The sequence below is a fragment of the Salmo salar genome, chromosome ssa12 (assembly GCF_905237065.1).
Source record: "Salmo salar chromosome ssa12, Ssal_v3.1, whole genome shotgun sequence".
NCBI lineage: Eukaryota > Metazoa > Chordata > Actinopteri > Salmoniformes > Salmonidae > Salmo > Salmo salar.
The window spans coordinates 24,340,018-24,463,462 of NC_059453.1; the positions used below are offsets into that span (position 1 = coordinate 24,340,018).

The 123,445-nt window shown below is 43.2% G+C and overlaps 5 protein-coding genes, 3 long non-coding RNA genes and 2 pseudogenes across 11 annotated transcripts in view; 5 read left to right on the plus strand and 5 right to left on the minus strand.

Moving 5' to 3' along the window:
* Positions 1 to 2,674: 2,674 nt before the first annotated feature.
* Positions 2,675 to 6,073, plus strand: LOC123725459 (uncharacterized). The gene is made up of 3 exons (XR_006757936.1): positions 2,675 to 3,008; positions 3,285 to 5,100; positions 5,729 to 6,073. It is a non-coding gene; the product is annotated as an uncharacterized lncRNA (long non-coding RNA).
* Positions 6,074 to 6,591: 518 nt separating this feature from the next.
* On the plus strand, positions 6,592 to 11,628 carry LOC123725460 (mpv17-like protein). 2 transcript variants are annotated; one of them, XM_045691140.1, is made up of 4 exons: positions 6,592 to 6,886; positions 7,270 to 7,340; positions 9,575 to 9,604; positions 9,842 to 11,628. In XM_045691140.1, the coding sequence occupies exons 1-4, from the start codon at positions 6,703 to 6,705 to the stop codon at positions 10,139 to 10,141; spliced, it is 585 nt and encodes a 194-aa protein (XP_045547096.1). In that variant the 5' UTR covers positions 6,592 to 6,702; the 3' UTR covers positions 10,142 to 11,628. The 2 variants fall into 2 exon arrangements, with proteins under 2 accessions (XP_045547096.1, XP_045547097.1); XM_045691141.1 differs by lacking the exon at positions 9,575 to 9,604.
* Positions 11,629 to 12,079: 451 nt separating this feature from the next.
* LOC123725461 (bMERB domain-containing protein 1) lies at positions 12,080 to 33,089 on the plus strand. Its single transcript, XM_045691142.1, has 7 exons — positions 12,080 to 12,448; positions 17,902 to 18,022; positions 23,408 to 23,481; positions 24,358 to 24,359; positions 28,132 to 28,244; positions 30,304 to 30,389; positions 32,616 to 33,089. The coding sequence occupies exons 1-7, from the start codon at positions 12,361 to 12,363 to the stop codon at positions 32,729 to 32,731; spliced, it is 600 nt and encodes a 199-aa protein (XP_045547098.1). The 5' UTR covers positions 12,080 to 12,360; the 3' UTR covers positions 32,732 to 33,089.
* A 4,966-nt stretch (positions 33,090 to 38,055) lies between these two features.
* LOC123725618 (meiosis regulator and mRNA stability factor 1-like) lies at positions 38,056 to 51,851 on the minus strand (annotated as a pseudogene).
* A 979-nt stretch (positions 51,852 to 52,830) lies between these two features.
* On the minus strand, positions 52,831 to 57,399 carry LOC123725463 (uncharacterized). Of its 2 annotated transcripts, XR_006757938.1 has the most exons (4): positions 56,979 to 57,399; positions 55,178 to 55,386; positions 54,774 to 54,898; positions 52,848 to 52,921 (listed from the first exon to the last, which is right to left on the minus strand). It is a non-coding gene; the product is annotated as an uncharacterized lncRNA (long non-coding RNA). The 2 variants fall into 2 exon arrangements; XR_006757939.1 differs by lacking the exon at positions 54,774 to 54,898 and having other exon boundaries at positions 52,831 to 52,921; positions 56,979 to 57,392.
* Positions 57,400 to 57,976: 577 nt separating this feature from the next.
* LOC123725619 (nuclear distribution protein nudE homolog 1-like) lies at positions 57,977 to 64,300 on the plus strand. Its single transcript, XM_045692077.1, is given in 10 exon segments — positions 57,977 to 57,987; positions 58,175 to 58,279; positions 58,752 to 58,875; positions 58,877 to 58,906; positions 59,366 to 59,514; positions 59,868 to 60,004; positions 60,769 to 60,938; positions 61,498 to 61,583; positions 61,819 to 61,970; positions 63,502 to 64,300. Coding segments are annotated over 8 exon segments (738 nt in total). The 3' UTR covers positions 61,510 to 61,583; positions 61,819 to 61,970; positions 63,502 to 64,300.
* A 1,159-nt stretch (positions 64,301 to 65,459) lies between these two features.
* Positions 65,460 to 105,762, minus strand: LOC123725462 (myosin-11-like; annotated as a pseudogene). The gene is made up of 41 exons (XR_006757937.1): positions 105,468 to 105,762; positions 99,990 to 100,421; positions 99,320 to 99,476; positions 91,400 to 91,427; positions 86,408 to 86,507; positions 83,444 to 83,536; positions 83,151 to 83,214; positions 82,396 to 82,494; positions 81,815 to 81,958; positions 81,132 to 81,227; positions 80,800 to 80,918; positions 80,437 to 80,589; positions 80,045 to 80,218; positions 79,641 to 79,814; positions 79,407 to 79,521; positions 78,969 to 79,162; positions 78,202 to 78,323; positions 77,915 to 77,984; positions 77,540 to 77,700; positions 77,114 to 77,222; positions 76,851 to 76,982; positions 76,354 to 76,559; positions 76,050 to 76,187; positions 75,615 to 75,738; positions 75,135 to 75,306; positions 74,601 to 74,813; positions 74,189 to 74,333; positions 73,665 to 73,870; positions 73,295 to 73,399; positions 72,927 to 73,079; positions 72,347 to 72,595; positions 71,815 to 72,027; positions 71,350 to 71,563; positions 70,995 to 71,156; positions 70,661 to 70,789; positions 70,429 to 70,517; positions 69,974 to 70,097; positions 68,893 to 69,018; positions 68,562 to 68,753; positions 68,270 to 68,441; positions 65,460 to 66,713 (listed from the first exon to the last, which is right to left on the minus strand). The product of XR_006757937.1 is annotated as a myosin-11-like (transcript).
* A 7,437-nt stretch (positions 105,763 to 113,199) lies between these two features.
* LOC106564614 (centrosomal protein 20) lies at positions 113,200 to 114,592 on the minus strand. Its single transcript, XM_014130779.2, has 4 exons — positions 114,476 to 114,592; positions 114,024 to 114,221; positions 113,805 to 113,889; positions 113,200 to 113,669 (listed from the first exon to the last, which is right to left on the minus strand). Exons 1-4 carry the CDS (start codon positions 114,501 to 114,503, stop codon positions 113,537 to 113,539), a joined length of 444 nt encoding a protein of 147 aa, XP_013986254.1. The 5' UTR covers positions 114,504 to 114,592; the 3' UTR covers positions 113,200 to 113,536.
* Positions 114,593 to 115,168: 576 nt separating this feature from the next.
* The window catches only part of LOC106564615 (multidrug resistance-associated protein 1), a 36,416-nt gene continuing 28,139 nt past the window's right edge, over positions 115,169 to 123,445 (minus strand). Inside the window, exons 17-31 of the mRNA XM_045691143.1 lie at positions 123,225 to 123,401; positions 122,950 to 123,117; positions 122,535 to 122,730; positions 122,335 to 122,416; positions 122,054 to 122,171; positions 121,651 to 121,858; positions 120,622 to 120,932; positions 120,152 to 120,351; positions 119,419 to 119,545; positions 119,049 to 119,150; positions 118,539 to 118,685; positions 118,182 to 118,340; positions 117,916 to 118,082; positions 117,127 to 117,321; positions 115,169 to 116,948 (exon numbers count right to left, since the gene is read on the minus strand). Of these exons, the coding sequence (XP_045547099.1) occupies positions 116,840 to 116,948; positions 117,127 to 117,321; positions 117,916 to 118,082; positions 118,182 to 118,340; positions 118,539 to 118,685; positions 119,049 to 119,150; positions 119,419 to 119,545; positions 120,152 to 120,351; positions 120,622 to 120,932; positions 121,651 to 121,858; positions 122,054 to 122,171; positions 122,335 to 122,416; positions 122,535 to 122,730; positions 122,950 to 123,117; positions 123,225 to 123,401 (2,466 nt within the window). The 3' untranslated portion in view covers positions 115,169 to 116,839. The remainder of the gene's footprint in view (positions 116,949 to 117,126; positions 117,322 to 117,915; positions 118,083 to 118,181; positions 118,341 to 118,538; positions 118,686 to 119,048; positions 119,151 to 119,418; positions 119,546 to 120,151; positions 120,352 to 120,621; positions 120,933 to 121,650; positions 121,859 to 122,053; positions 122,172 to 122,334; positions 122,417 to 122,534; positions 122,731 to 122,949; positions 123,118 to 123,224; positions 123,402 to 123,445) is intronic.
* Positions 116,208 to 123,445, plus strand: part of LOC123725464 (uncharacterized) — a 16,526-nt gene continuing 9,288 nt past the window's right edge. The window contains exons 1-3 of the long non-coding RNA XR_006757940.1: positions 116,208 to 116,314; positions 118,563 to 118,688; positions 120,032 to 120,122. This is a non-coding gene — a long non-coding RNA (uncharacterized lncRNA). The remainder of the gene's footprint in view (positions 116,315 to 118,562; positions 118,689 to 120,031; positions 120,123 to 123,445) is intronic.

A 123,445-nucleotide genomic window follows, 5' to 3' on the forward strand; every position in this document is an offset into this window, starting at 1 on the left:
AAGAAAATTAATTTACTGAGCAACAATGTAAACATACATTCTTCCAAACAAACTATTGTCCAATGGATTGATGATCATATTATGAGCAACAAGGTCTGCTCTTTTAGTCTGCAAACGGTGTCAGTGGAGGAGGTGTTAAACCAATTGAAGTAATTACCTAATGGTAAATCTACAGGTTATGATCTTATGGACAATGTTTTGCTTCGCTGTGCTGCTCCCCAGATTGCAGTTCCACTGAGATACATATTTAATTGGTCACTGGAAAAGGGGATGTTTGCAAATGTATGGAAGCATGCGAAACTGTGTCCTATTCCGAAAGACTGCAACGAACCCATTTCTCCTGCCAATAGTCGACCAATTAGTCTACTCCCTACACTCAGTAAGATATTGGAGGGTATTGTGAGTAGACAAACATGGGAGTACATGGAAAAGAATGATCTGATTACAGCCAATCAGCATGCTTATCGCAAAAACCATTCCACTACTACTGCATTGGTTGACATGACTGACCAGTGGCTCAATGCTATGGATAATGGCAAGTTTGTGAGTGTACTATTTTTAGATTTCAGTGCAGCATTTGATTTAGTTGATCATGAAATAATTTTGACAAAATTAATGCATTATGGTTTTAAGGAGGCAGCATTGAATTGGGTACAGTCATATCTAACTGACAGGAAACAGTCCACCTATATCAATGGTTAATTTTCTTCCCCTCATGTGTTAAACTGTGGAATACCGCAGGGCAGCTGCCTTGGGCCAGTTCTTTATTTAATATATACCAACGACCTTCCCTATGCCTTAGCTGAAACTCAGGCTACTATATTTGCAGATGATACTACAATTTATGCAGCAAGACAATCGGTTCAACAGGTACAGCAAGCTTTACAAGGAGATTTGGAGAATATCAGGGAGTGGGTTTGCCAAAACAAACTTGTTTTAAACACCAAGAACACCAAAGTTATGTTGGTCTGTTCCACTAGGAAAAGGCCAAAACAGCATGGGATACAATTAAGTATGGGAAGTGTACTAATTGAAGAACTGGCAGAAACCAAACTATTGGGAGTGCAGCTAGACAACTGCTTATCATGGTCGTCTCAAATAACTAATCTATGTAAAAACAATATTAAAACAGCATGCATGATCAGAAGGATAGCTAAATATTTACCAGGAAAAATTCTTCAGCAAATAACACAAGCATTAATTGAGCGTCAGGTGAACTACTGTTCTGAGGTCTGGGGAAATGCATCATCAAGTGAAGTTAGGAGGCTGCAGATTGCACAGAACAAAGCAGCAAGGATTGTTTTACGGTGGAGATGTGGTTCTTCTGTTGCAGTCATGCACAATGTTCTTGGTTGGTCATCAATCGACAAGATAATTGAAAAAAACATGCTTATATTATTTCATAATATACATCATTTAAAACGGCCAAGTTCTATTCACAATGGTATTCAGTTGGTAAGAGACAGACATTCCGTAAATACTAGGAATAGATTGTCCACCATCTATGCGTTATCCAGACAGGAAAGAGAAATAGGCAAAATAACATTTCAATTTAGAGCAATAAAGAAATGGAATAAATTAACTGAGCAAACCAGAAACCTTTCAATATATAAATGTAAACATTATTTTATAACGATTTCAATATAATACATAGAAATGTTGTGGGACTATAGTAGATGAAGAATTAATATTTTTTAGAATGAGTATTTATTGGGTCATTATGTTAGTATATTATGTATGTTTGTAATAGTGTGTTATATGTGAAAATGTGTTCGTATTATAAATTGTGTTTTAATGTTTAAGGACTCTTGGAAGATTAGTCCAAATGGGGACTAAAAGAGATCCAAATCAAATAGTCATATTCTATAAATTGTGTATTATTGTGAATGGTATGGGACACTTTAAGTGTATAAACCATAGTAACCTGCACCATAACTTAACCTGCGTTAATATGTTTCAATGCAAGACAGCTAAAGAACAGCATGTGAGAGGAAACCTCTGAGTGACAACATTAAAACAAAGTTACTCACCTGTGCAATGGCGAGTGAACGCTCCCCAAATGTTTATGGTAAGTCAATTCCAGTTCAGCTTTCCTGAATGTTTAGCCTACATTTGGACGTCATTACTTTTTGATAATTCCTTGCTTTACACAGCATGTGTTTGAAACACATTGTGTTAGTTAGACTGTGTGCTAAGCTTGTGTCTGATTATTACCCTCTGATGCAAGGGGTCCTCCTCCCCAGTCAGATCTTAAGACTCCTGCTGCTTGGGAGAGTAGGAGCTGGGAAGAGTACAGTAGCCAAAACCATCCTGGGCAGAGATAACTTCCGGAGTGAAGGAGGCATGTGTGTGAAGAAGCAGGGTGAGCTGGCTGGAAGGGACCATCACCGTGGTGGACACCCCGGGCTGGGACACTGTGATGTACACGTCCACACACATCAAACAAGATATTAAGAATAGTGTGACCCTATGTCCTCCAGGACCCCATGCTCTTCTTCTGGTGGTGCCCATGGGTGACCCGCTCTCCTCCGCAGAAAGAAAGGCAATTCAGTATCTCATGGAGCTATTGTCAGTAAGGGCATGGAAGTTTACCATGGTCTTGATTGTCAGTGAGGCTGAGGAGAAATGCACATCCATTGAACAGAATCAGATGATCGACAGAGCAAAAAAGTATTCTAGCGAAATGTGGAGACAGACACCATCTCCTTGAGTGTGGGAATTCTCCTTCCCAGATTTCTGAGCTCCTGAAAAAGATAGACGCCATGGTAGCAGAAAACTGTGAAGAATTCTTAATCCCCCAAGTATACTATGAACTGATGGAGACTACAATGCCAAGAGAAGTGACCGAGCTGAGAAGGATGTATGAAGACAGAGGACAGACTGAAACAGAAATACAAAACAGAGTTGAAGGAAAAGGAAGAAGAGCTGAAGAAGTATAGAGAAGAAGAGAAGCCTAAAGAAAGGTTGATGAAGAGGACAAGTAGCAGTCAACTACTTTCCCCCCAGTAGTAAGTATGATAAGTTTAAAATTGCTTCTAAAGTTAGTAATTTCCACTTTGACATTTCAGACTAGATTTGCCCTAACAAAAAATGTATCAACCACAACAGAACTGTCCTTTAAAAATAATCCACACAATAATTCACATTTCCTATTGCTGCAGGTTTATTTTCCTGCTGTAGCATACTGGCTCAAATTAAGATCCTACATCGGTAACTGTGATCTGATTCATGAACTGTCTGTGTGTGTGTGTGTGTGTGTGTGTGTGTGTGTTTGTTCTTTGAAGTAAGCACAGAGAAGCAGGACAGGTCGGTAATGGCTGACCATCAGAAGGTGGACCTACAGGCCGTCAAGCAAGGATACAGGGAAGAGGCCTTGTCTGTGGTGGGCCACTACGTCAAACCACTAATAGTGATTATGACTGCTGTAGTGGGGGCACTCAACAAAATTTAAGCGCAACGTTCTGGGACTTTTTTTGTGTTATGATAACATTTGCCGCAACCGAACAAATGTCCTGGGAATTTTCAGAGAAACAATTTTGGTTTGTTAGATGCCCTCTCTCTCTTGCCCTCTCTCTCTTGCCCTCTCTCTCTCTCGCCCTCTCTCTCTTGCCCTCTCTCTCTCTCTCTCTCTCTCTCTCTCTCTCTCTCTCTGTAACTGATGGTTGTTGTTGAGAGGTTTTTATTATTGTGTGGGGGTGAATGTCTGCACCCTTTGCGACCTGATGGATTGTGTTGATCTGAGTCCTACTATACTATTACTATACTATTTTCTGGTGTAGTCATGTTATCCAGTAGCTGTAGATATATATCAGTAGTAGAATCATTCTGTACAAACAGCAAGGGAATTTACTCAAACGAAAGGGCAGTTTGCTCTGGATTTACTCTGACAGCCGCAGAAGAGAAGGATAGTAGCAGACTTGAGAACTTCGGAAGACATTAATCATTTTCTTCTCAGCTTTTTAAATGATCACTTTTCAAGGATTTCACAGAGACACATTTAACATACAGCACAGTAGGCTTGAGCATGAATGCATATATTTCAGTGAATTAAATAAACAAATGTGAGATGCCATATACTCTTTTGCAATATAAAAAAGGTGATACATTGTAAGGATGAATTCAAAACGGTTCTCTTTTCATATTGTACTTTATTTCAAATATGTATCACCACAGAATTTCCTCTGTTGACCCACAGTTTTCTCATACTGTATTTGTTCACTCAAAAGTCTGCCCTGAGGCACTCACTAAACCCACCTTATTACAGTGCACCTCACACTGGTACCCAGCTAACCAGCAGATTTTTGCACTGAACATTCTATTCTATATTTAATTCATCTTTAACATGATTTATTGAGCTATAAATGTTTTTATTTTTGTTATTTCTGATATGAAAAACCAAAAACACAAATCCTAGTATAGACGCCTATGTGTCTTTGTTTGAATGTTTTCTCTAAATTAAATGTTTTCATATTATGATTGTTTAAATTAACACATTTGCTCACAATATGTTACAGACGTGTTTAATGTGTTATATGTACACCTTTTATTCGAATACTTATGAAATGCACATTGTTATATTTGGTAACACTTATTTTCCATCGACTCCAACACCATTCAATGCAATGTGGGTGGAGCTATGTCTACATAAGGGTGCTAATAAAAAAAACTCACAAAAGCTCTGAGGAAGGCCGTGAGGTCGTTACGTAAAGCTTATTAAAGAGTAGTGATACTAGCAAGAGCATTGTGCGGGTTTCTCCTTTTTTCTCATCTGACAATATGTTTAAAAACATTATATACATAATCAGATTTTTTTTTTAAGAAAATATACTCTAACCAAAAATGTAGCAGAACACATGTGCAGCTTGCTCCTCATATTGCACGGCAACATCATTCTTGATCTTGAACTTCTGTTGGTCATACTATTATTCCAATTCATGCTCAAACCTGTATGATAATCCAAAATAAATCTTTTCACCTTTCGATCCGTGCAGGTGCCAATCTCGAGCACAGGATCGTAGCGCACTGGTGTAATGAGGACAAAACAAAGAAACATGGCACACAAGGAAGAGGCCGACAGCAGGCCATAAACAGCAACCACTGGTAAGAAGATATATAGGGGGTGAAATTAGATTGAAACGGCTAAGTCTGGGGGTCATAGTGGGGGGTCAAAACATAGCTGAGTCTAGGGGGTCATAGTGGGGGGGTCGAAACATAGCTGAGTCTGGGGGTCATAGTGGGGGGGTCAAAACATGGCTGAGTCTGGGGGGTCATAGTGGGGGGTCAACATGGAAACCTGGATTGAAGAGGCGGGAAGCTACGGGTTGCTCCCCCTAAATGTGCATATGAATGAATGACACTAGCTAAATACAGAGGTAACTTTACAATAAATCCCAACTAATGTGGCTTGGGGCAACTCCCTGAGCTCTGCATACAAATGTTGTTCTGTTGAAACAGCCCAATAATGATGGATGAGTATTGCAATCAATCAATCAAATTATATTTTATTACTTTTTATAAAGTCATTTTTACATCAGCAGTAGTCACACGGTGCTTTACAGATGCCCAGTCTAAAACCCCAAAGAGCATGCAATGCAGAAGCACAGTGGGCAGAAAACCAGGCTGAGGGTTGCCAGTCCTATTCTGGCTGTACCATTATTAACTTAATTTATATTAATAGAGTAGTTTCTGTATTCATGTATGTTGTCTGTGTTTTTTACCCCATTTTAAGTGACTGAAGATGCAGAAGACACGAGGAACAGGTTCTAAACAGAACCAGGAACTACATGAGCTGAAAGCAGACCTAAACAGAACCAGGAACTACATCAGCTGAAAGCAGAGGTGGACATGCAGAAGCAATATGAGCTGAAAGCAGAGGTGGACAGTGGTGTGCAGAAGGAGACGAAAGTAAATATTAGCAAAAAGTCACATTTATGCAGAATATTTCCGTTTTTTGTAAATATTTAATCCTGAAGTTCCTGTTGTCTATATTTTTATTCTGCACATTTTACAGTGGAGACTGGTGTTGTATAGCATTGGAAAAACTCAGTTGGCTTTGCACAGTGCACATTATGGGCTTTGTGCATTTTTAACATTTAAGATAAAAAATCCTATTCTATTATAAAGGTTCATTGAATAATAAAGATATAATCTTTCAATTATCGTCTGCTTGAGATCTGTGTACTGGACTGTAATACAGTGGCCAATAAGCTCCACCTCAACATGGCGTCTTCTGCTCTGATTTAGGGGGCGTTCCCATTTTATGCAGAATTCAGTACGGCGCTATGTGACTTGACGTTTCGGATTTTACGCACTAAACCCCTCTGCTGGTTTCACCAGTATTATGCTCTTGCTTTACATTAATTTAGCCTTATTTAGTGAAATTCGTTGATATTTTGTCAAAATATAATTGAATTGAAATGTATGTTACATTCGAAATGCGATAGGCCTATGTGTAAGTGAGAGATTATACCAAATGGGATTTTCAGACAGAAGACGGCGAAGACCCCATCCGTCAACTGCTTGATATCGACCTCGTTCCATTTGTCATATTCTATTCAAGGTTCTGTATTCTGATGTCGACAACATGAGAAAGGCATTCATAAAACACGTCAAAGGTTTCCGTGGCTTACCAACGTAACCCTCTACGGTTGCCTGTTTGCCGGTGGGGATTTCGTCCACCAGTTGTTCTCGCGCAATGACAAAATGGACTGGAGGCACACACGCAATGTGGCAGTGGTCGCTTTCAGTTTCCATGGCAACTTTAACTTCTTCTGGATGCGGTTTTTGGAGCGTAGATTTCCCGGGAATTCGGTCAGGATGGTTGTGCGTAAACTTTTCTTGGACCAGACCACAGCCGCTCCTCTGGCCACTAGTGTATTCTACACAGGTTAGTCAGAACGATCGTGAACACTCATTGACAAACAATTCCGCATAGCTTAGCCTATGTGATATATTCTTGACAGTTAATTGTTCACTTCCAGCACGTGTTCTAGGCCCTTTCTGTGAATATGTAACAATTGGACCTTAAACGGTTCATTCTGTAATTGGTCATCTATTCGCAAAGTTCACTCTATCTGTCTGTGTGTAGGCCTAACTGAGGTCACGTGAAAGACTTGAACAGATGTGAGCTCCATATATGACCTATCTGATATTTAAAACCTACTAATGTTGGTTTCAACCAAATAAAGTAGCCATTCAAGTCAATTGTTGTCTCTAAATGTAGGCTAATAGATATTTGACCAAACACACTGAGCTGTGTTCTCCCCTTAGGGGTGAGTTTCTTGGAGGGCAAAGAGGACATTTTCCAGGACTGGAGGGAGAAGTTCCTGAATACATATAAGGTGAGTCTATAGTCTGAAGGGAAATTCCAATCATGCCTGCCGTTATAGGGTCCTGTTTTACTGGTCAGGTCAGTCAGTTGGTTAGGAAATACCCTGGCGCTACTCAGTAGTGATGCGCAGGTTGACTCATAACCCGCAGTGCCGGCTATGTTATGCGTGATGATTGTGAGGAGCTATACAAATTCGATAGTCACAAGACGGGGACTTTAAATAGGGAAGTTCAAGGGAACTATAGCCTGCTGTTCAGCTGGGTTAAATGGAAGCTGAACTCGGGGCGGCAGGTAGCCTAGTGGTTAGAGCATTGGACTAGTAACTGAAAGGTTGGAAACTCGAATCCCCGAGCTGACAAGGTAAACATCTGTCGTTCTGCCCCTGAACGAGGCAGTTAACCCACTATTCCTAGGCCGTCATTGAAAATATGAATTTGTTCTCAACTGACTTGCCTGGTTAAATAAAGGTTAAAAAAAAAAAATAATCTGGAGGTCTATAACCTCCAATGGTTGAAAAAGTACCCAGTTGTCATACTTGAGTAAAAATCTACTTGAGTAAAAGTATTTGGTTTAGAATATACTTAAGTATCAAAGTAAATGTAATTACTTAAGTATCAAAATAAAGTATAAATCCTTTCAAATTCATTTTAATAAGCAAACCAGATAGCACCATTTTCTTCTTTTTTTTATGTACAGATAACCAGAGGCACATTCCAACATAATTTACAAACAAAGCATATGTGTTTAGTGAGTCCGCCAGATCAGAGGCAGTAGGGATGACCAGGGATGTTCTGTTGACAAGTGCGTGAATTTGACAATTTTCCTGTCCTGCTAAGCATTCAAAATGTAACTATTACTTTTGAGTGTCAAGGAAAATTTATGGTGAAAAAATACATTATTTTCTGTAGGAATGTAGTGAAGTAAAAGTGAAAGTAGTCAAAAATATGTAAAGTACAGATGCCCCAAAAAACTACATAAGTACTACTTTCAAGTATTTTTACACCACTGATAACCTTTCACATAGCCTTAATATTAACTACTGCAGAGTAATATTTTCTTGCAGTAAAATAATACACCAAATGTAGGCAAAATGTTCACTTGGGAACAGGAGTCGAGAAATATGATTTATTTTTTTCAGCATCTTGAGAGATTGAGAATGCTCAGTTAGATATCATCTGTAGAGGTGGTAAAATCTTAGTATTTCAACCACATAAAATATGCAAGCCTAACTGAAATCTTATCAGAAACATGTTGGGTCGTTCTCACAGCTTTCTATTTCCTTACAACCAGTCAACTGGTGCCATTTGGACTTTTCGCACAGAAAATCTTTCCCATTTAGTTTTTTGCGTTTTCTCCCAGGTCCCTAAACATCTTTGCTCTGTGAAAGAAGATGACAGAGAAAACTTTACCGATGTCAACTAGATTGAAGCATTCATTCTATCGATTTATGACATTCTGGTGAGCAAGGATTTATTTAGTCTTCTAGGGCAACATATAATGACAGAAGAGAAGCTGAATGTATCTAATTATAGACAAGTTGACTAACAAATAGCCTACCAAAATGTCGAAAATTATAAGCAGAAACATATCTAAACCATGCAACAAAAAAATCCTGCACAAACTGTCCAAAAATAGTTTCCGCCATATTTGACTGTAGCCTAAAATGCATTTTCTATATTTGCGTGTTAGATTTTCACTTTATCACATATAGTCAGCCCTCCTTCTTTTTTTTTCATAATTTTTTGGGGGGGAGTGGAGGTACTTTTCACCCCTTTTTCTCCCAAATTTCGTGATATCCAATTGATAGCTACAGTCTTGTCCCATCGCGGCAACTCCCATATGGACTCGGGAGAGGCGACGGTCGAGAGCCATGCGTCCTCTGAAACAAGACCCCGCCAACCCGACCTGCTTCTTGACACACTGCTCACTTAACCCGGAAGCCAGCTGCACCAATGTGTCGGAGGAAACACCGTACAGCTGGCGACCAAAGTCAGTGTGCATGCGCCCAGCCCACCAGAAGGAGTCGCTAGAGCGCGATGGGACAAGGACTTTCCAGCCGCCAACCCTCCCCTAACCCGGACGACGCTGGGCCAATTGTGCACTGCCTCATAGGTCTCCTGGTCACAGCCAGCTGGATCTGTAGTGACGCGATGCAGTGCCTTTGGGCTGTCTAAAAACAGGCCAAAGTCTAAAAACATGGACAAAGTCTGATCTTGTAATGGTTGCTATGCTTTTCTCTTGCAGACTGGACTCATGTTCTGGCCATTCATGCAAGTAAATTACTGTCTTTGTATAATCATATCTTAGTCTATATGTAAGCCTTGAACAATGCACATCCTGTCCACCCAGTACCACTAACTTGAACAATGTCAATCATTATGGTTTCATGATATATTTACTCTATCCCATGAACATTTACAAATGTACAATGAACAAAACTTTGCTCTCTCACCTACCTCCCACTCTTCCTCCTCTCCTCTCCTCTCATCTCTTGCTTCCCCTCTCTCCAAGTTCCTGAACTTTTCCATGGTGCCTCTGTACATGCGGACCACCTTCACAGGGTGCTGTGCCTTCGTCTGGGCCACCTTCCTGTGTTTCTCACGTCAGAGTGGGGACGGCACGGCTAACGCCGCCCTCGCATGGATGTTTACTCCAAAACAGGATACGACGACAGAGCCTGAAGCGGAGAAACTAGGGCCCAAAGTGGACCAGACAGGGCCAAAAGTGGACCAGACAGGGCCCAAACCTGACACAGAAGGACCCAAACCAGAGAACCCAAGCCCCAAAGAGGAGACAAACACCCACCGTTAAGCAGGACGACCAAGCACGAACAGAGGTGGAGGCTAGTTTGAACAAGGGAGCACAAACTGACACAACACCTAGCCAGGAGACGGGACCACAGACAAGCACTGACTCAAAATGAATCGCTGGCAGATTCTAGTTCTATAGAACCTTCAGATAAGAATACTGTCTATTTATGAATCTTATATCTCAAAATGTTCTCATCTTGAAATGTTCAATTCCAATGTGCTATGCTACTGCACAAGATATCGGCAGGGTGTAACGTATTACTATACAAAGGGGCTTTGTATTTATTGAAATTGTTATTGATAACAATTGGATCCAGCATTCTTGAACAAACCATACTTGAACATAGAAGTGCTTGTACTACTGTACCTATTTTGATCTCCCCCTTTCTCCATCTCTCTCTCTATCTCTCTCTCTCCCCTCTTGACAGACAACTTGTAAAATCAGTGTGTTGTACAATGTTGGCTATTTTAAATGTTCTGCTCTTATCTCTGAAGTCTGAAGGAATGAGTATGCATTTCCAATTAGCATTGACTTACAGTGATACACGAATCTTGTTATTTATTTGTTTGCAATATTTCCTATCTCCTGTCAAACATCACATATTTCTGACAACATTAATAATTTATCCAATCTATAGAAGTAGATACATATGTTAACACTATTTACAATAGTTGATAATCAATGCTCGATATAGATTTTTGCTTGATATTATTATCCGTTAAAAAATGTTTGAAAAGATTTTCCATTGCACGTCCTGAATGAACATAACTCTGAAGTGGCTCCTACGCAGATGATATTCACATCACAGATCTGCTTCCCCTCAGAATCTGCTTCCCCAAGCAGACATCTGTGCCCACCCTCCTCCTCCTCCTCCTCCTCCTTCTCCTCCTCCTCCTTCTGTCAAGGCTCTCATTATTGATAAACAGATGTTCAGGGTATTGATTAGGCATTTGTTTTAATGCAATTAGTGGGATTACACTGGGTTAATTAGAATCTGTGTCTGGCTTGGCTCTGACAGTGATGACAGTGGAGCTACGTTGATAGGGGAGCCTGGTATTTCTTTTAATAGTGATTGTGGGAACTGGGGAGGATCAAATTGTACTGAATGTCTTAATAACTGGGATTACAGTAGATATTGTGTGGAGAACGCTGAAACTACTGCTGTTGTTATGATATATATTATATTTCCTATCATGTCTGTACATGATCCAACTAGTACATAATGTTTAGCAGGGCAGTATGTACCTGTCGGTACTATAGGGCTATATTCAATTGTTTTTATCTGTGGGATCAATCTAAAAACATATCTGTATTTCTACTAGTACACAATTGTTATACATTGTAATACGATTAATATGATATTTCACTAAATATTTCGAATGTAGGCCTATTGAGGCACATCAATCCAAGTCTATTGAGAGACTAACCTTGCCTCAGATTAAATATATTTATTATTGTCTATTAAAATAAAAACATCATCAATGCTGGTCTATTCTATTTTTTAATTAATCTCTTAACACATATATTTTACACATCAAAAACGTCCAAGTGAAACTGATTATTGGCCCAGTCGTGCATCAACATAGCAACAGCCTATAGGTTCAACAGCGTGAAATGAGTCATCACGTCAGAGTCATATTGAACAGACCCCTAACAAGGTCCCACCTGCTCTGGCCACTCAGCTTCAGTGCATAGCCCTAGAGTATGTTCAATTCTTTGACATTCACTCGTTTGAAGGACTTGCTATTTCGAGAGTGATACTGTATTAGTGAAACATTTTCCTATTGTAAGCCTTCTGCTACACATATTCAGCACCTACGCTTAGTGTCATCGTGACATCTTCATTGGAAAAAAATGCTATTGCTAGAAATTCTTCTAATAAATAATTTTATGGAACACTAGTAGAAATGTATAGAAAATGCCGATTTCCAGCTTTGTATTTGAAAAATATGACACTGTTTCAACGCAAGCTTGGTGCCGTTTTTCTCCCTTTCTCTGGTTCGCAATGCGCGTGCGCTCTGCATCCATCTGTGTACCACACTTCGAGGAATTTGTAAGCTTAAATAAAGATGCTCGACGTCTCGGCTCCGCGGTGCCTTCGAATCGGCGAAACTGATTTATCCTGAAAGGAAAACAGAAGAGCAGAACTCAATATAGGATTTTAACACACCTTTCCACAACCCATTAAAGTCATAGTGTATCATAAATCAATTCCAGCTATGGAATTGAAGAAATCAATTTCTGATACCGAGCGCTCATTGAAGAGCTACGGCTCTGTATCGGAAACGGAATGGACAAAAGACAAAGGTGAGCGTCATTCATTGCAAAGTAACGTTTTGGCCTGTTATAATGGTTATTGCTCTGTGCAGAATAAAGCATGTGGTTTCAGATAAGGGATGTTGCGTTGCAAAACAACACCCGTTAATTGCAATGGGTCTGTGCATCTTTATTGTTTCCCAAATGTCATTCCCAGTGCCTTGAAAATAGAACAAATCTCCATGCATGTGCTTTGCTTTCAATGCATTTTGGAGGTGCATTTGACCAGTTATTCAGTGATAATAACCATATCATTCATATTTGAGAAGATCTTTCTCAGAATCATATAAAAAAAAAAAAAGTTTCCATTTATAATAGCTTACCCACTGTATTAACGGTATATATTACTACAGCACAAAGGAGAGGAGCCCCGAAATGTATACAGGTATGTAATACCCCATATCTACTAGCCTATTTCCATAACACTAAAGAAGGACTGCAATATGCCCAGCTCTTCGCTTTCAGCTGACTGTACATTCCAAAGTTGTCTGACTGGGTCTTTGGCCTAATATATTGAACTGCACCCCTTCCAGTCGATGGATGCAGCAGGGTAGAACAAGCTAGAAGCCTACCTGCTGGGCTGTGAGTGTCTGAGTCAATACCAGCATCACCAGCACTGATACCAGCAAGAAAGATGATATAAACAAACTGTAGAGACTGGCCAGAGATTTTCATCCTCCTCGTTTTCATCCCTTTTTTTATCAGTAAGATATCAATGCATTATGAAAGGTCTTTCGAAGGAAGATACATTTTAAAATAAATGTTTCAATAATGTTGTTTATATGACGTCCCACGGTCATTGTTCTTAATTTTACTGGTATCTATTTGTGATGTTATGGGTAGGCTAGGCTACCAAGCTGTCATCAGAACAGTATGATATATGTCTAATAATACAGACATAAAGAGAGTCATGGGGGGTAAACAGAGGTCAGAGGTGAGAGGTCAGATGTCAGAGGTCAGGAATGACAGAGTCATAACAAGAGGTCATATTGTGTGCTTTATGTAACCAGAGATCCACAGCAGAGAGTCCTGTCATGAGTCAGCCTCACACACCTACAGGGGTTAAGTTCAATATTCACTTGACTTATACCGGTAGTTATGTTTCATGGTCTATTTTGTGTAGGACTGTCTGTGTGACATCTGTATAGGCCTAACTGCAATTATGACTGTTTATCTGCATTCAGATGCTCACAATGTCTTCCTGTGCTATTTGACCATAACAGCCTGAATCAAACTTTCAGCAGAAATCAGCCCATTGGATCTTGGAATAATATATTCTTTGAGTGTCCTCTTCATTAATTCCATTGTTAGAATAGGAATGAAAAAGAGAGACGAGAGGGGTGTGCAGAAAGTCTGAGATTAATTCTTCAGCTCATGAATATGAATAGAAGAAGACTGCATCTATTTTTAGAGATAGACTCTCTTTCCCCATTCTCCTTCCCCATCCAGTACATAACCCCCCCCCCCCACACAACACACACACACACACACAGACACACAGACAGACACACACACACACACACACACACCTATTCATCATTCCCTTCCCCTGGTTCCTCCTTGTGTGTTCCAACTTTCAACTTCCATCTGTGTTGGGAGACGCATAGCTGAATACTAAAACACAGTGGGGAACATTACAATTAACACAGTACGTCTGGGCCCTGTTCATTAGGAGGAAAGCAGACTGAAACAGGGAGGGGCTACCAGACTTTGTCCAATAAGAAAATCCCATGTTCGTTTTCCATTACAAAACCTTTTTTTATCCATTGCATGCCCTAATGAACATAACCCTGAAGTGGCTGCTACGCAGATGATATTCACATGACAGATCTGCTTCTCCTCATCAAGCAGACATCTGTCCACCCTCCTCCTTCTGTCAAGGCTCTCATTATGCTGATCAGTTGATTGATAAAGAGATGTTCAGGGTATTGATTAGGCAATTTGTTTTAATGCAATTAGTGCGATTACATTGGGTTAATAACTAGCTTGGTTCTGCCAGTGATGACAGTGAAGCTACGTTGATAGGGAAGCCTGGTATTTCTAATAATAGTGACTGTGGGGACTGGGGAGGACTAAATTATGCTGTTACTGTATAGATTTAGTGCTAGATTCAATCCGTATTGCGGAAGATCTGCATTAAAATGTCAAGGTATTTTCCGGATTGAGTCGACATATACAGCGTTTTCCGCGAACGCGGGAACCTTGCCTTTAAATTTCAGCTATAAGGCCGTGATACTTCAGCGATTATTATTTAGGCTTTTGCTTTTCGATACAGTTCTGTGTGTAGGCCATACTGGGTCTGTTTTCCTGTAGTAGGTTTAGCATGATTCTTACTTTGTCTTTCAATGCTGCCTTCCATGGTGCCCACACAAGCATACCACGAAGAATGCATGCCCAATACATTGCTTCATACTAATCTTCCATACTTAACATTTGCCATGTAGCCAGGAGTGTATCTGAAGACCCCCATGAGTAATATCTTCCTCCTCTCTAATCCTGTTGATGGCTGAATGTGGACTACTGAGTACGGGAGTGTGTGCTGACTGAGTATGTACTGCGTTAAGATAACTTCCTCAACTCAGAGCAGTCGGCAGTTTAGATCCTTTGGGTGTTGTTCATTATAGACCTGGCTCTCTGCCATCATAATGGGCCAGTCAGGATTTTGTGTGGCTCGGTCCTATTGACAGTCAGCAGCAACTTGTGTGTGTGTGTGTCTTTGTATGAGGTAGAAAGAGAGTAGCGAGGGAGAGAAAGAGGAGAGAGGGAGAGAAAGATAGAGAGAGCAGTGAGGGGTCGAGAAAGGGAGAGAGAGAAACCACTTGGTATAAATCCTCCACAGTTTACCACACTGTGTTATTGACTGCAGAGACAACTATGTTGGTATCAGCAATGTTTTCATGCTGCGGTTACCACAGCAGGGAAAACACAGCCGCTACTTTTTATTCAAGGACTCGACGTCGAGCTAAGCATTGAATCTCATCAGCTATGAACAGTCACAGGATGCAATTTCGATTCTTGTTACATTTGTCTTAGACAAAAACAGTCACTCAAATGAATGTCAAAATCTCTTCCAGCCAAAAAGAAAAACAATAGAGGGACAAAATTGAGGTGACATCATTTTTTGTTAGTTACTTCCAAGATTTGGAACGCCACTACTTTCCCTTTTGTCGATTGTCTTTAAGAGTCCTGCCTCCACATTAGCACCCTGTAAAGGTCTCTGGATGGATAGCATTACCAGTAGTTGGTTGAGGAGTCACAGAACAGTCAGTTCACCATTCTGGCCTCGTAGCCTGTCTCTCTCCACAGAGAAAATCTGTCTGGAAGGCCTGTCTCCCAGCAGTACTGTACAGTACGTCCTTCTAACCCTGACTGAAATATTTACGTCCTGCCTAGTGGGGGATGGGAGGCTATAGTTTACAATGGATGTCCAAGGTGTGACATTAGAGGATAGGTGGTTGCCCCCTAGGCTTATGCCACAGGAGGTTGGTGGAACCTTCATTGGGGAGGACGGGCTCGTGGTAATGACTGGAGCGGAATTAGTGGAATGGTAACAAATACATCAAACACATGGATTCCAGATGTTTAATACCATTCCATTTCCGTCATTCTGGCTGTCATTATGAGCCGTTCTCCCTTCAGCAGCCTCCTGTGACCTATGCACTCTTTCTGACAATGGTAGCGTGATGATTGTTCTGTGGCTTAGTGCTATTGACTGCAATATGCGTTTATTAATCGCCCCCAGTTTGCTTTCTTGCTGACATAGGTTACACATTGGAGAAGCCTAGGATTATTGTTAGTAGTGTGTTCAGTTGGTTGACATTGGGATTGCGATGATCATTCAGTTGCTTATGCTGGCTTCACGTGCTCGTGGAAAATGGGAAGTCGTAAGTCTGACATGATTGTGTTGAAGTGATTTTGAAGTCGGAACAATTCTTTAAACAATAAGATTTTAGCTAGCTAACATTGCCAATAATAAAGTTAGTTAGCTTGTTTAACATTGACAATATGGTGAAACTAACTACATTCTCCATATTGATAAGGTTGTAATTGTCAAAAACAGATTTGTTGCCACCTTTTTGGTTCAAAAGGTGAAAGGTTGTGGTGAAACTTCACAACTCAGCAACTCGGCTAACAACCTTTTCTCCAAGTTTCCCGCTTGGAGGGTTATTAAAGTGAAATTTCCCACTAGGAACTAGGAGCTCACGATAACTCCAATAGCACTTGAACGCTGCATTAGTGACTAGCAATATAGGTTTATTATTCCATCAGTTTGCATTTCTATTGGCTTCACTGTGTTGCTATGTCCGGTCTTTGATTGCTATTGGTTGAATAGGTGGCTTTGTGAGGTCATTGGCCCCGGTTCAGGGTGAATTAGTCCAATCGGTGAAGAGTTACTCCAGGTCATTGATCTATGTCAGAACCAGTATCAGATTTCTCTCATCTCTTTGGCTTGAGGCCCTTCCCAATGTCTGCATCCCAAATGGCTTTCTATTCCCTATATAATGCACTATATAGGGAATAGGGTGCCATTTGGGAAACAACCACCGCCTTCAAGACCTCAACCCGTCAGCCCTTCCAAAGCCTCACTAACACTCAGAGTCAGTGACTCCTTCCATTATGTATTTTTATGCTCTTGATTCAGCGAGCGTCACACCAGAGTGCCTGAATATCTGGAATCGAATTTATGGTAGTCAGCTACTTCTTTCTTAGTCATCAGCCATTTTACTAGAACCTTCTATTCCTTTTAGGTGGGCACTGTGAGACACAATGACACATACCGTAGCTATCATCTGGACTTGTCTAAGTTTGCCAAGAAGCACTTTGACAGTGTGTGAGTGAGTCAGGTTTTTTGCTTTGAAGACCAGCTTTTGCTTTGAAGACAAGACTTGAAAAAGACAGCTCAAAAGCAACACCGTGCTTTTCATTTAGTCAAGAGAGAAATTCCATTTACATTTCAGATAATTTACTATGCGTATCTTGTCCCTTGACTTACTCGAGCGCCACATTCATAATTTGGACGTTGGATGGAGCAGGGAGTAGTGTTGTATTACTGTAAAATAATTCTGCCAAACAAGCCTTGGGCATTGTACTGGATAAAGGGAGGGGAATAATATGCAAGGCTAGACAGTAATGCAGTAATGCTTGGCAGGACCAAGTCCATTGTGATTCCATGTACTGTTCTTTAAGTCAGAGGAAGGAGGGAATAGGGAATAGGTCTCCTCTTCAGACTATTTGATGGTGCCAACAATAGAATAGGCCCTTTGGTACTGAAGTCCAGAAGTTGGTATTGTATTGGTATTTTATGAATGATCTATTGAAATATTTAAGACCAAAATATTTAGAAATCCCTCCCTCCCCTCCCTCCCTCCTGCCCTTCTCCCGATGTGTTAGAATGATGTAACTCACAATAGTGTTAAAACACAAAGTTTCCTCTCTCCCTCCAGGTCAGTCAGATGTGTCCATGGCAGAGAGCATCATGTCTCCAGATGAGATTGAAGTGGAGATGGCTCGCATCCAGCGCCTCAGGGAGGTGCTGGTAAGGAGGGAGTCCGAACTGCGCTTTATGTGAGTACTGTACAGAGACCATCAACACCACAATAAAATAATTACAGACTGCGGCTTTAATCAATCAATCAATCAAATGTATTTATAAAGCCCTTCTTACATCAGTTGATGTCACAAAGTGCTGTACAGAAACCCAGCCTAAAACCCCAAACAGCAAGCAATGCAGGTGTTGAAGCACGGTGGCTAGAAAAACTCCCCTAGAACGGCTAGAACCTAGGAAGAAATCTAGAAAGGAACCAGGCTATGAGGGGTGGCCAGTCCTCTTTTGGCTGTGCCGGGTGGAGATTATAACAGAACATGGCCAAGATGTTCAAATGTTCATAGATGACCAGCAGGGTCAAATAATAATAATCACAGTGGTTGTAGAGGGTGCAACAGGTCAGCACCTCAGGAGTAAATGTCAGTTGGCCGATCATTCAGAGTATCTCTACCTCTCCTGCTGTCTCTAGAGAGTTGAAAACAGCAGGTCTGGGACAGGTATCACGTCCGATGAACAGGTCAGGGTTCCATAGCCTCAGGCGACACAGTTGAAACTGGAGCAGCAGCACGACCAGGTGGACTGGGGACAGCAAGGAGCTATCAGGCCAGGTAGTCCTGAAGGATGGTCCTAGGCCTCAGGTCCTAAGAAAGAAAGAAAGAAAGAAAGAAAGAAAGAAAGAAAGAAAGAAAGAAAGAAAGAAAGAAAGAAAGAAAGAAAGAAAGAAAGAAAGAAAGAAAGAAAGAAAGAAAGAAAGAAAAAAGAGAGGGAGAATTAGAGAGGGCATACTTAAATTCACACAGGATACCGGATAAGACAGGAGAAATATTCCAGATATATCAAACTGACCCTAGCCCTCCGACACATAAAATATTGCAGCATAAATACTGGAGGCTGAGACAGCAGGGGTCAGGAGACACGAAGACGTGTTGGATTTGAATAATATTGAAGCTCATTGGAATAGATACATTGAATTTCCATTTTCTTCCAAGAGTGGGTGAATGTATTATGTACATTAAAGAGAGTACGTAGACTCTTTGGGACCCTTGAAAATAATGACACCCATACACATAAGCCTAACAGGTTTATACTGTGTATCCTGATGATAATGATATTATCCTGATGTAGATGTAGTAAAGCCATATTTCTGACACTGTGAATAATCAGTTAACGTGATTGCCAGCCTGCTCCATGCCAGTACAGAAAGGAGTTGGCTAAAGCAGAGACAGAACAGTATCCATTCTATTACAGTGCCTTCAGAAAGTATTCACACCTTTTCCACATTTTGTTGTGTTACAGCCTGAATTTAATATATATTACATTTGTCACTGGCCCACTCACAATACCCACATAATGATAAATTAAGAAAAAATGAAAAGCTGAAATATGTTCAACCCCTTTGTCATGCCAAGCCGGCCTACAAGTTCAGCCGTTAAACAAGTCACATAATAAGTTGCATGGACTAACTCTGTGTGTAATAATAGTGTGTAACATGATTTTTGAAAAACTACCTCATCACTGTACCCCACACATACAGATAATTGTATGGTACCTCAGTCGAGCACTTGAATTTCAAACACAGATTCAACCATAAAGACCAGGGAGGTTTTCCAATGCCTCGCAAAGAATGGCACCTATTGGTAGATGGGTAAAAATGAAAAAGCAGACATTGAATATCCCTTTGAGCATGGTGAAACTTAATTACATGTTGGATGGTCTATCAATACACCCAGTCACTAAAAGATGCAGGCGTCCTTCTTAATTCAGTTGCCAGAAGGAAGGAAACCTCTCAGGGATTTCACCAATGGTGACTTTAAAACAGTTACAGAGTTGAATGATGTGATAGGAGAAAACTGAGGATGGATCAACAACATTGTAGTTACTCCACAATACTAACCTAATTGAAAGAGTAAAAAGAAGGAAGCCTGTACAGAATAAAAATGTTCCAAAATAAGCATCCGGTTTGCAACAAGGTACTGCAAAAAATGTGGCAAAACAATTCACTTTTCTCCTGAATACAAAGTGTTATGTTTGGGGAAAATCCAATACAACACATGACAGCGTACCACTCTCCATATTTTCAAGCATAGTGGTGGCTGCATCATGCTATGGGTATGCTCGTAATCGTTAAGGACTGGGGAGTTTTTCAGGACAAAAAAATCAACTAAATGGAGCTAAGGACAGGCAACATCCTAGTGGATAACTGGGTTAACTCTGCTTTCCACCTTGACACTGTGAGATGAATTGACCCTTCAGCAGGACAATAACCTAAAACACAAGGCCACTTTCACATTACAGAGTATTTTGTGTAGATTGATTTAAATCCCAAATTAATCCCACTTTGTAACAACAAAATGTGGAAAAAGTCAAGGGGTGTGAATACTTTCTGAAGGCACTGTACTGTACATTCCCATTCATATCGTATATATGACAATTCATTATACTTACATATAATAATGATAAAAATAATAACGTATTGCATTTTTAAAGCGCTTTTCATTATACCGGATATTCTTAAAGTGCATAAAAAATATATAAAATACAAATAGAAGGAAAGAAATGGACCGACTGTCACGCCCTGACCTTATAGTTCCTTTTTATGTCTCTATTTTGGTTTGGTCAGGGGCGTGAGTTGGGGTGGGCATTCTATGTTCCCTATCTATGTTTTGTATTTCTTTGGTTTTTGGCCTGGTATGGTTCTCAATCAGGGACAGCTGTCTATCGTTGTCTCTGATTGGGAGCCATACTTAGGTAGCCCTTTTTCCACCTGTCTTTTGTGGGAAGTTGTTTTTGCATTGCTGTGAGAAGCCTGCGAAACTGTTCGTTCGTTGTGTTGCTTCTTGTTTTGGTTTTTGCTGGTTCACCGTTTATATTAAAGTATGATGAACCCAACCCACGCTGCGCCTTGGTCTCATTCCAACAACGGACGTTACATGACTAGAGAGGGCAACTGACACAAAGAACCCAGCTGACGCTACAAGAGACAAGGAGCTAGGACCTGAGGGTGCGGGTAGGGTTATGGAGGGAGAGCAGTTCTTTGCCATGAATACACTGGAAAGTCAGCAGAAGGGTTTTGAATTCAACCCGGAATGAGACAGCCAGTGCATAGATGCCAGGATGGGGGTGATGTGATGGTGTTTCCTCACTCACATCAGGAACCGGGCAGTCCTGTTCTGGACGTATTGGAGCTTCTGAGGACTCCTGTCACGGATCCCAGTGAAGAGAGTAATCCAGCCTTGAGGAGATAAAGGCATGGATGAGCTTCCCTGCGTCAGACTGAGTGAGGGTGGGACGGAGTTTGGCAATGTTCTTGAGGTGATAGAATAACACTTTACACAGTCGTCTGATGTGGCTGTCAAAGGTCAGTGAGGAATCAAGTTGTACAGGCAGATTGGAAACTGAGGGGGAGAGAGGAGTGATCTGTCCTGCAATGATGAGGTGTGTTAACGGTGAGTGCTGGACCTGGTGGGGGGTGCCAAGAAGTAGGGCCTCAGTTTTGCTGCTGTTCAGTTGAAGGAAGTTTTGCTTCATTCGTGCCCTTATCTGCTCACGGCAGGTGTTCAGACGGGCACTTGCATCAGAGGGACAGGGGGGCCATTTTTAGATACAGCTGGGTGTCATCAGCATAGCAGTGCAATGTGATTCCATGCCGGCTGATGACACGACCGAGGGGGACCATGTACAGGACAAACAGGATGGGTCCAATAACAGATCCTTGTGGGACACCACAATACTCATACTCAGTCCTGTCTGAGAGGTAGGAGTGGAACCAGCTCAGAGCTGATCCAGACAGTCCGATGGTGTTCCAGGAGGATGGGGTGGTTGACAGTGTCAAACACTGCTCTCAAGTCCAGGACGATCAGGAGACAGGGGGAGCCTGCAGCCGCCATCAGCAGGTCGTTGGGGATCTTATTGGTCTTGTCACGGGGTCAGGTGACCAGATGATCAGAAGTTCATGCTTGATTTTCAGGGGATCTTCTACCACCATATTGTGTCGCTATTGAGTTATAAACATTGAGAAAATATACAGTGAAATGTTTTGGTGTGATGGCAAATACAATCAATAGAAACTGGAAAGAGATCGATGGGAAGTGTGGCTTCATTAGCTTGGATGGCTTCATCAGTGAACAGTGATGCCAATACCTCCAGCTATGTGTGACTCAGACACACACACACACATTCTGTAGCAGATGGAGTGGCAGAGTGCAAAGCCTTCTGGATGCACCGTTGGGTTCTAGTGAGTGAGTAAACAACACATGGACGATAGGGGATATTGAGGAGGAGAGAAAAAGATGTTGAGGTTGAGAGACAGGAACAAGTGAGTGGGTGAGAAATTACAGGGGCTCGAAAGAGCAGAGGGAGAAGAGGCTGAAGAATGGGAACAGGGGAGAAAGAGGGAACTACAGGAGGTGGAGAGAGATGAAGGGAGGTAGGGAGGATAGCAGGGAGAGGGATGGAGGAAGAGGAGAGGGAGATGAAGAAGAGGGACAGGTAGAGAGTGGAGGAGGCAAAGGGGGAGAGGGGGAGGTGAGAGATGGAGGGATGGAGGGAGGGAGGGAGGGAGAGGAGACTGAGTAGGAACAGGGAGAGAGAGATGGAGGGAGGAGGAGGAAGGAGAGGTGTTTGGAGCTGGTGGATGAGTCATCAGTCTGTGATTTACAACAAAGAGACTTAAATCCCTGGTAGCTGTCACAGCGCTGCAGAGAGAAAGGTAGGGATGGATGGAGGGAGGGAAAGGAGGGGAGGAGAGGAAGAGAGAGGTGAATGTGAGGGGGTGGAGAGGGGGAGAGGGAGAGAGGAAGGGGGCAGAGAAGAGAGGGGAAAGAGAGAAAATGTGAAAGATGGAGTGATGGAGGGGAGGAGAGGGAAGGATGGAGGGATGGATGGGAAGGAGTGGAAAGAGAGGGAAGGAGAGATGGAGGGAGGGGAGGTGAAGAACAAGGGATGGAGGGAGGAAGGGGAGGAGAAGAGAGGGGGATGACATGACAGAGAGGTACCAGTAGGGTCCTCAGGGTGGGTCTTCAGGACCAGAGGATCTGGTAGAGGAGTGATTCATTCAACACTTTTCATCTGCCCACACTATTCCCTATATTACTGTAAAACACTATTTTTATAAGATATCTGTCAGTATGACTGCACAGTGTGTTTATTATGTACTGGGCCGCATTGATATATAGTAGGGCATTTTTATGTTAGGAAATGGATAGAATGGATAGCAGGCCCCATACCTTTTCAAATCCTATCCCGTTCCCCCTAGCTCACAGATCTGAAATAACTAGATGAATGCAAATTATGTCAATAGGCCTCCAATAGCCAGGTCACTTAGAGGAACCAAAATGGAACAGGGCCATAGAGTCACACTGTGCTTTACCCTTCCTAACTGGAATAAATGTTGTTGTCTTTTCCAGGGCGGATGACATCCAGCTCTGCAAAGACATCATGAGTCTGAAACAGGAGCTGAGGAAGGTGGTAACTGTACCAGGTAACTAACAGCAACAAATAGAGACAATCACAGTCACAACAGTTCCACTGCCCACAGCTATCCTACCCAATAACAGGCAGAAAAATCGACCATATATCAACCATATACCTGAGGTATATATTTAAGCAACAAAGCACAAGGGGGTGTGGTATAAGCCCAATATACCACGGCTAAGGGCTGTTCTTAGGTGCGACTCAACACGGATTGCCTGGATACAGCCTTTAGCAGTTGTATATTGGCCATATACCACAAACACCCGAGGTGCCTTATTGCTATTATAATAAGGATTGGACCCTTTTTTTAAAACATTTTCGCCTAAAATGACATACCCAAATCTAACTGCCTGTAGCTTGAGGACCTGAAGCAAGGATATGCATATTATTGATACCATTTGAAGTAAATACTTTGAAGTTTGTGTAAATGTGAAATTAATGTAGGAAAATATAACACATTAGATCTTGCATCTTTGAAATGCAAGAGAAAGGCCAACATGTAATATTCCAGGTTAGGCACACTTTTTAATTTAGCCACTAGACGGCAGTAGTGTTTGTACAAAGTTTTAGACTGATTCAATGAACCATTGCATTTCTGTTCAAAATGTTGTATCAAGACTGCCCAAATGTGCCTAATTGGTTTATTAATACATTTTCAAGTTCATAGCTGTGCACTCTCCTAAAACAATAGCATGGTATTCTTTCACTGTAATAGCTACAGTAAATTGGACAGTGCAGTTAGATTAACAAGAATCTAAGCTTTCTGACAATATCAGATATGTCTATGTCCTGGGAAATGTTCTTGTTACTTACAACCTCATGCTAATCACATTAGCCTATGTTAGCTCAACCGTCCCTGCAGGGGGGGACACTGATCCCGTAGAGGTTAAAAAAGATTTTAAGCTTTCTGCCCATATCAGATATGCCCTGGGAAATGTTCTCGTTACTTACAACCTCATGCTAATCACATTAGCGCACGTTAGCTCAACCTCCCGTGGGGGCGACACCAATCCCGTGGAGGTTAAACTGGTTACCAACGTCATTAGAGCAGTAAAAATAAATGTTTTGTCATAACTGTGATATACGGTCTGATATACCACGACTGTCAGTCAATCAGCATTCAGGGCTCAAAACCACTCAGTTTATCAATAACCATATATCCAGGTAACTAACGGCAACACAGACATCACAACACCTCCACTGGCTGCCCCCTCTCCTGTCCTCTTGCCTTTCCTATACTACCTGGCAACAGAGAGAAAAATGTACCATATAGTATTAACCATATAACTACAGCCAAGAAATCCACTACACACGCCCTGCCCTGTCCTATTCTACCCGGCAACATAACAGGGAGAAAAATGAGCCATACTGTCTGTCCCTCTAGGAAATAGAACAAGCATATCAGGATGTATCCTCAATGTACCCTTAGCTTAGCCAAATTGCTTCTGCATGCTGTAGAGCACATGTCAAACTCATTCCACGGAGGGTCGAGTGTCTGCGGGTTTTCGCTCCTCCCTTGTACTTAATTGATGAATTAAGGTCACTGATTAGTAAGGAACTCTCCTCACCTGGTTGTCTAGGTCTTAATTGAAAGGGAAAACACCCCTGCTGTAGTGAGTATAGACCCAAAAAATAGGGTAGAGGAGAAAAACTGCTACTGTATGCAGCTACCTACTGCTACATGGTGAGGTGATTTGTGGGTAGGTTCACTGCGGTAAAGTAGCCGCACAATTGATTGTAACTCTCAGGGACATGGGAGAGTTATGAGGCGGGGAGGTTCTTCCCCTCAGGTAGTTTAGAGCAGGCACAGTCATAATGGCCACACAGGCGCACAAACACACGCACGCATAGCTAACCGTAATGGCTATATGAGCCAATGGTCCATTTCCTGAGACTGTGGCCAAAGATTATTTCAACGAATACTACTTTATTTATACTTTCCTCCACAAATGATGTTAGGTCTATTTGTGGCCACGGCTGACAGCAGATGGAGTCAAATAGCCACTACAACTTCACAACTCTACAACGTCACAGTCTAGAGTTAGCTGTCTAGCCTGGTCCCAGACAGCACAAACAGATCTGGTACCAGGCTAGTTTCTCCTTTTGCTTATGAACTTGTGATGACATAGTGACTGGATCTGTATTAGTGATAATCTGGAATCGCAACAAACAAGAACAATGGAATGAATTGTTCATTAGAGCACACATAAAGCCTACATACTGTACAGATGCCATACTGCTTACATAGAAGCTAAATCCAGGACATTATGCATGACATTCATTGACATTTAGCACACATTCCAAATCAAATCTAATTCCTTACACCATTATGAGTCATAATATACCATACTCTATGTATCAATATGTATGTGACCCAACAAGCTTTGTTATTACCTCAGTACAGAGAGAAGGCAATAGCCCCACTGCTTTTCCTTTTCCATTTGACATTCCGATTTCTGCATCCGTCTATGCATTCCGGGGACACTATGACTCCAGGGAATGGCTGTACGGATCCAGTTCTATCCCGGTGGGAGAGAAAGAGCTGAGACTGCACTCCTCTCCTGCTTGGTGCCTCAGCTTTCCCACCTACTATTACTACTGTCAACAACACTGCACACTGTTCTCCATCTATTGCTGTGTGTGTGTGTGTGTGTGTGTGTGTGTGTGTGTGTGTGTGTGTGTGTGTGTGTGTGTGTGTGTGTGTGTGTGTGTGTGTGTGTGTGTGTGTGTGTGTGTGTGTGTGTGGCTCAGTCTATCACTGGGTCCCACAAGCGTGCATGCTCAGCCCTCTCCTGTACTTCCTGTTCACCCATGACTGCACGGCCATGCACGCCTCCAAATCAATCATCCAGTTTGCAGACAACACAACCGTAGTGGGCTTGATTACCAACGATGACGAGACAACCTAAAGAAAGGAGGTGAGAGCAGTCGGAGTGTGGTGTCAGGAAAACAACCTCTCACTCAACATCAACAAAACAAAGGAGATGATCATGGACTTCAGGAAACAGCGGAGGGAGCACCCCCTATCCACATCAACGGGACAGTAGTGGAGAAGGTGGAAAGTTTTAAGTTCCTCGGCTTACACATCACAAACAAACTGAAATGGTCCACCCTCACAGACAGTGTGGTGAAGAAGGCGCAACAGCGCCTCTTCAACCTCAGGAGGCTGAAGAAATGTGGTTTGTCACCTAAAACCCTCACAAACTTTTACAGGTGCACAATTGAGAGCATCCTGTCGGGCTGTATCACCGCCTGGTACGGCAACTGCACCACCCCTCAATCGCAAGGGTCTGCAGAGGGTGGTGCGGTCTGCACAACGCATCACCGGGGGTAAACTACCTGCCCTCCAGGACACCTACAGCACCTGATGTCACAGGAAGGCCAAAAAGATCATCAAGGACAACAACCACCTGAGTCACTGCCTGTTCACCCCGCTACCATCCAGAAGGCGAGGTCAGTACAGGTGCATCAAAGCTGGGACCGAGAGACTGAAAAACAGCTTCTATCTCAAGGTCATCAGACTGTTAAACAGCCATCACTAACACAGAGAGGCTGCTGCCTACATACAGACTCAAATCATTAGCCACTTTAATAAATGGATCACCAGTCACTTAAAAATAATTTTTAATAATGTTTACATATTATTAAACTTTAATAATATTTACACTTTAATAATGTTTACATATCTTGCATTACTCATCTCACATGTATATACTGTATTTTATACCATCTATTGCATCTTGCCTATGCCGCTCGGCCATTGCTCATCCATATATTTATATGTACATATTCTTATTCCATCCCTTTACATTTGTGTGTATTAGGTAGTTGTTGTGAAAATTGTTAGATTACTCGTTAGGTATTACTGCACTGCCGGAACTAGAAGCACAAGCATCTCGCTACACTCGCATTAACATCTGCTAACCATGTGTATGTGACCAATAAATTTGATTTGATTTCAGTGTGAAGGTCAGGGAATAAAGTCAAAATCCTTTCCAGAGAATTGGATACGGAGTTTATGAATATATGGCTGCTTATGCAAATGAACCCATTGGGCTCTGGTCAAAAGTAATGTCCTGTGTAGGGCATAGGATAACATTTGAGATTAATTCCATTAATATACGACTGCTTATGCAAATTCCCCCATTCAGACAGGACATTGCATCATTGAACAGCATTTGCATATTTTGTCTCCCGATTAGTTCTCATGAATTAAACACAAGGAGGACTATTTAAGAATCTAAATTTCTAGGACTCTATTCAATCCGCATCGCAAGTTCAGCTTTACAGCATGATTGAAATTTAAAGGCACCTGTCCCGCTTTAGTAGAGACTGCATTCACGGTATCACTGCATATGTCGGCTCAACTGGAAATTACTTTACATTTCAATCACTTGAGCTTTACAGATTGAATAGGGACCCTACTGTTTCTGATGTGAATCACTATTTGGTAGCATGCGCTGCCTTCCCAGGAAGTTTCCTCTTCCCCTGTAGCTCAGTATCTCACAAATGTTGTATCAGTTGAGAAATGTATTTAATATAAGATAAAAATATACTTTTTAGTTTGATATAAAACATCAATCATCTTTCAAATCTAACCCCCTCTTTACCTCCCTCCCTCTATCCCCTTCCCTCTCTCCCTCTCTTCTTCCTCCAGAGAGAGAAGACCAAGAAACAGAGACAGTGGGAGGAGGAGTTGATCCTGAAAATCCATAAACTGGTGCAGAAGAGGGATTTCCTAGTGGACGATGCAGAGGTGGAGAGATTAAGGTAGAACTGTGGTCCGAGGGAGGTGGAGGGAGGGAGGTGGGAGAGAGTGAGGGAGGTGGAGGGAGGGAGCTGGAGAGAGGGAGGTGGAGGGAGGGAGCTGGAGAGAGGGAGGGAGAGAGATGGAGAGAGGGAGGTGGAGGGATGGAGGGAGGTGGAGAGATTAAGGTAGAACTGTGGTCCGAGGGAGGGAGCTGGAGAGAGGGAAAGAGATGGAGAGAGGGAGGTGGAGGGAGGGAGCTGGAGAGATTAAGGTAGAACTGTGGTCCGAGGGAGGTGGAGGGAGGGAGCTGAAGAGAGGGAGGTGGAGGGAGGTGGAGGGGAGGGAGCTGGAGAGAGGGAAAGAGATGAAGAGAGGGAGGTGGAGGGAGGGAGCTGGAGAGATTAAGGTAGAACTGTGGTCCGAGGGAGGTGGAGGGAGGGAGCTGAAGAGAGGGAGGTGGAGGGAGGGAGCTGGAGAGAGGGAAAGAGATGAAGAGAGGGAGGTGGAGGGAGGGAGCTGGAGAGATTAAGGTATAACTGCCCAACGGTCTGAGGGAGGGGAAGAGAATATGGTCTAACTGCCAGACAGTCTGAGGGAGGTTGTGAGAATAAGGTCTAACTGCCAGACAGTCTAAGGGAGGTGGAGAGATTACGGTCTAACTGCCAGACAGTCTGAGGGAGGTGGAGAGATTACGGTCTAACTGCCAGACAGTCTGAGGGAGGTGGAGAGATTACGGTCTAACTGCCAGACAGTCTGAGGGAGGTGGAGAGATTACGGTCTAACTGCCAGACAGTCCGAGGGAGGTGGAGAGATTACGGTCAAACTGCCAGACAGTCCGAGGGAGGTGGAGAGATTACGGTCTAACTTGCCAGACAGTCTGAGGGAGGTGGAGAGATTATGGTCTAACTGCCAGACAGTCTGAGGGAGGTGGAGAGATTACGGTCTAACTGCCAGACAGTCTGAGGGAGGTGGAGAGATTACGGTCTAACTGCCAGACAGTCCGAGGGAGGTGGAGAGATTACGGTCAAACTGCCAGACAGTCCGAGGGAGGTGGAGAGATTACGGTCTAACTGCCAGACAGTCCGAGGGAGGTGGAGAGATTACGGTCCAACTGCCAGACAGTCTGAGGGAGGTGGAGAGATTACGGTCTAACTGCCAGACAGTCTGAGGGAGGTGGAGAGATTACGGTCTAACTGCCAGACAGTCCGAGGGAGGTGGAGAGATTACGGTCTAACTGCCAGACAGTCTGAGGGAGGTGGAGAGATTACTGTCTAACTGCCAGACAGTCTGAGGGAGGTGGAGAGATTACAGTCTAACTGCCAGACAGTCTGAGGGAGGTGGAGAGATTACGGTCTAACTGCCAGACAGTCTGAGGGAGGTGACACATGACCACATTTCAACTCCTTATCATCTCCACTTCCTCTTCTACGTTGGTCCCCCTTGGTCTCTCACTTACTCCCCATCCTCTGCCTGCTATCTTGGTCCCCCTTGGTCTCTCACTTACTCCCCATCCTCTGCCTGCTATCTTGGTCCCCCTTGGTCTCTCACTTACTCCCCATCCTCTGCCTGCTATCTTGGTCCCCCCTTGGTCTCTCACTTACTCCCCATCCTCTGCCTGCTATCTTGGTCCCCCCTTGGTCTCTCACTTACTCCCCATTCTCTGCCTGCTATCTTGGTCCCCCTTGGTCTCTCACTTATTCCCCATTCTCTGCGTACTATCTTGGTCCTCCTTTTCTTTGACATTTACTTACAGACAGCAAAGCTGATATGAGATCACAGTGTGTCTGTCATTCAGTGAATGTATGGAGTATTGAGGATATTGAGAAGTAAACTGCAACGGACAGATTGCGAGACATTCTTGGAAACAAAGCAATGTGCATGGAGATTTTATGTGCCGTAAATAGTCACTAACTTTATGGAATAGGAGTATGGCCGCAGGGTATGTTACAGTCTGGAATGTGACAACTGTTTAGGGGCAAATGCCTTGGTACGTACATATGGGGCTATTCTACAGACTATGTGACGTTTTGCCATTGAGTAAGGGGTAACCACTAACTGTAACCCATATCCTCTCTACAGGGAGCAGGAGGAGGACAAGGAGATGGCTGAGTTCCTGAGACAGAAGTTGATGCCTCTGGAGAAGCTGGCCAGAGAAGCTGCCCAAAGTGAGTAGTATCCTTCATACAAAACACACACTAGTACATAATCAATAGCTTAAATTCAATACACGTGTAGGACGCAGTGCAATGAAATGCTTACAGGTTCACCCTCTTGACAATGCAACAACAACATAGTCATGGTCACAGTGGCCTTGATGAAAACGCTCAAGTACATATTAAAAGCACATATACAGTAAAGATGTAGATATATACTGCTCAAAAAAATAAAGGGAACACTAAAATAACACATCCTAGATCTGAATTAATGAAATAATCTTATTAAATACTTTTTTCTTTACATAGTTGAATGTGCTGACAACAAAATCACACAAAAATAATCAATGGAAATCCAATTTATCAACCCATGGAGGTCTGGATTTGGAGTCACGCTCAAAATTAAAGTGGAAAACCACACTACAGGCTGATCCAACTTTGATGTAATGTCCTTAAAACAAGTTAAAATGAGGCTCAGTAGTGTGTGTGCCTCCACGTGCCTGTATGACCTCCCTACAACGCCTGGGCATGCTCCTGATGAGGTGGCGGATGGTCTCCTGAGGGATCTCCTCCCAGACCTGGACTAAAGCATCCGCCAACTCCTGGACAGTCTGTGGTGCAACGTGGCGTTGGTGGATGGAGCGAGATATGATGTCCCAGATGTGCTCAATTGGATTCAGGTCTGGGGAACGGGCGGGCCAGTCCATAGCATCAATGCCTTCCTCTTGCAGGAACTGCTAACATACTCCAGCCACATGAGGTCTAGCATTGTCTTGCATTAGGAGGAACCCAGGGCCAACCGCACCAGCATATGGTCTCACAAGGGGTCTGAGGATCTCATCTCGGTACCTAATGGCAGTCAGGCTACCTCTGGCGAGCACATGGAGGGCTGTGCGGCCCCCCAAAGAAATACCACCCCACACCATGACTGACCCACCGCCAAACCGGTCATGCTGGAGGATGTTGCAGGCAGCAGAACGTTCTCCACGGCGTCTCCAGACTCTGTCACGTCTGTCACATGTGCTCAGCGTAAACCTGCTTTCATCTGTGAAGAGCACAGGGCGCCAGTGCCGAATTTGCCAATCTTGGTGTTCTCTGGCAAATGGGCTGTAAGCACAACCCCCACCTGTGGACGTCGGGCACTCATACCACCCTCATGGAGTCTGTTTCTGACCGTTTGAGCAGACACATGCACATTTGTGGCCTGCTGGAGGTCATTTTGCAGGGCTCTGGCAGTGCTCCTCCTGCTCCTCCTTGCACAAAGGCGGAGGTAGTGGTCCTGCTGCTGGGTTGTTGCCCTCCTACGGCCTCCTCCACGTCTCCTGATGTACTGGCCTGTCTCCTGGTAGCGCCTCCATGCTCTGGACACTACGCTGACTTGACAGACACAGCAAACCTTCTTGCCACAGCTCGCATTGATGTGCCATCCTGGATGAGCTGCACTACCTGAGCCACTTGTGTGGGTTGTAGACTCCGTCTCATGCTACCACTAGAGTGAAAGCACCGCCAGCATTCAAAAGTGACCAAAACATCAGCCAGGAAGCATAAGAACTGAGAAGTGGTCTGTGGTCACCACCTGCCGAACCACTCCTTTATTGGGGGTGTCTTGCTAATTGCCTATAATTTCTACCTGTTGTTTATTCCATTTGCACAACAGCATGTTACATTTATTGTCAATCAGTGTTGCTTCCTAAGTGGACAGTTTGATTTCACAGAAGTGTGATTGACTTGGAGTTACATTGTGTTGTTTAAGTGTTCCCTTTATTTTTTTGAGCAGTGTATAATACCAAGCAGATTAGTTTTGTCATATCCAGAGTCACAGACCATGAGTGGCCCTGACTGTCATACAGTTTCATACCAGGCACACTGGCTCTGTCACATTAGGTCAAGACCGAGATAAATCAAGTGGCAACAAGGGACAACTGACAAGCCACGTAATGGAATTAGTGTGATAGCAGCTGACTCAAATCATATCAGAATATCGATTCGAGAACAGAGTCTTAGTTGTTATGGCGTTGATTTAATCTAATCATGGCTTGGACTTCATTCAGACAGATTCAAAGATGGGAATCCTAGAGAAATGGCTGTGCCTTTTTCCATTTCCATCTAAAACCACAGAGAACGTGTCCAAATGTGCACCCCTATACGAGCCCCTGGTAGGAGTGCAAAAATGTGTGCACTATGTTGGGAGTAGGGTGCCTATGACATCTCAGATTTGCCCATACTCTCTTACCCTAGATCCCCAGAAGCCCAAGAGACAAGTCCCTGATCCTCCGCCCACCAAGCCGACCATCACCAAGTCCATCACCATCATCAAGGACTGCTGCGGAGCCACCCAGTGTTGTATCATGTAACCGTGGTTACAGAGGAGTTGAGGACAGTACACCCTCCCATTCACAGCACCACCCTAGTAACAACAACACAGTCACACTGTACATCTGTCACCTGACCTGGTCTCTTGGTGTCATATCACCTATAGTTACATCATTTCCTGTGATCCAGAGAACCCTGGTGCAAAATGGACACCCATATAGAGGTGATAGATGGACAGGCATGGCCACATGTAAATACAGTAAATGATGGAAATGAAATACGTGGCACTATATAATGTTAAAAGGCAATTGGAAATTGAATATATGGGACCTGTACAGTATTGTAAGCAAGCAACATAAGCTACAATTACATTTCAATTGATCATTTAGGGACTCATTACATCCCCTCTTGAAACATTCTTCAGAGATCAATAATGACATATATTCCTCAGATTAAAAGCACAACATCCTGTACCCGAACCACAAACGCATCATACCAAGGTTCTCTGTCCACCAGGAAATGACATCATGACTTAATTGTTATTCACTTTGTCATTTTGATAACGGGTATTTACTGTATGCTTCCATTCCAACCCTTTAACGGAACAACTAGAACTCCTCTCAGACTTAGGACTGTATGCTTAACAGGGTGGGGTCAATACCATTTAAATTCAGTCGATTACTTACCGAATTACCAGATTTTAAAATGAATTGATCCAACCCTGATGCTCTGGAACTGTAGATAATGAAACACTTCACTCACTGCAGTACATTTTTTTACCCCTTTATTGTAAAGGTATACTTCCTATATAAACAGTATTACTGAACACAGTTGCTATGATACCATTTACATTGGCAAGCTGAACAATCGCATGATTGAGTTATTTTGTTATTCTATGATGTATATTAACGTGTCAATAACCAGTATACATGCATTTATGTTGCTAAGACAAAGTCAGCCTTACAACTGGTCATTCTTATCTTCACCAAAACATAGTGGTAGTTATTACCATGGTATCACTACAATATTATTCATGATTACCCTACAATGAATAAGTATCGGAAGGAAAACAATTAGCGTCATACTACAAGTCTTGCAATTTATTGTACATGCCTTTAAGATTCTGGAAAAGAGTTTGTTGGAATCTAATGTTTGTAGAAGATTAGGGAGTCCTGTTCAACAAAGTGACCCTCTACTTCAGATTATTTTCCTCTAACCCCACGCCTCCCTTTGGGTAGATCTCAGAAGTATTTTCCTTGACTCATCAAGTCCTTCTCCTTGCTTCCATCAGAGGTTTTGAGAAGCAAAGAATTGAGGAAAACACTGAGACCCATCCCTGGACTTTGTTCTGTAGTATATTAGTGATGCTTTAATGTCCGAATTGAACAATATGCATAAATGAGCCGAAATTACCTGTACATATACAGTACCAGTCAAAAGTTTGGACACACTTACTCATTACAGGGTTCTTTATTTTTCTATTTTCTACATTGTAGAATAATAGTGAAGACATCAAACCTATGAAATAACACATATGGAATCATGTAGTAACCAAAACAAGTGTTAAATCAAAATATATTTTATATTTGAGATTCTTCAAAGTAGCCACTCTTTGTCTTGATGACAGCTTTGCACACTCTAGGCATTCTCTCAACCAGCTTCATGAGGTAGTCACCTGGAATGTATTTCAATTAACAGGTGTGCCTTGTTAAAAGTGAATTTGTGGAAACCTATTTCCTTCTTAATGCGTTTGAGCCAATCAGTTGTGTTGTGACAAGGTAGGGGCGGTATACAGAAGATAGCCCTATTTGGTAAAATACCAAGTCCATATTATGGCAAGAACAGCTCAAATAAAAGAGAAACGACAGTCCATCATTACTATAAGAGATTAAGCTCAGTCAATGCGGAAAATTAAGAACTTTGAAAGTTTAAGTGCTGTCGCAAAAACCATCAAGCGCTATGATGAAACTGGCTCTCATGAGGACCGCCACGGGAAAGGAAGAACCAGAGTTCATTCGAGTTACCAGCCTCAGAAATTGCAGCCCAAATAAATGTTTCACAGAGTTAAAGTAACAGACACATCTCAACATCAACTGTTCAGAAGAGACTGCGTAAATCAGGCCTTCATGGTCGAATTGCTGCAAAGAAATCACTACTAAAAGGACACCAATAATAAGAAGAGACTTGCTTGGGCCAAGAAACACGAGCATGCAGTAAAGGAAATCTGTCCTTTGGTCCGTTGAGTCCAAATTTAAGATATTTGATTCCAACCCGCCATGTCTTTGTGTGACGAGTAGGTGAACGGATGATCTCTGCATGTGTGGTTCCCACCATGAAGCATGGAGGAGTTGGTGTGATGGTGTTTTGCTGGTGACACTGGCAGTGATTTATTTAGAATTCAAGGCACACAACCAGCATGGCTACCAGAGCATTCTGCAGCGCTACACCATCCCATCTGGTTTGCACTTAGCGGGACTATCATTTGTTTTTCAACAACCAAAAATAACACCTCCAGGCTGTGTAAGGGCTTTTTGACCAAGGAGAGTTGGAGTGCTGCATCAGATGACCTGGCCTCCACAATCACCTGACCTCAACCCAATTGAATTTGACCATAAAGGAAAAGCAGCCAACAAGTGCTCAGCATATGTAGGAACTCTTTCAAGACTGTTGGAAAAGCATTCCTAATGAAGCTGGTTGAGAGAATGCCAAGAGTGTGCAAAGCTGTCATCAAGGCAAAGGGTGGCTACTTTGAAGAATCTAAAATATATTTTGATTTGTTTAAAACTTTTTTGGTTACTACATGATTCCATGTGTGTTATTTCATAGTTGATGTATTCACTGTTATTCTAACAATGTAGAAAATAGTAAAAATAAAGAAAAACCCTTGAATGTGTAGGTGTGTTCAAACTTTTGAATGGTACTGTATTTCAATAAAAGGCATCTTTCAGGAATTCACTGTTTTTCTAAGTCATTTAAAGGGATCGTTCAGTTTGAAGTTTTAGTAACATTGCTAAATTACCAGCTAGCAAACCATAAAACCCTTTGCACTTACTGTCACTTTCAGCAAGTAAAAAATATAACACCTTTATCTAGCCCTTTAAGAGAAACTCAAGTCAAAAATAAAGAGGAAGGAGTAATGCTTGAGTGATTTATTCAACAGAAATCATTTGGTCCCCTCAACATCAATGAAAACGGTTACAACAACGTCTTGTATGTGTATGGTGAGGTGAGGTGAAGGGGAACAGGGAGAAGGAACGATAGAACACTTCAGTGAAACAAATACAGAACAGAAAAATTATCACAAAGGATAACCTTGATGACAAAAACTGCAGGGGGTGAGTTCCATGGGAGTACAACAGAGACTGTAAGAGAAGTGCAAACAAACATTGACAGACATGGTATTATCCAAAATATCACCCTATTCCCTATATAGTGCACTACTTTTGACCAGAGTTCATATACAGTAGTGCACTATATAGGGAATATGCTGCCGTTTCAGATGCAGACCATGATATACTCACTTCGAGATACAATTAATTCGCACTATAGTGGAGTCCGATACAAATTATCCAACGACAAAACCTTGCAAAACATTTTTTTTTTTCACCTCAGAAATGAACAAACCCACAATAAACCTCCTTTTACAAGAACCAAAGCTATGCAAAGGTGCATACGGAGTACTTTACCAGTACATGCTGCTTTTTATTGATGTAAGCAAACTTATGACAATTGTACCTCTTATTTTTAACTCTGCCTTCTGAGATAGTGGACACTGTAGCACCTGGGAGTTAGTTCCTAACGTAAAACGCAGTTGTATCTTTCGAGCAAACTAAAGTATAATTTAAGTTTTAGAGCACAATTTTAAGGCAACTTTTAGTGCCGATTGTCCCTTTGTTAAAGAGAGAAATAAGATTCTGCCCATTGTTAAAACTGGGTCTAACACTTTTGGAAGATTCTGAGCCTTTAGCCGTTATACCTCAATATACCGTATCGAAATCAGCTCAAGATTCTGGGAAATCCACCTCCTTTACTGAGTGAGTAATGTAATTAGAAACAGGAAGGGGCTTCCAAAACACAAAAGTCTAGTAACTAACGAGGAGAATCAAATTAGATGCTAATTTGAAACACAGTCAACAGGAAAAACACTAACAGGACAGGAATCTGAGCAGCCATATTGGCTCTTGGCAAGAAGATCACTATCATGGGCTCTGGCCCAATTTCTCTGGTCTTCAACTGAATCTCCAACACATACAGTAACACTGACAGAAGGAAGACATTTTTGGATCAAAGGAGATGGACATCAGGGCCCTGGCCCAATTCTCTGGTCTTTTCTGCATCTTCAACAGTAGCACAAGAGAGAAAACGGCATCTTTCAACATCCGTTCATGGGATGCTGTTTTTCCCTTACATCATGTCATGCCTTCTACTTTCCAAACCATGCTTGTCGGTAGGAACTCAATGTCATAACTTTGGGGTTGGTTGGTACAATCAGCACTCTCATCAACACGTAGGATAGGCAACAACAAAAAATAAATCTATAGACAATCACAAATAAAAATGTTATGTAAAGACGAATGAGGTTTGGTATGTCTCCAGTCCATTCAGACGCCATCCCTTACTAAGCGCCATGGCAGATACAAGCCATTGTAAGAGCCAGGCGTTGTCCAGGCACGGGCCTTTGTCCCTTTCGGGGGGGCCTCAGGGGCCCCTCTTGCTGTTTCATGTGCAGCTGGAGCACACAAGTGCCCATCTCTTCTCTCCACTTTTACTAAAAACACCAAGTCTATCTCAATGTTTTAAAAATCAAAAATCCCAGCTCCTCTACTCAACCAGTAGAGACAACACTGAAAATGTAGACAAAAGCAACAAGGTTGAACAAAAACAACCTTGGGCGTTTCCACCCAGGAGTGGGGAGGGTGTGTGTGTGTGATGTACGGTAACCAGGAGTGGGGGGGGGGTGATGTAAACAATACCTCTAATATATGGTTTCTGCGGAAACAAGACAACTTCAACTAATTTCTTTAAAAATGCAGTTCACTAACAGTCTGATTTCTGACCTATTAGGTTTACACCATACATAAAATGTTTATTTTATCACAACCTGCATATTACACACCACCTATAAGTTATTCAAGTGTAAAACCGCACTCAATCTCTAAAAATACAAAAACAGAAATTATTTCGAGCTTAGCTTCCGGCTGGCAAACAGTGTCACCATATCTTTGTTCACGCTGCCATCTAAGCTTTTTAACACTTGGTCCAAGTATTCAGGGGTCTCGGCTTCTGCCTTGCCTAAATAACGGCCCAAGGCAGACTGGCCCCTCAACCTCGTCAAGAGCTCGTTCAAAACTCAGTCACCGAGGAATCAGAATTCCTTCTCTTTCACACTGTCGTACACATTGGAGACAGGCGCTGATTCGACACCCCATTGAGAACACACAGATACAAGCTTAGATCGATTTGACTGAGACCAGACTGCCATCAAAGTTACTTGCCGAAGCCATTTTGATCACTCCTGCCATTGACTCGATACTTAACGGAGAAACTGAAAACACCAGTCATATGGCTACTACTTTAAGAAACAACATAGTCAAGGTGGAACTTATGTCTGAGGACTCTAACACTGGAGTGTGAACTAAACACAATGGTAAACATTACCTCAAGAGAAAGAGTTAAAAGAATGAGATGGGCATGGGTACTCAATAACGATAATTATCAACTACTCACCTCCAAAGCTGCCTCAATGGCAAAGCTCTAATTATTATTTTTACTTCTAGCTTAGTGAAGAAGTGCATTTGTCCGATGACAAAATGCAAAGGGGACAACACAGCGGAGAGGGCAGTAGACACTTTACGGTTCCTTTCTTGAAACATAGCAAGGCGGTATCAAAATAATGACGTTTCTCTACATATTTATATAGCTTTCCCCTCAGAGCTTACTTTGACACATGATATAAAATCCCTGTATAAGTTCCCATTTTTAAACAAGTTACTGTCATTAAATCTCTGAGGGGTTTTGAGTTCAGGTAAGGGTATTCAGTGGTAAAATAGGCATCTTTGCGATTTGCAGTGTAAACTCGTGGCTACAGTGCCAACTACCTCAGTATTTGTTGTTTGCTGTATTGTCCAATGTGGGAAAGTTCTCTTTCCCCCTTTCAGAGAATCATGTTTCCAAACAGTTTATCCATAGTATATAATTAATATCTACCACAAAACCTTTCTGGACATGCATTAATCTGACTAAAATTACACGACTTTGAAAAATGAATGGCTGTGGCAGAAATAACTCAACAAGAAACGCATGGCTTTGTGAAGAAACACCTACATCAACATGATGATTGAGTTTGAAAAGATTAGGGGAAAAGGCAATGAAAGGAAATAATGTCACAGTTTGTTGCGGGGGCATGACTAAAAACAAATCATTATTTTTGGGGCTTTTTTATTTAGGCCGATCAACTCTTCATTTTTGAGTTGTGTGTGATGAATGTGTGTGTGTGTGTGCGCTTGTTCCAGCATGTGATTGTCGTGCGTGTCTGTAAAAGAAGTTAGCTGCCAGCTTCCACTTTATTGCGGGGACCCTCTTGCTGGCTGTTTATCAACAGACGCCATTTTGCGGGTCACATTCTGTGGAGGCTTGGTTGTTGTAGAAACCAAAACAACAACATTCTGGTTGTTGTCAGTTAGTGGTTCTATAGGCTCAGATGTGTCACAGACAGTAGGAGCTGCTACTTCTTCTCTACAGCTTCCTCAGGTTTATCACGCCGAAAAACACACAATGGCAACACATATCCAGGTCGTCCAAGGGAAGATGTCGGCTGTGTGTATAGCGGAGCATGAGTAAGCTTGAAGCTAATGCCTAGGAGGGCTAACAGTCTCATGGCACACAGAAGACCTGGGTTTGAACCGCGGTTGATCACGTGAGTCAGCTCACCTGCTGGTGATGCGTCTGCCCAGTAGATGAGGTCAGCCTGTTGGAGAACGGGGTCAGGGTGCAGCTGGGGAGAGGGCAGGCAGGGGGTACTGGGCCACACAGCAGGTCTATTGGAGAAGTCAGACACAGCAGCTCTGTCTCCACCCCACCAACACCTGAGGAGAAAAATAGACTTAATTTCTGCTTCAATGTATAAACAACTATTAAAAAGCCTAAAACCACCTACAAAGGCAAAAAGAAGAACATCAAAACATTGGTAATACTGCCTATGACTCCAGTGGTGTGGCTAGTTACCTGGGCTGTGAGTTCCAGACTCTGTGTTGCTACAGGGGCTGTCTCTCTGGCTGTGCCATCCTCAGGCTCCTCTGAGGCTGCAGGGCTGGCTCCAGTGGCGTCGTGCTTCTGAAGAGAACCAGCCAACCCACAGACAATTATTACACTCTTTCCATTACAGAGTAAACACTGGACCTTCAAAACACCATTTCTGTTCACTCATACAAGTAAAACACCACATATTCTGTTCCCATCACATGTAATGTTCAACTTGTCTCATATTGAAGGATCATACAACATGATGCCCATGAGATGAACTGATAACAATCCCTTCCTGTATGTTAATACTGAATCGCAGGTAAGGCTAAAGCCATTTGTTTCCACAGTTCCTGCTGCCAGACGGTCAGGCTGATTTGTCTTTACCTTTCATATCGTTCTTCAAAACGATAATCCTCTTGTGGCCATGTCCTTTGATCCACACTACCTGCACACAGGCAGAAGCAACATCCCATTTAATTACCACAAACCCCATCCATCCGTCACCACAGAGTCTGCTGTGGGCCTAAAGCCGTACACAGTGCTGGGACAGAGAAGGCAACTAACCACATTGACTACATCTGCTGCTTCGACAGTGATATCCCAGTGCAGGTCCATATGCTGAACTCTTTAGATACAAGCGTTATCAATTTCCCATCTTATCACTAACACATCTGTGTATTTCCAACATGTTGTTTAACTAGGCGTTTCTTGTCTATCAGCTTTGAATTTGAAAAAGCACTTAAAAAAAGTTTGGCCTAATTCTGTACCTGTGGTATGGCGTTGAGCAGGTCGTCCAGGCTGCCGTAGCCGTAGGAGCGGGTTGGAGGCCGCGTCCGGTGAACTTGGCGTAGGCCCCGAACTCCGTTAGGAAGATCTGGTGGTAGTGGTAGGTGTGGAGCAGGGCACGCACCCCTACGGGCAAACTGGTACAGGCGGGTTGGTCTAACTCTCTCCTCGCCACGCTCGCCTTCCTCCTCACCCTCACCGTAGAACAGCTGGGGGTGGGGAGAGAAAGTGAAGTTATGAGAAACACCAGGGGAGGGCAAACTTTGTGGCTCGGGGGCCACATTGGGATTTTTTGAAATGAAACAGAGGGCCACACATTTTTTGGGGGGTGGGCCAGAACGGGCAGTTCTTTGAAAATGTATAGGTCCATTGTCTTTTCAACATATTTTGTCTAGTTTGAGGTTTAAAAGTTTTTTTTCCTGGGTCATAGTTTGCTTACCCCTGGTCTAGACTAGACCTACACACAAAGACCTAGTGGTCATCATTCCAAATATTCTAACATATAACCACAGTATTTCATTCAAAAGGATTGTGCAATACGTCTCAGACAATTACAAAACCCGACTAACACAATGCTACCCAACTTTAAGACCCTGTGAAAAAGCCCTAAAAAATGCTTTCCACAGGAATCCATGATCCTTCATTCTTCAAATCAGACAAATAGGCAGAGCAAAAAGGTTCTTCTATAGACTAAACTAAACATTAGTATAGTATGATATCTCTATGGTCCAGTCCACCGACCTCCACCAGGTAAGGCAGGCTCTTCAGCAGCCTCGCTGAGTGAGAGGAAGCCATATTCACAGGGGTTGAGCTGTACCCCATGTACAGAATGATACAGCAGACTCAAGCCCTCCACGCTGACGGAGCCGTCTCCCTCGTGCTGCCCCAGCCCATCAGCGGGACAGCAGCTGGGCACGTTAACGAGCGCAGAGACTTCCTGTTGATCAGCTGGACCTCCCGGCCGTTAGCGCCGTAATCCCACCACCTGAGGAGAAGATCAAAAATCAGATGCATTTATAAAACTCCCTTTATACTGCAGCAGGTATCAAAATGCCTTCACAGTTGGAGGTGAGAGATGAACCTTGTATTCAGAAAACATGGCTGAATCTGGAATTGATAGCTCATTTCCAATATAAAGATGACATTTCAACGCACCAATAAGGGGCCTGCATGCTCAAACCTCATCAAAGCCACTTCAGTGACATCAATTCATATCGAAATACTTGTGACTCATCCTTAGGGACCAAAATAATGTTATCTTGTTTACCGAGGTCTTGTATAGCTCAGGATGCTCTTGTTCAGTGTTGGAGTCGACAACCATCAAAACATGCCGTATCACAACCATTTAAATCAGTCTAAATCTATTAATTACAACAGCCTACTACAGATGTATTTGACTGAACTGATACCTTGACGACGTGGCAGAGGTTGACGAGCAGGGCGGGCAGGAGGACGTCGTAGTCCTGGAGCCTCGCCGTAGCCGAAGGTCTTGCTGTACTCAGACAGTAGCTGGGCAGCAGGCAGGCTGAGTCTCTCTGGGAACGGAGCATCTTGACCCAGCTGGGCAGCCAGGGCCTTCACACGCTCCACCTCTGTTAGGGTCCAGCACCTTCTCCTCTCCACACTCCAACACCTGGGGAGAGAGAGAGAGGTTCCATAACAAAATGTCCACTCTACTCTAGGAATAATGTTATTTGTACTGATAAGAAATTACCCATTAGGACAGAAATGAGATGCACACCAATATTTATTACAATATTTATGGCAGGTGGAAAAAATTGCTGCTGGTATGACTGTTATTACTGTCAGACGTTGCAATTAATTTCCAAGTCATTCTAATCGAAGGTAGTCATGGATAAATTGAGGATAATCTGATATGATCAATGGCTTCTCCTGCAGCACTCTGAAGTCAACAAATAAAAAACACACATTCCTCCTGGGACAGAATGACTCTGGCCTCCACCCACCACGAGTACGTCGGGGATGGCCTCGAAGAGCTCCATGAGCTTGGTGAAGCTCCGTAGTAGGCTGAGTTTGCACTCGCGTCCAAGTGGTGGTGGTAGGTAAGGAATGAACTTGGAGAAGGCCATGCGACAGTGGGGCTGGTGACGCAGTAGGTCCACTACCTCTTACCAAACTGCTTGGTCCGCTCCATCTCATCTGATGTACGATCTGAGGGGGACGAGACAAAGGAGGGCAGAGAGTTAAAACTCAGTTTTATATATATATATATATATAAGCCAGTTAGACATTTTCTCTGCTGGATGGCATCTCCCTGTTGTAATAAACCACGTATTTATAAATGTACTTCACCTTCTCTCGTTTTTGCTCACCTGGTAATTCCTATTACAGGTCATTTATTTTTAAAGCTTTTTTTAAATTGCCATTTTAAAGATAGTACAGAAAAACAACCTGATCTCAACCACACTCAACCCCATACCCATTAAATAAAGGTGAATTTAAAAAATGGGGAAAACCCAACAAAAAACAAGTATAACAGGTATTTTCTGAAACTTTATTGAACAGACAGAGGATGACAGTGTGGAAAGATAGGAGGTTGTGTCAAGGCAGTAGGCTGGGTTTTTAAACCTACTGTATGCCGACACCGTAGACGTGTACCGAAGGCTGCGGCATTACTGCTACACCAGCCAGGTCACAGTCAGGAGATAGTCAGGCATGTGTGTGTGTGTGTGAAATGCATTACTTTATTCCATGCCTCCCATGGCAAGGATATTTTTATCCATCTCCAAGGGAATTTCTGGGTTGAATAAGAGTGAAAAAAAAAATTTAAAAAAAATAATAAAAAAGTGACTAATATTTCACAATTTTCCCCCAGGGATCAAATCGTACAACTACAGACACAAACAAAACAACAACCCAACCGTCTGGTCCCAAGTACAACATATTTTCTAAACAAACGTTGCCAATATTGTTCCTTCCAAAAGCTGGGTATGTTCCCAAGGGATAAAATGTACTAGAAAGACAGAACAACCCTCTGGTAGTTTATCCATTACCCTGATATCAGACCCATTAGGGTTGCAAAATTCTTGTTACTTGCCCTAAATTCCCAGATCCCAGGTTAGTACACCGGAACAATAACCATGAAAAATACAGAATCCTTCAACCCGAGAATATTGGGGAAGATTACCGGAATGTTCCAACCCTAAGACCCATACAGTGGGACCTCATCTCCACCTCTCTTGGGTACAGAGATGACCAGTGTCCAAGTCCTGGTGTGTGATGGTGATGGTGGTGTCAGGGATCTCAGCTAGCAGGTCCATCAGATCCACATCCCATAGTCCAGCACCCGCCAGTCTCTGGAGAAGCACCTTTAGCAATAGGGAAACACATTGTTGAACATACAGGGTGCCATTTGACATAGAAAATACACTTCCAAATGAATTCATATAAAACACCATCACAAGTAAATACACCTCCAAATAAGCCAATAGAAACAGAATCCCAAACGAAGTCTTAAAACAAATACTTTACTGTTAATTAACAATAGCTGCACAGGGAATGTGCTTAGCTCTTCGGATAGACAACATGATTGGCTGAGAGCGTGGGAATGGGTCCCTATAGAATTGACCAGTGGTTGGGCTGCATGAATTTTAGACTCTCTGGCTAGACAGTATGATTTGCTGAGAGAGTGTCGGAGTGGGCAGTTCCTGTGGTAGTACTGACCAATGGTAGGCCTGCATGAATCCGTGATGGCCACCTGTTTGCTGGCCTGGAACTTGAGCAGTTTGAGAGGGTCCTGGGTGAATCTCTTCACCTGGGCACGGTGGGTCAGGGTCAGCAGACGGCGGTCCCCATGCCAAGGATCTGGTTGAGAGAGGAAAACAGATTCATTCATGCTTTGTTTACATCAGGGTTGCCACCACTGAGAGTGTATGCTAGCACTTCCTGCTGCAATAATCTATTAGACGTTGTACCTAATTGTTTCTGTCAGGGATCTAACCTCAAGGCTGTTGAAGTGTGTAATGAGAAACAAAGTGGGCAAGGCTTTGTCAGAAGGGATAGCGATGGTCTCTATCCAGTCTTTTCATTGTGTGTTTGAGCTAAAGTCACTAAACTAGCAAGATTAAAGTGATCCATCATGTGTCAATAAATTGAGCTTGAGTAACTGCCATCTTCGGATTATCTGTGTAATGGAGCGATTTATTAAACTGCCGTTGTGTGTATATCATACCTGCAGTACGTGAGGCACAGCCTCCATAGCTTCCAGCAGCTTAGAGATATCCGTAGTCAGAGACCCTACCACTGCTTGGCATAGTGGTGGTGGTAGTGCCGGGTATGAACTTGCTGATGGGCATCAGGTTGCAGGGGCTGACCCTTCATCAGGTCAATGAGCTCTCTCACTGAACTGGATCAACTGTTCCCACCGGGGATTTACACCGCCTCCACTGGTCTATGACACACACACAGCAAGAAGTTTTAATGACTTCTATTATAATAGTAGTGCGGGTGCAGCTCTGTCTTGGAGTGCTGGTATCTGCGTCACAGCTACAGTATCCACCTACTAAAAATGTCAGGAAAACGTTTTTAGCTCAACATAACCCTGACACAATTCTTATTGCCTCCGAGTATCTTCAAAGTGTCTTTGAGAAAGTTCTTACGCCGATAGGGGTTTCCATTTTTAATGAATATAGGTTTTAAATTCTGTAGGTTTGTATTGCTTTTATGAACCCCAAGGGATTCCTCTGCGAGTCTAAATAAAGGTTTTCAATGTAATTCTCCCCGAGGGTTAGGCCTGAGAGTCAGGTCAATACCTGTGTTGGATGCGGGCGGCTTGTTGTGGATCCACTTGATGACCTTGAAGCCGTTCTGAGCAGTGACGATGTTAATGCCTGGTATACAGTGATGAGGTGCTCCAAGGCACACTCCCCTCCTCCTCCCCCTCCTCAGACACCGCCAGGGGCCCAACTCTGATGCATAGCACTCAGAGAAACTGAGTCACAGGAAAACAAAATGAATATTCATGAAACACAAAATCTAGTAACATTTACAGTGTTATACAAAATTCCAAATGGCCATTGTACTCCATTTGTATGAAATGGGTTCTAGAAATATTGATTTGATTAATTAAAAAGGTTTTCCCATAAAAGTTCACTTTTGATTTCAAGGCAGATCTCTGACTCCATTTATTGAATTCAACGTTATTAAGCATCTACTGTCCGTTAATCTACCCAGGCAGAGACAGCGTTGGTTACCTGAGCAGGGGCAGGGTTCCCTCATGGGACTGTAGCAGACAGTGGACCTGGGAGGCCAGGGTCTAGAGACACCACCACAAATGGAATCTTATACTGAGTCTGGGTCAAAGTCTGCCTCACTACAGGGAGGGACAGAGAGATCGAGCTTTTATGAAATACTTTTTCAAAAAGAGTCCTGTAAGATGACATAAATGTGTGTGTGCATATGGGTTTTTGCAGTCTATCCCTACCTGAAGTTCTGCTGTGTTAGTGGTAACTGCAGACAAGGCTCGTGGTAGCCTCCTCAACTGTTCAAACACCACAGGACTACCATTAGCGAGGACCCCTCCTGGGACTGAGACGACCCCAGAGGGCTCTGCCTGGCCTGGCTACTGGGAGGAGACACACCAGCCTGCCTCCACCCTGCTCCCTCACCGCCACCACCTCTTGTAGTCTGTAAAGGTCGCTCACCACCAGCTTACGACCAAATCTGGGGAGAGGGGGGTGGAAAGGAATTAATAAAGTACATTGACATGTCTTTACTTAGCCTCCGTTTACACAGGCAGCCCAATTCTCATCTTCTTCCCACTGATTGGTCTTTTAACCAATCAAATCAGATCTTCTCACATCAGATCTTATTAGTCAAAAGACCAATTAGTGAAAAAAGATCAGGGTCCGTTTTTCCCAAAAGCATCTTAAGGATAAGTTCATTAGAACCATAGGATCCTAGTTCTTAATGTGAGCTTAGCATTAAGATGCTTTTGGTAAAAAGTGGAGTGTAAACACAGCCACAGTACTTAACATTGCATAGGACTAACTCCTACAGAGGTGGAGGGAGGTTGAGGGAGGAGAGAAGCAACATGACTCACTTTTCTCATAGATTTCAGTGAACTTGAAAAGGGGAAGACAGCTGGCTGGCGCGTCCTGGAGAATCTGGAAGATTTCAGAGCTGTAGAAAGAGGAAACCAGTTTCATACCATCCGAATCCATCTCAAACCAGGGAACAAATCATGTTTTGGCAACATTTAAAAGGATGGTGACGAGTTCCCCGATCGAAGACATAAAACTGCCAAATGATGTGACACGTATGGGAGAGAGTACTACCTCAATGTTAGCTGTACTGTACATACCGGAGCATGGCTAGAGACTTGTTGCCGGCCCCGGTGATGAGGGAGACGTGGATGCGTTTGCTTCCTAACTTGTAGCGGTGCAGGCTGCTCACAGCACTGATGGCCTGCTGTAGGGAGACCATCTGGACGGTGGCCTTCAGCTGGTAGTCTGTGTGGGGACTCAGCTCCACGCCTTTAACCTGGAGGGAGACACTCACGTTAGCTTCTCATGTCGTCTACGGTGTCCACGAATGACGCACAAGCAATTTGACCTCATTGTGACAGTGAAATCCAATCGCCTTCCTCAATGACATTGCAATAGGGCAGGGGTTCTTAAACATTTTCAGCTCACGACCAAAATACTTTTTTTTTTTTATGTAATAAATGCAAAGAGCAGGGTTTCCCAAACTCGGTCCTCTGGACCCCAAGTTTTGGTTTTTGCCCCAACACTACACAGCTGATTCAAATAGTCAACTAATCATCAAGCTTTGATCATTTGAATCAGCTGTGTAGGTTGCAAACATTCAAAACATTCACCTCTTGGGTTCCCAAGGACGAGTTTGGGAAACGCTGGCATAGAGTGCAGTCTACCACGTAAATACGACACAGCACTTTTGGCACAAGCACACACAGCCGTGTCAGAAAATGACAGAATAGGTTGAATCAATAATGACACTAAACTACTAAATCCTGACCTCACCATCTTGCTTTTTAGCCTCAAACGGAGACAGATTAAAGCTCTATACATCTATAATGAATAGCATCAGAATACTGTCTGTACAGGACTCACCCGTCCGTGTCTGGAGAAGGCATCATGCAGGCTCTGCTGCAGCTCCTTACGGGACATCCTGTAGTCCAGGTTGGCCACCTGTAAATCTGCCCCGTCCAAGAATGGCTCCGAGGCCTGGGGGCCCACAGGCAGACAGGGGCTGCTGGTGCCCCGGGAGGAGGGCCCATTAGGGGGGAGGAGCGGCTCGACATGCATGGGGATCCACTCCCTGGTGCAGAGAGAAGAGAGGAGTTGAGTGGGTTGGCAGCACCATAGGATGGTATAGATTGTAATGTCGCGACAAAATCATCAAAGTGTCAGATATTTGTATAGCTCAATGAGGTTACTTTAAGACGATTCGTGCAGGACATTTTTTAACTAATTTGGGGGATATTCCCTTGCATTGTTTTTTGGGATAAAAAAGGCTCAAGTTAAAATCAAGGCATGGACTGACGTCTCTCCTCGCCTAAAGACTGCTTACAGGGTAAGGAAACAAACTGGTAATTCTTAGTGTCTGATGGTCTCACCGTGAGGACCAGGAGCCTTGAGAGAGGCCCCTGTGGCTGGGGGGAGGACTGAGGCGCTAAAGGTCTTGTGCAGGGTCAGCTTGCTGAAGGCAGACGGGGTGCTGACCTGGAACTCTCCAGAGCTCCGGTCCACTGACGCTCAGAGTCAGATGCACTGCGGGGGCTGGAGAGGTCCCTCCTGATGGGGGAAGAGGAGAGAGGACATTAACTAGAAGTTTAAAGATTATGGCATACTCAGCTCTATGAAAAAAACAACTGCATGCGAGTTTTTAGGCATCACCTCAGCTCCAGTAGTTTGAGCACAAACCACCTCATTTAGAAACAGCTGCTTATTAATTCCTACATCTGCCTATGTGTTCTACACTTCCTTGGGTCGATGGACCCCTCTATAGCAGGGATACTTTTTTGCAGGCCATTTACAATATTGAAGGTAAAAACACATACAAGCCTGTGGGAACCAACTGTGATGGAACCATCTAACAATTAGTACATTTGTTCTTTCTTCATTTTAGTCTGAAAGGGCCTCTGGGCGTCCATAGCGTACCTCCTGCAGCTGAACATAGACTCTCCTACGAGGCCGGCCTTGATAGGGTGCTGCTGGGACGGCCCCTCTCCGTTACTGTGGGGGGAGGAGTTTCGGCTGGCCTTTCTCCTTTGGGAAGCCCCCCAATCTTGGGCTTGGTCTCCAGTCCACCTAGCTCCTGCACCAGGGGACAACCAAAGTGTTACTGGATATGTAGTGGTGAATGTATTAGAATAGCCATCAGCTTGGCAGAATGGATGTGAAGTGGAAGAGGCTAATAGATAAACGATAGAGCTGAGAGGAAGGGGTCCTTGAGAATGCTGGTGATTTTTACCAAAGCTATTTATTAAAATCAGAGCTATACGTTTCCCCCACTGTCGTATTATTTAACCTCTTGTATTGTCATAACTGTGACATTATCATCACCGTTCTCCAGTCTTCCCCTCAGCTCTATTGTAGGGTGGAGACAAAGCATCTGAGCAGCAGAATAAAAGACCAGAGATCAAAAGCGTAGAAGAAAGAGACCATAAAAACAGACTGTTACGGCCGGCAGGACAGGAAGCGATTACAAACAGAAGCAGGATTCTGACGAGACGAGGCATGGGATAGAGCAAAGATATGGGAGAGATATGCAATCATTAGATGAAACATTGATCGAGGCATTAATTGTCGCGATGAATAAAAATAAAAATAATAATCAGCCAGACATTATATGAAGCATGGGACAAAGTGTTAAAATGCCACACACTGGCTAAAACATTACATGAAATGTTGAACAAAGTACAGAAACAGACCCAGGCATTAAACTACACGAAGCATGGGATGAAGCACAGCTATAGTTTAAAAGCCACAAGTTAGCGCAGGCAGAGTGGAGGACATGGACAGGGTTAGGGAGGACAGGCGGCACGCGGGATGGCAGGATGCTGCTGACCTGAGGAAGGGTTCTGGTTTGGGGGGAATGGGGTAAGGTCCCCCGCTCCCCCTCCTGGGGCTGTAGGGCCTCTCAGGCACCGGAACGGAGAGGGGGAGCGAGGATTCCCTCTCTCTCGACACTCACGCCTCGCACGCCTGTTCCTCCTAGGGGAGCGCGGCTTCTCCAGGGAAGGAAGGAAAAGAGGAGGGAAGAGGTTGAACTGGAAGCGGAGGTGGAGTCTCAGATGAGGAGGGTGGTGGGGTCGGGTCGTTCCCTCCTCAGTGGGCGGAGCTGAGAAGGAGAGGGTGATGCGCCGGCCGAACCGTCCTCGTTCTCCATGCGCTTGCGGGCGCGCTCCGCCGCTTCCTCGAGCTGAAGCGGAGGGTGGCGGTGCCGGTGGCCATGGAGACGCCCAGCACCTTGCCCCCGCAGTTGTCCGAGAGGCGGCGCAGGCGGTTGCCCGCGCTCTTGCTCGTCGCAGCCCGGCGGCAGGTTGTACACATAGAGCAGGTTGAAACCGAGCTGGTGGGGGAGGAGAGGAGGGAAAGAGAGAAGAGGGGACCACTCTGGGTTTACGTTTTTGAACATTCTTTGGAAATGTGTTTTGAAATGACGAGAGGTTTGCAGGGTCGGAGTCTTGTGATTGTGTTTCGTAGCATTACACTACTAAAGATCATACTGTAGAACGAGAGGGGAAGACACAGGACCCGTGTGGCTCAGTTGGTAGAGCATGGCACTTGCAAGGCAAGGGTTGTGGGTTCGATTCCCACGGGGGACCAGTATGGACAAATATGAAAATGTATGCACGCACTACTGTAAGTCGCTCTGGATAAGAGCGTCTGCTAAATGACTCAAAAGTAACATGTAAAGAGGTCTGGAACCATTGGAAGAGTAAAGGGAAGATTTCAGATCGTCCAGAAGTAATGCCTAAAGGGCAGATATCTTCTCTGAGCAACCAGTCAGAGTACTGTACATTTATTAAAAAGTAAACTTCTGCCATTCTGCAATATGGATTACATATATCAATTAAGCATCTCTGAAGCCTACCTGTGATTTGACAGCCTGTCTGGGCGGCAGGTCGGCTACCATCTCTTCAAAGGCCACGTGGCGGTGGGGGCGTGCTGCAGCAGGGGCGTCCGACGTCCGACCGCTCTTATGGACCAGGATCACCCTGGAAACCATGCGCGATGCCGAGGTCGCTCAGCTCACTGGCAAAGTTCACGTCAGCTGCGAAATGGATTCGGAACCGGGTTAACTACATAGGTATGGAGTGGACGAAGCGAAATGAAAGAAAAACAGTTTTAACATCCAGAATGTAAAATGAGCACACGCACAGGAGACTAGCACCACAGTAGCAGGGGCAGTGTGTGTTTCTGCAAAGCGCCGCAGGCTCTGACGAAGCTTGTCGTCCGCAGCGTTCTTGGCGGTAGCGTTAATGTGCGCTACCGTCACCTGGAAAAAAATGTTGCCAGAAGACTATCAGACATTGCTCATTTAGGTAGAGTCAGAGCCTGAAGAATAAAGCGCAACACTTTTCCAGCTGAGGGAATCAGATCACACAGGTTACCTGGCAGTTGTTGAGCTCCTGGATGACGGCCTTGTTCTCCTTGCTGATGTCACAGACGCAGATGAACTCTGCCTCTCTGTGGCCCTGGAAGAAGTGGCTGCGGAGGCGCTGGACTACGGCTGCAGCAGAGCGACCACTGGGAACGCAGCAATTCTCTATGTCCCAGAAAACACCCACCGGAGGGATGTTCTCAGGACCTTCTGGAGAACCTGGGGGGGAAGAAAAACACCAAATGTGTTCAGAAATTGAGCGAAACTGGGAGGTACTACTGTCCTGCGTCTCTAGTGAGAATTGTTTTTGAGAAAAATGTTGGTACAGTGTGTCCTTCTGAACACGACTCACATCATTACAGTATACATACCATACTTCGTTGCAGATTTGCCCAGGCTGGAACCCAGCAGTAGCAGGCCGTCGGAGGAGGTCCCACAGCCGTTAACACAGGGATTGGCACTGAGGCCGACTGGGCCAGGGCAGAGGAATGTTAGGCCACAACTTGTCTGCAGGCTGAACACGTGGAAAGAGCAAGTTATCATTCTGTAGTCAGACAAAACAACTCATGTCTTCAAATGTTGTAATATTGTACAGTCAGGGATGGGCAAAGAGTCATTTCTAAATGATGGGCTAATGACACAAATTGTAACCTGTATGCATGTAACTGAACGAAGTACTGCCCGTTCTTGTATACAAGTGACACCCAATACAATAGAGTGCCACCACCACAGTGAACAAAGATAATTCCACCAACCTTCGTCAAACAATCCCGGCAGTAGTGCACCCCGTGCGACAAACTGTGCGTTCAAGATTGAAGTGCATAGCATTAGAAGAACAGATATGTCCGAGGTGGGTATGTGGGGGTCACTGTGTGCTGCCAATGATCTCTGGACCCCCAGAGTGGCAGGGGTTGTAATCACCACCACAGGGGTAATACCCAGCGGAGTACCCAGGTTACAAGTCCTATGGTGGGGGGTAGAGTAGGGGGGCGGAGGTGGTAATGAATTTAGACTCGTTGCAGGGTAAAGGGATGGAGGGGTAGAGTGGAGAGGTCTGAGGGCCTCCTGTACAGCAGGAGCATGGTAGGTGGGAGTGAGACTGAAAGGGTAGGGGCTGGGACGTGGTGTCTACAGAGGGGATGTGGAGCTTGTGGCTCCCAGAGGGAGTAGCGTGGCTCTAGCATCTCCTCCACTACCACCAAGGCTGGGGAAGTGCGGGTGCGAGTTGAGGGCGGTTGGCGTTATTTGATTGGCTCCTAGCCTGCTGAAAGAGGCTTCCTGAGAACTTGGAGGGAGGTAGAGTGGGACACCGCTGCTGACCTCGACACCACTACTAATACTAGCGCTACCTCCACCACTAACAACCCCATATCCCCCCGACCTAATGGGTCTGTGCTGCAGTGCTCACAGTGAGTGCAGCACGCTTACTTTCGGGACTACCCCCCTGTTCTGGTAGTTGTTGGAGGGAGTCTTGCGGAAGAGGAGGCTGACAGGGGGGGGGGGCAGAGGGAGGGGGGCGAGGGGGAAGGGCTGGGAGGCGCAGCGGTATGATGCGGTGGAGGAGGCAGATCTTTCAGCTCCAATACTGGCTTTCTGTTGTCCATGTAATCGTTCTGGGAAAAGAAGTTAAACAGAAATGTTATTTCAAAACTAAACAAACAAAAAGGTAATTTCTCAGCATTATCATTTTATGCTTACTACTTATTTTTGTACTTTTTGGTTGGCATTCGATTCCTGATTGATATTGTACTGCATTGTTGAGGAGAGCTAGTAAGCATTTCACTGAACAGTGCTCACGTGACCAATAAACTTTGATTTGATGTGGAAATGTATTCTAGTTTACCCTGACCTATCTTTGTACAACTTACACTTCAGCTCTACTACTGAAGGCTTTGCCTTCAGCGCCGTGTCAATGTGACGTTCTACCTGCTACACAGAACATTGTTTTGAGAGCGGAGAGTCTTATTTTCCCCTACTGTACCATATTCATTGAATATGCACAAGTACAATAGCTTTGGCCCAGTTTTTTTGCAACTCATTAAATTATTGCTTGTGGTTATACCAAATTATCCTCCAATTACACAAGCTGATTTTGTTTACATTGTGAGCTAGCTAGCATCTGCTAGCTAGTAGCTTCTTGACTTCATAAATCTTAGTACAATAACCAGTGGTGTATAAGTCGAGGACATACGCAACAAAAAAATCTACCTTTTTCACTCATTCTTTAAATTCAAAAGTGTGGGGCGTCAGCCATACGAGAATTGAACCTCAGCGATTCTTGAGCTTGGAGGCTGTCGTTGGACGGGCTACGCAAAGGCGACGAAAAACAACAGTATAGCAACTTTCATTGATGTCAAAGGAAGCATTTCCTTAATGGCTGATGGCAATGCTGGATGCCCGATGTCTATAGCGTAGCATGGCCGTAAGATGGTAGAGAAAACGAGGTTGATGAAAGTAGGCCAGTTCAGTTCACTGATAAGGTAAAGAGAGCGTGTGCTCCTGTGTGTCTAACATGTCAAATAGTGGCCTAGGGAGGATTCACGATATGAAATAAGAGGAACTGTCATTCTAGAACAACAAAGTTCAGGATCAAACAGTCTCTGGCTTTTGAAGCCTCCCGCTGTCTAACTGATGTAATCTACTCTGTTGTCTATCTAAAATGACTGGACACAGCAATGTATATAGTTATGACTAAAATGCTACATTTCACTATTATGTTAGTAACCTTTTTTTAACCTTCATTTAAAGGCAAGTAGGTTAAAGAACAAATTATTTTTTACAATGACGGCCTACGGCCAAACCCTCCTCTAACGGCGCTAGGCCAATTGTGCACCACCTTATGGGACTCCTGATCACGCGGTTGTGATACAGCCCGGGATCGAACCCAGGTCTGTAATGATGCCTCTAGCACTGCTTCGCCTTAGCCACTCCAGGATCCCCAAATCCTCTTTTTACACAGACTTCACTCTCCACAATTCACACACTGCTTCCTCTCAAAGCTTCAAATTAATTTGTCCCTCCATGTTGAAATCATTATCTTCTATGTCTACGCCTAATAATACGATTGATTAGAGCTGGGAAGAGAAACCGCAAATTGACAACGACCACTTATCGTGGACTGATATCTGATATCGTTCATTACCTGATAGGGACTTATTAAATAAGCTTGCTCATGTGGGCGATTGTTGATGGGACAATTGATAGCTACACCATTTAAAGTAGTAGTAGCTTTAAGGCCATAAAAAAAGAAATATGGTACACATAAATGTAATAAACCCTACATTCAATTCAGTCAATTTATTGACTGATGGGGTTTTGTATTTCATACCCATCATATAAAGACCATGGTGATTGCCTACGGAGCTGTGAAGGGAACGGCACCTCCATACCTTCAGGCTCTGATCAGGCCCTACACCCAAACAAGGGCACTGCGTTCATCCACCTCTGGCCTGCTGGCCCCCCTACCTCTGAGGAAGCACAGTTCCCGCTCAGCCCAGTCAAAACTGTTCGCTGCTCTGGCACCCCAATGGTGGAACAAGCTCCCTCACGACGCCAGGACAGCGGAGTCAATCACCACCTTCCGGAGACACCTGAAACCCCACCTCTTTAAGGGAATACCTAGGATAGGATAAAGTAATCCTTCTAACCCCTAAAAGATTTAGATGCACTATTGTAAAGTGGTTTGTTCCACTGGATATCATAGGTGAATGCACCAATTTGTAAGTCGCTCTGGATAAGAGCATCTGCTAAATGACTTAAATGTAAATGTAATGTAATATAATGTAAACTATCATCGGTCTCCGGCTACAATATGTCAATACTTAACTGAAGCAGAATGTAATGTTCTCTTGGGCTGAGATGTTACATACTTGTTTGTCTGTGTTGTAACTTGGGGTGTTTTGCTGCTCGGAGGTGGAGAAGCAGTCTGTGAGTTTCCAGAGCCGGGACGAGGCCTCTTTCTCGGGATGACTGAGCCATGGGAAGGGCCTAGAACTGCATATGGATCTCTCCTTTCCCAGTCCTTCCATCATACAACCTAGCAAAGAATTTCACCATCTCGCTTCCTTCTCATGCTTCCCTAAGATAGAGAAAAGAGGAAGCCCTTTGTTTTAAATGTTTCCAAGTTTGTCTTCATAAGTTTCCACTGGCTGCAATAGGGTAGCTAACGTTATCTAGCTAGCTACCACCACAGAATGTTTAAACCTACAGGGCTCTACAGAGCTACCATTTTGGGGGCATATGCTCCTAAATATGTAGCTGTGCTGCCTGGAATTATAACTTGGGAGCACAGTGCCCCTAAAAAACAGAATCCAGGTAATAATTGTTGAAACGATTTCTTCGCTGTCCCGCAGCCTCAGTAGTATGCAAACATGTGGTGGCACAGAAAGGAAAAGGTAGCTTCTTCAGGAGATGAGCTTCAAAAGTAGCTAGGATTCATATATTTATTATTTTAGTCATTTAGCAGACACTTATCTAGAGCGGCTTATAGGAGCAATTAGCATTAAGTGCTCAGATTTTTCACCTAGTCGGCTCGGGGATTCTAACCAGCAACCTTTCGGTTACTGTCCCAACACTCTTAACCACTAGGCTACCTGCCACCTTTATATATGCCTACTGTAGGCCATCTTAAAAATCTTCTAGATTTATTCAATTACAATAAACCCTGTATTTTTGCTGGCAATTCTTATCATTGAAAGGGCAATCTGCAATTACTACTAAGTTTTTGGACTTATAAATAAATGATAAACCCATTGATTCCTGAAGAGTAGAACTTAAACTGCCCCATGAGCTTAGTTTAACTGTCATAACCCATCAGAAGCCAAAATATAAACTTGTTTTCCCCATGTTTGTAAACAAAGTAAATGTAAATAAACACTATAGCCTCAAACATGGTTAAAACTGTACTTTTCTATCATGATGGTCGGTCTATGAATTTAAGTGTGGTTACATTTCCCACAGCCCATTCCCTCAACCTTTTACCGAAACAGTGGCGGGAAACCTGCTTACTTATCGTTTCAACTGCGGATGGCCGCTTGAATACCTCAAATATGTTTGTTTGTGTGCATGGGAGCACGTGTGGAAAATGTCAGCATAGAGCACCAAGCAAATTGTTAACTGCAGAGTTTAGCCGATTAAACTCAACGTTTTTAAATCGTGGAGTTGAGTTGCCTATGCAGTTGTGACATGCTAGTGTGGATTTACTATTTAGCTTTACACGTGCCATTAAACTAAATGCGTGTTCGTTTGCTATGTTCATGACCAACTTCCCTCATAATTCACTGGTTAATGTTAGTGGTGAAACGAGGAGTGTACCTAGCTAACAGGACTTTGCGTAAACCAATCTCAGTGTTTGGTTAGCAGCTAACCAAAGTAAGTTAGCTACATGGATTCGCTTGAAAGTAGTTACAAAAACTAAACAATTTTGCGGCACAACCCATACGACAGAGCTTCTTCTCTAAAACTATTGTGGCAATTCCTCATAACATTACCTTGACAAATGACAAGTTAGCTAGCCTAGGTTGGTTAGGTAGCCAACTAACGCTAACTGACGATTGTTTGTTGAGACAGCACCCGCTACATACTGCTTAGTAGTAGGTACAAGGGCTAACATCATGCTATGTCAACGTATTTGGAATGGGGTATTTATCTAGATAACTGGTTATTTCTTACCTGACTGGCGAGCTAGCTAGCTACTTTACTTCCTTTCTTCTCATCATATCCCTTCGTAGTACTGTTTTGCGTTCTGTCTACCTAGCAACCAGACGTTTTTTTTAACATAGATTTGCCAAAAACGATTCAACCACTGTCGCAATTGCACACAAAGCACCCAACTAGTTTCAAGCGTCCTTGCCACTGAGCTTATCGTTATATCCTTGCTAGCTGGTTATCAAATTCCTCAAAACGAAACTTACCATAACTACAACAGTATGCTGATCAAATTTGTAGCCATTTTAATGTAAAATAACTACTAAATAACCTGTAATGGAATAAATAATTTGCTAAGGAAGGCAATGCACCCGTTCTCTCTATTCTGGAACGTCCGTCAATTTCAAATCGTGTAATGTTCCCACTTTTCTAGTGGGAAATTGGTTTAGCAAATCGATACCTTTGTTTGTGTCCACACGGTTTATTTATTACATAACTAGTTTTTAATTTCTTAGAACTTGTAACGGTGCACCGAATGACTAATAAAGTGAACCCCGTTGTCTACACTCAGTCTTCCAGGAAATATAACTTGATTGGTTGAAATGCCTGTGCTTTGCGTCATCCTCTCAATCCACCAATGGCGGGCTGTAAACGCGGGGGATGTAATCGTTTGGATTTGGGTAGAAGGGCAGTTTATTTCCTGATAGCGTTTTGCTATCTATGTTATTGATCTACTGTTAACTAGGTAGGTAATATTACATGTTCTTAGCTATCAGCGTTCAGGTAAGCATTCTGCCGTATATTTTACTCTCTGAAAGTCGGAAATCTTCACTATCGTGTATCGCACAACAGTTTATATGTTTTTCGCGTAACGGTTGTGATGTCGCTAAACTAGCTAGTTAGCTAGCCAACATCTTAATGTATTTATTGAATAGGCTAGCTAAAGTAACTGAATAGTTATCTGATCAAACTGGACATTCCAACGGCTGTAAAAAAAAAAAAAAAACATACAGTTTGCTATCATGTGTCTAACGTTACCTAGCTAACCCTACTGGGCTAACTGTTAAGTGTCAACATGCATGCAAGCATCATGCATTCCATTGCATGGTTAATTGATCTCCATAGCTAACTAGCTAGACAAACAAGAGCCTGCCTCAACATGACCAGTGCCATGTTCCTTCTTTACTTTAGATGTTTTACTAGGTTTTGTGAAACCATAGAGTCAGCTGTAACGTTAGACATGGGGAGCCCAAGACGACCAAATTTGGGTCCATAGAAGAAGAGCTGAGTTTCTGGAAGGATCAGTCAGACAAACACCAGCAAAGGTAAGGAATTTTACCAATGGTTGGTAGCTTGCAGCCAAACTGGTTGGCCTAGATGTGTGGATAATGGATAGAAGTGAAACAATCCGAATCTGTATCTCTGAAGTTGTTCGTAATTGTATATCTAGGAAGTTGACCATTTATCAATCAAAACCGGTCATGGCTAGAAGGGATCCAGCTTTTGTAAAATGAACGTCAAAAGTTAATTTTTTGTGTGTGTGTTTAGCTAACCCTTTTCCTAACTTTAAGCAATTTATCCTAACCTGCTGTGTAAGTTCTCCTAACCTGCTACGAAAAGTCAAATCTGATGTTAATTTGACAAAAGCTGGATTCCTTCTAGCCATGACCATCCTAACTTCACCCTGTAACAGCAAAAAAATTGAATCTAATCCTAGATCAGAATTCAGTGGCGATTTCCTTCTACATAGTTTAGCTATGAAGGTTAGATGCGTTGTTGACGTGTGTTTGTGTCCAGGGCTGAGGAGGCACAGGAGGAGTTGCAGGAGTTCCAGCAAATGAGTAGGGACTATGAGGCGGAGCTGGAGACTGAGCTGAAGCAGTGTGAAGCGCGGAACAGAGAACTACTGTCCAACAACAACCCGGCTACGCATGGAACTGGAGAACATCCAGGTTAGAACCTAGAACACCTGTATTGTCAAGGCCAACACTATTCATATTCTGTAGTCTTGCATCACCACGTCATATTACCTTGTATACTCTGCATCCCATCACGTAAAGGTTGGGCTCCGTATTCGGTATGTTTTAGTAGACTTAAAAGCGCCTTCTGTGTCTTGAGTTGTCTAGTAGTACACACACAGTCACTCTAGCATCACTAAATCATAGCCACCATCACCAGAGGCCCTGAGTGTTCATTACCACGGAGCAGCTGACTTCTGAGCAACTATTTATACTGCTGAGTCCAGAGGGAAGGTTAAAGTCATTGAATACTTGATTGTACTAAAAGCCTACATTTCTGGGGCCTGGGGACAGTCAAGGACAAGCCTGTGAAGAAGTGAAGGGAGAACATCATCTAAGACCACAAATGAGCAGCAGACATGCATCAAAAAGAAGTGTTCTGTGTTTTTGCAGGAGAAGTACGAGGCGCAGCACTCTGAAGCGTTTAGGCAGATCTCAATGTTGGAGGGAGACCTGGAAGAGACCACAGCGGTCAAGGACCAACTCCAGAAGTACATCAGAGAGCTGGAGCAGTCCAACGATGACCTGGAGAGGGCCAAGAGGTCAGTATGGACACTTTGCCCTCGTCTTGGTTGTTATTATTGTGGCGTAATGACACTGAGTGTTGTTATGTTGATGAGGGACTTTTAATAACTATGTAAAAAAGCCTGTCTCTGCTGTGTTGTCATTGTATTGTAACTCTGAAGTGTCTGTCTGACACTTCTTTATCCAATCACCCTAATGAGATTGGTGTGTGTCTTGACAATGTGTCCAGCCAATGTGTACCCATTTTGTCACAAACTTCATAGGCCTACATACAGATTCAACCATGTCTGTCCTTCCACTCACTCTGGAGGATAGGATGTAATTTAAGACATAACTATAGTAACTGACTGACCAATGTCCTGTCTCACAGGGCGACCATCATGTCCCTGGAGGACTTTGAGCAGAGGATGAACCACGTGATCGAGAGGAACGCCTTCCTGGAGAGTGAGCTGGATGAAAAGGAGAACCTTCTGGAGTCTGTCCAGAGACTAAAGGATGAGGCCAGAGGTTTGTGTGTGTAAGGGGGTGAATGGGGGTCCATGTGTTTCTCTCTCTGTGTGTGTGGTGGGGGAGAGAGAGAGAAGCCAGAGGTGAGTCAGTGGAACAAGAAAGGTTTTCATTTCATGTTCTAATCAAGAACTGCTGATTTTGCCAGATTTAGTTACCAGTTTCGAAAATGTTGTGCAATTTGATAGTTGAGTAACTGACATTGTAATATCAGGTTGATCCAACCTTGCCCATTGTATTCCTCAAAAAGTAAGCAGAGCAAATGTGAGATTATGAGTTTGGCATTATTTGTAGAATTTACAGCTATAAAAGTCCTGTCTACTTCCTGGTTCAAGTCCCGTACTGTTTTTTAATGGTCTTCAAGCTTATATATCATCATATTCATGAAAATGGGGTCATTTTAAGATCTATACTGTAATTGTGGATTAATTTACCTTTACCCAGTGCCTTTATGAAGGTTTTTGATTACGGGGGGGAAAATGCAATCGAAAACCTTCATGAAAGACATCAGTTAAAAGTAAATTAATCCACAAATATGAATATAATTTTACATGTACAGTATCTTAAATTATTGCGTTTTCATGAATTTGATATAAGCTTGAAGCCCCTTCAAAAACTTGAACCAGGAAGTAGGTGGGACTTCCATTGCGTATTAGTGATTACTTGTATTGACTTTTTCCATATTTGTACTGTAGTATCAATGTCACAAATGTCCTCAGTATTGAGATCCGATTTGTTGTCTCTTCTCTCTCTGTGTTGGGCAGATTTACGACAGGAGCTAGCTGTACAGCAGGTCCAGGAGCGACGCCCCAGTAGCCTCTCTAAAGAGAAAGACAGGACCGAATCATCATCATCATCACGCTCCACCATACCGACCACCCCTCCAAACCACTTGGTATATTCCCAGAAACCCCAGCCTCAAGCATTCGTCGAGGTGGGTGAGACCAATGGTAGCTGTGTTAAACTGTAATAATGACATATGACTTTATCCTAATTAAAAATATATATAATTTAATGATGGTGGAATGCTAGTTAATCCCTTAGTCAAAGACAGTACAGTATGAAGATAGGCAAAAAATGTTTTTCTAATAGAAATCCCCGATCACACTTGTAGGCGATGTCATGGTGACGTTGGCTAGCTAAGCTCGTGCGTAGAAACACGTCATCGGGTTTAACGGCGCGTGAGCAGGCCGTCAAATCAATGGCAATCCTTCGATATAAAGTTGTTTTTGACGAAAATGAAAACATGTCACTTTCAAAAGGTTGGAGTAATAACATGTTCAACCACTTAAGACACTGGCTCGAATCATGGTTGCGCATTTAGATTGAGAAAATGTACAACTAAAGAATAATTTTTCACCAAACCCTGGCCTGGTCTGTTTTGCAAGCGTTCCGGGAAAGTCTTGCGATGTTGCGCCTCTGGCTTTAGAAACTCTGTGCCTGAGTAGCTGTAGTTTGATGTTGTGATATGTGCTAAATGTGTTTGTGTTTAGGGGATAACCTAACAGGAACTCCCCTGACTACATCGGCTCGCATATCTGCACTCAACATCGTCGGGGAGCTCCTAAGAAAAGTTGGGGTAAGAAACGTTGTCTTAGTAGGACCTATGCATTTAATACCACCCTCATAACATCACCATGAACCTTCAATGATGTATAAAATAGAACTCTAATTTAATGACTTAAAGGAAAACTCCATACAAAAACGATCTTTTGGTATTTGTATGGAATTTTCCTTTTTAACATATCTCCAGTTCTGTGTCTGATGATCTCAGAGACTGTAATACAACTTATTTCCCCTCTTGGATGCTCTAGAACCTGGAGTCCAAGTTGGCTTCTTGTCGAGACTTCGTATACGACACGTCGCCGAAAAGACCGGCTCTTCCGTCGTGTCCCGGTACCCCCTCTGCTATAGAGGGGGGCACAGAGATCCAGGCCTGCAGCATGAGCCCTCCACACTACGACAGGTAAATGGGTCACTATGAGAAAATCATATATTTTATTTTTATTTCTGTCGCATTGTGTGTATCTAGATTCAGCTTACTTAGTAGTAGTATTTATTAGGATTCCCAATTAGCTGCTGCCGAGGCAGTGGACACTTCCTGGGGTCCAAACAGAAATCAAAACACAAATTAAATGCATAATATACACTGAGTATACCAAACATTAGGGACACCTTCTGCACCCCCCGCCCTCAGAACATCCTCAATTCGTTGAGGCATGGACTCCTCAAGGTGTTGAGCGTTCCACAGGGATGCTGGCCCATGTTGACGCCAATGTTTCCCACAGTTGTGTCAAGTTGTCCGGATGTCCTTTGGGTGGTGGACCATTATTGATACACACAGGAAACTGTTGAATGTGAAAAACCCAGCAGCATTGCAGTTCTTGACACAAACCGATGCGCCTGGCACCTACTACCATACCCCGTTCAAAAGGCACTTAAACACCTCTACAGGATTGGTGGGTCCCCTGTGGGACGGTTGAGCTAATGTGATTAGCATGAAGTTGTAAGTAACAAGAACATTTCCCAGGACATAAACATATCTGATATTGGCAGAAAGATTTACAAGAATTTAAGCTAACTGTGCTGTCCAATTTACAGTAGCAATTAGTGAAATAATACCATGCTATTGTTTGAGGAGAGTGCACAGTTATGAACTTGAAAATGTGTTAATAAACCAATTAGGCACATTTTGGCACAACATTTTGAACAGAAATGCAATGGTTCATCAGGTCAGTCTAAAATGTTGCACATACACATGAAATTGAGCCTGTGCTGGCATAATAGATTATAGGCGTTTTCTCTTGCATTTCAAAAATACAAAAACGCATGTTTGTTTCTTTGCGTTATCTTTTACCAGATCTAATGTGTTATATTCTCCTACATTAATATAACATTTCCACAAACTTAAGTGTTTCCTTTCAAATGGTTTCAAGAATATGCATATCCTTGCTTCAGGTCCTGAGCTACGGGCAGTTAGATTTGGGTATGTTATTTTAGGTGAAGATGGAAAAATCTTTTGTCTTGCCCATTCAACTTCTGAATGGCACACATACACAATCCATTTCTCAAAGGTTAAAGAATATTTTTTTAAGGCATCTCCTCCCCTTCATCTACACTGATAGAAGTGGATTTAGCAAGTGACATCAAAAAGGATCATAGCTTTCATCTGGTCAGTCTGTCATGGAAAGAGCAGGTGATGTTAATGTTTTATATACTTGGTGTACATGGCACAACATTTAGCAGATGCTCCCATCCAGGGCAACCCACAGCTAGTGCATTCATCTCAAGATAGCCAGACATCTGGACTAAAAAGTACTTTACTCTCCATTTAGACTTATACTGGTCTGAGAAATCAACTAGGTATCCTACAACTAATGAACATGAACTGGGTGGGATCTGTTGTTGTTCTGGTTCCTGTTGCTCATAACATTCTGTCTGATCTTCTACATTAAAATTTACGTGTTACTCATCATGGTAGACGTTCTGTCTTTCAGTTTGGTGAAGCGGTTAGAGTTTGGACCTGCGCCTCCTCGGGGGGTCTCCTTCCCACGGCTCCCAGTCACCATCGGGGGGAGTCAAGATCCTGCTATGAAACGAGGGCCTCCCCTGCCCCCCTCCACACCCCTGCACTAGACTGTACTACCCATCAGTAGGGCTTTAAACTGTGTCCCCCTCTCACTACACTACCAGCTGAACATCCTCCCCCCTCAGTCAAACCAGGAAGCCGCTCCCTCTCAACTTATTTGCTGCATGGACTCTGCTGAGAAGAACCGCCGCGTCATGATGCTACGCTACAGTTTTATTTTATTAATGAATAATAGAAGTGAGGATTCCTTGACCCTGCTGCATGTCCTCCTGCTGATCCCTTGACCTCTGAACCCAAGTCCTGCTACTATGCCACTAACCCTTACCCCACACCCGGTCCTTCTTGTACCCACGTTCTCTGATTGGACTCCATCTTGGATTCTTGGTGTGCCAGCTGTAGCAGAAGAGTGAAGTTGGTCGATAGTTGGTGGTGTTAGCATTGCTGCCTTTATCAATATATCACCACCACATGTAAGTTTTGCCTAGTCATGGTTCCTTTCTGTGTGTCTAAGTTAGGCTAGCTTTACCTTTTGGAGAATGTGTATTATTCCTTTCTTCGTGCTGTGTTGTTGCCATCTGCTGTAAAAGCTAAAGGATTGTCTGAAGTTTGTTATGGGTACTACTACTTTACAGGTCAATGTTTGAGTTAAAAGCAATGGTTTAATGTACAAATATACTTTCTTTTAAAGGTCTTCTACCCGGTAACTTGAAAAAAGTATTATCTGTGAGAAATGCACAGACTAGCTAGCCTATACCCTGTCATGCAGTTGCAGAATGTTTTATAAGGTAGGCACGATATAGGAACAGAGAAAGTACATTGAGTTAAAACTTCTGAGAATCTCAAATGTAGTCTTTGGCAAAGACATTTCTTTCTGTTGCCATTTCTTTGGTGTTTTTAAGTTTTAGATTTTTTTTCTCTCCGTTTGTTTGAATATGTTTGTTTTTTATGAGTTGGAGAGTTAGGGGCACCACTGCACTGCTGAATGTATAGAATCTATACTACAGATGTTTCTAATAGGAAGTGGCCTAAAGACAGCTTTGGTTCAGTTTGAGCAGGTCAGTTGACCCAGAATTCCTGTCAAAAGACTGATCATATCAGATCAGGAGCTATCAAAGATGACAAAATAGCAATAATAGATCTTAATAGATTTGACAGACTAGAGTTCGATTTTACAGAATAGGGTTTCGAGATAAAGCACAGTTCATACTATATTTCCAAAACCATTATGGATGATGCCTTGGTTACTGTTAATGCTGGACGTATGAATTCTGGTGGATATGTGAATTCTTGGAATTCATTACGTACTGTTTAAAATATGTTTTAGCCTTTTATGTCTTTCCAATGAGGCGCAATAGTCCGATATCAAGGACAGATATGACCGTAGGGCATGTTACTACTCAACAACAGATGGAACGTTTGTACTTACAACGTGTATATATATCATTGGTTTATATTGGCTCCATCCATATGTGCTTTATCCAATTCCCCTGTCATGCTCGTGATAAAGGAGTTGGTTAGAACACACAGATTTGAGACCAGGATAATATGTCTACAAAACAACTCTGTTACAGCAACTGTTCTTATGTAAGTACTCTGCTGTTGTGTATGGACCAGGAAGTACCGTTTGTAGAGCTTCTTTTACAACTGTACATGTAACCGTTGGCAACTGTTTGTGGGTGTGTTACTAACATACTAACTTCTGTCTGGATTTACATTGAAATGTATGCACCTGAGGTGCTCTACCTTTTGACCTGTTGGTTTGCAATCCTTTTTGTATCAAAATGAACACATAAAATGAACATTCTAAACATGCTTTTGGCAATATCATTCAGGATGTGGAGACAGACATATAGTAGAGGAATAGGGTTACTTTTTCACTCTTATTTATTGTGCAGGTGGTTCCACGATTTATAGATTTGAAGAAGTGGCACGTAAACGTCAATTGAGTAAAAACAAGACAAAACATTGTTGTAAAGGTGACCAGTGGCAGGAAAAACAAAAATATATTTTTGTTGAATATGCATCTGGACATGCACAAAATGGCCTTGATGATATTCTACTTGGCAAGGTACACAACTGAAAAAGTACCTGTCTTGTTGATACTATATGAGTATTAGACTTTAGGAACAAGAAAAGTCTGATAGGAATATGTAGGAGAAAGGGGTGACTGGTTTTGGTTTCTAAGAGTAGGAAGGTGTTCTGCTACCCACACTTGACAAAGTATGAAGTATGAAATATATATGGTCGATTCACTGTCCTTACCACAGACAAAACACAACAGTTGCTATGGTTGCAACCGTGCGCCAATATTGGGGCAGCTATAATGAATACAAACAAAATACATTTGGACTACATTTTTTTTTTGCTGGGTAGGTATACCATTTGTCATAGTATACATTGACCTTCTATAACGATCTTAAAAGTTAACAGCAGTGTAGAAGACGGGACAAGTCATAATGTCGTCATAGAAATAGAATTATAGATTTACATGACCGCTAGATGTATAAATCTAGAAATACAATGTGATGGCTATAATTAATTAGGATTTAAAGTGACGAATAGTAACACCTGGATTTATCCTTCCAGATGAAAGGAGTATAAGGAACAACATGTAACCTATGTACCTACGAGGGGTACAACATTATGCTAAGGAAGTATCGTAGGGACAAGTAATTCAGTGCAGTACAAAACAGTGTCGCAAAAGAACAAAATCACACTAACATCCCAGGCACTAAAATTGAACAAAATTAATTATTACGCCTTTGTCTCTTATGCCTCCATTTTGAATTGTAAAAAGCCTTATGTGCTCTGAACGAGAAGGCAGTCGATATGTGATTGATATAGAGAATCATATTTGGAAGTGATATGAAAGGGTAAGGTTGAAGTCACTTGTGTGTTCTTTGGTAAAGCGGGTCTGTCTGGCACTGAGTCTGATTGGTTGGATGCTTGTAATACTGAATTTAATTGGATGGTTTTGGGCTCTTCTACTCAACAGACTTTGTTCCATTGTAGTCCCCCTGTGAGTCCCCGTCTTCTTCTGACGCGTCATCGATGACCCCTCTCCGGGCACTGCCCCCGACACGGCGCGGTGCGCTGCTGAAGGAGGGCTCGGTCCCGCGCCTGAAACGCAGACAGACAGCACCGATGCAAGACACACAGACACAGGACACACATACAAACACACAAACACACAGATGAGACGAGCTATGGGCAAGACCATTCTAGGTTTCCTGGTAACCTCAGGACAATGTTGGAGGACTTTTTGTTCCCATTGTCTGCGTCTGTATATCACTCTGCCTTTATCCACCTTTTCGTTTTAACAAGTTAAAATGGATGTCTAACAATACCTACCAGACCGGTTGTGATCGTCACTGTTAATAAAGTATTGACATCTTATTACAATAATGGTCCCACTTTAAACAATGTACAACTTATAAAGGCTCTATATAGCCTACATAAAGGCTTCATAAGCACTACATAAATACTTCACAAATCATCTGTGAGCATATGTCATAATATAAATGGTGTATAAACAGTGCGTTATGTCACATTTGGCAATTCACCCCTCTAGTTGTCACGTCACCCTTTATAGAGTATGACATGCTTATAGATGATTTATGAAGCCTTTATGTAGTTCTTATGAGGCCTTTTGCATGCTATATAAAGCCTTTATAAGTTGTACTTTGTTTAAAGTGGGGACCACAATGGTCTATTAAGTTCAAACTACATCATTTCATGTAACTTGTCTATTACGTTTTGTTAGACTTGGGTAAAGAACACGAGGAAGATTAAATGGCATCGCTGAAATGCAGAATGAGTAAGATGTTATAGTAACAGGCACGCTGCACACCGGCCGGTTATATCTTTAACTCATTTGACTCCTGTCTAGACGAACACTAGTCTGGTCCCAGAACTGTTTGTGCTGTATTGTCAACTCCGATGGTCACCGGAGACCATAGGATTTGGCAAGACAGCACAAACAGATCTGGAACCAGGCTAGACAGACACAGAGAAATGAGTTTGGTTTAGGGCAACTAAACCAAGCATGGAGAAAAATATGGTCACCAGTAGTAGAAAGAACACAATGGAAGTGCAATACACTTTTCTTGCACTGTTTCAGACTATGAGCTCTATCAGAGAAGCTCTATTGTAGATATTGACCGATAAACCATATTTCACTCTTTCAGGCGGAGAAATGGCACAGTCAGTTGGACAAGAGTGCATGGGGGTAAGTTATGGAAAGTTAAAATGAAATGGTGATAAACTTCTGAGCGCAGAGGTACCTGCTACGTTACTCCTTGGGTTCTGGGATTGGGTTGCCTCTGCAATAAAGATTCAAGAAAGGCTTTGATTTCCAGAGGACTCGCCATGGTGTTGGAAAAAGATATACTATAGTACAGTGTTCAACTTGTTATCTGCAAACCCCAAAAGGGTACTTTATGCTCATTTGCCCATTGGGAGAAGATTTAATTGTGGTTGGCGAATGGGTGATTGTGTGAAATGTCAGTGTGGTTGTAAATCTACTCAGTGTTATATATTGGACCTGCCTTGATTTGGGGTGGGGTTATCCTTTTCTATCGAGCACAGTGAAACTACAGTACACAGGAGAGGGGTCAGGAGCAGGGACTCTTGCCAAAGACACCGCCCTGACTCTGGGGTCATTGGTCACACTGTACCTGAGTTTGCTCTTGAGGGAGTTGACCTCGCGGCTCATGGCATCGTTCGCCTCGGTGGACTCATCCAGCTCCTCTGCAGCTTCCTGCGGGCAGCCGTGATGCGCTGAGACTCCTCCTCCGACTCCTCCAGCTGGCGCTTCAGCTGCTTCATCCGCGTGTTGCCCTTTTCTGCCTGAGGAGAGGAGTAAGATGGGGGGGGGTTCATAAGAGTGTCATAACACTGCCATTAGCAGAAAGGAAGAAGAGGGTGTTCATATGACATAAGACTGCTGTCAGCATGACAACAGCATACCTGTTCCTTGTACTGTTCGGCCTGTTTCCTCTCGTCCTCCACCTGGATCATCAGATCTTTCAGCTTTTTGTCCTTCTGGCGCAGGCCCTTGGCTACGGCCTGCTTGTCTCTGCTCTCCTGCTCCACCTGCTCCTCCAACTGAGCCACCTTGGCCTCCAGGGCGGTGATGGATGACTTGAACTTGGACTTGACCTGGTCAGAGATGATAGAAACCGATACCCCACAATTTAACGGTACACTACACGCCCACTAAGATGGACCGGAAAGTAGGGACACTTAATATTTTCTCAATGGGGAGAAACCCTAGGTAGTCACATCTACTATCTCTGACCTGGTTCTCCATCTCCTGCAGCTTGGCCTTTAGGTCCTTGTTCTGCCTCTCCATCTGCTGCCGGGCGCTTTCGTTCTTCTGGGAGGTGGTGCGCTCGGTCTGCAGCTCATTGTTCAGCTGGTCCACCTGAGTGTGAAGAGTGGTCAAGATGTGGTCACTGACGCTGTGAGTTCAAAGCTTGGTCACTGACGGTTAAAGGTATGGTCAATGTACGTCCAAGAGGTGGTCAATGAGGGTTTAAAGCATGGTTGATAAAAGGTCAAGTTGTGGTTCTAGTGCAGGGCTGCCCAACCCTCTTCCTGGAGATTTCTTCATTTTTTTTTATTTCACCTTTATTTAACCAGGTAGGCCAGTTGAGAACAAGTTCTAATTTACAACTGCGACCTGGCCAAGATAAAGCAGTGAGACACAAACAACAACACAGAGTTACACATGGAATAAACAAATGTACAGTCAACAACACAATAGAAAAAGTCTATATACTGTGTGTGCAAATGGCGTGAGGTGGTAAGGCAATAAATAGGCCATAGTAGCGAAGTAATTACAATTTAGCAAATTAACACAGGAGTGATAGATGTGCAGATGATGATGTGCAAAATAGCAAAAAAGTTAATAAAAACACTATGGGGATGAGGTAGGTAGATTGGATGGGCTGTTTGCAGATGGTCTGTTTACAGCTGCAGCAATCGGTAAACTGCTCAGATAGCTGACGTTTAAAGTTAATGAGGGAGATATAAGTCTCCAACTTCAGCAATTTTTGCAATTCGTTCCAGTCATTGGCAGCAGAGAACTGGAAGGAAAGATCCACTGACATGTAGGTTTTTCAGTCAACCCTAATTTAGCATATCTGATTCAGCTATTTAAGGTCTTGTTGAGCAACTAATTTGTTGAATCAGGTGTGTTAAATTAGGGTTGGACTGAAAACCCACAGGGCAGTAGATCTCCAGGAAGAGGGTTGGACTGAAAACCCACAGGACAGTAGATCTCCAGGAAGAGGGTTGGACAGCCCTGTTCTAGTGTGTTTAAGGTGTGGTCACAGTGTGTTTCAGGTCGTTAGGAGGATGGATCCTGCCAGTCTAACCTGTTGAGTGCTCTTCCTCAATCTATCGTTGAGGATTTCCATGTTACTGCTCTCTTCCTCCAGCTCCTCCTCCAGCTGGGAGATCTTAGCCTCTAGGCGACGTTTTTCATCAGACAGGGCTGACCTGGAAACCGCACACAGGAAACAGTCAGTCACACAATGTTCCACTACACCACCACACAATGTTTCAATCACACAACATTTCACTACACTACCACACAATGTTTCAGTCACACAATGAATGCTCCACTACACTACGCTTCAGTCACACAATGAATGCTCCACTACCACACAATGTTTCAGTTGCACAATGATCCACTACACCACCATCTAATGCTGCGTTCAATTCATTGTTTCCAATTCATTCCACTCATTTGACTGTGGAAAAATTGTGAAATACAAGAGGTGTTATAATGCTGTTAACATCACACTAATTTAGTAAAGGTTCTACTTACTTTCCAGAGGTGTTGCTGGCTAGTTCGTCGGACAGCTCGTCCCGCTCTGCCTCTGCTTGTTTCCGTGCCCTCTCAGCAGCAGCCAGCTCCTACACACACACACACACACACACACACACACACACACACACACACACACAAAATAGCATTCTGGTCAAGAGTAGTGCACTATATAGGAAGTAGAGTGTCATTTCACACTGTGCCATGCTATCTACAGTGAGTCAGACGTTACCTCCTGAATCTGCATGAGCTCAGCCTCCAGACTCTTGGCCTTCCTCTCGCTCTCCTTGGCCGTACCCAGCACCTCTTCTCTGGCTGCACGGGCATCTTCCAGTTCCCTCTGGAAGTCCTTCATCTGGGCCTGGAGATGGAATGACATAATTACATTATAAGGCATCATAAGGCGTTCATAATGCTTTATAAGTTGTGATGGGTGTCATGAATGTCAGTTACATAAGACATACTACATATGACTAAATAAGGAACAGGCTGTCATAATGCCACATAAACATCACAGTTTCACTGTAAGGTAATGTGTTACAGTATCATCGTTCGCTCCCACTCACCTGGATCTTGCGCAGCTGTTTGATGGCCTCGTCGCGTCCCTTGTTGGACATCTCGATCTGTCCCTCCAGATCCTTCATATCTCCCTCCAGCTTCTTCTTGGCTGCTGCCGCCGTGGCTCTCTGCTTCCTCTCGTCCTCCAGCTCTGTCTCCAACTCACGCACCTGGGGAGCACACATACAGAAAGCAAAGGCTGAGTACACAGCTCAATTCAGCAACATCATTTGTTGCTGTGAATGTGTGTCAGTATTGTGTAGACTGGTTTGAACACCCTGGAGAGTTAATCCATGAACCTACTTCTTTTCTGTGTAACAAGATGGTGGCTTTTCCTCTTTACAGTTTTTCTTCTTTCCCTACCTGCTTTATGAGCTGTCTCTTCTTCTCCTCTCCCATCTCGTCACGTCCCACCAGGTCCCTATCGAACTGGGCCTTCAGGGCCTGCATGTTGACCTCCAGACGCAGCTTGGCGTCCTCTGCAGCCTGCAGCTCGTCCTCCAGCTCCTCCAGCTGGGTCTTCATCTCCTCCACCTGGGCCTCTAGCCCACGCTTCCCCCTTCTCCAACTCATGGACCTACAGATGGGATGGAGGGGTGGGTGGGTGAGAAAAGGTTGTGGACATGCCTGCCACCTATTGGTGGTTTAAGAATATTGCCATTTAAAAAAATTTAAAAAAGTGATTAAACCTAGTCCTGGATTAAAAATCAGGCTCAATCTCCATGGAAAGAGGCTCCATTGAAAGATACTTTTAGTCCAGGACTAGGCTTGATCAGTATCTGGGAATCTGGCCCATAGATTCCAGAGAAGTTGATTGTCCACACTCACACTCTTGCCCACGTCGTCCTTAGAGCTGACCAGGTCTTCCATCTCAGTCCTCAGGGACTTGTTGGCTCTCTCCAGCTCCTCCCTGCTGTCCAGGGCCTCCTCCAGAGCACGTGCCAGAGACAGAGCCTTGGTCTCCTTCTCCCTGGCCTCTGCCTCAGCACGGTCCCTCTCATCAGCGTACTTACTGGAGATGGTCTTCTCCTCGGCCAACATCTGGAAGAAAGAGTGAAGTGGAGAAGGTAAGTTCAGATGACTTTCAAGTCCAAATAAATTTGATTTCACTTACACGGCAGAGAAAGTAGTTAAAGAGAAGTCTTTTTTTGTTGTTGCATGGTTTATGTAAATATTTTCTCCTTATTTACATTCTCCTACACCCTGTTTATCTTTAACATAACATGCATCACAATTGCTTTGATTACTGTCAGCATTTTGATATGTCTGTTGTACCAGCAGGCAAAACAGGTTGGTATTGCCTCATTTCCATCCTTATAATGTTATGTCGACCAGTTTTGCAGTTGGTTGGTTGACTGACCTGGTCGAACTTCTTCTGCTTCTTCTCCAGGTTGGAGACGACGGTCCTCTGGTTGTCCAGGTCCATGAGGATGTCCTCTAGCTCCTGCTGCAGACGGTTCTTGGTCTTCTCCAGCTTGTCGTAGGCAGAGGCCTTCTCCTCGAACTGGGTGTTGGACGCTTCCAGGTCTCTCTGAAGACGCTTCTTGCTCTCCTCCAGGAGCTCATTGTTGCCGGCCATTTCTTCTAGCTTCTTCTTGGAGTCTGACAGCTGGTGATACAAGGAAAATAGTGTAAACAAGTGTATAAATGTACTTTCTTCATGTTTTCATTATTTGTTCATTTAACTGTTATTTTACCAGGTTTGTTGACTGAGAACACCTTCTCATTTCCAGCTAGTCTTCATTTTAAGTGGATGCTGTATTTGACTGTCCCAATACGCTAACTCCAAATGACCACTACGATCTCTTGTTTTGGGACCATAACGCACAGGAAATGTCCACTTGAAATGGTAACAAGATGGATCTCTTCACATGCAGTATCCATCTCAATGAGGTTTTACCATTTGACGCCAGTGTCTGACCCGGTGTCTGAACTCTGACCTGTATGTTGAGGGTGGACACGTGTCTCTCCACGTTCCTCTTGGCCTCCACCTCCTCCTCCAGCTGTTCCTGCAGACTGTTGCGGTCGTCCTCCATCTGACGCAGCTTCGTGGAGAACTGCAGCTTCTGACGGGTCTCCTCAGCCAGCAGCTCCTGAGGAGGGCAGAGACAAGGTCAAAGTTCAGTATCAAACGCCAACCAATGAGCAACAAGTTCTACATACAGGATATCATAAACCAGCATTGAACAACACATAGAGCAGTTACGGTGAGTCCTTTTGGTAATATCTCACTTAAAATATACTTACAATGAAATGTTAGCTTGCATGAATATGCAGTACAGAATAAACAGGATGTATGTGTGTGTACTTGTGTGTCTTGGACTTGGGCGCTGAGAGTGGAGACATCTTTGCTCAGCTTGATGTTCTTCCCCTCGGCTTCATTCAGGAGGTTGGTGACACTCTCTAGCTCAATCTGTGTAGAGAAAGAGATGGGATATTAGTCAGCATCTCATCTAGCTAGTGAAACTTGTCTTCTATATCTATGGACTATTTCATCCATTCATCTATTGCATCGTGCGTCATTCTACATAACTAATATCATTCTACAAAGAACAAAGAATAAGGTCCCTGTGTGGGTCTATGGGTGTTCCAGCAGGTACACATTTTTATGAATTATGGCCATATGGGCTCTGTGTGATGATGTCATCATTGTGCGACCCCTCATCGTCGTCACTCACAGTGATCTTGGAGCACCGCTCTCCCAGTTCGCCCTTCTGCTTCTCGCTGTCGGTGAAGCGTGCCTGCAGCTCGTTCAGCTGACCTTCGACCTTCCTCTTCTTGTTCTCCACGTCCTGTTTGGCCGTGGTCAGGAGCGCACCTCCACCGTCAGCTCCGACGTCTCCTTCTCCAGGGCCTGCTTGGCCTTGTCCAGGTTCGACTTCACCTGGGGTACACAGAGAGGAAGGGATTCAACCAGTCAATGGAAATACTATATAATGTAGGTAGGCCCACACAGCATCTAATACATATGGATTTTTCCGTATCCTGAAACCAGAGTGCTAATACATAGAGCTTCCATAATAGAACAGTAAAATGTATCCTGTTCTGTGGAAGATGGATTCATGCACACATGAAGTTATCATATGCTTCAGAATGTAGTCAGTTAGAGTCACGTCAAATCTGGCCAGTGATGATGCTATACAATCAGATACAGAACTTTGGGCACTTGAACAGGCCTAGTAGTGTAGCTACATTTCCTTACCCGTTTGGACTGCTCCAGCTGCTCTGTGAGCTCCTCTACGGCCTGGGTGTGTTTCTGTCTCATCTCCTGCACCTGGGCCTCGTGGGTCCGACCCTCGTCGTCCATGGCCTTCTTCAACAGGGTCACCTCCTGTTCTCTCTTCGCCCTGCAGAGATGAGCGGATGAATGGATGGGTGAATGGATGGATGGGTGAGTGGGTGGATGGATGAAAGAATGGATGGACAGATGATGAATTGCATGAGTGATTGAATAGACCAAGTACTACCCTAGACTGTATGAATATACAGACAAATGACCAAATGGCTACGTTCCAATGTCCATACTAGCATTCACTAAGAATATATTGCTTCATACTAAATGGTATGCCAGTGTGGATATTGGAACAGAGCCACTGCCTAGTATTTGTACTCACCGGAGCTCCTGCTGGGTAGCGGTGCTGTCAAGTGTATCCTCCAGCTCAGACTTGAGGGCCTCCAGCTCCTCTCCCAGGTCCCTCCTGGCCTTCTCAGTCTTGTTCCTGGCCTGGCGCTCTGAGTCCAGGTCCTCCTGAAGGTCTGAGATGTGGCCCTCCAGCTCCCGGATCTTCTTTAGGGCATTGTTCTTCTGGGCCATCTCGTCCTCTAGCCTAGGGGAAAAAGGTGAACATTGATGAACATTGTTTATATGTTGTTTATACATTGTTAATACGTTGTTTGTGGATGATTTCAAGATAAAACGTATCACTAATAAAAGAAGGCGTATTCTGAGCTGATGTTAATATCAATAGATATTACATTTGTTACATTTGGTGCTGTGTTTTAGAGGTCATATACAAGTGTAATGTTGACTTTATCACAGTATCATGTGAGGATCTATAAAACAACTGAAGGGGGCTCAAAAAGAAAGAATAATGAAAAGTGACACAATTACAAAAAATAAATATCAAAATCCAGTGTTTGGTGCCCACCTGGCTAGAGCAGCCTGTAGCTCCTCCTCCTTCTTAGCCAGCTGGGCTTTGAGCTCAGCGATCTGGGCCAGCAGGTCGGCTATCTGCTCCTGGAGGTCGTTAGACTCCGCCTCCAGCTTACGCTTTGCTTTGTCCAGCTCTTGCCGACCCTTCTCCTCCTTCTTCAGACGGACTAGAGGACAAAAGATAAAGAAATATATGGAAGGTTACTCCATGGATGAAGATGTGTGTAGTGGCTGAATAGCTTCAATACGTTCTTCCGACAAACTTAAGGACAACACAGATTGGTTACGATATAGGATGCTCCTGTATGGATATGGCTAGGAGTTGTTCCTGGTCAGGTCACATGGTCAGGAAAACCCCCAAAGCCACTATTTGTACGGACAAAGATGTGCATTGTTGCTTGATAACTGAATAGGTGTGGTATCCAGTGAGAGTGGTTTATTTGATGTCTGGATGGGGTAAAAGATTGATACGAACCCTCAAGTTCAGAGATCATTGACTCGTGTTTGTTCTTGAGCTTGGTCAGGTTTTTGGACTTCTCTTCCTCCTCTGCAAGGTTGGAGCTGAAATCTGCTAGCCTCTCTTCCATTAGTTTCCTCTCCTAAAACAGGGTAAACATGGCAAACAGGTAACCACACAGTGTAAATCCTAAATGTCATAACCCTGCTTTCATTAAATGCCGATTGAGTGGACAAATGGAAAACAGGATCAACAGTCATTATCAAATCTTCATTGCACTCATGGACCCATGGGCCCAGAGACTTGACAATGCTTCTTTTATGATGCTTGAGACATATGGTAACTGACACCTAGTCTCTCTTGATAGACGAAAACACTCAAATGTTCCTTTAATGGCCCATAGCCTTGACAATATGTCTCATATGACGCCTGAGACATAGTACTATAACTGACCTTTAACAGTTTGGTGTTGTGGTCCTCCATCACTAAGACATCGTCCTCTAACTTCTTGATCTTGCCTTCACATGCTACCTTCTCCAGCTGCAGCTTCTGACGGGCATCCTCCTCCTCCTCCAGATGCTCCTCCAGGTCCTAAAAACGAACCAAGAAGAACTGCCAGACTTAGGATTCAAACCAGCAACCCTAACCTCTAGGCTACCGTCGTGACTTAACATGACTAGCAACACACACCCCGAAATAAAACTCCAAAATACAAAGTCAAGGTGAAAGACAGAAGGAAAGAAAAGGTCAAACAAACCTGCATCTGTTGCTGCATCTTTTCTTATCCACCTGCAGGGCCTGAGCGCGGTCTTCCTCCTCTTCCAACCTGGCCTCCATTTCATGGAGGATCTCCTCCAGCTCCTGCTTCTTAGCGGCCAGTCGCACCCTCATCTCTTCCGCCTCTGCATACAGCTCGGTCTCAGCCTGCAGCTGCTCCTGCAATGCGTTCCTCTCCTCCATAATCTGGATAGAAAAGGAGCCAGAGAAAAAGCAAAGAGAGCTGAATAGAAAGAAAAGTGTAGGGGGCCCAGCACACAACCCTGTGATACACCAAACTTTCTCGAGTTTTAATGTTTTTATTTCATAACACTTCTTATGTAAATGCCAATACTTTTTTTTGAGGCAATGAAAGTGGGGAAAAGGGTTACAATAGTAATTTAATTCAAACTAATATCTGAAAAATGGCAACATAATCCCTACAAAGATTGTGGAAAGCACATAGTGTGTTCCTGGCGAATGGTCCCCTATACATACTGTTGTGTGTTTCAGGGTGATCTCCTTCAGCTCTGATTCGTACTTCACTGCAGACTCCTTGGCCTTCTGCAGCTCCTCGTCCTTCAGGCCCATCTCCTCCTCCTGGCGGGTCACTTGCAACAGAGGCTTGACCTGCAGGTCAGGATGACATGACTTGGTCAACACTGCATCCGCCACCAAAGTCTATATCTGATATCCTTGGTAAGTAGGACAGACATCAACTAATGGAATGTGTTGAATAGTTAATGTTGTTGAAACTCTACCTTGGTGAAGAGTCTCCACCACTGCCAGTTCCTGAGTTTGAGGTAGGCAGCACAGTTCCTCTGAATCACCTTCATGGCCATCAGTTGCTGCTGTCTCTTAGCAAAGGCCCTGTTAGAACGCAGTAGCGGAACCAACATTGACCACTGTAATGTAGCATTTATTGGCTCATAAAAGCCATTTTCACTGATTCAGTTTCAATTGTGGACAGTGCTAATAACAGCATACATGGTGGCACTTTCGGAACCAGAATCAGAAAAATAGAACAAACGTCTGTCCTGGGAACATTACATTGCGACGTCCCCTGGACTTTTGCTAACATTTAGGGGATGTTCCCAGGACAAAATGTTGTTAGCTGGGTAGAATTGATATATAGACTGAGGGCTTTATTGTATTAAAGCAGTGTCAACACTATGGCCATTGCTCACTTTCTGGCCAGGAAACCTCTAGCCTGGGACTGGAAGGCGATAATGACCACCGTAATCTTCAGATCTCTCTCCTCCTCGAGCTGGGCCAACACGCCGGTACGGAAGAATATCTTACTCTGACCAATCCGGTACAAGTTGGGGTCCAGATCCAGGTGCTTAATCTACAGAACCAGGAAATGGGACAGGAAAGGAATGTGAGAAAAGGGGAATTGAGCTTGGTATGTTGCAGAGTTGGTACCAACTTGGTTTCTATCTTGGTACTTGGTGTCTCATCTTGGTAGAATTCCAGAGAAGAGAATATGCAAGGCTGTTTTTATAGACTTGATATGATAACAGTCCTGATGCTAGGATTTGGAAATGGCTCCACTTTCTTACCATGAGACCACACGCCTGTTTGCCATCCATGAATCCCTTGGGAATTGCACTAGCCGCCAGGATCTCGTAACTGTAGAGTGAAAATATTGAGACAGAGACAAAGTCCGATTTAAGAGAAATGTTTACCACTGGCTATGTTTGATACATGCCAATGTTGAATGCACTGGATAGTAGGCAATAGTATAGTCTGGTTAAACCAGACTGAACGGTGAAAACCATGGTGAGTGACAGTGTCCAGGCTGGTTTAACCATTCTAAGGCAACAGATTCTTCCATTCGTCTACTCACCGCTGACGGAACTCCTGGAAGAGGATTCGGTTGGGGAATCCTTGCCGGCAGATACGGATGCCCTCCAACACACCGTTGCACTTCAGCTGATCCAAGACCAGATGGGCGTCCAGTTTCCCCGCCTGAGGACAACGGGTCAGGATATAGGATCAATGAATGTGATTACATTTGCTTTACATATTGTATACAAACATCATCAATTTGTTACAAATACCCAAGCATAGCAAACATTACAGTAAGGGCGAGATTATTTACGGCTCCTTACCTTACAAATAGAAATAAGTACATAAAGTTATTCTTTAGATTTGTTCTAAAAGGTTAAGATTGAAAGTGAAATAGTAGAAAAAGCAGTTGGAGAAGAAAATACTTAACACTCCTTCACACCTGGGGGAGGAAACACTTAATTCCATTCAAATGTCTTAAATTGCCTTTATCAGACAAACAGGGCGTCTTGCCGCTAATCTAATATGGTATTTTTTCCCATTTTATAGAGGGAGTTGCTTGCACCTCTCCTCTGCATCAACAAACAACTACACTTTAAAAGGAATGCCCCTACAAGGGGAACAATAGTGGTGAACTGAGGTAGGCTGGAATTGAATCAAATAGAAATTCAAATTGAATCAAGTGGATTTCTTCACTCCACTTAGACACTGGCAACAGGGTGAAGGGAACCTCCCTCGACTTGCAGCCTAATAGATCTTATTCACAGCTGAATGTTCTATTGCACAATGGCCACATTGTGAATAATGTCTATGCCTAGTGCCTACCCTCTTCTCGTGGTTAGGGATGATACATCTGACGAAGTTGGGCTGGGTGTTGTGCAGCGTAGTCATGAGCTTGGCCAGGGACTCCTTGTAGAGCTGACCCACGGTCCGGAACATGCCCTTCTTGGTCTTGGAGCCGCTGGGCATGGAGCTGTCGGACATCTTGGCCATGGTCTCCAGGCCCACCACGCGGTCCGCTGAGGCACATTATGACAGAGAGGGGGTTTGTTTTAGGATTTGGGTTAGGTTAGGACACTGGCAGCCTGTATGCCAAACATGACACCAGTTGGCTAATCATGGAATAGATCTGGTTACCACGCTTAGGAGGCAATATTTTCAACCAGAGCTAGTTACACAAAATGAAAGGGTATATGTATCCATCTTGAGACTCCATCTCGATGCTAAAAAGGCAACTACTAACTGGAGTCCAGGGGGACTTACCATCTTTCCAGAGATCCTGGATAAACGTGTTGGACGAGCTGTTAAGCAGTGCTATGACGTTGTCGTTGAGAGGGTCCATGTTCTTTGTCAACCAATTATCAGCATTGTAGTCCACCTACAGGCAAAACACCACACATTTCTTGTATGTGATCCCTGTGGGAAATGAACTCACAACCTTGTCCCTCTTACCCTCTTACTGAGCCACACAGCACCACAAAAATGATAGATACACACCTTTCCAGCGTAGTGGTGCACAGAGAACTCTGTCTTGCTCTTCAGCTGTTTGGGTTTGCTGAACTTGATGTGGCTGGCCTGGGTGTTCATGAGTTTCTCCACGAAGGAGATGTCTGTGGCTTTGGGGAACCAACACTCCTCATCCAACAGGGCCAGAATACCAGGAGGATTGTTCTGTGGAGAAAACATAACTCAAATAAATATTTTCCTGGTTTCTTAATATATCTAGGAAAGGTTTCCAGGACACAGATTAAGCCTAGCACTGAACTAAAAAGCTCTTTCAATGTAGAATCTACCCTGAGAATGCTATTTCGTCAAGGACTAGTCTTAATCTGTATCCATTTAATGTCTTGAATGCATACATTTTACACCTAAAGAGTGTTTTCTACAGTCTTCCCACTCACTGGCCTCTCGATGAGCTCAATGCAGGGCTGCAGGTCCAGGCCGAAGTCGATGAAGCTCCATTCAATTCCCTCCCTCTGGTACTCCTCTTGCTCCAGGACGAACATGGTGTGGTTGAACAGCTGCTGCAGCTTCTCGTTTGTGTAGTTGATGCACAGCTGCTCAAAGGAGTTATCCTGCAAGAGACGGGAGAGAAGAAGAATTTGAGTTTTCACTAAAGACAGTTTGGTGTGCCGCAGGGTTGTGTGCTAGGCCCCCCAAGTCTTTTCCTTCACCTTAATACAACTTAATAGCTCAGCTTTGATGTATAGCATGTGGCCCAAGTCTTATCCAAGATATCGTACATAGAACCCTATGAATCCTTCCATGCAATCATATGAATCCCCTCACTCACCTCAAAGATCTCAAAGCCAGCAATGTCGAGGATGCCCAAGAAGGACGCTCCCTGGCGTTTGGTCTTGTCCAGAGCCTTGTTGACCCTAGCTAGCAGCCAGCGGAACAGACGCTCATACATAGCCTTGGCCAAGGCCTCTATGGCAAAGTCAGCCTGGAGGAAACAGAATAAAATATGGATAACTGAAAACTAAACATAGTTTAAAATGGTCTCAAATTCAGCCCAGCAGTATGGCCTATTTCTGGACCAAAAAACAGTGGAGATTCTCCTTTGAATATGTTTTTAGTCCAGGACATAAAATCTGAGTCTGGGAAACAGGCAAGCAGGACTGTCTGAATTTCAGCCTGCCAAAGCAATATGTACCTGCTCTTTGGTCTGGGCCTTCTGCACCACCTCTCTGCCCACTTTGATGCGAGGTGTGAGGATGGCTCTGGTGAAGTCTACCACGTTGATGCCCTGGAGGTGGCACACCTTCTGAGCCGCTAGAGGTAAGAAACAAAGACCCAGAAAGAAAGTAGATGTGCTATTGTCCTACACATTAATAACATACAGCATGTACTCCATTTAATATAAGTGGCATAATACATACCATATTCATAGCACAACATATAACATACTATAACATACCATGTCAAATAACAACATAATATATACATAACTTGTGCACTATCTGCCATCTCATGTCCTCCTCTAACCTGTGTTGTCTGGCATGGTGGCCTGCTCCTGGTTCCTCTCCTTCTTGAACTCTATGTTTCCCAACTGCAGCACCGTGGAGCACACCTTCAGGATGCCTAGAGGACACAGACAGCACAGGTCAATTACAGTAAGTACAGGGACAAATCAAAATGGCAGCCATGACCTGCCATATTCTATCCCTTGTCATCCTAGCTAGTCAGTCACCCTTAGCTATCTAAGATCTGCACACCTAGTTTACTGGGTCTAATGTATTTGACGTACTGATGTAGGGCCACCGGGTTATCCTGACCATGTGATCTTGAAGAAAAAACCCTAGACCCAAGTCATAGCCTGGTTATTCCTGAAAGTTATATCATATAATATATACAGTATAGTGTAATCGCTCTAGTAATGAAGAGTTTGTTGTGATTGAATAGAATAGCCCTGTACTGTAGCCTACCTATCCCCTCATCCTCAGTGAGGCCCATGCTGTGCATGGTCTCATGCAGGACTTGTTAAGGTGATTGAATAATTGATTGATGTATCAATTCATTTTATTAGCTGATTCAATTAATCAATAGGTTGATTGATTGATAAACTACCCATCTTCTTGTTCTCGGTAAGGCCCATGATGTTCATGGTCACATGTAGGACTTTTTGTGTTGATTTGATAAATGGATTAATTTATTGACTGATACAGTACCTGTCCTCTCTTCCTCAGTGATACCCATGATGTTCATGGCCTCCATGGTCTCCTCGTACATCTCGTCGTCCTGCTGGCCCGAGATCGAGACATGGCCCGCAATCAGGAAACGGTAGGCACTGAAGTTCTCCAGCAGAAGCTCCTCTGGAATGACAATGATTCAGTGTGTTTAATTATGACAGTTCTAGAAATTCTAGCTCTACGTTCAATCACGTACAGGAGCGCATCTGGAAAAACAACGGTTGAGGGTTTTCATTGATGGAGTGGAGAGTTCTAGAAATTCGAGCTCTGTATTATCAAGAAATAATAATATTTGATTGTGTACAGAATGATTCTGCTTCTGGTTGTCTGGGGTCAATGAGATGAAAAGTGGGACTTCCACAACTGCCTGTCCTGCAGTACAGATTAAATCTCCTACTCTCCTCCACCATGACAATCATCAGGTTGATCAGGAACCCTGATCTAAATCTAAAATGGCACCCTATTCCCTACAGAGTGCACTACTTTTGACCAGAGCCCTATGGACCCTGGTCAAATGTAATACACTACCTAGGGAATAGGGAACACAACCCAGATCTTACCGCGGAGCTTGTCCTTGACCCCAGCCACCATGTAGTAGAAGATGTGGAAGGCTCTCTCTGTCTTGGCCTGTCTGATACAACGAGACTTCTCCAGCAGGTCTGAGAACAGCCGTTAAGGATATACATTCTAATGCTCTGGATGGAGTTTCAAGTTTATGCTTGAGAGGAAAACAGTCCAAAGAAAGTTATTTACAAACAAGCTTGTCTATTTTGTCATCTTACAGTGAACATACACGGTGAACTATACATTATATTAGATGACACTGGCGCTTCATTATCTCCATTTCTGATATGTTCTTGGCAACCTGTATGTGATAACATGGACGGTTCAGCAACTTGTAACTACAGTATGTATGAACCTTTACAAATAGGGCTCTGTGCCAAAACATCTTTAAACAACATGACCCAAATACATAATTCCAACCTAAACATTTCTTATCTCATCATTCCATTCCATGGGAACTTAGAGTTATTGGAGTGACAGCACTTTTTAGACTCTGTGATTGTGCAGATGCCAATGACCTCCCCAGTGTTGACCGTCGGTCACAGGAGAACCCATGACACTTCTAACAGGAATGTGTCAACAGTCCAATACCGCAGGTTTGGGTCTGGGTTCATGTTTACTGTTCAAACACAGAAGTCACAGGAGCTTTTGTAGCTGTTTTCCCAGGGTAGTGAACACAAAAAAAAAACAGCTTTTCTGAACCCGGATCCCCCAGTTTAGAGTTACAGTATGTAACACTGTGTAAGGATACAGGTTTCAATGTTGGCTCCGACGATGTAGCCAGTCACGTCAAAGTTGATGCGGATGAATTTACCCTAAAGGGAACAGGTACACCAGGATTACAGTAGGTCATATGTTACACAATGAGGTACAGTATACATCCAACTGTCAGATGAATGTTAAATAACACAAAAAGATATAGGTCATTATGCAAATTACATGAATCAATAGTTTGAATTAATGAATTGATTCATGAAAAGTGGACACTACTCTGTGACCCACTCAAATACTTTAGGCCTACGCGTCTGCGAAAGGTGAACTCACAAATCGTGAAGAGTTGTCATTTTTGATGGTCTTGGCGTTCCCGAAGGCCTCCAGGATGGGGTTAGCCTGCAGAAGCTGCTTTTCCAGCTCCCCCTGGACATGACAACGTAATGACAAACATTAAACTAAATCTGTGACATTCATTTGTGAATAGAATAGTCAAATAAAGGCTGGAACAGCAGCACAAGCCCTATGAAAGTCAATTGAAAAAAAGAACATTTTCTAAAAGATAGATCCTAAACAACAAACCCAGTTGTTTTCAACAGTTTCGACTCCTATATCATCATCATCATCATCATCATCATCATCATCATCATCTCTACACTGTGTATATCTACACCGTGACTGGGCCTAATAGCATTATAACTGAGCGGACAGCACCTACTACTCCAGAACATCTAATCCCCTATTAGTCTCTATGCACTGAGGACACATGTCCTACCAACATGACTTATTTCACTACTAATCTGCCTCAAACTGAGACAACCAGGGCCTGATTGTTGAAATGAGGCCCACTAGAGTGTTCGCTGGCTGGGCCAGGGGAAGGATGTGAGGAGGGAGTGGCTGGAGGTGGTAGATTCAGAGTGTTGCTGGTCTGGAGAGGGGCCAGAGCAGAGGGTGGCGATATGAGTGTGTGCTAGTAGGTAGGCAGTGGGTGTGTTCCAGGTCCGCAGAGATGACAGGATTGTTATTTCTATAGAAAGGTGCTTCCTAGGAATGAAATATTTTGCATTTCTCTAGGCTTTGTACAGATCTGATAATATGCAGTTTGATCAAAGGGCCTGCGTTAGCTTACTGGCTGGGTCAGAGGCAGGCATACCTCTGTCAAACACACACACGGAAATGTGCACGTGTACACAAACACACACATACTTAACAATGCTCCTCTGGCTTAGGGGAGGGGGAGCAGTGGATGGTTTAACCTCTCCCATCTTGACTAGCCGAGAATGATAGCTTGTTGTGGTCCTTACACCTGTTTTTTTTATGAGTGTTTTTAGACTGGAGAGTTGAAACCAGGACAATGTTGTGCAAAACCACAGGGCAGATGAATGTAAATGAGGTAAATGATTTAACTGGTGTTCAGAGGTGTCTGTCACATGCCTTTCAGATCTAGATCTATGAGAAAACTATTTGATGAGAACACATCAGCCAAATCTTCTTATTGACAAATTCCCAGTAAGATAAAGATTAACCTCACCCAAGTTAATGGATTTTAAAACATAATGAGTTACTGGTACTTGAGTGAAAAGACAGTAGCAACCAGATCCTTTTCAGCAGGGAAAAGAAGGCCCTGCTCGCTTCAGACAGCCACTAAGAGAAAGAGAGAGAAAAGAGACAGGAAAAACAAAGAGAAAGAAACAGCGAGGGGAAATGACAGATGACAGGAAGGATCAGTCATTAATAGGCTGTTGAAATGGAGAGATAAAGGAGGAGAGAAGGAGGGAGGAGAAGAGAGAGACACTCTAGTTCTAAAGCAGGCATATTAAGTTCACTGCTGGTGGTAGGCTTCTAAAAAATGAATTACATTCTAATCTCCACACTAGCATACTACTTAGTATGAAGCGATGTATTGGCCATGCATTCTAAGTACCCACTGGGCACAGACGTCAATTCCACGTTGGTTCAATGTAATTTAATTGAAATGACCTGGAAACAGCATTGATTCAACCAGTGTGTGCCCAGTGGGTAGTAGAGAAGGCTGGACAATGAAATTATGATTGGGCTTCACTGCATCTCCTGAAGGTCTTGAGGGGTAATGGCAAAGAAAAACAACTTTTGACCCTTGACCTGGAAGTTAATCCCTTCATTGCTGTACAATGATGACTATTACTCCCCCTATTACTATTACTCCCCCCTCCCTGTACCCCCAACTATTTGAATCTCACTCAGGCATGATTCTGACAGTAGGGAGCTGTCCGAAAATACACGTTTTTTGTTGTTGTTTTTTTTTAAATCAGGGGCGAAGATCGAGAGAGCTGGCTGTTGTGATGAAAAGGGCAAAGGTCAGAGATCACAAGGTCACGTGTAGGTCACATGGTGTCTGAAAACTCCACACTGGTGCAAATCATCAAAAGTGGTAGAACAACTACTGTGTAACGCTACGGAGGAGCAAGACGCCGCCACAACGCCCACAGGACAAAATGGCGGGTGGTGGATGTTAGGATTAGGGGATGAGGTAAGGGGTTCGGTGACAGGATATGATGTCGTTTGATAGACAGGAAAAGGTAGATGGACATGCTCACACTGTGCTCTGTTGATCTGTGACGATCTGTGGTGGTGGTTAACCGTTTCAATGCCGGGCTCCAACCCCAAGCAGTGAAAGAGTGTTTTTGGAAAACCATGGACGACATAACATTAACAACCAAACTCAGGGGGAATATAAAGTAAATCATCTGACATATTATCTACCATTTTGTATTTGGATGAGAAGGCTGCATGTTAATTTAAAAAAATCACTATCATGCAGTTTTTTTTAGTTGTGAGGTCCATAACTGGTAATATCAGGAAGTTATGAGCACACTGTTACACAATGGGGATATGGGATGATATTGCTCATGTTATAGTACATTTAAAATGTATTATTTTGAGCTCAACAACAAAGGAGATGGAGAACTTGATAGGAGGGGGATCTTGTCAGAAATATATTTTTACTACAAAAAACCTGTCAGTGAGCCACTCTCGCATGCAATCCTTATTTCTAGGAGAAAACACGCATACACCACCACACGCAAAACACACTTGGGTCATTCCCTTTTTACTCACGTGGACAAATGCTCCTGGCTGTGTCTATTTGGAGGAAATTGCGGTACAGAATTATCATTCAACGGGGCAGTTTCCTCACACATTGGCCAAGTCTCCCTTAGAGCATAGAAACCGGCTTGGGAGGTCCCCACTTTTGACACACAATAGCCACTTAGATAGATAGATAGATACAAAAAACGTTGTAGTTTGCAGTATACTTACAGCACTGGTGTCCTTCTTGCCTTTGTGAGAAGAGGCCACTAGAGCCAGATACTGGATGACCTTCTTGGTGTTCTCTGTCTTACCTGCACCAGACTCCCCACTGGAGAGCAGGAGACACGGGTTAGAGAGAGAAAGAAAGAGAGGGTGGGGGTACAGAAAGAGAAAGAGAGGGGAGGGGGCAGAGGGAGAGAGTGAAAGAAAGAAAGAAAGAAAGAGTTTGAGACAGAAAAACAGAGGGTGAGCGAGAGAGAGGGAAAACAGAACTGACAGATTGTTCACAGTTCAATAACTCACTTGAATTAAACCGTGAACCACGTGAGTGAGAGTGAAATAACAACAATCAACTCCCAAGCACAACGTTTTTGTCATTGTTCAAAGTAATGTAATGCCATCCAACCTCTTCCTGTGTGCCTATACCAAATGATTAGCTCTACCCTACTGCTTTATACCATGATGAAAGGAAACTAAAGGGTCAGACTGACCCACTACCAAACCAGGGGGTCCAAAGAAAAAAAGTCTGATAACCTGAAAAGACCCATGTACACTGAAGGCAGATCAAGTAAAACAGCATTCCTAATCCAGTGTATTTGAGGCTTAAGGAAGACTAAGGCAGGGAACAAATGTATCAGACATATCCTACACCTCTAAACCAGAAGGCCAAGGGTGGGTATTTGACATATTTAACAGAGGTAGGAAACTACAGAAGGATGAGGGAGAGTAGTTTATTGGCCTTTGATCTCTAGATGCTGGAGACGCCAACCGCAATGCTGCTGTCTGAATGATCCCAGTCTAGCGTCCAGCTGGCTCTAACAACTCCATAAAAGGAGAGGTGTTCGTAAGATCCACCAGAGGCTGTCTGTCATGGGGCCGACTGGGCCGACAGGAATCTATCCAGTATCCACCATAAAGATGTAAGATCATAATTTGACGTATATTGTCATAGCAAAATAATAATTTTAACGTTTAGTCCATAATGTTGCTTGATCAGTGGTTAGCTGGCCAAAAGTATTAGCTGGCCAAAAGTAGACTACATGAAAAGTGCAATACTGTTTATATAATTGTGTGTTAGTGCAGGTTTTCAGTGAATTTATGTAAATCATGAAGCCCATCTTCCTTTTCTGAGGTGCAGGAAAATTCTCAACAATAAAAAGTGTGATCAAATTAAGATCCTACATCTGTACCTCATCCACAGGACCTCAACCACAGGACATCATCTCACACTATACAAGGTCGTAACCTCATACTACAGCATATACTGTGCATCAGGTCTGATTCACACTACTCTCCTACGAAGACCTACATTCGTTATGAATGTTATCATAAAATTCCGTCATAACATTCATACCTCACCGAAATACAACAGACCAAGCTCACATCAGGCCCAACATTAACTGTCATACAAAAACCTAAAATCACACTACACTAACTCTGTGCATCAACACACACAGGCCTCAACTCACACACCACTTACAGCGTCACTCCTTACACCAGGTCTAGAACAACACTACCCAGGCCTCAACACACTGTAAAAACACAGAACTCCATAATCCCTGAAAATATCCTCTGAGAGACCTATAGGCCCTGAGACAGAGACCTCTCATTCTGTATATCTAAGTGAGGGGATTCCTCTTCTAACACAGTTTGTCTTAAACCATCCCAGGGTCAGGGTGGCCACCATGGATCACTGGTCTGGATAGCTGGTCAGCATCCTGGGCTTTGGCCATTTTCATTCCAAACCTGGGTTCAAATGCTATTCAAAATTATTTTAAATACTTTGTCTGTGCTTGATTGAGCTTGCCTGGTTTATTGGACATAATAGAATAATCCCAAAACAGTCCACCCCCGCCCATCTGGCACTCCAGGCAGAATAGAGCAACTGCTCAAAGTATTTGAAAGAAAAGAGTTTGAATAGCATTTGAACCCAGGTCTGGTTCACTTTTGGAAATTATGCTAGGTCTCTTACTACACTCTAATTATTGTAAAGAGAAAGAGATGACCCCATATAAATGAGATGTCAAGACCCCAAGCAAGGATTTAGTGAGCTATGTGGCTACTTCCTATGCATTCTTATTTTGGTTGTAACTAAGGATTGTGAGGAGAAACTCAGCAATGGAATGGGAAACTGCAGTGTGTGTGTGTGTGTACAACATGTTATTGTCAACATACCACACCCTAACAGCAGTCCATTAGCTCATGTTTTGTCTATGTTCACACTTTTATGTGAAATGTGTCTTACAAAACTAACCATTTATAATAGGAGTCTGTCACAAAGCCTACACAATGCTGTTATAAACAGCACTATCATATAAATACTATTACATTGACATAACAAATGCAATTAAAATCTCTAGACTTCAAAAGATGATGGTACAGTACATTGTTTGCCACCCTACAGATGTAGGATCTTAATTTGAGACAGTTTGCTACAGCAGAAAAATATTCCAGCAGCAACAGGAAATGTGAATTATTATGTGGAATATAATTAATGGACATTTTTGTAGACATTGATACATTTTCATATGGGAAAATCAAGTTTGAAATGTCAAAGTGTAAATTACAAACTTCAGAACTCTTTTTAAGCCTCAAATACACTACAACCTTTACATTTCCTGCATTGTAGAAAAATGATCCCGCACCAGGGTGATCAAATTAAGATCCAACATCTGTATGTTGACTATGTATGCCATGACTTGTTATGACATGTGCTATGTCATGTTCATCAACATACTTCACAAAGTAATGCTATCGTCACCAGGTCAAACCCCTGTCTACTATGGCGACAACACAGTCAGTCCCTGGTTCATATGTTTTTATAATACATCAGTCTCATTTCATACACACTCAGGGAGCATGTCAAATAATGGCATTCCCCGTAGCGTATGTTTCTCCTATATATGGAAAGAGAGCATGCTTATACCTAGCTTATACCTAGCTGACCCAACTAGAGGTGAATTTGTTTTCCAAAAGCTCCCAGGTTTTTCAGAAATCCCTGTTGGAGGATGTCCTCGCAGATTTTTTCCTACTGATTCCGGGAATCTTTCAACGGGGATTTTGGAAAAACATGGGGGAAACATTAGGAACACTTCTGGAATTTTGAAACCCTATAGCTCCAAACTTCCATCCACAACCCTACTGCATTACCGACCTCCCATTCCCTGACTACAACAAACAAACAGAAAAATGAAACCCCACTTCTCCAAATAAGCCTCCTCTGGTAAATTGTTCAGGCAAAACTTCAGGAAGTGAGTCGATTTGATCAGAGAATGCTGCATCCTGTCATCAATCGCTTTAGAATAGAAGGAGCCCGGAGCTCCAGGGCACTCTACTTTAGACAGGGACCCTCCCATTTCCTCTACTGGGTACACTGGAGGCTTGACAGGAAAGGTGCTCTGACGTACTGTAGAGCTTACTGTAAATAGGCACGAGACAACATGCCAAGAGGGGCTGAAGTGTATTGGGTTTTGTTATGTGTAGTAGACCTGACTAGCTAAAACCCCTAGAACTAGGGCCCAAAGATGTTCCTGAATGTGTGGCCTGACAACTCTTAGCCTATATAGTAACTAGAATTGAGACAAGAGATTCCATTTCACTCCCAGTCCCAGTGAGATTCTCAATAATTGCTCTGCAATGAGTAAACAAACAAAATGGAGTCCAAACAAAAAATAATCTGTCTTTATAATCAGGACAGGGCACACTTCCTGTCTCTCTGAGAGGAGAGAGGGGAGGAGAGAAGAGGAGAAAGGAGAGAACAAAAAGAGAAGTGTTCTAACCCCTAACCCCACAACTCCCTGGATAATGGTTCCCACAACATACAGATGTAGGATCTTAATTTGATCACTATTTTGTTGCTTAGCATTGTCATTCACAGCAGGAAATGCTAACTTGGAGTGTATTTGACTTTTCAAACGGCTTCTAAAGTTTGTAATTTCCACTTACAAATTTCAGACTTTATTTGCCATAAACAAAAATGCATCAACCCCTACAGAAATGTTTATTATAAGCCACATTGTCACGTCCTGACCCTGGTATGAGGTCATTGTTCCCTAGTAGATTGGTCAGGGCGTGACAGGGGGGTGTTTTGTCTATGTGTTTGGGGTTTTCTATGTGGGTTGTCTAGAGTTTCATTCCATGTTGTCATTTTCTATGTTGTGGCCAGGTATGGTTTCCAATCAGAGGCAGCTGTCTATCGTTGTCTCTGATTGGAAGCCATACTTAGGCAGCCTGTTTTCCTTTGGGGTTTTCGTGGGTAGTTATTCTCTGTTTAGTTGTATGTTACCTGACGGAACTGTTTGCTGTTGTTTTGTTTCTTTTGTTAAGTGTTCGTTTTTTCATCAAAATATATTATGAGCACGCAACACGCTGCGCCTTGGTCTCCTCTATACGACGCCTGTGACACACATAATAATTCACATTTCTTGATGCTGCAAGTTTATTCTCCAGCTGTCGCAAACTGTCTCAAATTAAAATCCTACATCTGTATGACATGAGCATTTCAGCTGTCATTCATCAAAATACCCACTGAACTTCCTGTCATCCTTAATGTGAAACCAATTAGACATGTCACCATAGTTGTCCCCCAAAGTGTTCAATCCCACCAGACAGACCACAGTGTGTTAGGGTAGTGCAGTAGCAGGCTGGAAAAAGGTAATGTTGACATTAGAGGTCTCTCATTTGTTTAACTGTGGCTGTGTCTGAAATGGCTCCCCATTCCTTATGTAGTGCACTACTTTTGACCAGGGCCCATTGGGAATAGGATGCCATTTCGGACACAGTGTGTGTTTATGTAACCCATGGGTTACATAACTGTTACTGTTCCCTCTTCAACATCCCCCTCCTTAAATTCCCCCCTCATCCAACCATGTGACGTCTAGGAAAAATGTGGGGAGAAAAAACAACAAGGTGTAATTTAGGATTAAACGTACTGTATAGTGTGAAGTGTAGTGGATAGTGTAGTGGATAGTGTAGTGTCAAATGTCTTCTTTTTTTACTCACGTGCAAAGAATGGACTGGTCCTCACGATCTGCAGAAAAAATAAAAATCCTGTGTCAGGATAGGGTTGCTCATACATACACATATGCAGTATAAAGACGGGCATCTGACATCAGTACACCATATAGTAAGACAATTGGATTGGTTAATCAAGAAGATGTGTTTTTCTGGTCCTGGTAAGAGCATGTCGCTTGCAACGCCAAGGTTGTGGGTTCAATTCCCACTAGGGCCACAAATTCAAAAACATACTCACTGTACTTTAAGTTGCTTTAAAATGATATATCTATTAATCATTTCTAAACGTGTGTAAATCATATACAGTATTGGTATGTTTATCTGCTACCTGTACATTTGGATAGTATTTCATTTTTATAACTCTTCCTGTATGATGTATTCAGTAGTGGTGCTAATGAGTAATAACTTAAGCGATGATGACGTTCTGTTGTTTCTTGTCTCGATGTACAGTGCAGTCCTCAGATCACACACAGCCTATCATATGAAACATACACTTTATTACTCCAGAGAAATCAACCAAGCATTCACATCTTTGTACGGCCATGCGTTGAACCTTTGTACAAACAGGGCATGAGTTCAATCAACTGCTCAAGTGAGAAATTGGTAGGGCTTTCCCATGTCTAAAACATGAAAACAAGACAATTTGTTTTTGGAAATGCTTTGATTTTGGAAAATAAATATGTCCACCTGATGTGTTAAGCAATACGATGACTATCAATTCCTGATATGTGAACCCAAAATAGATTACATCACAAATCCTAGGAAAATACTAAAGGTCCATGTAGGGATATAACGAAACAGTATCCCCCTTTAAATGCTTGACAGGGTGTTTATGTGCTTGTGTGTGTCTGGAGTCTGGGGAATGCTGTTAAGGAGAAAGACCATTTGGATATTATTAGTTCAATTATCAAGTTAAAGTATTTGGAGCCCAGTGCAATCTAAACATGACCTATGTGAAACAGCGGGGGGGGGGTGTAGAGGGAGAGAGAGCAGAAGGAGAGAAAGAGAGCGAGAGAGAGAGCAGCAGAGAGGGTTAGTTAATCCCCCTGTGCATTATCCTTATCTGCTAATAGAAAGCCCATGGCTCGTATGTTGTGTCATTTAGCGTAACTCCCCAAAGATTGAAATCTCTCCTTACTGGCCATCATTCCCATCCCTGGTCCTACTGGGCATGTGCTACGCAAGGCTACACTAGCCAGGCAAGCCTGTATGGCTTTGCTCAGGCTGGAAAGAACCGAGCGCTAGGATGCTATTCCTCATTTTGGACGTGACTTGGCAGTGGGCTAGGTTCCATTCCACACACAGCAAAATGCTGTCTGTTCCCCTTTCTTCCTAATTAAGGCACAGAGGGGAGAGAGGGAGAGGAGGGGCATCCAGGGTTGTGCAGCATTTCCAAACACGCTCAAAACAGATTCAAACACAACACTGACACCAAATGTAACTCGGAGCCATGGAGTAGAACCTCACAGGGGAACGGGAGGCATTGGGAGAGGGGGAAAACGCCAAACAGAGTAGGGGCCAAACTGAAATGGCACCCTATCTCCTAGTGCAAAAGCGAGATAAATAAAATACGGAGAGAGAGAAAGAAAAAAAGAGAGAGAGAGACAGAAAGATATGAGAGAAGGAGTCTCCCAAATTACAATTGGTTTAAAGGGAAAATTCCAAAGTCCCTCTAGTCTCATCCCAATCACGAGTTCACCAGAGAGATAAAGCCAAGACCTGTCATCAAATCACCATCAAACAGAACATTTCATATAAGAGATGTATATAAATTCTCCTTATGACAATGGCATTGGAAAAACAACATTTCAATCATCATCCAAATCATCCTCACCAGCTGAAACTTTTTACAAAAAACCCAATCGCATGTGAACTTCCCATCTCTATTGCCTTCAAACTTCAAAGAGCAGGCAGGGCAAATTTCTAAGCCTTAGTGAAGGAATGTGAGTCTTCCCAGGAGAGATGAGAGCCAAGATTTCACAGAATTGTCAGAGACTCTGATTGTAGATAACACTGTTAAGACACTTAAGAAAGTGTAGACGCTGTAAGACTATTATCTAAGACTTTTATCTGTTATGTAGCAGACAGGCAAGGCTGCGTCTGGTCAAAAGTATTGCACTACATACAGTGCATTTCCTCCTCATCACTCAACACACAAAACCCCATAATGATAAAGCAAAAACGTTTTTTTTTTAATACATTTTTGCAGACTCTTTACTCAGTATGTTGTTGAAGCACCTTTGGCAGAGATTACAGCCGCGAGTCTTCTTGGGTATGATGCTACAAGTTTAGCACACCTGTATTTGGGGAGTCTCTCCCATTCCTCTGCAGATCCTCTCAAGCTCTGTCAGGTTGGATGGGGAGCGTCGCTGTACAGCTATTTTCAAGTCTCTCCAGAGACGTATGATCGGGTTCAAGTCCGGGCTCTGGCTGGGCCACTCAAGGACATTCAGAGACTTGCCCCAAAGCCACTCTTGCGTTGTGCTGGCTGTGTACTTAGGGTCGTTGTCCTGTTGGAAGGTGAACCTTCGCCCTAGTCTGAGGTGCTGGGTGCTCTGGAGCAGGTTTTCATCAAGGATCTCTCTGTACTTTGCTTCGTTCATCTTTCCCTCGATCCTGATTAGTCTCCCAGTCCCTGCCACTTGGCATTCAGGCCAAAGATTTCAATCTTGCTAGAATCTTGTTTCTCATGGTCCGAGAGTCCTTTAGGTGCCTTTTGGCAAACTCCAAGCGGGCTGTCATGTGCCTTTTACTAAGGAGTGGCTTCCAACTGGACAATCTAACAATCTACCATAAAAGGCCAGATTGGTGAAGTGCTGCAGAGATGGTTGTCCTTCTGGAAGGTTCTCCGATCTCTACAGAGGAACTCTGGAGCTCTGTCAGAGTGACCATCGGGTTCTTGGTCACCTCCCTGACAAAGGCCCTTCTCCCCCATAGCTTAGTTTGGCCAGGCAGCCAGCTCTAGGAAGAGTCTTGGTGGTTCCAAACTTCTTCTATTTAAGAATGATTGAGGCCACTTTGTTCTTGAGGAATTTCAATGCTGAAGAAATGTTTTGGTACGCTTCCCTTGAGCTATGCCTCAAAACAATCCTAACTCGGAGCTCTATGGACAATTCCTACAAACTCATGGCTTGTTTTTTGCTCTGACACCCATTGTCAACTGTGGGACTTTATATAGAGAGATGTGTGCCTTTCCAAATCATGTCCAATTAATATAATTTACCACAGGTGGAGTCCAATCAAGTTGTAGAAACATCTCAAGGATGATCAATGGAAACAGGATGCAACTCAGCTCAATTTCGAGTCTCATAGCAAAGGGTCTGAATACTTATGTAAATAAGGTAATTCTGTATTTTATTTTTAATACATTTGGAGAAAAAATCAAAACCTGTTTTCGCTTTGTCAGTATGGGGTATTGTGTGTAGATTGCTGAGGATTTGTTATTTATTTAATCCATTTTAGAATAAGGCTGTAATGTAACAAAATTTGGAAAAAGTCAAGGGGTCTGAATACTTTCCGAATGCACTGTAGGAAATAGGGTGCCATGTCAGACACTGCTAAGGTTGTTGATAGTCTTGCTCCTCTTAATGTACATGTAGACCCATGGAGGGATCGCCACGGCGACACCCCTCTAAAGGGTTTGTTTGGACCATACCATTAGTCATCCCTCTTAGGGGTATGGATCTCCTCTATTCTGTCATGGGAAATCCTATCAGCAACAATAAAAACTCCCAACACTCAAATCTAAACATAGCGACCGAGTAGACAGCAAGCTATTGACCATCCATCGTCATAATGTTTACTCACGACCCTGGATGCACACGCCATAGCTGTAGATGTACACACTGACATTTCCTGTGTGTACATGCAATTAAGATGGTAGATTCCTACACATACAGCATATCAACAGAAAGTATGAGTCATACACTACACCAAAGATGGGCAGCTTTTGTAGGCCCCTCTGATAAAAAATAAATACAAAATAAGTTGAGTCGGGGTCTTAACTTACTGTTGGGAGTTAGAATAGTAGAACACACAAGGTGCAATTTCGAAATGTTGTTGTGAATCTGCATTTTTTTCCCTTGTTATGTCAGTCACTGACAGTCAGCCCATGTCAGCAACATGTTTGGGGGTGTTAGTCTAGGCAGCTAACTTATCTAAACTTGTAGTTATCATGGTCGAATTACCGACCAGAGGGCCCCTATTGATTTTGTTAGTCTCTCAGTCAGATATCATTTTAAAAACATTTCTCTCCACCTTATGATAAATTGTGTAGAATTGCAGGAAATTAGCTGTAAAACTGCACATTTCTCTCTCCACACCATGACAAAATGAGTAGAATTGCAGGAAATTTGCAACATTTTGCTTAGGGCCCCCTCAAATATTATTGTTCTCAGATTTTTATTTATCAATTTTAGGTGTGTATTAAAATGTGTTTGTTTTTTGAAAAAGCTATACACTGAGTGTATATACACAGAACAGCTGCTCTTTCCATGACAGACTGACCAGGTGAATCCAAGGTGTTCCTAATACTTGGTATACTCAGTGTATTTTCATTGTCTAGCTGGAATGGCATGTTCATATCCTGTATATTTGACTGTGATGTGGTCACCCAAGATGAATGAACTAACTCTAAGTTGTTCTGAATAAGATCTGCTAAATGACTAAAATGTCAAATGTAAATGTTTTACATACTTACATACTCATATTACTGTATTGATTCATTTTTAGATATTGATGTCACAAATGTATCATTTGTACAGTTTTTTTATTAAAAAAAAGGTAGTTATTTGTTACATTTGGCTTTGTAAAACCTAGCAGTACTACTTATTTCTCTGAGACTGAGGCAGATATAAAGTTTTGCAAAAAACATGATTATTTGTCTCTCAGAAATGAAACCATCAAGTGATAGATTTCAAACAAATACATGTCTGTCATTGAACAACCCCATGCCATGATTAGACAGTGAAAAAAAAACGAATCTATTTCATAAGTTCTTTAAACAATAAAAGCTAATTTTCCAACATTTCTGAAAATGGACATAGCGTTTTGGAAAGAAACTCTTCATATAAGCACGCCTACACATCTAGCAGCTTAAAAGATCTTTACAGCTAGAAACATTCTAAAATGCTGTTTAAATTACTCCACATTTCTCAAAACAGATCAAATCGTGTAACAATCATAGACCAACGTAGATCAAACATAGTAAAAACTTTTTTTTTTTTTTAAATCACTGGTAAAAACATTGATTAACTATTTGTTATTCTACACCAAAGTAGTTATAAACGTGTCAGTGGCACAATTCATAAATGTAGCCAGTGAGGGCTTAACATTCTTGTTGTGGTTTTGTTTAACCTCAACCTGCCTTGTTTCCTGTTCACCTGACAGATCCCCCTAGGAGCTGCGTGCACACACCCATACGTGCACACACACACACACACAGTAATGTGTTACTTCTGACTAAGCTGGAATGTCAAATGCTATCTGACAAGAACCCACAGAACTGCAGGCAGCTCCTAGGGGGACCTGTTGTGTGTGTGTGTGTGTGTATATCGGTATCCTGCACGCACACATACACAGGCTTAACCTGTGATTTACGAGTGTAAGAAAGTCCATCTAAGACCTAAATCCAAATGATATAAACATGAGGTTTCAAGTTTATGAAGTTGGAGTGACTGATAAAAACAGAGGATAGTCAAGTCAGTGTGTTTGCTCTCCTCTTTGTAATGTATGACTAGAAATGTATCCAGCGCTTAAACCCGGTACTACATAATAGGGAACTTGAGCTCGAGTAGGAGTGAGGTCATTGTGTTTCTGATTGGCCAGCATCACAGGGCTTATTCTAACTTCTCTCATCATGCTGCAGCACTTTGAACAATGGAGAGGGTTGGTTCTTACATCATTTACAATGTGCTTTCAAGGTCATGTTCTGGGAGGACCCCATTGGTCAGAAAAGGGTCAAAATGAGGTCTAAAGGAGAGATGGTGTTGTTTTTTCCCAAGGAGGTGACTATCTGCTGTTTGACTGCAACGTTAGGTTCACTAATACTCTTTTTAGACTTTCGTGCCAACCTGAACCATGCTGTGCTGACTCGGATACATTTGTGTCACATTCTTTTCACAACTACCGTAGACGAGTAAGCAGGCCAGTGCGATACGTTTGGCTCAGCTTGGCTCAGTGGTGTTAAACTGGTGAAGTGTAGCCATGCTGAAGTAGAGACTTGGTAAGGAACGTGGTATGCCAACAAACTTAGCTGAAGAACAACAGCCTTGTCTGTTTCGTGTGGTTATTGATTTGTTTGAGTGAGTCAGATCTAAGTTTTGTTGATGCATGATAAGCAACACAGTGACTGGCTGTAAAAAAGGCAGTCTTAGAAATGTGATAAAACCACAAAGCCCTTGTGAGAACATGTTGTTGTATAGTGTCATTTATCTTCGCATAATTGACATGTACCGTCACAAAAGTGATGATCATTTAAATAAACTGTTAACATTTACTTACAGCTAAAATGTCAAATGTAGAATTTAAAACATAAAAAAGGGGCTGATATCTAAAATCTGATTAGAATTTACAATAACAAATTATACAAGTGCTTGAATCAAAGAGGTAAATACGGAAATGTTTGTCTCTGGGAACTTTTGCTTTTGGGCCAAAATGAGTAATTTAAATGGACAGAAATATTGTCAGAAGTTAGCAACTTAAACTATGGAAGTTTATCTTTAATCCTAAAGCAACAGACTGAAAAGGCAAAATGGAGAGCATATTTTATTGAAGATTCGAACAGGAACTGTCTTCCGACTTCCTGTCCTCCATCTCTCTAAAGCCAGATGTCAGTAAGCTCCTCTGAAAATCCCCCAGAATTCTTATAAAATCCTTGGGGTCAACTAGGTCCGCATGACCCCTGACCTCTGGCACCACATAACAAAGCCTTGTGGGAAATGCTGAGTTGTCCACATCAGGATATTAGCCTCTTGTCCTCTCTCAGTCTTAGCACTGTAGGGGCAAGCCAAGAGCCCTTTACTGTAAGCAGAGTTAGCCCATCGTCACCTCGTGTCCAGATTTCTCTTTGAATGAGCTACTAAAAGGCTTTTTCTGCTTCTGTTCATTAGCTTTCATTGAAGTAAGCTGTTTTCACATTGTTTTTATGCAGTTTCACAGCCCACATACTTCAGGAAGAGAGGTTTTTGACCATTGAGGGCATTGATAGAGCGTGTAAGGCTATAGTATATTTAAGCAATAAGGCACCTCGGGTGTTTGTGGTATATGGCCCATGTGCATTATAAACTGGTTGGGTCGAGCCCTGAATGCTGATTGGCTCACAGCCGTATAACCACGGGTATAACAAAACATTTATTTTAAGTGCTGTAATTATGTTGGTAACCAGTTTATAATAGAAATAAGGCACCTCAGGGTTTGTGATATATTGGCCATTTACCACCACTCCTCGGGCCTTATTGCTTAATTATATCTCTGCAGTATTCTGCACTGCAGTTCAGCTGCTGCTGAGTTTATAAAATATTGTACCTTTTGAAGAGTATTGAAGAGTTAGCTATCGTTGAGTTATTGGAAATGTTGTTTTGTTGGTTTGTTGACCTAAGGACAGCTGACACAAGACTGTTGCAATCACTGTTTTGTAGCAGCTGATATTATACAAACCACTTTTAAATTCTCCCAAGATAGCAGCTAGCTAGATAGGAAGAATAGCTGTGGTGAGATACCATGGCCTTCAAGCAGGGTTGGGATCAAATCAAATGTCATTCATTTCAGTCAATTCAGCAGGTAAACTGAAATTCCAAACATTTCATTTCAGTCAATTGATGGACTGAATTGAATCGACGCCAATCCTGCCTTCCCAGACAAAGAAGCTACAGTAACAGGAAGAGGTGTAACTATGAACGATGAACGTACCTTGCATCATGTTTCTGTAGGCGTTGTCAGTGATGGAGTAGATGTGAGGAGGAACCTCGTGGCGTTTCTTCCCTTTGTACATCTCAATGATTTTCTCAGAGTAGATGGGCAGCATCTTGTATGGGTTCACCACTACACAGAACAGGCCAGAATATGTCTGCAGAGAGAAAACAAGGATGAGCAGGGTTATTATTAAGCAATAAGGCACCTCTGGGGTATGTGGTATATGGCCAATATACCACGGCTGTCAGCCAATCAGCATTCAGGGCTCGAACCAACCTGTTAATTATTGATAATAAGCCAACATGGTTATTCTACACTTATTAAATTGCTGTGTTTGAAATTACCCTTGACTGTCATGTGTATCACAGTCCTTTTTGCTGGTATCAAGGACTTCTTCCTAAGGTTGTGAAGACTAAGTATTATTGTGAGTATTTATGGGTCTGTGTGCTTCTACAACCATATATTCTCATGTAGATGGGCCTATCACACTGGCCACACACTGGTTGAATCAACGTTGTTTCGTTGGTTAAGTTGAACCAAAGTGGAATGGACGTTGAATTGACGTCTGTCCCAGTGGGACAGAATTCATTTACCTCAGGTTGTGTAGAGTGTGTACTGTACAAGTATGACTGTGTGTATCTGTATGAAAGTAGAGAGTCCAACTCACATAGATGAGCCCGGAGAAGTACCTCTCCCGGATGTTGTGCAGCACTGAAGCCTCGTTCAGGCAGGTGAGCTCGGCCATGTCCTCCACCTTACTGAACTTGGGAGGGTTCATCTTCTGGATATCATCCTTATTCACCGTCACCTTCTTCCCATTGTCAGCCAGCTCTACCAGGCACTCATCCCCGTGCTCCTCCTTGACGCTCGCCGCCTCGAAGCCATTCTTCTCTGAGGGGATCCACACCAGCTTCTTGGCTGACCAGTCGGCCTGGGCCATGGGACTGTTGATGAAGTCCTTGTCCAGGAAGAGGAACTTCTCGTCCTCAGTCATCTGTTTTTTATTAGCCATCTTGGTGGTCGGAGGAGGATCTTGGATCTTCTACGATCTTCTGTCTTTTGGGGGGGCCAGCTGGAGATGGGGATAGAGATAGGGGGGCTGGTGGGAGAAAGAGTGAAGAAATGTTCAAATGTTAAAAGACTGGGTTGGATTGACTTGGTTTGGTTTATGTGTTTATTGTTTGGCTAGTCATTGACTCAGAGAAGGGGGTTATGGGTCTGGGTCGTGCACGGCAACCACAAGGTCAGGGGTCCTGAAGTTCGAGCCATTACAAAAATATCAAAAGAAGTGGTATAACTCCATAAATTGCATGATTCTTTCTGTAAATACTTTCTCACCCAGAAAACTCTGTTTTCAGTCCAGCACTTCAAAAACATACTCAAGGGGTTATTAACTAAATGGTGTATGAGTCAGACACTACGTATACACTCTCCTACCACTGCCAGCCATACGTCCACAGAAGGCATGGACACTCAAAGGGTTAATAACATTTCTTCATCCATCCAGAAACTCCCAGAATACAGTAATTCTCACAGACACCCCCCCTTCGGGCTTAGCCTCCTACATGCTCACACACGAGCCACAAGGGAGACTACAACCATTATAGTGCCTAGTTTAGATATGAAGATAGACTCTGGGAAACGAGTTCTAAGTAACTGTACCATATGCGATAAGGACTTACATCGATCTTCTCAACTCGTGTACTGTAAGTACTATACACTTTTACAAGTGAGGGGTTTACCCATACCGTAATCAGAAAATAAATGCTCCAACAATAAAGTAAAAAACAAACAAATCCCTCTCTCCCGTGTGCAGCACCGTCCGCTACATTGCAGTCCCGTGCTGTGATGCCCATATATGGCCTGCTTCTCTGGAGCAGGCCTTTCGATGGACCTAAACAGCCAGGCAAGTTCAACTCCCAAACAAAGCCCTTATAGGGAAGAGTATGTCTACAGCTGGTCCACGCAATTTGGAGTTTACTCCAAAATGATAACACGGACAGAGTGGGAGAGCTCGTTTGGGGGGTTTTCATGTTCATGGTTCATGCTGTGCTGTTCTTCTCTGTGGCTGTACAGTGTAGTGTGGTGGGAGCGATGCTAGCTAGCTAGCTGCTGGGCTCTGAGTCATACCTGTAGGAAGTGGAGCCACGGCAGGTGCACAGTTCTATGGCAAACTCAGTGCTGGTATTTTATCATTCAGTGCTGTTATGAATGCATTACTGGAATCTTGGTAATAACTTGCTGTGTTTAACACCCTAATAGAAACACCAACGGGTCAGTGGAGGCTGCTGAGGGGAGGACGGCTCATAATAACGGCTGAAATGAAATCAATGGAATGGTATCAGACATGTGATTTAGATGTGGTTGATGCCATTGCATGGACTCCATTCCGGGCATTACTATGAGCTGTCCTCCCCTCAGCAGCCTCCATTGCAATGTATCCAGTTTATAATACTAGTGTCTAAAAAGATAATGTGTGTCAGAATCATTAAAGTCCAATCAGACTACGCAGACATAAGACATAATTAATAATAAATGTTGACCTTTGTGGTGGTAAATCAAACTACTCTTGCTCGATAAGATTCAGACTATAATCCATTGCACTACATCATGGAGTCCCTGCACCCATCATTCCTATCCAGCCCAGTCACAGTTACAGACTGGCATGCTCTTTCTACGACTAGAAATGGGAACTATGCGAACAAGTCACAAGTCCTCCTGGGAAAGATTGTCACTGCGTCCCCTGGGACCAGTCAGAGCCAAACTACACACAAAAGCATAAATATCCACTTAGCCAGATTGAAACACCATTTTTTTAGGAAAAAGGACATTGTCCTCTATCCTGTTCCTTATTTGCAATGGCTGTAGAGCACAGCACAGAATAACCTGGGGCCGTACTAGTACACAACACCATGCCGCTCTAACACAGTAGTCCAAGGTTGTGTATGAAGAGGAGACATTACAGCTGATTCAGTATGAACTATTTCCTTTACTGACTGAGGATAAGTGGACTTTTCCTGACACTCCCCTTCAGTACTGTAGATGCAGCAAGACAAGTGTCATAACTCCCTTGAACTTTTCTGCACCTCTCAAACAATTTAGACCTCTCTCTCTCTACATCTTTCTCTCTTATCCCTAATCCTTAACATTTCAGCACCTTCCTTCCCTTCTTGTCATTTCAACGCATGGTCAGTGGTTCCTCACCCCCTTCTCTCCTCTCCGTCTCTCTCTTCATCTTGTGTCAACGCGGGTTCACCTTTGTTCTCAGCCAGTGTACACTGAGGACAGCTGTCTGAGTAGGGGGTTGACAGGGTGGCAGTTTGCTGATAGGAAGCAGTCCAGCCTGGCTAGAGACTAAGACCGTACTTGAAGAGCATGATAGTGAGAGAAAATGAGGAGGGAGGCTGAGGTGGAGAGGAGTCTCAGAAGATTCTGTTTGTCAATACTGTCAGGAGAATGAGTGGCAGAGGAAAAGAGGGTAGAGAAGAGAGGAGAAGGAAGGGGAGGGTACAGTAAAATGATGGTGAAATTCTCAGTAGCAAAGTTGGTCTTTCCAGGAAGCAAAGCCAGAAGATAAGAAGGAATCACTTCATGTATCATCAGATAAAAACTCATTGATTGTCATATCTAACCCTGGTATCTAGTACACTACAGCGATGTACAGCGAATACCTGAAGGAGTGATTGAGTCCTTGATACTGCTGATCTTTAACCAGACTGGGCCAAATGTCCAACTCATCACAGAATAGTATGATAGAGATTGAGTAGGAACCATCTTAATTAAAGAGTGGAACCTCCTGTGGTCTTACACGCACATCCACTGACCCGCTCAGTTCCAAATAAACCACTGTTTAAATGATTTGTGTATGAATGGGCTGGTTGCCCAGGAGACCACTTGACCTTTCTATTTGTAGGGGCTGAATGGTGACCCCTGGGCCTGTGAAAGGCTTTACCCTCTCCCTCATCATTCCATCCCTTCCCTGATTCCTGGCTTCTTTGCAAAAACGAATTTCCTAATAATAGTGCAATCCATTGACGACTCAAATGGATTGCACTCAGCTATGCCAGGATAAGAGTTAGGCCTAATAAAGGTAATTCTCCCAAACTATCACAGTATCTAACACATTCCCTACTCTGGTATATCAGCTGGTATACTGTATCAACTAACACTAAGGCCCTGATTTTCTTGCCTGATGACTCAAACTCTGCTCTGCTCTATGTTCACTACATACTTCAGTCTGAGACTGCCATCATTGAAGTCGTTTATGGTGATGTCAAAATGAGGTGTGTTGGACAAAACAAAGTCATCAGCAATAGGATCATTTCTAACTAATCAGAGTATCAATGTCAATAAAAAAAATTCTAAAAGCAGTCGGGTTTCTGGGACCAATCAGAACAGTTAGAATGTGTTTGCGTTCTAGAAATCGTCAGGGAAGTACTCAGATCCAGACTCATTGTGGAGAACAAACGTAGCGTTTGGCCGGAGCAAGGAGTTTGGGTAGCCAGGCAACTGATCTGCTGTGCTCTGAGTCCTGATGAACTGCAATAGGCCCACATGTAAATACAGACACAGTTATCCTAGTGGGCGAAAACCAGGTGTAATGATACCAGATTCAAATAGGTTTGCATGCTGAGGTATGTGATGATGAATAAACAACACTCCAATCCAGTACATCCAAATAAAAATGTAAAAGCCTGGTCCTGTAACATTGAAGAAGAATGAAGCCTATGAACTCACATTTGTGTTAGGTCATTTAAACATTAAGGTTAATGTTGTAACTACCTGCCCAGAGATAGTCAGAGTACGATGGATTTCAGTCTTGGGTTCTACTGCTATTGTGTCTTACGTGTTGCTTACTCCAAACATCTCTCTTCTTATTGGGCAGTTTGGCCGTTCTCCACCTCTAAAAGGATCTGCCTTTATTTTCTCCTGATAGGCCTTCTGACCATGTTGTTTTCACTTGTGCCTTAGAGCAGTGCTTTAGTTCACCAAAAAACTTGGATGAAAGTCAGTTGAAAACATCATTTAGATGATGCTGCAGGCTCTTTGTGGTGGATCGACAAAGACCGTCAAAATGAATCGCCAAAGTCAACCAGAGACAAGATAGCTGAGCAGTAACAAAGTCCTCAGACTGAGATAGAAAACCACATGCTTGCTTTACTCAAACTCCCATGCAGCACAATCATATGATAACCACTTTTCCTGTCAGCAAACTACTAGGTTATGTTTCAACATCAGGTCAACCGCAGTTACTATGATGATGACCCCAATGTTTTTCTGCTCACTCACAGACATTTTCCAGTTTGATGCTGGTTTGTGTCACTGCAAACTGGAGAGGATAGGACTCTCACAAGTGACAAGTCTACTCTGAGCCACCACACCACAAAGTTCAGCATCGAGACAGAGACAGCTTTAAACTACCATATTAGGAGAACAGGAAACACCCTGGTTAGCGTTCAGCCTGTTTCTTCTTTCAGATATACAAAGTCAACTTCCCCTTACTTTCTATACCATATGGCATGGCACTACTGGTGTAAATAATTCAGTCAAGCTGTTATTCCAAGCTGTTACAGTATAAATAACATGGCTACTGTATAGATAGCATTACTGGTTAGGGTATAGAAAACATGGTAAAGAAAGGCATTGTTAGGCAATGTTGTGCAGCACTGATATAGGGAAGAATTCGCTGATAAAGATGGCCAACATGCAAAGGTCACAGACTCTTTAACCACATCATCATATGACTGCGTCAGACAGATGTCAGCACAGCAGTTACATTGTATAGGCTACCACTGATAGTCATTTCTTCTGGGGTGATTTGGCTTGTTCTACATTTACATTAGAGTCGTGCAAAAACAGCTGTCAAAAGCATGCAATTGTAACAGAGATCAACAGTGACAATTGAGATCTGATATCTATTTCTGGTAATTTTGCTCAGTAATACATGCAGTGTTTGAAACCTAAACACATGAAGGAATTTCAATATTGGCTACATATGATGAACAAAAATGCAAGTTTCAAGAGCCACAATCAATGTCGCTAAGCGTGCGTAATTAAAGTGCGCGCAAAACAACTAGTGCACTCTCACTCTCTCCAACTTGTATCAAAGTAAAACAATGGCCTTGCATAAAAATAAATGACTTACAAATTTGATGAATTCGAATCAGCAGGGGGGTTTTGGAAAGTTATGGTTTGGAGCGTCCTGCGGTTGACAGGGTAGCCTACTCCAAAGACGAACAGTCCAAATTACCCTGGTATAATACCTCGCTTTACCATTTAAACCCGGAGGGTGGAGTCGCACGCGCAGACCCTCCTCTCTCTGATCTGACAGCAGAAAAGCATCAAATTCTACGGCAGAGCGCAAAAGTACTGTCCAAGACGGTACTGTTTGAAAACTCCGTGGTACTGAAGCGTACACAGCGTGGTTGACGCTGAAAAGCAGAACGAATTGCAATTTGGCTGCGCGCACATGCGTATTTTAATTTGACGCGGACACACTTTATAGTAATCTGGTATGCATAGTACACTTTAGTATCTCTTCATATTCATTTTCTTTCAGTGAGCATAATGGCAAACGTTATGGGGTGTGTGTACAGTAGATATGTATAGCCTACTTGTATGTGCAATTAAATTAATGGTAATCATTTAATATTATACCTTCATTGAAACTGTTGAATATGTGGGTGATGAGTCATCCAAGGACTATTTGACCCTCCTATGGACCTACTGTGGGAACATGGCCGGAGGAGGTCAAGGATGCAACAACATCTATAGTAAACAGTGGTTATCACTGTCATTTGTCCGTTTTTAAGGATGATGTTTAGGATTGACACGTCACTGTCTCTTTCCAAATGGCACATTTCCATCAAAACCAAGAGCCCTCGGCACACATCATATCACACAGAACCTTCGGAAATGACATCAATTTAACTCAAACTTGGCTCCCTTTTCTCTATTTTGAACTCTAAATCACGGGAATCTCAGTATATCCCATGGATATATATACAGTCTGTGTCTCTCCAGTCTGTCTGTTCACTTGATGGTACTTAGGCCTGTCAAAATAAATAATATGGGCAATTCATCTCCATCGGCTGATGTCCATGACACTTCTGATTATGTTTAACGGCACTTTGTCCCAGAGGTTCTGTGGTCCAGTCCCATTGACATACAGTACTATTGTATATACAAGGGTGCAGTCCCACTCCCAACAAGGCAGCCCAGCTGTTACCAGAGGAGAAAATATATCTTGATGGACTTTAGAGGAGGCGGAAGAGAGAGATTCCCCTTGATACACACTACTGGAGGATGGGGGAGGAAGGGGGATGCATCCCACATGTTTGTGTGTCCCCATATTGTTACACACATCACATTCCCCTCTTCTCCCTCTTTCCAGCTCCTCTATCTCTAGTCCAATGGAACGTCCTATATAAGGACACCTCCTGATTGGCTCAATAAATCACCTTGCTTTGTGATGCCATGACTGGGCCTCTCTCCGGTGCCAAACAGCACATCACCATTGGTATGTGTGCAAAACGACGATGACAGTTCAAGGGACCAAGATGGAGGGGGATGACTAGGGGTTGGAAACCTGCTGGCTGGGTCTCTGGTCAACATCAAGATCAGGGAGGATGGTGTGTAGTAAGGAAGGAGAAAGAGAGAGAAATGCAGAGACGCAACGCACTGTGCCATATAAGGACTGTGGGGTCTGGATGGAATCTGGGCAGCTTAAAAGTCTAGCGCAGGTGGCCTGGGCCCCAGTGACTAAATATGGTCCAGCAGCAATGGTATTGTTCAAACAAGTAGGGGTGCTTCTATGGGGATAACTCTGCACTATTTACTTGTAGTATCTCCCTCTGATGACATCTCAGTGTTTTTTATCATAACATAAATCATTAGATAATATATCAGTCTTTATTATGAGAGTTTTGGTGATCAGTATTGGTTATTATCAATATACATCCATATGATGTTAATGACATCACATCGAAAGATTAGCATACAAGTTGTGTGTTTAAAGGGATAGTTCACTTTTGTGAAAATGTCATCTTATTCCTAGGGTGTTGATTCCGTGAAGTTATATTTCATGATGTACTTGCGCTGACTATTTTCAAAGTGCCAGTTCTCCAGCACACACCACAGTTAGGAGTTATTTCGTCTGTATAGACTTTCCGCTCCCTGAGCCCTGCTCATCCCTCCACCTCTCCTCTCACTGCGCTTTGTTTGTTTCTTGGTTTATTCATTGCCCTTTAATGACAGTGTAACAGACTGTATCTCAGGCAGTAGACATGATGTATGACCCAAGAAAAGTGGGAGGGGCGGGGGGAGAGATGAAGGACGGAGGAGGTGGAAAACCCTGACAGGATAAGTGCAGAAGTCAGGACGAGGCAGCAATCCAGGCACAGCCTGTAGCCGAGAAGGAAGCCCTTCTGATAGGTCCAAGCCAAGACATACTCCACTCGTCTGGTTCTCCAAGATGCCTGCCTCATTCAGCCTCAACTCATCTCTAACAGAAAGTGTCTGACTGGGGGTATGCGGAGGAGGTGGTGATGAGGGTGGGTGTCCACATTTCTGACTGGAAGAAGGTTACTTACAGTAGAAGAGGAAATGGACGCCATTCCAGACAAGGGTATTGTTGTTGTTGATGATCATGTTGTTCATTACAAGGATGTAAAGAGAGATGAAGGGTTTTGCCATGCACAAGTACAGTACTTGGTGATTACATGGGCATGAACCATATGTGCCTATCAATCTCTCTGGCTTTGTCCCTCACCTCCAAAAACGGCATTAAAAGGTAATGATTTATTGACACGAGTATTAGTCCATAACCAAATTCTCCATACAGCACAATCTATATGGGATCTGAAAACTATCCAAGACAAATACATATTTTCGGAGTTCTTTAAATCATTTACCGTACATACACTTTATGTCCCCCGCGGCCCCCCTGACTACAATTTGTAGCCATAGATGGACAAACAGTTGACAGAGGCATATGTTTGTAGATACATTTGTCCCCATAGAAATGTAATTGCGCTCTAATTTAAGCTCAGAACAAACAACGCTGCTCTCTGGTGCAGTGAAGCAGCACTGTACTCAATCGTATTTATACAGATGTTGCACACACTTCCAATGTATAATATAAACGGTGGAACAATGCTACCTATTTTCAGGCAATCTGCCCAGTGAATAACAATAATCATAGTTCTATTTCCTCTGCATATATACAGTGGGGCAAAAACGTATTTAGTCAGCCACCAATTGTGCAAGTTCTCCCACTTAAAAAGATGAGAGAGGCCTGTAATTTTCATCATAGGTACACGTCAACTATGACAGACAAAATTAGAAGAAAAAAAATCCAGAAAATCACATTGTAGGATTTTTTATGAATTTATTTGCAAATTATGGTGGAAAATAAGTATTTGGCCAATAACAAAAGTTTATCTCAATACTTTGTTATATACCCTTTGTTGGCAATGACACAGGTCAAACGTTTTCTGTAAGCCTTCACAAGGTTTTCACACACTGTTGCTGGTATTTTGGCCCATTCCTCCATGCAGATCTCCTCTAGAGCAGTGATGTTTTGGGGCTGTCGCTGGGCAACACGGACTTTCAACTCCCCCCAAAGATTTTCTATGGGGTTGAGATCTGGAGACTGGCTAGGCCACTCCAGGACCTTGAAATGCTTCTTACGAAGCCACTCCTTTGTTGCCCGGGCGGTGTGTTTGGGATCATTGTCATGCTGAAAGACCCAGCCACGTTTCATCTTCAATGCCCTTGCTGATAGAAGGAGGTTTTCACTCAAAATCTCACGATACATGGCCCCATTCATTCTTTCCTTTACACGGATCAGTCGTCCTGGTCCCTTTGCAGAAAAACAGACCCAAAGCATGATGTTTCCACCCCCATGCTTCACAGTAGGTATGGTGTTCTTTGGATGCAACTCAGCATTCTTTGTCCTCCAAACACGACGAGTTGAGTTTTTACCAAAAAGTTCTATTTTGGTTTCATCTGACCATATGACATTCTCCCAATCCTCTTCTGGATCATCCAAATGCTCTCTAGCAAACTTCAGATGGGCCTGGACATGTACTGGCTTAAGCAGGGGACACGTCTGGCACTGCAGGATTTGAGTCCCTGGCGGCGTAGTGTGTTACTGATGGTAGGCTTTGTTACTTTGGTCCCAGCTCTCTGCGGGTCATTCACTAGGTCCCTCCGTGTGGTTCTGGGATTTTTGCTCACCGTTCTTGTGATCATTTTGACCCCACGGGGTGAGATCTTGCGTGGAGCCCCAGATCGAGGGAGATTATCAGTGGTCTTGTATGTCTTCCATTTCCTAATAATTGCTCCCACAGTTGATTTCTTCAAACCAAGCTGCTTACCTATTGCAGATTCAGTCTTCCCAGCCTGGTGCAGGTCTACAATTTTGTTTCTGGTGTCCTTTGACAGCTCTTTGGTCTTGGCCATAGTGGAGTTTGGAGTGTGACTGTTTGAGGTTGTGGACAGGTGTCTTTTATACTGATAACAAGTTCAAACAGGTGCCATTAATACAGGTAACGAGTGGAGGACAGAGGAGCCTCTTAAAGAAGAAGTTACAGATCTGTGAGAGCCAGAAATCTTGCTTGTTTGTAGGTGACCAAATACTTATTTTCCACCATAATTTGCAAATAAATTCATTAAAAATCCTACAATGTGATTTCCTGGATTTTTTTTCTTCTCATTTTGTCTGTCATAGTTGACGTGTACCTATGATGAAAATTACAGGCCTCTCTCATCTTTTTAAGTGGGAGAACTTGCACAATTGGTGGCTGACTAAATACTTTTTTGCCCCACTGTAGCTATGTATCCGTCTAAGAAAAGATTTGGACTGACTGAGCAGAGGTGCAACCTAGGCAAGGCTAGGGAGATCTGCAGATCGAGCTGTAGTTCTAAGAATTAGCTAAAGAGTTCTAGGAATAGTGCATGGCATCACTCCTAGGGATGCCAAAAGCAGGTTGCTTCTGTCAAGCATCTTTGCTGTCTTTATTGTCCCATTGATACTGTGTCTACAGGAGCAGCAAAAATAACATCTCCATGAATTAACAGTCAGTAAACAAACAGGTACAGGAACACCTGTTCATCTTATAGAATATGGTTAGCCATCATATTCATAACTAGTTTCTCTTTAGATGACTTGCCGATGCAATGGCAGGCTATTCAAGTCATGTCTTTGTTACAGTACAGTTCAATACAACAACCTGTAACACTACAGTACAAGATATCTGACTGGGGAAACAGAAGGCAAGGTAAAGAAAGATGTCTGACTCTAGATATAGACTTGAGTTTCCAGGGCTCAGAGCAATGTCATTCTCAGAGTGAGATAAGAATGTTGTGTTCCCTTTTATGGCGAAAGAGGAAATGAGGATGGGGGAAACGGGTGAGAGAGGGAAGAGAGAGGCCCGGCCCACGGCAGCAGCAGGCAAATGTTTGTGTGATCTGCGCTGAGTCTAGGCCACACAGGGACGTCACTAGGGCTCTCCAGCTACGGTTCTGAGCTGCCCCACGGAACACGAGGAGGGAGTGAGGGATGAGAGGAGGGGGGGTGAGATAGAGAAAAAGAGAGGGAGGAGGGACCGGGAAGAGGGAAGGAGGACGTTTCTCACTTCATAATCAGTTTAGGTCAGGGATCATCAACTAGATTCAGCTGCTGCCCCATTTCTTCTTGAGCGGATGGTCAGGGGGCCGAAACATAATTATAAATAATAGACTGCAAATTGACCGCAAGAATCCCAAACATATATAATATTTGACTAAAACATAACCATTTCAAACATGACTTACATTTGTACATGATCACATATACTGAGTATAAAAAACATTAGGACCACCTGCTCTTTCCATGACACAGACTGACCAGGTGAATCCAGGTGAAAGCTATGATCCCTTATTGATGTCACTTAAATCCACTTTAAGCAGTGTAGATGAAGGGCAGGAGACCGGTTAAAGAAGGATTTTTAAGCCTGGAGACAATTGAGACATGGATTGTGAATGGACAAGACAAAATATTTAAGTGCCTTTGAACGGGGTATGGTAATAGGTGCCAGGCGCACTGGTTTGTGTCAAGAAGTGCAACACTGCTGGGTTTTTCACGCTCAACAGTTTCCGTATTTTTAAAGAATGGTCCACCACCCAAAGGACATCCAGCCAACTTGACATAACTGTGGGAAGCATTGCAGTCAACATGGGCCAGCATCCCTGTGGAATGCTTTCAACACCTTGTAGAGTCCATGCCCCGATGAATTGAGAATGTTCTGAGGGAAAAAGGGGGCCTACAATTCAATATTCGGAAGGGGTGTTCTTAATGTTTGGTATACTCAGTGTATCTCTCTATTATGCGTGAGAATACTCTTGTAGTTTTCCAAAATTAAAGTCACTTGGAGCTGATTTGCTGGTGTTTTTACAGTCTTGGGTGGCCAAATAGATTCACTGCCAGTTGAGGAATCCTGGCTTAGGTAAATATAGGGATTAGTAAAAATATTGTTTTTCATTCAACTGATATGGATATGTCTCAGAAATAATTTAGTTGAGAGGGAGAAGTTGCCGTCTCAACTTCCCATTTTATAATTTAGATAAACAGATGGATTAATGAGTATTTCATAAATTGATATAAAGGAGGTGGTAATTTTGGTTGAAAAAAAGTTAACCTCTGTGGTAATTCTATTATTAATAGACCTTCTGCTTGTGGAAATGTGAAAGCTGATAGGAGGTGCATAGTAAAGGGCTATGTCTCCTTGGCTTGTCAACGATATATCGATTTCAAGAGATTTAATACTAAAAGGGTGAATCCATGCTGATTCTGGGCTAAAGTGTCTCTGAATCTGCATCCACCATACTGTTATCAGTTGTTTGAACTCTCCATCATAACTTTCCTAACATCAGAGAGGTAGACTATGTAGATAAATCAACAGAAGTCCACAGGGGACATTGTTCCAAGACAACTTCAACCTTTTAGATTTCGGCAGCACTGGGTGAGCATTGCTCAAATCTTTCCTTATACAGCAACAGTACAGTGCTCTGACTGTAAACGTGGAAAAAAGGGTTCCAAGAGGGTTCTTCAGCTGTCCCCATAGGAGAACCCTTTTTGGTTCCAGGTATAAACCTTTTAGGTTCAAGAGAGCACCTTTTTTTCCCAGAAGAGTGTATGGTCATCTGGCCTTAGAGATAGAATTTATAGCAGCCATTTATCAAGTGAGAGAAATCAGCTCTTGTAAAGGAGTTTTATGCACTAGACTAGTTAGATTACATGAGACGTGATAGCAGGCAGGCCTATGGGTATGTCCCAAACGGAACCCTATTCCCTATAATAGTGATAAGGAATCCCTATAGGCCCTAGTCAAAAGTAGTGCACTATAAAGGGAATATTGTGCCATTTGGGACACACAGGATAGATGTGATAGCAGGCAGGCCTAAGTCTTTCTTTACATGTGAGCTACAGCATATGTATATGTTATGATCTACAGTACATGCCTGTATGCTAAGACCATGAAATAACACTTGTATAAACATTCTATATTGACTTCATAAATCTAGGTTTTGTTTGTTGTGACCACAATAGATATTCGAGACAGTGTATTTCCTCTGTGCACTTCTTCAGTGGAAGGTGTTTATCATGGAGTTTTATGAGAATGTGAAAGATACACTGTAAAAATGCCTGAATACTCCAGGCAGAATGATTTTGTGCTACTACTGCCACTGTGTGATGAAACATAAAACAGTTATAAAGTGATAAACCCATTGGCTACAAACAATAGACCTAATGCCAAAATAGAAACGATTACCTATAGAGCCACATCAACAAAATCAACATGTGTAGCCTATACCTAAAATCAAATAATTACAAATATGCTAAAAATGCTTTATTAAAATAAAAATGTATTAAAATGACTATTTATTTGAGATACAACTTCATGAGAAATTGGCACATCAAACACTTACTACAGTATGTACAGCTATGCGGACATAGCAGTAGTGAAGAACTTACTACATTTACAGACTCTCAGGGAACAAACAATTGGCCAAATGAAATAAAATTCAGACCTGTTGATTTTAACCTGTTTTGGCAACATTAACACACACTACTAAGGCGTTCTTGACATCAACCGCAAATAAATAAAATAAAAATCGCTCAACACCCCCAGTCCCAGTGAAATCTGGAGTGACAGACAGGACACCCCTGTGTTAAGACTCAGGACCAGGAAGTGTGTTAGGGTCTCTGGTCATAGTAGCAGGTGCTGAGCCCCTGAGGAACAGCTTCCCTCCACTGTCTCCACTGCTGCTTAGGAAGTGGGATAGCAAGCCGTACAGTAGAGGCCTGAAAACACACAATATGTATGTCTTTACAAGCCTAATAGTAGCATTTACAGTTTTCACTCAGGATAGGATACGTATTTCAGGTCTGGAATCAGTTTCCTGTGGCCTTTTAGGAATCATTTCTAGATAAACTTACACAGATCTGGAACTGGGGTCCTCCACCACTTTGAGCTCATTCGCCATGAACTGTCTGTCAAGTGGTACCTCAGGTTGACCTGATTCTGAAAAACATTGATTTGATAAGGTCATAAAATCCAACTTTTAATTGAATAACGGTGAACCTACCAATGGCACTTATATTCAGTTCTGAAATTGATTGGCATATGGTTGAATTGAACGCATGCATAATATTCACCTGCTGTCAACACTGACGCTGTGTATCGATACTTGTTGAATTCCAGGTACTCGCGGATGAGCTCGTTGATTAGAAGGTTGTCGTGCGACAGCGCAGGACGCGGCTCGCTCTGATCATCGAGCGCATTGAACACCTCAGCTCTGATCCGAGCCTTCAGCTGACCCAACACACCTCGAGACTCCAGGCTCTCTCTCAGAGCTGGGAGAGAAGATAAGTTGTTGAAAATGGTATCATAAAAACCTCTGCAACTTGTGGGGATATATTGATAACGTACACTTTAAGGTGTGTTGTTCTGTACGGATAGCCAGGCAAACTTTGATAGCTAGCTAGCGCTACCTAGTGTCGTCTTACACTGTGCGTTGCACGAACTATGAAATAGTTGCACAGTTGCAATTCCCTTCCGATTAATACATGTAATATAGACTTTAAAGTGAAAGAAAGGACAATGTTACCGCATTTCAGTTCCGTTAAGGTCGCCATTGCAACAGGTAAAACAAATGGCGTTCGTGTCCCTCACCGAGTTCAAAGGGTAAACTGTTAGCTGCACAAGTTAACTTTTGCTCCCACCTAGTGGTCTAAACGGGTTACTTGCCTGGGCATGACCAAATCGTTTCCCACTAGTTCCCACAGCAACAAAGTCAAAGTGGTCTATGTCGTAAACATTTCTGAAAACAAAATTAGCTTTTTGTTCTTAATATAAGGTCAGGTATAGGCATAATGTTAGCAGTGTGATTAAGGTTAGGTTTAAAATCACATTTTAAGTAGATACATTGTAGAAATAGGCGGGGTTTATGACTTTGGCTGTGGTGACTAGTGCCTTTACTGTAAGCAAATTATGCCTAATGTCTGCATCGCAGGAGGTTGGTGGCAACTTAATTGGGGAGGACGGGCTCGTGGTAAATGCTGGAGTGGAGTTGGAATGATATCAAACACATTCCATTTGCTCTGTTCTGGCCATTGTTATAAGCTGTCCTACCCTCAGCAGCCTCCTGTGGTCTGCACACCCTGTCAATGACAGGCTTTGGAAAATGTGATCCCATTTATATTACAGTCATTACATTACCCAACTGCCTGCAGTCATACTTGACTCATACTTATATAAGGCATAATTGTATAAGGTTTCACAGACAAGACTCACAAAAACATTATTTTCAAAACAGTTTTATTATTTCCAGCATGAATTATTGCACAGTAAAATGTTCGATCAAAAAATTAACAGATTGAATACAAAAACTATAAATATAATACAATCTCTTAGAATGTGAAGGCAACTTCCATGTTCATTATATCACAAATATTGTATAGTTTCTTAGCATATTGTCTAAACCAGTAAGACAAAAATATTATGGTCCTTTGACTTTTGGGAAAGTCCATGTTATAGATATAAACAGGAAGGAATGTCTATTTACAGTCAGTCATAACTGGAACCAAAGGAATAACAACAATAACACTAACATTGAATGGTATGTGATGAGAGTCTGTTACCTCAATATGTCACCCATAGCTTTGAGAATTAGGTGGTCTGTGTGCGTGCGTGCACATGTGTGTCGCACCCATAGCTGTGAGAATTATGTGTGCGCGTGTGTGTAGGTGGAACGACTGACAGATGTAAAGTGGAGAGAAACTTTTTTTCCCTTCTTTTTTTACACATTTTGTCCATTGTTTTGAAAAGGCGTTCTCTTCATTCATGTTGGGTTTCCCGTCACCACTGTAACAGTTGAATGGCCAGGTATTTTAGTCCTACATACCCGACCATACAGATTCTATTGACCGTTTTATGTGTTTACTTAGACTGAAATAAAGAAATACCGCAGAATAGTTGGATGCTAGGCTAGCTAAGCACCTTGGCTCACTGCAGTGTTTTCTTCTTTGACCAGACTCATAAAACACTGAAATGGCTGGGTAGGAATCAGACTGATGAGTGTGTTTGTGCGTCTGAAATGGCACCCTATTCCCTATATAGTACAAAACCTAAGAAAGTGCACTATATTCTGTGGAATAGGGTTCAATTTTAGATTGAGGACTGTGAAAAGCTTTGTATTTTCTGGGTTTTACAGGGTCAGCCCTTTTAAGGCTAGTGGTTGGTCAGAGAATATTGCTCCACTTTCTCTAGACTTACCCTGTGGTTGGATGGTATGAGAATAGATATGAATTTATTCTAAACTTTTTTTCTGTCTGATGAGATGATAACACAGGTTCCTGTTGGAGGAAGACCCAAATGTCAGTTACCATCACTGATATGAACAAAATAGTCGGATTTGGTTGCCTGAGATTTCAACTCAACATCAAAGGTACCCAAGTGTTCTTCAAAAAGATGCTTCATAAAATGTAGCAGATCTACAAAAATAATTTGGTTCACATTCAGAGACAGAACCAAAGTCCTTTGGATTTTGCACTCAATCTGACTTTCAACTCCATAAGTTTCATTGGCACAGCCTATATACAATATTTAAAATGTTTTCCTAGCAACAACCCATCTACGTCCAATAAGAGCTTCATAAATTACAGTCTTTGAGATCGGGGCTTGATGTCTCTTTCCCCTTCCGAGCACCAGTTTGAATGTGCGTAGGTTACATGTCTTTATCGTGACCAGAGAGCACATACTGTTCACTAAATCATCATCAGCTTCACTTCTGGGTCATCTTTGGTTTACATCGACTTCAGTTCCGGGTCGTTCTAAAAGCATTGCTCTCAGGAAGCGTTTGAACTGCCTGGATCGTGGAGCTTGGAATGGCTGATTCTACATGTGTTGTTTGGAAGAGCCATGGCCATCAGAATTTTCCCCTAGCCAGAGCCACCTCGGAGCTGGGTAGCTTTTAGACTAGCCTAGCCTCTCGGCACATACGGTAGAACTGTCCCCTGTTTGAGATGAGGTTGGTTGGGGAGTCCATCTCTGAGATGTGGCCTTTGTCCATCACTATCACTCTGTGGAAGGAAGAGAGAGAAGAAGTGTCAAATTCTGTGACTGAACCATTGATTTTGAGATGTTGCGACATCATTTGACTGGGGCGTAGTAGCTACTAGGTGTAGGAAAGGAATTGATATGCTCATCCCAAACTTGAGAAAACTGGCGCTGGGCAAAAAGTATAGCAGAGAGCCTTACCTGGTATAGTCCATGATGGTGTTGAGGCGGTGGGCGATGGTGAGCACGGTGCAGTCCTCAAACTGTTGTCTGATGGTGGACTGGATCAGGGTGTCTGTCTCCAGGTCCACAGCAGCCGTGGCCTCGTCCAGAACCAGGATCTTGGTCTTACGGAGGAGAGCGCGGGCCAGGCAGACCAGCTGGCGCTGACCCAGACTATAGAAGGAGACAAATGAAGGAAGGTTGAATATTGACACTTAAACCTGTGAGCACCAAAGCACAGAATATAGAGGTTGACAGATGATAGAACCAGATATAGTAGACCAGATGAAGCAAAAATAATGCTCAATATAATTTTTAGTCCAGGAATAGGCTTAATCTGGATGCAGGACACCAGCCCTAGCCTATATGCTTTGTGTTTGGTCTTTGGTGGTTCTTTGTAGCTCAGTTGATATGTGTCACATATTGTTACGGGAGCGACGCAGGAGATGAGAAGCAGGTACGGGGAGTGAAGGTTTATTAGCTGACGGACATTAAACGGAACAGGAACAGCGCCTGGACAGGAACACATAACAAACACAATGCGGACACAGGGAACACAACCAAGGAACAGACAGATATACAGGGGGTAATCAACAAAGTGATTACCTCGAGCGCCAGGGGGGAAGAGCGGGAGCTGGCGTGACAGATATGCATGCCTAAAGTGTAGGCACGCATGACTGTAAGTTGCCTTGGATAAAAGTGTCTGCTAAAGGGCATATATTATATATACTATTATGTTATTTGGTCAAATATATCAATTGTCCGTACCTGAGGTTCTCTCCTCCTTCCGAGCACTCATAATTCAGTTTGTCAGGCAGGTTGGACACAAAGTTGTTGAGGTGAGCAAGCTCTAGCGAACTCCATATTTCCTCGTCAGTATACGTGTTGAAGGGGTCAAGGTTCATACGCAGAGAGCCGGAGAACAACACAGGGTCCTGTTGGAGGAAGAAGCAAAAGTCAGTTACCATCACTGTCGTAAGACATTTTGGGGGATTATCAAATAAAATCAATCGATCAATCAATAACTGTAGTACCTGTGGGATGATGGTAATGCGGGATCTGAGGTCGTGGAGTCCGATCTCTGCGATGTTGACTCCATCGATGTAGATCTCTCCCTTGGCTGCCTCTAGGATTCTGAAGATCCCCAGGGCAAGGGAAGACTTTCCAGCTCCGGTTCTGCCCACAATGCCAACCTAAGAATGACAAATGAGACCCTTCGTTAGATAGGATCAAATAGTTTTTACTGGTCAGGTAACATGGCTGGGAAAATACCCCTGGTCCTAAGTATGATAAAACTGTAAAAGGATTATGTTGCTTCAGACAAAACTGAATATCATAAACAAAGCATTATGGGTACTGTAGAAGGCTACCTCATTCTAGATTGTACTGACCTTTTCTCTCTCCTGGATTTTCAGGGTGATGCCTTTCAGTGCCCAGTCCAGGCCCTTGCGGTACTGCAGTCCATAGTCTTGGAACTCTATAGTGCCAGTCTGAGGCCAGGCCAGAGGCAGGGAACTGCCTTCCACGGTCCACACAGCCTGGTGAGTATAGAGAACAGTTAAGATTAAATGGATCTGTGTGTCTATATCTATGTTCTTTGTCCCTCTATGTCTATAGATCTAAACAGGTTAGTTGCACAACACTTCAGTTACTGTAAACCTGGCTAGAAAATGGTTAGTTTGGCAACACTCCAGTTACTGTAAACCTGGCTAGAAAATGGTTAGTTTGGCAACACTTCAGTTACTGTAAACCTAAAAAAGAGAATGAATAGCATACATGAACCAGTAACTGCCGACATAACTTACAATGTTAATGTCATGACTCATGTCATGCATATTACTTATATAACAGTTAATTTCATTGGGGGTATTAGCTAACAGAGAAGGTATGCAGATGCTTACCTCTTTTGCAGTGTCAGCATACTCCTTCACCCTCTCAACAGACACAATGTTGTTCTCTACGTCTGTCCATGATCTCACAATCCAGCTCAGAATGCCAGTCACCTGCACAAGACAATTGCAAGGTTCAAATTAAAACAGAGCTCTCTCGTTTGAGGTAATATGCAGTTAGGATTGTGCAGCACGTAGGTAGGATATTCTTCTGCTTTTTTTTCAGTTTGGTAAACCACACGCTTTCTGATGCAATACAAGGGATTGCCTGTAATGGGTTTTGTGTGATTGTAGCCGGGTACAAAATAATAAAAGGACTATTCTTTGTTGCTAAATGAGTCGTTTACCTATAATGACTACGGTATAGGGTGTAATATCTTACCTGGAGGGAGTGTGACACAGCCAAACCAACAATGCCAGGGCTCAGGGTGTCTTTCCCCATCACTGAGAGAATAGCTGCGGCTAAGACCACACCGTTACCGACAAACTCAAGATTAACTGCCAACCACCTGCGGATATCAGGAGATGAAAGCCTGATTAGTTGTGGAGAAAGTTTTGGCCTCCATCATTCATCATGGAGGTGTTTTGATTGTGTCAAATCGCCAGTTGGCAACCCATCCCTTACTGGATTAATTGACACATAAACAAACATTACAATGATTCCCAGTGATAATTCCCAGTGATAATTCTTCAGGTGTTCTGCGCAGTACGCACCACATAAAGAATGAAAAATAAATCAATACATAATAGAGATAAGGTTATCCAAGCAATAATAATAACCCTAGAGTAGTGAAGAAAGAAATACAGATAAATAAATAAAGAAACATTTCACGGAAGGCATTTAAAACCGGTCTGTTACAAAGAGAAGATTGAAGTGTGAGCAATATAGGCCTACACACAATCAATATGCATATGTGCACTTTTCTATAGGCCTATGTCTGGAGCTAAATATTTGTATAATTTAATTATAGGTCGCCCCTTTTCTTTTATTCCAGGCTTTTATTTAAAAAAAATCCGAAACGGAACAATGTACACCAGTCACCACATCAACTGGATATTTTCTTTTTCCAGAGCATGTACTGCAAGGTGAGTTTGTTGTTTCTATCAAACCTAACCTGGTGGCCACAAAGCGGGGGAAGTAGGAGGTCTGGTTGAAGTCGATCCTCTTGTTAGCCTGCACAATGAAGCGGTGCTGTTCTCCGAAGGCCCGTATGACACTGGCTCCCTGCACTGTCTCGTTGAAGTGGGTGTAGATGGGCGAGCGGCTCACCGACTCCAGCCTCCGCAGCTGGCAGGAGGTGGCCACGTAGAAACTCTGTAATGCACAACGGAAAAATAAAACATTACGTTTTAATGAACTGAAAGTACCAAGAGGTGGTGTATGTGTGTGGAAGTGGGTTTTCCACTCCAGCATTTCTAGTAGATTTACAGTATGTAGCCTGCCATTACTTAGCACTACTATGTTAGCAGGTGGAATAAATTACCATGCAAAACCAACAACTTGCAAAATCCGCTATTTTGCTTTTCAAGAGTCTAAAACTATTACTCCCCCACAAAACGGTGCCTCAGTCGGTTAGAAACATACCTGAACGAAGGCGTAGAGAATGGCGAGGGGCAGGATGACGACCGCCGCAAAAGGTGTAGCCAGCATGACGATGATACAGACTTCCATCAGCTTGAAGAGGTAGCCCAGCATCATCTTGAGGCCGTCGGGGATCATGCAGTCGATAGCGTCGATCTCCTTGGCAAAACGGTTTAGGAGGTTCCCACTGGGGGTGGTCTCAAAGAAAGACATAGGGGAGTGGAGAACGTTCTTCAGGAGGTCCATGTGGAGGTGCCGGGACGCGATGATACCTCCGACCGAAATGGCCACCGTGGTGCCGAAAATAGCGATTCCTGAAATATAAAATAAACTGCTGTTAGGATCCCTGCTGTTTGGCAACAGTGGTTTATATCATATACTGAAACTCTCAATCTCTCAGATGGACTCTTGGAGGACTAGTACAATGGAGGGTTATAACAGATCCAAATAAACAAACATTAGTGGGATTAAAGATGGAATCCACATTAGGGGAAACAGCGCCACTGTCCGCCCCAGCACCTTCGTTGTTATTGTTTTTGTTTTGTGGACGAAACGAAGTTGAGGTGTGTCAAGCAGCATGGTAAAACAAAATGCATTACATATTCTGCTGTTCAGTCGTGCATGCAATAATGTCTCAGGGGGAAAAAACTGTGTTCATTCTTCGGAGTTACTAATTAGTTGTTGTAATAGTCCCAAACGTACGTGGCAGTTTCACCATTAAGGATTCTAGCTAAACTGTAGTCTATGCTGTTTCACCATTTAAGGATTCTAGCAAAACTGTAGTCTACGCTGTTTCACCATTAAGGATTCTAGCTAAACTGTAGCCTATGCTGTTTCACCATTAAGGATTCTAGCTAAACTGTAGTCTATGCTGTTTCACCATTAAGGATTCTAGCTAAACTGTAGTATATGCTGTTTCACCATTAAGGAATCTAGCTAAACTGTAGCCTATGCTGTTTCTCTTCATCCAAGTCAAAAGGACCTACTTTTATCTTTGGTGTCTTTTCCCAGTAAAATACATTCACCACTGACCTTGTGCGAAGCCCAGAGCCCCGTAGACGGCCAGCTTCATGTCTGTGTCGACCTGGGTGCCGTTGACGATGGGTTCGTCCGCCCACAGGCTCAGCCAGTAGTTGTAGGCCAGCGAGGCCCCCTGCTGGAAGGCGTACAGGAAGACGATGGGGATGATGAAGGCCATGCCAATGGTCTTGAAGTACTCCATGTACATCTCCAGCCTCACCTGTGGTAAAAAAGAGGCAATCAGTTGCTAGAAATTGACAAACACCTGTTAATATGTGAAAGGTGAGAAAGATGGGTACAACCTGGGTACAACCTGTATGGGTACAACCTGTATGGCTATGGAGACTTTATAATTTAGTTTGAACCATTTTTAACCATAAGAGGTGCAGTCAAAAATCAGCTCTTCTAGACTCACCCTCCCAGTGTGTGCCTTGTCAACCTCCATCAGCTTTCCCAAGTCCTCAGGAACCTGCTCCTCGTCTATCTCAGACATGGGCTCCATACCCTGCAGGTTAGTACTGTTGGTGTCTCCCCTAGAGAACATAGAGGGGTTTCAGTTAGGTTTTTATTTTTAAGATGCTTGGCATGCTCAATGTGACGTTTAATCCAATAGACGTTTATTATACCATTGAATCAATAAGAACCATGATCTTATCAGGAAAATGATGATGTAATGTGCACTGGAAATGCACTTACCCAATGAGCTGCTCTTGGGATAGATCTCTTGAGAATGGCATGAAGTCTGTCACACTCAGCCGTGAGCTGGCCCTCCTGGCACCTGCAGCAATGGTACAAAATGTTAATTTACATGGTGAATAGCTTGTTGGTGAGAAGCAAATGTTTGTTCATCAATGGGGAAATGACTTCTCCCAAATTTTATTACAATGAGGTCCTACCTCTCTGTGCGGCGGTCTCTGTGACGCTCTCTTTACGGTCGTTGCTGGCGAAGGTATGGATGAAGTCTGCAAAGGCCCCATGGCGGCTCAGCAACTCCTGGTAGGAGCCACTCTCTGTGATCTCCCCGTCCACCAGCACCAGGATGAGGTCCGCCTGGGGCAGGAAGCTCATCCCATGGGTTACTAGGACACGGGTCTGGTAGCATAAACCACAGGAGTAGGATTAATCAAAATAGACAAACAGCGGAACTAGCCTAATACAAATGGTGTATTTCATTTGAAGAATCTGCAAAATCATGCATTTCCATCTCAAAACCACACAAGAAACAGTCGGTTACGTGTACGCTTCTAATATTGATTTCTACAAGTGTCATTCTGACTGTTAATAGAGATAATATTTTGGTCATATTTTTACCTTATCTCTTAGCACTCCCTTGGGTCCGATTACTTTGTCGAAGATGTGTTGCCCCACGTGAGCGTCCACAGCAGACAGGGGGTCATCCAGCAGATAGACGTCAGCCTTCCTGTACACAGCCCTTGCCAGGCTCACCCTCTGCTTCTGACCACCCGAGAGGTTCAGACCCTGTCAGGGAGAACAATCAAGAAGAAGACATGACTCTAGATTCCAGAAGACCATTTGATTGGCCATCTAGTGAAAGGAGGTGGAATTCTAGAAGATTATTTTCACACCTTCTCCCCAATCTCTGTGGAGTCTCCAGCAGGCAGGATCTCCAGGTCAGGCAGCAGAGCACAGGCGTCCAACACCCGCTGGTACCAGGTCTTCTGCTTCTCACGACCAAACATAACATTGTCCTGGACCGTGGCATTCTGGATCCAGGCCTGCTGAGGTACATAGGCCACTGAGCCCTGTGGAGAAAGACAAATAAATAGAAGAACATTAGCTTTGAAGA

Bases quoted from the DNA above. Each gene is read 5' to 3' on its own strand.
- LOC123725460 (XM_045691140.1), top strand. From the start codon at position 6,703: ATGGACTGGAGGCACACACGCAATGTGGCAGTGGTCGCTTTCAGTTTC. The intron at 6,887-7,269 runs GTTAGTCAGAAC...TTCTCCCCTTAG, and splicing joins CACTAGTGTATTCTACACAG to GGGTGAGTTTCTTGGAGGGC. The intron at 9,605-9,841 runs GTAAATTACTGT...CCTCTCTCCAAG, and splicing joins TGTTCTGGCCATTCATGCAA to TTCCTGAACTTTTCCATGGT.
- LOC123725461 (XM_045691142.1), top strand. From the start codon at position 12,361: ATGGAATTGAAGAAATCAATTTCTGATACCGAGCGCTCATTGAAGAGC. The intron at 12,449-17,901 runs GTGAGCGTCATT...CTCTCCCTCCAG, and splicing joins GGAATGGACAAAAGACAAAG to GTCAGTCAGATGTGTCCATG. The intron at 18,023-23,407 runs GTGAGTACTGTA...TGTCTTTTCCAG, and splicing joins GAGTCCGAACTGCGCTTTAT to GGCGGATGACATCCAGCTCT.
- LOC106564614 (XM_014130779.2), bottom strand. From the start codon at position 114,503: ATGGCGACCTTAACGGAACTGAAATGCG. The intron at 113,890-114,023 runs GTGAATATTATG...AATGTTTTTCAG, and splicing joins AGCGTCAGTGTTGACAGCAG to AATCAGGTCAACCTGAGGTA. The intron at 113,670-113,804 runs GTAAGTTTATCT...GTGTGTTTTCAG, and splicing joins GACCCCAGTTCCAGATCTGT to GCCTCTACTGTACGGCTTGC.